At 39.3% G+C, this 137,145-nt stretch overlaps 1 protein-coding gene across 1 annotated transcript; it reads right to left on the bottom strand.

Moving 5' to 3' along the window:
* Window positions 1-27,915: 27,915 nt before the first annotated feature.
* Window positions 27,916-88,285, bottom strand: NOX3 (NADPH oxidase 3). The gene is made up of 14 exons (XM_034963127.4): window positions 88,199-88,285; window positions 87,480-87,575; window positions 87,257-87,367; window positions 85,847-85,931; window positions 75,828-75,973; window positions 72,521-72,702; window positions 68,922-69,051; window positions 63,379-63,471; window positions 61,330-61,583; window positions 55,246-55,408; window positions 43,752-43,898; window positions 39,666-39,790; window positions 29,357-29,510; window positions 27,916-28,122 (listed from the first exon to the last, which is right to left on the bottom strand). Exons 1-13 carry the CDS (start codon window positions 88,244-88,246, stop codon window positions 29,384-29,386), a joined length of 1,707 nt encoding a protein of 568 aa, XP_034819018.3. The 5' UTR covers window positions 88,247-88,285; the 3' UTR covers window positions 27,916-28,122; window positions 29,357-29,383.
* Window positions 88,286-137,145: the final 48,860 nt, after the last annotated feature.

Consider the following 137,145-nt stretch of genomic DNA (forward strand, 5'->3'; position numbering starts at 1 on the left):
TTTCCCAAGATGAGATGGGCTCAACATGGGGGAGAAGTAATAAATGTGGTCCTTTTTGTTCAAAACGTAAGGAACTCCTCATCAGAACACACTTCAGATCCAAATGCAGGGAGTGGTTGATGTGGGATCAGAACTCAGGACTTTTGACTCCTACTTGAGTGCTTCCCATTAGAAAACAGAATATTAATTCATTCTTTCTTTCAACGAATATTTATTGGTTGCCTATTATGGGTCAGATAGATGGAAAACAGGATGACGATACAAGAAACGCACAGCCAAGTAGGAAGATGGCAAAATCACTTGACAGAGAGTGCCATCACGGGTGCCACGCATCCTGCTAGAGTGGGCAGAGGGGTTATGGGAACCCATAAACTTTAGTTTCTGCTTTTATTGACTCCTTGTTTTACGTCTATCTGCTATACTTACAAAATGTGCCTATTTTATTTCTATTTATGGGTATCTTGTTTGCTTTTAACCTAAGGTATTAAATTTAGCTTGTGTTTCTCTATGATGATCAGCCCTTCTTCCACTTTTAGTCCTCTTAAACCACAGTTACACCTCCCCTAGCTTGGCAGGTACTCAGTAAATGTGTGTGTGAGTGTGTGTGTGTGTGTGTGTGTGTGAGTGTGCTTTGATGAGAATGACATACAGTTTTTCCATCCGGGTGCCGTGTGTTCTTATTATAAATCCCTATCGAGTTTTATTGTGTTTTAGGTCTGCCCACTTCTCCAACTTGTGATTCTTATTGATTTTAACCAAGAACTTAAAGTTGTGGACCCTATTTATTTAGCATGTTTCCAGTTCATGTATCTAAGTAGCTAATAAAAAATGTTGAATAGAACTCAGTCTAGGGCTAACAATGGCTCTCTGCTATGGTCCCTGCTCAGCAGATGAATTTGTAAGGAGGCTAAACTCACCCAAAGCCTCCCTAGAAAGTTTTTCTAAAGTCAAGGACAGCAAGTAAAGTTATTGTTAATTAAATGTTTAATATTCATTATAGATAATATATTAATTTTTAGTCAAACTTACGATAAGGTAGAGTTGTATTTTTATATGATCAATGCATTTAACAGTAGGTTAGCGCCCTTACATAATTACTGTGCATGTTCTGTTTTTGCTCATTTTTTAAGACCTGGGGCCTAATTTTACCGTTTTGAATTACTATAAAATTTTATAGTTGTTTCTTTTCCTTTGTGACATATTGTTGGTGATACATATGATTTATTGGATTCTGAGTCCTTGATCAAGAACACAACCCCTAACTATGAACTGGTTCTTATGGGAAAATACAATCTGCTTTACAATGATATATTTTATGATGGAGTTTCTCAAGAACTCATTGTTGCAACAATTGTGGACTACCTACACTTAAGACTACTTCAAATTCAAATTTCTATCAAAGGTCTCTGAGAAAGAAAAGCATAAAATTTACCATTACATTAAATAAACTAACCTAATTTTATTTTCGTTGTTATTTTTCTAAGATAGACTTGTAAATTATTTTAGTATATGTGTTTTTAGGAGTAGAAAATCCAAAATGTTATTTTTTTCACTTAAATGATATTATGACCTTTTAAAGGGAAAATGAAAAGGATGATATAAAAGGGTGAAAGAAGGAGGGAAGTAGAAAGGCAAGAAGAGAGCTTGTAATAAGTAGAAACACGGAAGGGTAAAAAGGCCCTGAGAAAGAAGGCCAGTGGCCCCCAGGGTCTGCTGGTCTCTGTGGAGGAGACCCCCTCATGGTGGCCCCTGCAAGCACGTTGCTACTTCCCATACACTCTGTCTTTCCAAACTCTGGGACAGCTCTTCTTAAATCACCTCCACATCTGCCAGAGTGCCCTCTGAGCTTGCTCACCTCCAAGTGAACTGAACTCAATTTCAATCATAAAAAATAGATAGTTAAATATATGGCATTGGTCTCAGAGAATTGCTAATAACTGGCATTTGAACAGCACTAAAATTTCACAAAACTCCTTTTAGCTACATTTTCTTATTAATCCCTACAACAGCTTTGTGAGGAATACATTATTATTACCATTCCCATTTTAATGATTAAAAAAAGCTCAGAGAGGTCAAATTACTTGTTTAATGCCACATAGCTAGGAAGTGGCATAGTGATAATCCAACCCTTTGGTTCTAATTCTGGCAGTTTTCCTATTATGCCTTCAGACCTCTCCACTTACCTTGCAAATACATATTTAGTGATATCTCAGGGAAGAGGTGGTGTAAATAATTTCTAGCAGTGCAGAATACAGGCATCTCATTCTTCCTCAGATTAGTGTTTCCCCTGTGGGACACCTCTACAACTGTTCTTTTCTCCTCTCAAACACATACTTTCTATCTTTTACTTTTACCTTGCCAGTGGCATTCCAACCATCCCCTTCTGTCCCTAGACTCATACATCTGATTTTGGCCTCCTTGTGTGCAGAGGGAAGAACTATTTTGCTGTGGCTGTTCTGTACTTCATTTGTGCCTGAGGGCTTCCTTGGTTCAATCTGAGACTGACTTAAGTTCAGTGTAGCCAGGAGCCATGGAGGGGAAGGGAAGAGAAAATCTTCTTCTCACAGAGCACCAGGGCTACCAGGGAGTAACATTCTCCATCAATAGTTCTCCAAGGAAGCCAGAATCAAAATTTACAGCTTTTGTTTCCCCTTTCCTTTATCTTTCATATCTCATTTCTTCCTGCACCTGGTCTTATTATTGCTGTATTTGTGCCATAAATGAATATCATTAGAAAAGCTGATTTGCCATAAACTACATTGCTAATATCATTTATAACTCTGTTATGGAAAAGATGTTTTAGGTTTGAGTGACATCCAGTCTTAAAATTGCTAAGACTTATGTGTTGCAACACACCCCACTAGAAAGTACTCAATCATAGGATGTTCTTATTTATAATATATTATGCTGTGTAATGTAATATATATGTATGTGTTATACTAAAAGATATCCAAATTCATATTTCATAGAAGCTAATTCTCTCCTTAAGTCACATTAACCTCTATTTTACCAACTAATGAATCTTTGTTTCTGAGATAGAAGGGTAAAGACAAAAACAAGAAGAAAAATGCTTTTCTTTTTAAATAAGTATTTTGGTAGTTTAGTATATCAGTCCATAATTAATTATGTGGCAAGTAGCAATTATGATACAGTGGGAAACCCTAGGTCTATTTACCTGCATCTGAGGGTTAACAAAGTTGGGTTCAATTCTAGGGAAAGGGATCAGGAGGATTCATGGAGTTGAACACAGGATCTGTGCCACTGTTCTTGGTGAAGAGTAGGAAAGAGACCTTAGCAAACTCATGACTAACTTGTTCAAGGTTTCTGGAGAAGGTTGGCAGTGAGCATGGCAAGGAAGATGACCTTTAGAAGTGGGAAACTTAGAAGGAACAGGGACAGGTTTGGGGAAATGTAAATAAAACTCAGCTGGATGAGACACACTGAGTCAAATGAATTTGTTCTGGAAATCCCAGGTTCTCTGTGATCAACATACATTCAGCAGAGGATATGCAACTAAATGGGTCCATCCAATGAAGAGAATGAATAGTAGAAAGAAGCAATGGAGTCCACAGGCTCAGCTGTACCCCCATCAAAAACTCTGCCTCTCACCTGTGTGCTGGTCCTCTCCAGCAGGCATTCTCTTTGAGAATGCTTGAATGGGATTAGAGACAACTGAGAAGAGCAGAAGTGAAGACCATGTAATTACAGAAACAAATGCTTGGTACTGAACAACCTGGTCTCGGGGGCTATTTTTGGCTGCCTGGTCCTGGTTAACTCAAGACCGAGCCCTCAGTTCCCTTCCTCCTTACCCTTCCTGTGTTTCTATGTGTCCACCTCTGCTCATTTACTGAAATACCAATGACTTCTGTGCTTTTATCTCCCACTTTATTTTCTTGCCTCAGGTTCAGCTCATACCAGACAAGCCCATGCCATATTTTCACTTGGATGTTTTCCCATCAGGATAAACTCCACCTGGCAAGGCTGAGCTCACTCTGCTCCGTCCTGGCTTAGCTTCTTCTCCTAGAAACATTTCCCTGTTTCTGTTTGCAGTGATAACATGCTCCCCACCACACAGACTCAAAGTCATCTCTGACTCATCTTGCTCATTCTCATTTCCAATCAACTTCCAAGTTCTGTCAAACATTTCCTTAAAAGGTTTTCCCCCTCCTTTTCTTTCTATTCCTACTGTTAATCCTCCGTACCTAATCGCTCTTTAACCTCTTAACTGGTTCCTCTACAACCTCAACCACCGCATTTTGCCTGACATACTAATGCTAGCATATTGTTTTTAAATATATTAAAAAATCACATTGAAAAAGTTTTAGAGACTTCATTTTGCCAATGGAATAAAGATTACACAAGACCACACGGTTAGAGAGACTTAAGGTTAGAACCAGGGATTTTTTGTGCTTCAATTCTAACACTTTTTCTACTAAAGCATACTGTGTCTTATAAATTCCAGCACAGGGATACATTATTTGTCCTATTTTATCTCTAAATGCTTAGTTCTTTATACTTTGTTTTAATCTATAAGTTGCTTCAGTTTCTTTTGGAGGTAGGGAAGAGATCATAAAACTTGGAAATCAAAACAAATGTTGGTTAAAATAAAAATGCTGGCTTTACATTTTGGGGGTTTGGATGGTTTCTGATTCAGAATTCTCTCAGCATTGACTGCTGCTTCCAGGGAGAGCATCTCTATTCTGGCTGGGCTGGTGGTAGCTGTGGTCTTGTCATGCTGTATTTCAAGAATGTCTGGATAGTTCAATATTTCAATGCTGTTAAGGAATGGAATACCATTCTATCTAGGGAATGTTAGCTAAAATACCCATTTTAACAAAGTCTAAATTAGGGTTGGAAGATTCTAACAAGGCTTGTTTATAATGTCTTCACTTGGAACTAAGAGGTATCCCACAAGGGCTCTCTAGCCGTCTTCAGGACCTAGAGGGTGGGGGAATTGGCCGACAAAAGCAGAGAACTTTGAGGAAGTGGAACTCCACCACTGTAAATACAGATGCCTGGGGAAACATGCTTCACCCCAAACCCTAGAGGAGGACTAGGCTGGGCTCAGCCTCCCGAGGACAACAGACCCTCTATATCCCATTTTGGGCACAATAATTGTCTCACCTGTTAGTGGGTTTGTTTCTTATGCCACCAAGTTATAATGGATGAGAAATTAGGTCAAGATGAAGCCCTTATTTGGCAATTTTCATCTTTAATGTACTTTCCAAATGTTAACTAATTAATCTGCTTGACAGTGTTCCATTTAACAGTTGTGCACGTTTTATGTTTATAAACTCTTATAAACTCTTTATTGCTTTGATATTTCATTTCTGATTTCTTCCCTGTAGGCCAAATTCACATAATTCTTTGCTGACATGATGCCACTCCTGCCTCCGCAATCTAGGTGTCTTCACTGTGGTAGATGCTTAAACAAAAAAATGAGATGAGGACATGGGAAGGAGGGCAGGAAGGAAATAGCCTCATCCTTGTATATATCAGAAATGCCACACAGAGGCAGACCTGGAGCTCATGCAGGAACTGCATCTGACACGCCACCAAGATTGAGTGTTTAAAAACAGAACCTTAGAACACAGTGCCCGGTGCATATCAGGCACTCAGTAAATACTTGTTAAATTGATAAATGAATGTGCTGAAGAACAGCCATGCTTCCCCTTCCACTCCAGTGTATCCATCCTTCCTCCTTTTCTCCCTCCCTCTCTCTGTCTTTCTTCTCTCTCTTTCTCTCTCTCTTTTGGAAGTGGGGGTATGGCTATCCTTCAGCACATAAATTAATTCATTCAACAAGTATTTATTGAGTGTCTATTATGTGCCAGGCCCTGTTCTAAGCACTAGGGATGGAGTGGTGAACAAAGCAGACCTCAGTCTCTGTCCTCATGGAGCCCCAACATCAGAAGCTTAGAGATCCACCTCAAACACCTCCCTCAAACATTACAAGACACTCTTGCCTTCTTAGTCTACAGCAGTCATCAGGGAAATGAGTTCCATATGTTTATTTTTCATGGGGTAAATTGGTACTAAAGCTTTCTCATTCAAGCCTCAAGATGTGCTGCCAGGAATTATTCACCGAAGCCACAGGCCTACCATCTAGACCACTAGTCCCTGAGATTTTTTATGAACCTCATTAAGAATCTGATGATCACTATACATCCACTGAACAGGAGAAATATCTATAGGTAATATAAATATATATTTATGTATACACACTCACATATAAATATGAAAAAAATGTGCATGCCCTTTAAATAAGTTTGTAAACCTAAAGTCCATGGGCCCTGGGTTAAGGGGCATCACCTACTCTAGAAATATCACTGTTTTACATCCTTTATTTCATTTATATTTCAGCTATCACATTTATATTTTATAGACTGGAGAATGCCAATTATTAACACTGATTCTCATAGGCAAGCGTTTTCACTTCTTTGATCTCTTTGATCATTTCTTTGAAACATCTTGGCCCTCGTTAAGGTAGAAGGACTTTAAATGCACAGAGTATTCTAGCTGTGGATATGCCATTATTTTTGAGAGTAGAATATTGGTTTCTGCATCAGTTTTGATCTTTTAGTGAAATCGGTATATTGCCTTTAGGGTATAGTTTGTAATGATGGCATGCTGCATAGTATTGTAGATGGGAATCTATCATTTTCCAGGATAATTGGCATTATACTCCCCTGAATGTATTCTCTTACTCTTGCCTATAAGGAATTTCATCTGCCAGTTTTCTGCGCCCATATGCAGTATTGTGAAGTTTTCAGTTTCCTCTGCATAAACGGCATAACATTTCACTATTAAAAATAACAGCGTCATGTGCAAATATGAGAATTTCATTGGAAATAATCTCTTGTTATGTCATATCATCCATTTGTGAATTGGAACAATTTAAAAAAATATTTTTTCTTGCCCTTCTCTCGTTTTTTGGAGCCATCGTCAGCTATCTTCCAAGATAAAACAGTTAATGAAATTCCACGTTTGCTCCCAAATAATGTATGGCAAAACATTAGCAGTGGACATCTCTGGTTAGCTGGATTATGAATGATTTTAATTTTATTCTCTTTGCATCTCTGTACTTTCCACATTTACAAAGAACATATATTACTTTTGTAATAAGACATATTATTAAATCTACTTGATTTTTCGTGGACTTTTATCAAAGTTTTACTAAGTATTTAAATAAAGACACCTACTGGATTCTTTTTTTTCATATGCTTCCTTAGAAATATTGGGGAGGTATAACCTCCCCTTCAGAAACTCTTTTGCCTTTCTAGCTGTAGATTATGTCACACTGAAGTGTACAGGGAGCCATATTCTTTGGTCTTTACTCATGAATGCCTGTCACATTACTAGTTTGCCAGTCCTCCATTAAATTGATTTGTCTACACAAGTTTCAATGGATCCAAAATTTCACCCTTGAGTTTCTTCTAAACTCTTGGGTGGAGCCCGTTTAGTTCCAGTGATTACTTAATTTCAGGAGAGAAAATTGTGACCAAATGCGTTATTGATTCAGCCAAGAACATCTAGTTTATTTATTGCTGTTTGATTTTTGTACCTGTGACTGATCTGCTTCAAAAGTTAATTTAGGAGCGAGAATGTCACTAATGCCTTCCTTTATACACTTATTCATTCTGCTATCTCCTTTTCAGACCTGAATGGACTTTTCGTATCGTGGTCATCAATCAATTGGTTTCATTGACTTCTGCTGCCCATGTTTCTCACAAAGATTTTATTACTGAGGTTGGTCCCTCAGAAATGTTGGCTAATTATTTTTTAGCTTTTAAAACTTTTTTTGTATATATTCTGCTATATTTGATATTCCTTACGTTTTTTTCCACTTGGGCACACTAATTTTTAATATGATGCATTTTTCAACAGTATCTTTTCTTCCTAAACTTCACTGATAAAGTCTATGGAGTTCTGTTATTGTTGTTTTTACTGTTGAAATTCTCATCTTTTGCTCTGTGGCTTACATTTTTCATGGCCTTCCAAAATAGATTTTAAAATAATTTTCAAATTTTCTTTGGATTGTTATCTCACCTTTTAAACTTTTCTTACTAACATCACTTTAAAAAAATAATTTCCTTCTCAAACTAGGGCCCCATGTCATTGATTTTTTTTTAGGCAGACTCAGTCAGTCTGGAATCATGCTTATATGGATGTTTCCAACAGGGACTTTCTATCCAGCTCATACCCATTACATGGAGCCTTGGATAGAGGGTCCTTTCCCTGTAAGTTTTAAAATGGCATGTCATAGGAAGTAGCTGTCTTAATCAAAATCTTAACTTTACATTTCCACAAATTAATGTGTAGATAACTGAAGTTCCTCATTTATGACTACTAGAGATAATTTTGCAACTTTACTACCCTCTAGTATTTCAGGCTCTGTTGTATTATTTAGATTGGGCCTGGCAAACTTTTCTATAAAAGGCCAGATCCATAGACACTATGTAAACAAATGAGCATGGCTGTGTTCCAATAAAACTTTATTTATGGACTGAAATTAGAATTTCCCACCATTTCGATGTGTCATGAAGTGTTATTCTTCTTTTGATTGTTTTAACCATTTAAAAATGAGAACTTGAAAATTATAGAGAAATAAGCAGTGGGGCCAGATTTGACCTGTAGGCTGTAGTTTGCCAACCCCTAATCTAGATATTTAAGTATAGCATTTCTATCCACGGTGATTCTATCATATTTTGTTTTCTTTTACAGTTTTGCAACTTGTTTTTGTTGAAGACAAGTTTGTCCAACTCACAGCCTGTGGTCTGCATGTGGCCCAGGATGGCTTTGAATGCAGCCCAATAAAAATTCATAAACTTTCTTAAAACATGATGAGATATTTTTGTGATTTTTTTTTTAGCTCATCAATCATTGGTGTTAGTGTATTTTATGTGTGGCCAAAGACAATTCTTCTTCTTTCAATGTGGCCCAGGGAAGCCAAAAGTTTGGACATCCCTGGTTTACAATGTCTTAAAATACAAAGTCACATCTTCTCCTGTGTGCCTACACCATATCCTTCCTATACGGAGTTTTTGTTTGGCAGCAAGAGACTAGCTGGTTCCATACCTGCTAATTATATCATAGTCTTCATTTGTTGCCAAGTGTTCCCATATGGCCATTTGGTCTGGTAAGTCTTTAATGTTTATTTGAAGCAGTTTTGCATACTGAATTGGTCTTTCACTACCTCTTTCATCCATTAGTTCTTAGATTAGGGCATCTTTATTTTATTATCCTTATTTTATTTTCCAGATATACCCTCAACCGTCTCCTTGATTGCTGTATTTGAATCTTAGATGAGTCAGATATTATGTTTCCATCCATTTTCCTCCCCATTCCTTACTTTTAAACTTTCTGAAACTTGCAAAATACCTTAACAGCCTTGTGCTATTTTACCTCAGATGGCAGCCTACTTTTTCTATATAGGTTCTACTTATCCCAAAAGATATGCTGGTTCTACAATTCTCTTCCTTATATCATTATCTCGTCTACATATTCAGACACTGGAAATCTGCTTATCTTTAAAATTCTTCATAGAATCTACTTTACTTGGAACTTGGACTGAAGTCACTTATAACTTAAATTTGGCCCAGGAGTGATTCAAACTGAGCCCCTACAATTGTTAACTATTTGTTTTCCCCAACATTAGCAGCCTGTTTTATGAAGGTTGCTGTAGGTGTTACAGCAGGCCATTATGCACATGGATCATGGCCAACACAGTCTATTTATGAGCCAGTTTATCTAACCTCATGGACCCAGCTTTTTTCTGTTCAGTAGTATCCCTTGTCTTGGAGATGTTTGGTTAGGATGACATGACTCAGAGAATCTCCTAGGAGGTGGATTCCAAACTAAGATTCATTACTTTATTCACTATTTAGGTATTTTTCTTTGGCGTAATGAAGATAGCATTGAAATCAGATTCAAGAGGTTTGAATTTTTATTCTGGTTACAAGACTTAACCAAATAAGTTAAGCCAGTCTAGACCTAAGTTTCTTCTACTGAAAAACGAAGAATTTTCTGTAGTTGGCTTCCCAGACTCTACCTCTAACAGTCTAAGACTATATAGTAGATTGTATGTTAGGAGCAATGATATGCCCAAGTGGTCTGATATTTGGCATATGGAGATGTCATTTCTAGGACCATGACACTTTCATGTGAATTAAAGTCTTGCTATAGTTTGAATGCTTGTCTCCTCCAAGACCCATTTTGAAATTTAATTGCCATTGTAACAGTATTAAGAGGTGGAAAGTTTAAGAGGTGATTAGGCCCAGGAGGACATCACCCGAATGTGTGGGATTGGTGCCATTACAGAAGGGCAAATTCATCCTGCTCTTGTTCTCTTTTCCTTTTGCTTTCTGCCTCTGACACAGCAAGACGGCCCTTGCCAGAGGCCAGCCCCTTGATCTCAGACTTCCCAGCCTCCAGAACTATGAGCCAATAAATGTCTCTTTATTATAAATTATCCAATCTGTGGTATTTTGTTATAGTAGCTCAAAATGGACTAAGGTAAGTCTGAAGTTTTAATTGCTTATTTCTTTAATACGTTTCAGTGATGATGAAAATACCTGTTTGTCAGGACCTCAAAGAACTTTGAAAATTACCATCTTGACTATGCATATGAAGAATTGAAGGCACACAGAAAGGTAGAATTTGCTCAAAATGAGAAAAAAAGTATCAGGTCTCAGAATTAGTTACCAAGTTTTATAAATACTGGTTGAGTGTCCCTAATCTGAAAATCTGAAATGCTCCAAAATCTGAAATTTTTGAGAACAGAAATGATGATCAAAGGAAAGATTCATTGGAGCATTCAGATTTTCAAATTTTTGGATTAGGGATGCTAAACCAATAAGTAAAATGCAAATATTAAAAAAAAATCTGAAATCCAAACACTTTTGGTCCCAAGCATTTTGGATAAGTGATACTCAACCTGTAGCAGTTTCAGTTAGAGCAAAACATTATCATTGGTTCTTCAAAACTATTTCTAATCATAGTTTCATGATATTTAGTGTATGCTCTTTCAGGTCGAACGTTCAAACTAATTTTGATTTTTTATTCTCAAAATGACTTGTAAGAGTAATGACTATCCAAGGCAAAAGATCTCTCTTTCCTCTGGGTCCTCAGAACAAGCCTTTTTTTTTTTTTTTTTTTAAATTTTTAAGTAAAGCAAGCTCTTTATGTAGAAGAAATTGAATTAAATGGTGAGACACCATTCAGATTTTGGATTTGGTATCTCTGCGGGTAGAAATGAGATGACTGAATTGAGACATAGAATTAAAGTAATTCATTTCAATATTAAATAATAAAAATGGATAACAGAGTATTTTCCTACTGTGTTTTTCCTATATTAGACACATTTTGCTGGTGGGGGTCAGCATATGTCACACGTGGTAAGTTGTACTCCGGTGGCACTATTGAACATTCACAGTGAGCGTTACTTCAGTTTTGACTACTTTGCCTGTGATGTTGCCTGTTGATATTCACCTTCTTTTGGTAGCCTTCCCTCTAGGCTTCTGGCTGCTTATTTTGGCTCTCTGAGTCTAGCTTTTGGCCTCTCTTCTTGGTGTCTGCTGCCTGTAGCCTAGGGTAATACCGCATGTAGGAGGCTTCCAGAAATTGGTGTAGAGGGGGCTCTTCGCACAAGGCAAATTTGGGAGTGTTCTGACTTTGTGAATTTAACTTCAAACAAAGAAAACAGTCTATGACTTGGTGGCTTTTGTTGACATGGTGACTTCTAGATACAAAAATCAAGTAGAAAGATGATCTTCTGAATGTCAACTAGCCTGGCTTATGTTTTGGTGCAATTCCTGGGTGGAATATCAGGCAAGGCATATGTAAGTGACATGCAGAGGATATACAGAAGCCACTTAAAATAATTGTCTTTAGTTACCAAAAGATAAATACTGTATGATTCCATTTGTATGAGGAACCTAGATTAGTCCGATTCATAAAGACAGAAAGGGTGGTACCCATAAGGGTCTAGGGGTGGGAGAATGAGGAGTTGTTATACAATGGGTATGAAATTTCATTTTGTAAGATGAAAAGAGTTCTGGATTTGGATAGTAGTGATCATCGTACAATAATGTGAATGTGCTTAATGGCACTCAATTGTACTTTTAAAATTATTAAGATGGTAAATTTTATGTTATGTGTATTTTACCACAATGTAAAAATATGTAAAAATAGTTGTCTTTAGTTTATTTGGTTCATGTGTAGGTGTTTTCTGCACTCATCAAAATCCAAGGTATTAGTTGATTTGCATTATTAATTTGGTGACATACCCTCGTAGGAAATATATCTGCTGATAGTTGAAATTATTAGGGAAGGAAGAGGTCAAGATGGTTACTGAGAGGGCTTCCATTTCAGCTCCAAGATGTACTTTAGCATTCCCCCAAGCCATAGCAAAAATTGATTACTAATTCCACACTTGCAGCATGTAGAGCTTTGTTCTTTTCCTCTTTTTAATTTGAAAAATTAGAATAGGTGGAGAGATGGTGGCAATTTCATACTTCACTCAGCTTCACTCAGAATGTTCAACTTCAACATTTCCTAACTATAAGATGGATATACAACCCATTTGCCCAGTTCTAAGAGTTTGATATGTAGATAGCTAGTTTATTAAACTTTTTAAAAACACAGAGAACAGGCCAGGTATGGTGGCTCATGCCCATAATCCCAGCACTTTAGGAGGCCAAGGTGGGAGAATTGCTTAAGCCCAGGACTTCAAGACCAAACTGGGCAACACGGCAAGACTCCATCTCTATGAAAACAACAACAACACACACACAGAACAGAAATCGCAAGTCAACTGGTTTTTCTAAAATGCAGGCATATTTGGGCATTTCTACAGGACTCACAAAGCAGAATGTGTATCTATTTATATGAAGGACCTGGAAAAGAATTTATCTCAGTAGAAAAATTAGAGGCTCACATGTTTGGTCCAGAATGTTGGGGTTTGAGAACGTTGACACATGATAGCCTCTTTCCCCCCATCTGAATGCTAACCCAAGTGATAAGGTGGAATAAAGCAGATAGAGGGAAAAAAATCCAGTTTTATTACAATGCTGGAAAGCATGGCTTAGGAGGGGCAATGGAGGCTTCCATCTTGAATCTCAGAATAGATAACCTCACCCCCAATCACAGGCAATGCCATAGGCTCCCGCTGCAGGGACAGAGTGTGCCATTGAGCTTTGGCATGTGGAGAATACACCAGAGCTTGAGTCCTGTATGGGCAGGAGCTGAGCTGCTCATGCCCAGTATTTGCTTCCAAATTTGTCAACGAGATAAAGCAACTCTCTTTCTTAGAGAAGAGTGAGGGAGCTGGAGAGTTTCCAAGAGTGTCCTCTCCCTGTTGTTTCTTCGCGTGAGAGAATGAAGCCCGGGCTCTGGAGCCTTCCCTCTTCCAACCCTCACCCCACTGCGGCACAGCTTGCTCGTCAATATCTTAGGAGATGTGTTCCTGAGTGGAGCCCAGTGCTATCATTCTGTCCAGTTTCTGTGGAACAGACTACATTAAGAGTGATGAAAAGCTAAAAGAGGAAGAAGAGAAATGCTGGGTTATCGAGAGCACAAGGCCTCACCAGCACTGGCTTTTGCAGCTTAGGCAGGAACTGGAGATGATGCTCCGAATCTACATCTATGCTCTCACCTTTGGGTGGCAGCAGCCTTCATGGTAACGTCAGCAGGCATCAGCAGCAGCACTGACAGCTTGGAAATAACAAAAACACCAATAATGATAAAAGCCAATATTAATAAGCATTTATTGTGTGCCAGGAATTCTGTTAAACAATTCACATGCATTAAATCATCCCTTTAAATGTTCTTATTATGAAAATTTGCATATTGAAAAGTAAAGTGTCTGAATAAGAATTACCCACGGATTCATCATCCACATCCAATAATTATATACGTTTTGCTGTATTTGAGTAGGTTTTTGGTGGAAGTATTTTAAACTAAGTTACAGATACGATGACAGTTCACTCCTAAATATTTCAATATACACCTCTGAAAAATAAGGACACTTACTACATAATCATACCATCATTATCACCCTTGTCAAAATTAACAACAGCTCTCCAATATCATCTAATATTCAGCTATATTCAAATCTTCCCAATTCCCCACCACGAATGTCTTTTATAGCTCATTTGCTTTAACCAGAATCAAATTAAATGTCGCATTTGATTATGATGTCTCTTAACTATCTTTTAATATAGAAAAGTCCTCCTTCCATTCTTTTTAAAATAGTACAATATAGCCTTTTTTTTTCAAAGAATGAATCATCACATTGGCTTTTGAAGAGACCAGAACTGTTGTCCTTTGTAATGTTCCTCCTTCTGTATTTGTCTCATTGTTTCCTTGTGGTGTCATTTAACCCATTCCTCTATCTCTTGTATTTAAAGTCTCAATTAGATTCAAGTAAAACATTTTAGCAAGAATCCTTCACATGCGTTGCTGTATGTGTTAAGTAGCATCACGCTGAGAGAAGTATCTACTTTCTGGTTGTCTCACCATTAATGACACTGACATTGATCATGATCTTAAGGTGGCGACAGCCTGACCTCCCAATGTGGCATTAGATCATCCAAGCCTCAGTGCTGTGGCTATCATGCACATTTGACTGGGATTAGGACTGCAGCATCTGACCCCAGATTCTTAGGCACTTCCTTCTCCTGACTCCTGTTAGCAGTGTCTTTAATCCATGTCAGAACCATGGCTGACCTTTGATGAGTGATACATTTCACCACCGTGAGCCGGTACAAGAAAAGAGGAGAATGACAGAGAACTGTTCTGGGTATTCTCAGAATCATTAGCTATAAATTTATGAGAACAGAGTCAGATTTTTTTTTTTTTTTTTGGTAAACTGGTATTATAAATAAAAATGTTCTCTGTTTACATTTTCACTCTTAGGCTATTTTGGCCTGCAAAAAAATACGGTTACACAAAACCAAGCGGGTTAGTAGCCACATTCCTACCCTAGTGAGGCAGATGTGGGAGTGAGTAGCCGCTGCTGGTGAAAGACTTGCAAAGTGTCAGGTGGGTCAGAAAAACCAGATGTCAACACACCCACTGTGCACATTCTTTTTTCTCTTAATCATATATATACTGCCTTGGACCGTTTGTTCTTGTTTTTTTTTTTTTTTGTATGCCTAGTGTTATTTCCCTGCATGATTGTAAACCCTCTGAAGGCAGGCTTGGTTTTTGTCTTTTAGAAACAATGTTTATGTGGGAAGATAAATATATACAACTACCCCTATTCAAGACTACTTAGGGAAAATTGATTATATTTATCACGTGACCATGAGCCAAGGAGTCAATCTTTGAGCTCTTTCCTCCTCAGTTAGTGTTCAGCACTGGTCTGCACTGTGTGGTGGAAAGTCCGTAACAACTTGAACTGACAGCAAAAATGCCTGCAGGCTCACATACATGGGCTATGAGTAGAACACAAAACAAATACTTTTGCTCTGTCTTGGTTCTTGGTTCTTAGGGTAGCTTTGACATAGAGAAAGTCTTAGAAACAAGGAAACAGGAACTTCTTTTTTTTTTGAGACAGAATCTCGCTCTGTCGCCCAGGCTGGAGTGCAGTGGCGCGATCTTGGCTCACTGCAAGCTCCGCCTCCCGGGTTCACGCCACTCTCCTGCCTCAGCCTCCCGAGTAGCTGGGACTACAGGTGCCCGCCACCATACCTGGCTAATTTTTGTATTTTTAGTAGAGACGGGGTTTCACCGTGTTAGCCAGGATGGTCTCGATTTCCTGACTTCGTCATCCGCCCGCCTTGGCCTCCCAAAATGCTGGGATTACAGGTGTGAGCCACCGCACCCCAGCCGGAAACAGGAACTTCTTAATTAAGCATGCTAGAAATGTAAAAACATGTATAAAAAATAAAAATGCTTATATCTAAGTGTGTGTGTATAGGCTGGGTGCTCACGCCTGTAATCCCAGTGCTTTGGGAGGCAGACACAGGAGGACTGCTTGAGCCCAGGAGTTGAGGCTGCAGTGGGCTGTGATCCTGCCACTGTACTCCAGCCTGAGTGACAGAGTGAGACCTATCTCTTAGAAACACACACACACACACACACACACACACATATTTGTATATATATAATGTATTTGCAAACACACAGACACACACATTCTAGAGAGAGTGACTAAATTTTCAGAGTATTCTCATTAGAATTTGATTAATTACATCAACTCATTTGAAATTTCCCCTTTGTATTTCTAATGATCTCTCTATGTGTATTTGTTTTGTCTGTCCAGTTTGGACTGTAAGCTCCTTGCAGACAGCCCTGTTGTTTTATACATTTTACTCAACACAATACTGTGGGCATAATTTGTGCTCAAGGAACACTTATGCCAGAATCACAATAATGGCCCCACAGTAACTATTCTGAGGATGCCAGAGTCTGGTCAGCATTTTACTGTTTCAGATGGTATCTGACTTCCACATGAGATTAAGCCCGCATAGTTCTTTTATTACTCTGTATTTTGGTCACCCGTTACTATTCTACACCTCCAAGCATTTTCTGCTAAAGAAGCTGACTGAGCAAACCCATGAAGATATTTTTCATTTCCTTTGATGGAGCATAATGCTTTCGTATATAAACACAATAACACAGTCATTACATATGCACTTACATTATTGTAGCGGCTGTGTGCTCAGCAACACTCGCAGCCAGGCAGGGAGCCCAATAGTTCTCTTTTCCATTCTGATCTAAATTATGGTCATAATAAAAGAGTTTTCAATCAAGGTAAATACAATTTCGTCCTAGCATAACATCTATATTCCTGCTCTCTCTCTCTTTTTTTCAAAACAATTCTTTCCTTTTATTCTAGGTCACTCACCCCGATACGCATGAGATTGTCCTCTGGTGCGGATAACAGCCTTGCTCCTCAATGAACTATAACAACGGCTGTAAATGCATCTCCTGTAACATACCTCTGTGATTTGCAAAAGTGGGAATAAATCAATGCAGGGAAGAGATGCCACGTTAACCCAGAAGCTAAATGTTACATCATGTAGTGCGAGGCTGGGGAAGAGAGAGCCTGCTTTTTCCTGGCAGTACAATATCTTTGCGCTCGTTGCCTCCGCCACAGCCCCATTAAAACAATCATTCTGAATCTGCGGGAAATTGTCACCTCTTTCTTTCCTGCCATGGCAGCTGGTATTGGAGGCTGCAGACATTGCTCATTCCCTTCAAGGTTCTTAGCACACACGCAAAACAGAAAATGAAGCTTAATTTATTAAAAAAAAAAAAAAAAGTGTCAGCGTACCCTCAGGCTCAGCGCAGGCACCAGGGAGAAAAGAAAAGATAAATGCCTCTAGGTGAACTGGCACCGACTCTAATTCTCCACTCACTCTGCTGCTCCACTGTATGTATCGCATTAATCATGCTGGATGGGTAGACGTTTCAAAAACTTAAGCAATTTTAAAACAAAGATGCACCATTTTACAAAAACAATAACATAACTTTATTTTGTGATTCTTTCTTTGTACCAGCAGTGAATCTGAAAAATGTGCTGCAGATGTTAGTACAAATAATTAATGCCCGGGTTGGGGACGGGAGGGAGAAGCATGAGGAAACAGACAAGTGTGGGCAGAAGAGGGGCCATGGCTGCCTTCTCCTTTCTCCTTTGTGATCTTCCCCAGATCCTGGGTCACCTTTGATGACCTGGGTGATGTCCCTGGGCTCCTGCTTCTGAGAACTGAGCCCTGCTTTCGTTCTGACTACCTTGTTTTCCTGTGAGTTTAGGAATCTGTAGTCCCGACACCCAGGCCTGTGACTGGCGCCCTGTCTCCTGTGTTTCATCTTCCTGATAATGACACTAGCCATCTTCAGTCCAACGTGCTGTCCGCATGGGGTATCGACTATCCTGCCCTTCCCTTTCCTGGGAAGGGCCTAGCTCCTCCAGGAAGTCTTAGTGTCCACTGTGGCTTGGCCCACGACTCTTCCTTGGGCACTACACTCTCGCTGCATGCCTGGCTGCTTTTGCACCCCAGACTGGGCCTGCCTCCCTGCCCCATACTGCTGTAGTTTGGGAGGTTTGTGGCAGACTGCTTCTCGTGTTTTCTGACTGTGTTTCTGTCATCCTCTGACCTTCACTTTCAAGTTGGAAGGAAATAAATGAGGAGAAGTGGAGTGGAGGTTCCAGGAACTCAAGACAGTGGGACTGTGGCAAAGACAACTGGCACTCGATGGACATTTTAGTGGATTGCAGTATCTTGGTGCAAAGTCCTAAAAATCTGAATCCTCAAACGATTGAGACAAGTGTGTGTGTGTGCTGTGGGAGAGGCTAAGAGAGCCCAGGTCTCTTTCACTACAGGTTTCTGGGAAGTTTCTAGACATCTGTTGTTGAGAGAATAGCCAGGCTTTCCTTGTCACAGATAAAATGATGAATTGGACATGCTCTCCTTGGTTCTTGAAAACCAAATGTCCAAACTTTCACCTTTAATTTGTAAAACGGGAGTACAGAGCCTCAGCAAGGATGAGCTTGGGAAACACCATCTACTGAAGAAAACCCATGTCCCAATAATTTGGGGAATCATCCCTTGCCTAACAGAGCAAAAATCTACCAAGAATATTTTAGTTATTATGAGATATATCAGGTGTATACAGAATTACAGCTTATGTAATACAAATTTAAAAAGCAATTTGAGAAATAAATATTACTGAGACTATTGAAGCCGTCTTTTATTCTATCTGTTCCCATTCTCTCTTCCCTCTCATCAGAAACAGTGTTCTGAATCTGGGGCTTATAATTTATTTTCTGTACAATTCTTTAAACCTATAATATGCATGTGGTTATATGTGTGTATGTTTGTGTATAAGGAATACTGTTTTGTAGGATTTGCAATCTTGTTTAGTGGTTCCACTCAACGTGTATTCTTCTACAATTTTTTTTTTCTCAATATGATTCTAAATTCTGGGATCAGTAGACTGGCACGTGGGCCAAATCCAGTTGATTGTTTGATTTTATACACCCCTCGAGCTAAGAATGGTTTACATTTTTAAAGAATTAAATGATAAAGAAAATCAAAGAAGTAGACATGACAGAGGCCATATGTGGCCAGAACAACCTAAAATATTTATGATCTGCCCATTTATGGAAAAAGCTTAATGGCTCCTTTTTGTTAGTTCTGTTGGGTTATTCTTACCTCTTGATTCTTCTATATAGACATTGAAAAAATTAGCCTGTCAAGTTTCATGGAAAGCCTCGTTTTGATTTTGTTGAAATCACTTTGAATTTATAGATCATTTTGAAGAGAACTGACATATATATGGCATTGGACCTTTTGATATGTATTAGTTATCTGTTGCTGCTATAACAAATTACCAAAAATGTGTCAGCTTGAAACAATACAAATTTATTATATTATATCTATTTATTTTAGGTCAGTCTCCAACATGAATCTTACTAGACTAAAATAAAAATGTTTGCAGGACCGCAGGCCTTTTGGGAGCCTCTAGGGCAGGATGCATTCCCTTGCCCTTCCCAGCTTCTAGAGGCTGCCCACGTTCCTTGGCTTACAGCATCTTTTACCTTCAAAGCCATTGAAACTATCACTCCAAACTTTGCTTCTGTTATCACATCTCCTCTGACTCTGTCGGACTCTTCTGCCTCTCTCTTTCATTTTTTAAGATCCTGGTGATAACATTGAGCCCAGACAGATAATCTAGGATAATCTTTCCATTTCAATGCAACCATCTCAAAGCAGCCATAATTTCATCTGAAACCTTAATTCTCCTTTGCCATATAATCTCACATGTCACAGGTTCTAGGGATTAGGATGTGGGCATTTTGGTTGGAGGAGAGGGATTAGTCTACCTACCAGAAGCCTATCTAGTGAGTTTTTTCTTTCAGTTAGTATATTTTTAAATTTCAAAACTTGCATTTGGTTCTTTTTATATCTTTTATTTCCTTGCTGAGACTATTTTTTCATTTGTTTCACGAGTGATTTTAATTGCCTGTTGGAATGTTTTTATGATAGCTGCTTTAAAATTCTTGTTAGATAATTCCAACATTTGTGTCATCTTGGTGTTGGCATCTGTTGATTTTTCTCATTTGGGTTGAGTTTTCCTAGTTCTTCGTATGACAAAAATTTTGGATTGTATCCTGTACATTTTGAGGATAATGTTATGACACTCTGGTTCTTATTTAGATCTTCTATTTTAGTTGGCAGTTAGCAGGTTTAGGTTCAGAAACACACATCCTGGCCCACTTTGGTGGTTTGTGGTTCAAATATCAACTTAGTTTTCAAAGGCGTTGCCATGCTATTTTGGTATGCCCCACTTATGTGTAATCCAGAAGCCAATCTAAAACCTGGGCAGTATTCCTCACCAGGGTTCAATTCTCAACTCACTGGCTGTGTTGATTCTGGTTGGTTTCACACACTGGCCTCTTGGGAAACCATCCAAGATTTCATGCACAGATTTAAGAACTCTTTCCTTCAGCTCCCTTCTCTCTGTGATTCCCCCATCCCCAACACACACTCTCTAGCCTCTGCTAGATACTTACTAAGTGCAGGGCAGGAATGATTGACAGGTCTCCCCCTTACAGTCTCGGATTGGGGTTGGAGGCAGGGTGTGGGAATTGGGGTGAAGGTGAAGGACTAATACTTCTGTCATATTTCATGTTAGCACAGGGCAGATATGGTTGATTAATAGAGTTTCTTTTTTTGGTAAAAGTTTCAAATATTTTGTTAGAATTATTTATTGGCACCTTGTACTGTTTGATGCTGTTCCTATACTTCCAAACATTTTTAAAAAGTAAGTTTGACTTTTGAGGTAAGTTGATTGGAGATTTGAAGAGTATGGCACAAGATTATGATATGAATATGTCATGATGATGTTCCTTTCCTTAGGGGATTACTTAATTGAATCACCAAATGGAGATTGGGTCATGATTGAGCTGTTGTCTTTAAGACCAATCAGGAATTTTTATTTTTAATTACTTATTTATTTATATTTTTAAGGAATTTTTATAATAATTTGAAGATGTTTGGAATTGATAAAGGATTCTTAAAACAGTTTTTCTTCTTTTCAGCTTCTGAGAGGATCCTGGGAGAAAGTAACTTATAGGGCTGCAGATATTCTTATAAAAATTAATAGGAAAAACAATTTAAAAATTGAAGAAAAAAAGAGAAGAGAAAAAAGTCCCAACATGACAATAGCTAGTAGATGTATAAGAAGACACTTTAAATCATTTGGTAATGAGGTCACCCATGTTGATAGAAACATGTTCCACTTCATTTACCAACCAGGGAATGACTGGTTGATGAAGCATGGTGAGCAGGGCTTTATTCTTGACAGTAGCATGCAGGACCTTTGCCTGTAAGTTTGTATAGTTTGCATAAAGTGGGATCAGGCTTAAGCAATAGTATTAACTTGGAAATTTGCATTGTACATATTGGAGGCCACAAAAGTACAATTTATACTTTTCTGAAAGGTTTATAGGAAAAGATGAAACAAATAAGATTATAAAACAGTGGTTTTGGGATAGGGTTTGGAGTGAGTGATGAAGGAAAGAGGAACCAAAGATGATTCAGAGGTTTTTAGTGATTTTAGCTTAGGCATTTTGGTAGATGATGGTGCCATTCACTAAAATAAGAAAAGCTGGAGGAAGAACAGCATTATGAAGAGAAAAAATAAAGAATTTGGCTTTGGATATGTTACATTTGAGATGCTTATTATATTTCTAATGATGGAGTAGGCAGTTGGATATATCAGACTGGAATCCAGGGGAGAAGTCTACACTAGAGTTTAAATTTTCGGCCTCATCAGCAAATGGATGGTGTTTGAAGCCACAGGATTGTATAATATTAGTCAAGGGAGGAGAATAGACAGAAAAAGAGCGGAGGGACTATGACCAATTCAAAGACATGCCAACATTGTGAAATTGGATAGAGGAGTCTGAGACAAAAACAAAGAGATTGTTTTGACAGAAGTCAAAAGAAGGAAGTGTTTCAAGACAGAAGAGTTGGTCATCCATTTCAGTTGCTGCCAAAAATAAAACGAAGTTGAATTTCACACCACGGAGGTTATGGTGAGCCTTGAAAATAGTTATAGTTGTAGAGATAATCCAGTTGAGTGTAGTAAGAGAGAATGTTGTGGACATTCAACTCTGGACAGTTATTGCTCTACACACGTGCACACATACACACACACACATCCACCAATAGATAAGATAAAGGAAAAATGTAATCTAATACATTCAAAAACTTGTGCTCAAGAGAAGGAACAGAGGATTCTGGAAGAGAATGGAGAGCAGCTACATGGTTTGGCTTCAACCTCATTTACTTCTCTGAAGCCCCACTGGTGGTCAAAAAGTCCCAAGAAATTTCATTAAAACTCTTGCTTGTGGAATGTAAAGAGAAGATATAATGTTGGGAAAGTATGAATTAAATGGATGAATAAAGAAAAAAAAATCAAGAGAGCCAACTTTCTCTGTTGAAAGAGAAGAATCCAAAATTCACACTCATTTGGGGAAAGGGTTCAAAGCCTGGGAATATCTCATTGTGGAAATACATTATATCCTCTCTCCTCTACTCCATTAGTTGGAATGAACTCAGATACATGACAGTCCATGTCATCTCAGAAGATAGAAAGGAACCGAAAAATTGAACGTATCTCCACACCACTCAGGCTGAGCTTCTGTGCTCTTCTGCACAACACTCCATGCCAGCTGCTGTTCTCTCAGACTACAAAAAAGCGGATAAAAACTGAAATTCCTGGCTTTAGAAGAGAAAACATGGTTCACAAAAACCTGTACATGAGTGTTTATAAAAGCATTATTCATAATGGCCCCAAAGTGGAAACAACTCAATGTTCATCAATTGATGAATGAATTAATACAGTGCAGCATAACCATACAATGAAATATATTAGTTTGGCAAAAATAATGAAGTACTAATACTTGCTATAACATGGATGATTATTGAAAACATTATGCTAGGTGGAAGAAGCCAAACACAAAAGACCACTTATTGTATGTTTTCATTTACATAAAATGTCCAGAATAGTTAAATCCATAGAGACAGAAAGAAGGTTAGTGGTTGCCTAGGGCGGGTAGCAGTTGAGGAGAAATGGAGACTGACTGCTAATGGATATGGACTTTCTTTTTGGAATGATAAAAATGTTCTTAACGGCTCATGCCTGTAATCCCAGCACTTTGGGAGGCTGAGGCAGGTGGACTGCCTGAGCTCAGGAATTTGAGACCAGCTTGGGCAACACGGGGAAACCCCGTCTCCACTAAAATACAAAAAATTAGCCAGGCATGGTGGCATTTGCCTATAGTCCCAGCTACTCGGGTGGCTGAGGCAGGAGAATCGCCTGAACCTGGGAGGCAGAGGTTGCAGTGAGCCGAGATCGCACCACTGCACTCCAGCCTGGGCGACAGAGCAACAGAGTGAGACTCCATCTCAAAAAAAAAAAAATGTTCTTCACAACAGTGAAAATATGAAATCAACCCAAGTGTTCATCAACAGATGATTGGATAAAGAAAATGTGGTACATATACACAATGGAATCTTACCATAAAAATGAATGAAATCCTGTCATTTGCAGCAACATCAGTGGAACCGGAGGTCATTATGGTAAGTGAAATAAGCCACATGTTCTCACTCATATGGGGGAGGTACAAAAGTGGGTCTAATGAAAGTAGAGAGTAGATTGGTGGCTACCAGAGGCTGGGGAAGGGTAGCGGGGAGGGGGAATGAAGAGAAGTTGATTAATGGGTACAAATATATGGTTTGATAGACTAAACAAGACCTAATGTTAGACAGATCAGTAGGGTAACTATAGTTTACAATAATGTATTGTACACTTTGAAATAGAGGAGTAGAATCTGAATGGTTCTATCAAAAGGAAAAGACAAGTATTTAAGATGATGGATATCCCAAACACACTTATTTGATCTTTGCAAATTATATGTAAATTATTAAATTACCACATGTACCCTGGAACTATGTACATCTATTATGCATAAATAAAAATGTTCTAAAATTTACTGTGGGAATGGTTACACAACTCTATAAATATACTAAAAAGGATGAAATGATGCATTTGAAGTGGGTTAATTTTATGGTATGTGTATTATATCTCAATAAAGCTATGGGGGAGGGGAGAAACATGGTCTTGGAGATGGTGGGGTGGAGGGAAACAACCACAAATTTATCACAATATAGAAGAACCAATAACATATCTAGGCAGAGTCAACTAACATGAGAAGGTGAAAAAAAATACGTGATGTATATAGCAAGTGTGGAGATACTACAGGCAAAAAGGGAAAATACCATGTAGTAGAAGAAAAAACAACTCAATCTGGTAGAAATCATAACTCAGGTAATTCTTCACTGTTTGTTTATGTATGGAGAACATAATGAGAATATTAATTTAATAAGAGAGATAAAAGACAAAACTATAAAAAAGAATGAGATCACAAGGGATATTGCAGGTCTAAGGTAACAAATCAAGGCTCAAAGCAACATCTTTGTGGAACAAATTAAATATTTTTTTAAACAGTAAGGAACAGAATAAATATCACTGAAAGCTGGTTTCAGGACTATCATCTCTCCCTAATCTGAAATTCAAAAAAATATAAAAAATTATGAAAAGTGAGAGTACTTTTTGTTTGTAACCCCACTTGGCAGCATAATGTCATAATGTGTCCTGAACAGATGTGAGGCTATTTATAATCTTTCTTTATGCAAGTTGAATATCTATATTTATAGTTTTGTTTGAAAAAATAAAACATTAATGCTTTTGAATACTGGGTGCTTCCCAGACTCTACTGAGAGTATCATACAATATATGGGATATGCATTTGTTATTTTCTAAAATATGAAATTATTTCGAATTCCAAAACATATCTGGCTTCAAAGGTTTCAGAAAGAGATGGTAGGCCAGTGATAAAATAGGGGAAATGATATGTAAATAAAAGAAACAAAGAGATTAAATTAATTAGAAATACTAAAAGAATGGAAAAAAGAAAAAAAAGATCCAGTAGAAGGATAATTGATGCTTTTGAAATGAGGCAAACAAAAGCAATAGAAGTATATTTAAAGACCTAATAAAAAAAATTTCTGAAGTGAAGAAAAAAGAGTTCAAAAAACACACTGGGCCGGGCACATAATCCCAGCACTTTGTGAGGCCAAGGTGGGTGGATCACGAGGTCAGGAGATTGAGACCATCCTGGCTAACATGGTGAAACCCCGTCTCTACTAAAAATACAAAAAATTAGCTGGACATGGTGGCGTGCACCTGTAGTCCCAGCTATTCGGGAGGCTGAGGCAGGAGAATTGCTTGCACCTGGAAGGCGGAGGTTACAGTGAGCCGAGATCACGCCACTGCACCCCAGCCTGGGTGACAGAGCATCTCAAAAAAACAAAAACAAAAACAAAAACAAAAACACCACTGCAATACAGGAAAAATTCATGTGAAATATCAATATCAAATTGCTACAAAGTTCAAAGATAAAATTATGTAGGCATCCAGGCAAAAAAAGTAACTTACTTACAAAGGGGAGAGGATGAATTTGGCCTCTTACTTCACCACAGCAATATTCAATGACAGAAAATGCTAGAGTCCTATCTTCAAACTAATAAAAGGAAGAAAATATGGTCTAAGAACACTAAATTCAGCCAAATATCAGTATGAATTAAATCAGGAAATATAACAGTTGTTAGCGCTTCTTAAAACATATTGCTTGACAGTCAAACAAACTAGTAGCTTAGGCTCAATAGAAACTCAAGAATAGAGAAGTTATGTTGAAAGGAATAGCGGTGGGCATTGAATCCATGTGAGGTTACCCCTCCTAGTTTACTTATAAAGCTTAATAAAGCCTACATTTAATCAACATTGCTTTCACCCTCCTGAACAATCCATGGATCTTGGAATGACTTAATTCCAGTGTCATCTCCCCATCTTTCATATTGTTGTCCGTATCCTTAGTTTTGTTTTTATTTTTATTTTTTTGTATGTATGTATGTATTTATTTATTTATTTATTTTTATTATACTTTAAGTTTTAGGGTACATGTGCACAACGTGCAGGTTTGGTACATATGTATACATGTGCCATGTTGGTGTGCTGCACCCATTAACTCATCGTTTACATTAGGTATATCTTCTAATGCTATCCCTCCCCCTTCCCTCCACCCCACAACAGGCCCCGGTGTGTGTTGTTCCCCTTCCTGTGTCCAAGTGTTCTCACTGTTCAGTTCCCACCTATGAGTGAGAACATGCGGTGTTTGGTTTTTTATCCTTGCGATAGTTTGCTGAGAATGATGGTTTCCAGCTTCGTCCATGTCCCTACAAAGCAGTTTTGTTTTTAAAAGAACATTCCCTCTGAAATACTCATTAATTTTCTTTTACAGTCAGTGCTTAGAGATTTTGCCAAAATGTTTTTCAATGTCTTTGCTCATCATTGCATATTGCATTCCACTAATTGTCTTTCCTCCTTCCTTAAATATATCCTTTTGTAATTATTTTGGTGAAGTAGTTAACATTTCTGTTTTCTTTTGTTTGGAGATATCTGTATTTTGCCTTCACCTTTGAATAATAATTTCACTACGGACAAAATTCTCAATGGATACTTATGGTTCCCCAGCACTTCGAAGATATTATTTCATTATCATCTGGTTTCTGTGGATGCTTTTGAGAAGGCAGCTGCCAGATATACTTCTGTTTATTTGCAGGTAATTGACCTTTTCCTCTCTGGTTGCTTTAAGTTCTTTTATTTAACAATGATGCTTCTGGATTTGAAATTTTCCTTCCTCCCCCTCCCCACTCCCCACCCGCCTTGCTTCCTTTCTTTTCCTTTCTGTTCTTTTTGTTTTCTCTTCTTTCTCTCCTCTCTTCTCTTCTTCTTTTCTTTTCCCCTTTTTTTTTGGCATCTCTCTTTCTCAGATATTATTCTAGATAAACTTTAGGATATTTACCCTTCCAAAAAATCTACAGAGAATTTAAAATTTGACTGGAATTTCACTTGACTGTTAATTAATTTGGGACAAATTTGTAACTTTAGTATGTTTAATATTTCTATTTAGAAACGTGCTATTTCTATCCATTTAATAATGTCTGCCTATGAATTGCATGTTTATTTATCAAATCGTGTTGCATAATTCTTGTTAAATGAACTTACAGGTTTGCCAGATTTTTGTTTCTGTTTTGAAGAACTATTTCATTTTTTAAATTCCACATTTTCTATTTGGTCATTGCTGCATTAAAGAAACCTATTGACTTCTGTATTTTTTTGTGTCTGGATAGGTTTGATTCTACATAGTATGCAGGGAAGTAGCATAAAGGTCAAAACACAAAAGGGGGTGCAAACAGCATCCCCGGAGCTTAAAAAAAGTGGCAAAATCTGTGTTTAAGGGCAAGTATATTCTAATTTACTAGACAAAATTAGATGATCAAAAAGTACTTTTATTTTCAAGTAGACAGAGAAAGAAAAGTAATAATTAAACATGACCAAGAGAAAAAATTTTAATACATTTAATATCCTGCTAAAGTAAAGATTAGATTTAACTATAGAAATTTCTGGTTGCAAAGCCTGAATTAAACTTAAATGGGGAAATGATTACACAGAAAGACTGGTTCTATTCAAATTAGTAGAGTTTGAATTATATGCATCAAGCAATACCTCAAGTTACTGAGAAATTCCAATGCAGAGATAGTAGAGATAATTTTTTTAGACATGAATGGAATATTCCTAACTTATAAAATCAATATCACCATAGAAATCATCAGGTCAACATAAGAATCTGAGGATAAAGAAAAAGAAGTGATCAATTTATAATTTAGAAATACTTAGAAGAGCTTAAGAGGCTGCCTTTGTCAAAACATATCATGTCAGATCAATTTAATTCTCTTTTATGGCAGAATGACAGTCCACAAAGATAAGAAGCCTTTGAGAAACATAATATATTTTAATTTCAGTAAATGTTTTTGTTCTGTTGTATATGACATGTTATTTATAAGCTAAGGAAGTATGGTATAGTGTACTGTTTACAATAGTTAATTATTATTCACCAGTTCCCAACTGGGAGCTCATATCAACAGGCCGTCACAGGAATTCCTGGTGGAGTTCTTTGGAATCAATAACTTGATTGAAAACCTAAACAAAAGATTTGAGATATTATCAATGAAATATGTAGATATTACAAGCTACATACCAGTAGTAGTGTCTGGGGCTAAACTTCAAAACAATCTTGAAATATTAGAAAAATTCTAAAAAATTAATCAATGTTAGTAGCAAGAATTATAAGATGTGAGGAATACTTTGTAAACATCTTGGGAGTAAAATAGCTGCATAGGATAGAAAGACTGGCGCAATGGGAATTAAAAAAAATCTCAATTATTTTGTGGGGCAGAAGTTGAGTAGGAGTATAAGTGTTAAGAAGACCACAGACCAAAATGTGGTAGAATAACAAGTATTTGTTAAAAGAGATTGAGAAAGAAATATGAAAGGAAGACGGAAAGGAAGGAAGGAAGAAAGAAGGAAGAAAAGAAAACATAAAATTTATTTGTAAATATATGGCATACAAGCTCTAAGAAAGTCCCTCTTTTGCTCAATACTAGTCACGCTTCTCAATGCATTTTAAAAGGATGTGAAGAGATGGAATTGAATTTGAAAAAGAGTAACAAGATGATGGAAGGGCTTGAATATATATCCTAGGCCAAAAGGTTAAAAATTTAGTATTGTTTGGACCAGAAAAGGGATAGGAAAGGGATGATTTGATTATCATTTTCAAGTATCTAAAGGATTTTTGTGAAAGATAACCTCCATTGGTGATTTCTCCGGTCTACAGAGGATGAACAAAAGCACAAAAGGAGCTTAAGTTTAAAGCAGAAAAGATCAGGTTTGGATATAAGGTGGGTGTCTCTGCCATCGGGGAAATGAAAATTTGAAATGATTTCTAAAGGAGACTTCAAGCCAAGAAGCAGCATGAGTCTCCGTGTTGGATGTAATGTAGGGCATGGAAACAAGTTTGGGAAAGACAGCCTATGCCAGGGGTCAGCAAGCTCCAGCCCACAGGCCAAATCCAGCTCGCCCCCTGAGTGTGTGGATGGTCGATGTGCGAAAAGTGACTTTTACAATGTTTAAAAATTTCATGTTATAAGAAAATTATATGAAATGTGACTTCAGCGTCCATCAGTAAAATATTATTGGAACACAACTATGCCCATTCATTGACGTTATTGTTTGTGGCAATGTTGGCACTTTACAATGGCAGAGTTCAGCAGTTGAGAGTCGGACCATACAGTGCATAGAGCCTAAAATGATTACTGTTTGGCCCCTTATGGGAAGAGTTTCCCAATCCCTGACCTGTATGATTGCAGCCACTTACACAATGCCTGGACTTGACCTCCAAAGTCTAGAAGCTCTCCTTGTTGTAATAGAAATGAACACCTCTGGGGTCAGCTGATGAATACAAGCGGCACATCTTTTGAAGTGTCCTCGAGAGAGCTTTAGGTCCACAGAAGAACACGCCAATACTGCTGCTGCAGTAGGGGTAAGAAAAGGAAATAAAATGTCACCAGGAGGCAAGGCCAGCCAGAAGCCAAGACAATGATAAGATTAATGAAGTGGTTGTGGCTTTACTTATTTATTTTTCTCCCTCCATGTCGTTTTTTCTTAGATTCTTTTTTTCTACCTACTTTCAGCACCATGCTCTCTCCTAGGTTCCCAGCATCCTCCCCTAAATTAATCAGGGAGGTGGAGCCAAGAAGACTGAGGCTGGAAAGGGGCCATGAAACTGTTGAGGGGTTTTGATACAACACCCTGCAATGTTGGCACTTTACAATGGCAGAGTTCAGTAGTTGAGAGTGGGACCATACAGTCCATAGAGCCTAAAATGATTACTATTTGGCCCCTTATGGGAAGAGTTTCCCAATCCCTGACCTATATGATTGCAGCCACTTACACAATGCCTGGACTTGACCTCCTTTTTGGCCAGGTGACCTTGATTCATGTCTTCTTGGATACGTGACCAGATGTTAACTTCCTGAGAACATAAACCTGGTCTGTTTTATTCCAGCACCTGGAACAGTGCCTGGCATACAGTGGACAATCAACACACATTTGCTGAATGAATGACTAAATGGCTTTGCTGAGTAGTATCTGCGTGGTCTTGGGCAAGTCACTAGACCTCAGTTTCTGCATGTGGAAAAGATGATAAGGACTACGTTGTATGTTTTATCAAAAGCAAGATGAGATAATACATTCAAAAGGGTTTTAAAAAGGTTAGTTATCACTAATATCCTGTTCAGCCCTGCCTTTTTATAGATAATAAAATTAATGCTAAAGTAATAGCAATTTAATTAATTTCTCCTGTGGGAATTACTTTAATTTTCAAAGAAGGCCAGAAGGGAGAGCTGGAAAAGAAAAAGACATTGCTGAAAATATAGTCACCCAAACGTTGTCGTCTCTAATCTTGACATTTCAGAAAACTATGTCAGAGAGATACTTTTTGCATATAGTGACTATCCCAGAGCTGCTCAAATGCCTTGCAACTTAGCCTACATATAAACACCACATCTGCACAGGGTTTCAAAGTTGTTTCTGGAAGTTGGGGTGCATCAGTCTCTATAGAGATTTTTAGAGACCATGTCTTTTTTCTCTTGTCTTGAATATTACTATTCTTTGTAGCATTTTTTCCAATCTCTAGTATAAGCTGAATTAGTTACTCTAGTGTGGATCAAAAGTTCTCAAGCTTTACTGTGCATAAAATCATCTAGGCAGATTGTTGAAATGTAGATTCCTAGGCTCGAATCCAAGGAATGCATGTTTAGTGAGGATCTTGGGTGGTGTTGAGGCAGATCGCCCTGTGAGCCACACTTTGAGAAACACTGTCATCAAGACATTCTTTGGGCTTCAGGACCAGCTCACTATACCATCTCTGTTTCTTCAGACATGGATCTTGCTGGGAAGTGCCTATATAGCCTAGTTCTTCTTAGCTCATATGTTAACATGGTTCTCTGCCATGTATCATAGCCACATTTTAATTGTGTGTTCCAGGACCATCACATCCACAGTAGAAATTGATGGTTCCCCTGCATTTCAAACTGCAGCTTCAAAGGAACTTATCAATGGCTTAATTTACAAATGACAATATGTTTAAAATGTAGCAGTACTACTTTCAAAGAAATCATTCCCATGGCTAAATTTGAGAAAGTAATTTTTCAGAAAATATTTCCCACAGAAAGGTATGAGTTTATGGCTTAATGGAGAGATTTTGAGGTGTTTATGGAAATAAAAGGCAATGGTTAAGAGTGCTCTTGGCTCCACCACTTCGTTGCTGGGTAACTTTGGGCATGTCAATTACCTTCACAAAGCCCCGAGTTTCTCATCTATAAAATGGGGAGAATTATAGAATCTAGCTCCGAGAATCTCTGTGAGGATCAAGCAAGACATTGCAGGTCTGGCTGCTGGTCCTGTGCTTGGCACATGGTGTGCTCTCAGGAACGGCTAGCTTCCTGATGTTATTTTCCCACGCGATGGCTATTGGTGTCTGCCTGCTCCGTGAAGCTGAATAGAAGAGGTGGTGCGGGGTGTTAACACAGAGGTGATTATGTAGACTTACTGAGATCAGCACTAGATTTTTGAGCTCTGGACTGAAACATTTTGAATGGTAGATGGGTCAGGCGAGACCCTTCCCAGTGAGGAGTCACAGCTTTGCTTTGTGTCTGATGCCCAGAGGTGTCCTTGCATCTATTTTCAAAGATGCTGTTATGGGTGGTGATATTTTTCCATTAGTGTAGATGTCACCAAAGAGATTGCCCACTGGCCCACTCCAATGGGCTAAGACTGCCCTTTCGTTTGCAGCAACAGTAACTGCAGACCTGATGGTGCCCTTTGATGCTCTGCCTTTAAGACTCCATTTCAAAGGATTCTGATTGCTGCTGCCTGGTGTTCTCCTGGTGTCCCCAGCAGTTCACAGCTCCCCTGAGTCTTTTGAAGTTGTGGCTATCACACTGCACAGCTAAGTCCACACTTTACTCAGGGGCCATAACTGCCGTGGTGATGCAATCACCAAAAAGTCTCACAAAGGCCATTTATTATCTACCTTCTGCTAAGGTGGAAAGGTCAGCCCTTCACTGGCTCTCTGTGCATCACTGTCCCCACATACAGCACAAGCAGTTTGCCTGGCTTACTCTTCTCGGCATTTGTGACTCCAAGTATGGAGAACTTCTTGTCACAAATGCATACTGTGAATCACAGGGCAGAGAATCCAAGCCAAGTGGTTAAGGGACAGATGTGGCAGCTTCCCTTTTTTTTTTTCTTTTATGAGGCAACGGACAAGTGCAACAGAACCCTAATGGGGTTGGTAAAGAAAAAATTCTTCTATAAAATTTAATTACCCACAATCGCTTGGAATTAAATAGAGATTCTCCGCAAAAGAAGTATAAAAACGCAAGGTGCTATTCTTCGGTTTACAGCCTGCAAGCCACAGAGCTTGCACACGCATGGGGGAGCTGGATTGGGGACAATGTTAACGGCATTGATCAGTCTGGGCTGCTGACTTTGATGAGAAAAGGACAAATTTTACACAAGCTGCAAAGATGGCTAACATTCACAGCATTATTTTTAGCTCTGATAAACAATAAAGAAAATTCTCCTTTCCCTCTCTATGTCTGCTAAATAACTATTGTGCTCTTCTCTGTGGGGTTGGTGCATTTTTCAAAAACAGTTCAGCGATGCCATGCATGAAAGGCATCCAAAATATCACCCACCAGGAGATTTCAGCCCAGCAGATATACGGGCGTGTGGGTGCGCCCGGGAGTGATCCCACCACCTCGCTGAATTCCCAGGTTCTGCTGCCGTGAGCCCTTCTCTCCTTAAATTGTATGTTTGTTTTTATGTGTTGGCTTTTATGCTTGGTAAGTTATAACCCTGTAGGGGCAGACCCTAAACCCCATTTTAAAAAAAATCAAATTACTTTATACCCTGAGTGCATTCTGCAAATAAAATCGATAAACAGAAGCTTCCCGTGGATTTATGGAGGCTTAGAAAGAAGATGAGAGCTACAAACTCTGTATCAGACAATGGACACAACTTCTGGTTAATCCTTTCTAGTGAGTGTTTTTCATTAGAAATGCCTCCAAATGATTCATCACATAATTATATTTTGTACAACACCTTCTTTTTTCAGAACCACAGATGATAATTGTGCTGGCCAGCTTTTTTTTTTTTAACCTATCTCCCAGTTAATTTGTAGCAGCCTACGACATTACTTTTCTCTGTGTCCTAATTACTCAGTTGCTCATGAGTTGCTGCAGATGTCCCTAACCAGGCTCACTGTTGTGATTCTGCTCCTGCCCACACTCCACAGGCTCTGTTTTCTTTGGCAGCCAGAACTGTGCTGTTCGGACACTTGTCCCAGCTCCCTCATTGGTCTCATGGTGCTGCCACTTGCACATACTGGCCATTTTGCTAGGCTCTGAGGTGCATAGATAAAGTTGCTTATAGCTATAAGCCCTTGAGAAGCTTATGGTCAAATGGGGAAGAAAAATGAAAGCAGCTGACTTGTAGCATCCGATCCCAGGGAATGGTAGAGCCATTTTTGCCAACCCTTCCCCACCCCAATAAAACAGTAACATATATATGCCTTCATGCATAAGTAACCAAATATTTTGCCAAACTAATAATTTGATAGATAGGTAATGCCATTGAAGAAATTTTGCAGTATAATGATAAATCCACCCTGTACTCACCCATCTCTCCAATCCCCCCTACCACGAATGGAGTAATTTCAACAATTTTTATTGAATCTTCACTTGGGTCTAACCAGAGAGGTTGATGCCCTCTCATGGGAAGGAACTATGGGAATATGCTGACAATTTCCTCATCATAAGCTTATGGTGTCTTTATTTTTCCCATGAAGCTGTAACTTATCATGTGTTGTATTTCCATTTAAGTCTATTTCTTTGAGTATTCTGAACATTTTAGTCATGTAATGAATGTTTAGGATATCCTGTTAGATAAAGGGCCCTGTATGCTATATTCAGAATGCTAATTTCTTAAAAATATCATTTTAAAACATTTTGCACATATGCACATACAAATGAGAATTGAAGGGTGCATACACAAGCAAATGTGGGTCCAGATGGACACATTTACTCAATTTAGTATAAAGGTATTTTCACGTTTCTGAAAACAATGGGTGGTCTAAAATACATTCATGCAATATGGATTAGAAGCCCCCAATCATATGGTAAGTTGACACCTTTCTTCATCGTTAGGTTGGGTTAAACTGTTCTAACAAATGGTAGTACTCTTCTATTTTTTTTTTCTTCAAAGTTAAAAGAAATACGTCTACTGAAATTACAAAAAAAAAAAATGACCAAACTTTAAAGTTTTTATGGTAATTAATTACATCAAATTTACACCTAAAAGGCGTGGTGAAGTTATTAATAGATAGGTCAAAAGTAGAAAACTACAAATATTATCTGAAGGGTAAGATCAAAGATTTAAGGCCTATGGAAAATTATTTTATTCAATTAATTAAAAGCAACTGATCCACAAATTCAGAAAGCTGAGTATCTGTACAATGTGTGTTTATCAAAAAAGTAACTAGATGTGACAACGGTATTTTTATTTTCATTCTGTCTACCTTCTTGGAAATATTTTCCTGATTTTCTGAACATTTACCTAAAGCTTGTGAACGTATTGACAATGTTTACAAAAAATGCAATACAGTTTCCATTTTTGAAAAAGATACCTTTCTCTAGATTAGTAAGACATAGATGGCAATGAATGTATTTAATTAGCCTACTATATTTTAATTGGGAGAATAATTTTTAATGTTTTTGTTTCATAGTACTTTTCTGTGCTTTATCTAACTGAAATACTATACAATTTTCACATGCATGTGAATTTGAATATATCAATAAAAGGCTTATAATGCATCCACTTAGTATTTGTTGATTGTCTTTCAAAACTATACTTGTGTTTTTGTAATATAGCTAATATAATTACCAAAATTAATTACAAACAAAAACAATAGAACACACTTTTCTATTTTCTGTCAGCCTTTGATCTATTTTTAATTTTTCTTCTCTCTTCCTTATTTGTATTCATTTTGATGCCCATCAATTTGTTTCTCTATTACTGTTATTTTTGCAATTTTCTGGTTCCTTTATAGCTTGTACTACTCTCTTTGATCTGCTTCCCTTCAAGCTTTATTTTTGGTCCTGTTTTTCATGTTCTATAAAAAATCTTTTTGCCCCTCTTCACTTTATTCTTTTGATTTAACTCCTTCTTAGAACAAGAACAAACTCCAGCTTTGAGTGAACAGGTAAATATTTTTGAAAGAGTAAGTCCGGAGAATCCTCGGCTTCGTGCTGATGAATAGAAATGGTTGAGAGCCTACTTCAAAGGCCCTCAAGAACAAAGAACCTTTTCTGAGGCCACTAACAAATCCACCAATTTCTTCTGACCCATCTTTGCCAAAAGATATGAGCTAACGACAGGACAGAACCGTCTTGTAAGAGTAGCCAGGCAGGCTTGGGAACAAACATATCCTTGACATAATAAGGGGAAAACATACTGTTTATCTCTTTAATAACCATCCTGAGGAAAATTAATGTTACTTTGTCCTTTGTGCAGAACAGTAATTGGATTGTGTGTTTCATTTACATCTGGACAAAGGCCAGGATATTGAAATACTTCTCAATATTAGATTTTCTTGTTTAAAAATTAGATTTTATTGGCATTCTCTTTCCGAGATTTCTTCATTAAAAGCTTCATTAAACATAAATCTCCTTTTACACAGCAGAAAACAAAATTATTTTAAGGAGGTCATTTTAAAAGTCTTTTGAAAGGGTGGTGCTAAGCTTTTGACCGAAGGCTTGTCTTTTCCCAGGGATCTGGCATTCCAGGGATAAAATCATTGACTTTGCCTTTATGTGTCTAATATTAATGACATGGATGCTTGAAGCTATATAACAAGTTACCATGTTATAGAGTCTAAGGCTATTACAAATATGATATTAAAAAATTTGGGACTGGGAAGTATGCTGTAGAGGTTTGATTCAGTGATTCCAAACCTTGGGGGCCTCGTCTACTCTGGAAGAGATGAAGTCATCCATCAAGGAGAGAGAGTTTGCATAGCTACCGTGCTGCAAAATACAATTGAGCATTAAGTACATTTCCGCACTTCACTTTGATTATGGCTTCTAGAAAGGTATGAGCAACAGGGAAAGTGATGGTAATACAGTTTTGCCACCTTAAAACTGATTACTCTTTACTCCCTGCGAAAAAATTGGAGAGGCCCACCTCTCAGCACTGAGTAACATAATTTTCTAGGCAGAGTTTGTGCAAACCCAGTTTTATCCTTGGTCTCTTGATGCTCCGTGTTCCTGGCTCATGCCTTTTTGAGGGAAGGGAGATAATTAAATAGTTTGGTTTTAAAGGCCTTCCGCACTGGGCTGCAAGCTTTGTGTGTAAAAATAAATAAATAAATAAAGAAATAAATAATAAACAAACAAACACCATATGAGATGTCAAAAAGGGACAATCCTAATAAAGACTGAGACTACCTAGAAGAACTGAAAACCAAGATATAGATGTCCATGTCAAAAGCCTGCGAAGTGAGAGCATTTATTCCATGATGACTGAAAACCGAATGTAAAACATTTATCAGTGAATATATATATTTTTTTTTCCCAAAAGGAGAAAATAGCAACAAAAACCCCTTGAGTTTTCTCATATAAGCTTTTAATATTTTGTTAGTTTCTACCTACAATCTTTTCAAGGAAATGGCAGATGAAATGATCTCGTCTCTCCTCTGGGTGGGTGTGAGGTGGGTGTGGTGACTTAGACTCAGAAGCACTGGGGGCCCTGGAGCCAGGGCTGGGTGTGGAGCAGGAGCTCAGAAGAACCGGATTCTGTGGCTGCAGAAGCCAGGATGGGTTGGAAGCACCTCATCTGGAGAGAAGGTAGAACCAGAACTGGATTCTAGGCCATATGTCAGCAGGAGTCGGGGCAAGAAGCAAAATGGAGCAAGGAGGTGTCAGGAAGTGACACTTGGAAAAGTCTCCAAGGCCACTGCCACAGCTTATGGGGCATCAGAATGAGCCCCGTGGGGCAAGAGCAAGATTGCGAGGTTGCGCAGCTGGTCCACGCCCTCCCTCCCCAACCCTATGCTCAAAGTGATGCTTTTCTTGGGGTCTCCTGCTGGAAAGCCTTTACTCCCTGGCTGAATGTGGGTCAGGAGTAATCCCCACAAGCATGCCTTCAAACCATCTTTTCCCAGGGTGTAAACACTCCTGTTTCTCTACAGGTTGCTGGGCGCAGGGTGCAGAGAGGGTTGGCAGGGGTCTCACAGAGCACAGGGCAGTTGAGGTCTGAGTAACTTCACAGGGAAGAAGGTGACTGGAATCAGATGGTTATGAATCTTGGACAGCTACCTGATCACTCCTTCCACATCTCCCTCCTCGTTAACCTCCTTCAAATAGCTGGTCCGGGGAGTCTAACGAATTCCATGACAACTGATAAAAAAGAAAATGGCACCTTTCTGGTACAGAAAGAGTGTGAAAAAAATGTTAAAAAGGAGCAGCCAAAATGACCATAAGATAAATAATATTCACCAGAGAAGTACTCTGTGAAGCAGAACAAATATGAAGGAAGTACAAAGAGTTTAATGAAGCATGCTGTGTCTGCAGGAAGCCCACGAGGCAGAAATGCAAGGACTGAGGCTTTGAAGGATGCTAGACAATGGGAACATCGCCGGGGATATGGAAGCAGTCAGAGGTACCTTAGTGGGCTTTAATGTACTCTTACTGGTGCAATACAGAGAAAGTGGATGGAAAGAAGGTCAGGGTATAGAAGACCCAAGGGGCATGATTATTAAGGCAGATATGAGTGTCACGTATTAAACTCTGTGACCTGTCAATACAGTGTCTGTTCCCTGACCATCCAACGGTGCAGTTCTTGGAACTCTTGTCCATCTATATCTGCCTGTCTGGTCATCTCATCCAGTTTCACGGCTCCAAACAGTCCATGTGCTCACACCTCTGGCTGAAATTCTCCCCTGAACGTTTGCTTCTTATATTCATCTGCCCATTCCAAAATTCCACGTGGATGTATGACAGGCATCATAAGCTAAACATGTCACAAACTGAACTCCTGACACCCCATGTCTGCCAACCAGCTGCTCCTCTTAAAGTCATCACCATATGGTAAGTGGGGATTCCACTCTATTGAATAGCTTGGGTCACACCTCACATCCCATCCATAGTCAATTCAGCTCAACCCGCAAAGACTCCAGAATCTAACCATTTCTCATCACCTCCTCTGCTGCTCCCTAATCCAAACTGCCACCACTGCTGAATTCTCTGGCCTCTCCACCTCTGTCCCAGGCCCCTCACGTTCCATTCTCTTGCAGAGTGATCCCACGTCACTCTACTGCTCAAACCTGTAAGTGCCTTCCCCTGTGTGAATAAAATCCAAAGTTTTACAATGACTCGCAGCTGTCTTTGTTACCTCTCCTACAGCCTGGCTCTTGCTGCTCTCCCTCTCACCTCCTCTGTTCTGGGATCATGCCAGGAATGATGTCTCCTGCCTCAGGGCCTTGGCACATGCTCCAGTTGCCCACGTGGCACACTCCTTCACTGCCTTCAGATCTTTCCTCAAATACGGGAACTGTTCTTTAATGAAGACAATATTAGGACATGCCGACTTTTAAGAGCCGTAGACAATGAAGGTTCAAAGCAAAGACTGACTTAGGAGACATCATAACAATGATAACTGTTTGCATTAGTGCTCCATACTACAAGTATATTTACATTATGAAAACAACACTGTGAATGGATATTATCATCCATATTTTTCAATGGGGTGCGAAAGCTCAAATAAGCTGCCTCTTCCAAGGTCACACAGCCAGTAACTTCTAGAACCAGGAAGTGCAGGCTTCACTTCAGTTTTGTGACCCCAGAACAAGTATTCTTGCTTTTCTATATTGAAATTTATTATATAATGATAATAATAATAGTAATAATGGAAACGATAATAAAAATAATAATAGCAGTGATAGCAGCTAGTGCTTCTTGCAAACTCCATACAAAGCACCGTTTTAAGCCTCTTACATGCATTCATTAATTTTATCCTTGCAGACTCTTAGGAGGAAAGCACTATTATTTTCTGCAGTTTGCAGAGGAGGAGACAGAGTCAGTACCAGGGTAGATAACCTGTCCAAGGTCAACCAATGGTAAAGGCAGAACCAGGATTTACAGCCAGATGCTGGGTTCTTAACCACCACCCGAAATCCCTGCTTTGTCTTCTAACATTTTCTCTCTGCTTTTGCTAGACATGCTAGATAGTGTACAGTTGGACAGGAGTGAATTCTCCAGTTGGGTAATTAGAGATCAACTGTACCCACCAAAGATGTCTTGAAAGCATATGTAGTTGAAGAAATACCATGTTTAAATGGAGGTTAAGTGTGAAAAATTGCAACATAATCAATAACTGTCAGAGGTTGTAAGCCAGTTCAGGAGAGGCTTGTGGCCCCTGAAATATACCATTGACCACCTTTTCTAAGGTAGATGTTTTGTCTCTAATGGAGATATACGGTACTGCAGATTAACTTTTCACTCCAGCAGCCCTTGCATTGCTCCAGAGAAGAGCCCGGCAGGGAGAGGAGCAAGAGCTTGCCTTACCTGGGGTGATTGTAGGCAATCTGCTTGAACTCATCGTTCCAGTTGGGCCTCCCATAGAAGGTCTTCTGCTTTAAGCCTGTAATCACGTCAGTATTTTCGTCCCAGTGTAAAGCTATGTGAAGAGCCTAAAGTAAATTTGTGGCATTAGATGACATTTAGAAAAAAAAAAAAAAAGGCTTCTATAAATAAAGAATAAAGTAATCATGTTCATTTGTAGATTTAATTAAAAATGTGTACAGGGCTGGCAATGCTTATCACTATTTGCAGATGTCTCCAATGCTGCACTTTAGGGCAAGCATCATATCTCATTTATGTCTGAATCAGGCCTCGCTGGAACCAAGTGCCTCTTTATACCTGTAGGTGTGCAATAACATTAACCTAGAAAGAATATTTTCCTTTAAAAGGATGAAAGTAATATAGTAAATGTGGTTAAGAGAAAGCAAGCACTAAACGACTTCCTTCTTTTCCTGCCAAACTTTTCAACAATTAATGTCTACCTGCTATCCCCTTTCACTTAACATTGGCTCCTGGGGAGTTGAGAAGGGCATTGCCAGATTAAAGTGGTATGAAATGTCTGGGAAGAAACTGCATCTTACAATGAGACCTGCCTAGTGGATTTAAACGGTGTGAAGTATACTGTCCAGTTTCAAGTGCTGAGAAGATGTGGAGCCTGGCAGGCGGAACATGGTGACCAGAGCCTGGCAGGCGGCTTGGCTGGAGATCTGTGCCTAATCATTTGCCTTGGAATTAAGCAACTCCATCCAGGCCTCATGTAGCTAGTGGTCAATAAATGAGAGCCCACAGCGTAATCCCTTGTGATCATTTTTGTTTGTTTGTTTTTGTTTGTTTGTATGTTTTTGTGTTTTTTGAGACAGAGTCTTGCTGTGTCACCCAGGCTGGAGTGCAGTGGCGTGATCTTGGTTCACTGCAATCTCTGCCTCCTGAGTTCAAGTGATTCTCCTGCCTCAGCCTCTCGAGTAGCTGGGACTACAGGTGTGTACCACCATGCTTGGCTAATTTTTTTTGTGTGTGTATTTTTATTGGAGACAGGGTTTCACTGTGTTAGCCAGGATGGTCTCGATCTCCTGACCTCATGATCCACCCGCCTTGGCCTCCCAAATTGTTGGGATTACAGGCATGAGCCACTGCGCCTGGCCATGATCATGTTTTAAGTTGCTGTCATTTATTTTAGCCCCTTCTGCATTCTGGTAGCTACCTTGCTTCTCACTTCTGGGGATCTGTGTTCCCAGTGCTCATCCCTTAGACCCCTATGTGGTGCTCTATTCATTCTCATCCTCTGACTCATCCTGACCCTGACCAGTTTGGCTAACAACCTTGCTGGGTGCAACTCATGCCCCAGGTTCCCACTGTAAGCCTGACTTTCCTGGCTGACCTTCTCTCCAGTCTAAAAAAGTAGTTGAACCTAGGGAGGTTCAGCTGAAAATAGTGGAAGTGTCCAAACAGGTCAGGAGACAATGGCAGGTTGGATCTCAGAAATCCAGGCCAATTATATAAAAAAGACTCATATGTTCATCACAGCAGTACTCACAATAGCAAAATCATGGAACTAACCTAAGTGTCCATCAACAGTTGACTGGACAAAGAAAACGTGTTATATACATACTGTGGAATACTATGCAGCCATAAAAAGAATGAAATCATATTCTTTGCAGCAACATGGGTGGAGCTGGAGGCCATTATCCTAAGTGAACTAACTCAGAAACAAAAAACAAAATACTCTATATTCTCACTTACAAGCAGCAGCTCAACAATGGGCACACATGGACATAAAGATGGGAATAACAGGCACTGGGGGCTCCAAAAGGGGGGGAGGGTGAGAAGGGAGTGAGGGTTGACAAAGAACCTACTGGGTATGATATCCACTATTTGGGTAATGGGTAACCCCACCAGTATGCGCTATACCCATGTAACAAATGGGCACACGCACCCTCTGAATCTAAAAAATAAAGAAAATATAAAAAGAAATCCAGGTCGTAGGAAGTTGTGAGCAGGCAAGTCTGACCCCAGGTGGCAGAGCTACTGCTGGAAAAGAGTTGGGGTATAGGACTCCGAGCAAAAAGAAGGTGGGGAACAGTGGCAGAGGGTGTTAAGTGACACGCCAGGTGTGGGGAGAGAATGAGCAAAGCCATGGACGTGTGACTGTGCACAGTGTGACAGGTGAACACGCATCCTTTGGTGGCTCTGGTGCCAGAGGAAACCGATGGGGGTGGGACACAGCTAGTGAGTGGGAGTCAGGCTGGGAAGGGTCTTAAGGTCCTTGCTGAGAAGTTCGGGCACCATTTCACACACAAAAAGGGCCTTCCCTACTTACACTTGTGGTACCGCCAATCACTGATGTTCAAACATTTGGAATGATATTTGTCCCATATTTCTCAGCCCAATGTTCAATTAGTCTCCAAACTCTGTTGATTTACCCTTCACAATACCTCTTCCATCTGTCCCTTCTGTTCTTGTCATTTTGCCACTTTGAGGTTGTTGAATTCAGTTTAACAATTGGGTATTTCTAAAACAGCCTCTTGATTCTTTCCCGACAGAATGCACCAATTATTTTTCCTTTAAATGTGGAAATTAGTGATTTTTCTGCCTGAAATTTAGGAGTCGAAATAATTTTCAACATGTCATGGCAAAAATGTAAGACATCTATTTTAATTTACTTGTGTTTAGAAAAAAAATGTATGTTTTATAGCATATTCTTGGAAGTAGTAGAGACGGGAGGGGGCAGGATTGTGTTGTCGCCAAATCAACTTCAGTTCTCGGTTATGAGAACCTCAGTCCCACAGCTCTCAGTTGGCAAGGAATACCTAGGTGCACACTGGGATCAATGCACCTTAGAGTAGAAGAGCAGGCACAGTACTTGAAAGCAGAAGACAGAAGCTGTCTCTACTTCACCAAACTGTTCATCAGTCAAAAATCCCACTTGAATAAGGAAAGTGTTTGTTTGGAAAACATAATTAACACTATATAATTCATTAAGATGTTTCAAGCCTAGTTCCCAAGAAAGCTACATTTCAAATTATCCCAAAGGATTAAATGTTTAAGAAGGACTGCAAATAAGACCATAAAAATTCATTAAGCTACTGAATTTCTAGCAGAGTCTTATTCATTTGCAGAAGCAGAGTCAAATTACAGTGATGTTCTATAAGGCCAGTGTGTGTGTGTGTGTGTGTGTGTGCACGCATGTGTGTGTATGTGTGATGTACATACACAGAGCATTCATTTGTAAATGTAGTGATTAATGTCAATCTCCCAGGCTCAAATACACTTTCCTTAAAAGTATATATCAATAATAGCTGCTGATTAGAATATATATTGTGTAACCTAGTAATCACTTCGTTGTTAATTCCCCTATTTGAGGAGTTAAAATGGATTACAATGTAGTAGTTATCATTCAATAGTATCAACATTGAAATACTACCGTGGTCAATATTTTGGTATACATTATTTTTGGTAAATTCAATCTTAATATTTCATTAATACAATATACTGCAGAACACCTGCCAAAACAAAAGATCATCTTCATCTTAGGTAAATAAACATACGTGCACACAATTTCTAAGAACACCTTAAGAGAACAAACTCTGGACAAATCATGTATTCATAATAATTATTTTCTATAGATGCTCACATACTTCACAATACAAAATGTTGAATGTAAACACCTAGGAATCTTTTTTGCGTAGCTCTGAACAGCTCAAGGCACAGAAATAGAACCAGTCAGGAACTCAACAAGATGATACAGCCGATCAGTAATATTCATTTGATGTCACTTTTAAAGGGACAAATGCAAATTTGTTTGGGATTTCCAGCTTCTGGATTGTCTTCCAATTGTCTGACCCTTTCTATTCCTCAGCAAGTTAACTGTAGCTTCTTTTTTTGGTTCTTTGATTGTTACAACTTGAATCACTCTTGCTAATCTGGTTTTATTTTATTCTCCTTTCCTTTTTAAGAACATAAAAATAATTCTGTCATGCTATCAGAGTGCTACATAGCTCATTATTGAAATTGTTCCTCATTGCTATTAGATGAGTTCAGCAATATTGCTTATTCTCAGAGTCTTATCAGTACCTGATTTTCATCCCAGCCGGTAAGAAATATATGATAACTCAGAAAGTGAGTTTTCCCCTGCTCACTCATCCGTGTTTCCAGTGAGAGTAAGAGATCAGCAAACCACTCAAAAGCTCTTGCATCCCGGCAAATCCAGTAGAAATACACCTGTCAAGAGAGAAGGCAAGCGAACGGATCTATTCTCTTTTCATATGTTTTGATAATCACAGACTACTTTATCTCCATTAAATTATTTGAGCCCAAATGGGCACTTCTGCAAAATAACATGCTTTTTTTGTGTGTGTGTCAGTGAACAAACAGTCACACTGTGATTTCTTTTGAAAAAATTCACAAAAATGTGTTTGAAAAAGCCCAGAGTGAATTCAGAGAGTCAGGAGCCTGTGGGCCGTGCCAGTTTCTCTGGATGAGGATCAACTCACCACATTTCTGGCTGTGCTGCTTCTGAACAAGATTAATAATCATAACTAGCTGTGCCTTTCACTGCTCCCAAAGGGGGATAAACCGTTAGACCAACCCCTTCGTCTTTACTTATGACCTAAGCTCTGGATTTGAACTTTCTTCTCCAGAGACCCCAAAGGCTTGGACACTAATCCACTTCACTAGCTACGGCCTCTGGAGAGTGGAGATTATGGTAATTTCAGAATCAAGTCACACAGCCCAGAAATTTCCTCTCAGTGAAACATATCAGTGTCCAAGAAAGCTGGTGGGTGGTGGCTGTGCCTGTGTGTCAACTGCTATAATGAAATTATGACTGGGAAGAATTATTTTTTTAACTCTCGGTATTAAGCAAATGGCATGTGACAAAAAGTAGCTTGGGTTTGCTAAAATAAAAGCTTAGTTTTTGTGCTTCGAGTTTCAAATAATTGCATCTAGAAGAAACCACAGGAGATAAATCTATTAATTCTCCCATTTTTTCTCACACTCCCACCCCTTGCTGCCCACACCTCTCTCTCTCGTGCCTTCTCCCCAAAGAGATATCTGTATGGCTTAAAAATATCCATGAGGGCTGGTCTTGATTCCAGCTGCTGCCTGGTAAATCCCCACCTGGAAATACCTCATCCAGTGATCAATGTTCTCTTCTCTCCCTCTCTGCCAGCCAGCTTGTAAGCTCACAATCATATAATCAGAGATATAAACGAGATTTAATGAATAGATCAAATTCATGAGACAAAAATAAAAAAGTTTATCTCAAAGCTAAACATCTTGTCTATTCTCTTCATGTTTAGGCAGGACTTTATAATATTAATTATTTGTAAGAGTAAAAGATGCTGAGAATAAGGCCTCTTCTTTCAAGAACTGGGCCCACATATTTGTTGGACAGCTCCTGTTCACAAGGGGACTTAAGATACTAATTTCAGGACAAATAATCCCTCAGTCTCTAAGCGCAATGACCTGCTTTTCTCAGGAAGAGAGAGGGTTGCCTTTCCTATCCTGACACTTATTTCTTCCTAGGGATGATCTCTGCACAGCCTCTCCAGGCAGAGCTAAGCGGGGGTTTCCTTTGTGACGCCCTCTGAATCCCCATGAGCAAGGGGCTCATGTTCATCCATCCGTTCACTGATTCAACAAATATGTATTGAGTGCTTCCTACCTGTCCAGACTCTTCTGTGCTCTGGAACTATACAAGTGAACAAGCCAGGGACAAAAGAAAATTGCTGTCCTCTTAAAATTTGCATCTTAGAGGGAGAAGGAAGATGATAGATAAGTAGAATATAGGTTATGTCAGATGGTGAGAAGTGCATGCAGAAACCCCAGGCGGGTTAGGAAGTGTTGCAATATTAAGTTGAATGGTCAAACGGGGGCTCAATGAGCCCTCTCTTGTTTTTGGCCTCTTGTGTTCACTTTTATAATTCCAGGGAGTAGAACAGTCTGGAGACATAGGAGGCATTCAACACATATTTGTTGAATCACTAATGGATGGACATGAACCATCAATTCGTGGAGATTCATGTCCCCTCTTCATGAGAAGGGGACATTGGAGCAAAGACCTGGAAAAGTTGAGGGAGTCAAATTCTTAGGTGGGAAGTGCAGATGCAGATGGTGGGAAGTGCAGAGGTCCTGAGTGAGACCTTTCCAGGAAGAGCCTGGAGGCCTGTGTGGCTGGAGCCCAGAGAGGGTGGGCAGAGCAAGGAGATGGGCAAGGGGAGGGCTGGGGGAGCCATGGCGTTGTAGGGCTTTGGGGCCGTCGTAGACTTTCCCTCCGAGAGACAGGAAAGCACAGGGAGTTGGCGAGCAGGGAGTTCCATGGCCCGCAGCAGGTGGCAGGATCTCTCTGGCTGTTGTATTGAGAATAGACCCAGGGTGTGGAGCGTGAGGGAGGAGGAAAGGAGGCCAGTTAGGGGTGGATTTTATATTCGAGGTTGGTGATGAATACCGCTATCTGCTTTCTTTTCGCTTTGTATAGTGCCTAATCCAAATTACTCTTTGAAAACCTTAGCTTTCATTTTGCCTTGCTTTGCTCTGGGTGGAAATGAAAAATCTACTGGCCGAATTAATGCAGTGCTCATCTATGCACGACCCCTCCTCCCTGGCCTTGGTAGCCTGTTTCATCTCAGAGTATGGCATTGGGCATGGAGCAAATATCATTGATTTATTTTCTCTCTTTCCCATTCTTTAAGGAACATGCTTAAAACACATTCATAGATGGATAATAAACCAGAACATTTGCTTTATAAAAAAATCCTCCAATTTCAAATCTAGTCCCAGTCATCCTTTCTTGAAAACTATCCCCATCTTAGCTTCCTCCGTACATGAAACTTTATCTTTTCAAATAGAAATCCTTCCTTACTTTCTCGTGGCCTAGCTGCATGTCAGCGTCCTTAGGGTTTGTCAAGCCTTTTATACTTTTTGCTTTCTCGTAATGGCTTTGTGTGTTTTTCCCTCCGTAATTGACTTGTAAGTGACACTGGGCAGCTTTGGTGTAAGAGGCTATGGAGGAAAAATGGATAGGCTCAGTAGAAGTGTTTCAGGCAGAAAAAGAAAGAAAGGGACTTTGAACAGAAGCAAAAGGTATTTACTTTGACTTTCTTTCATCTTTCTAATGGTGGGGGACACTCACTGGGAAGGGACATAAGAGTTTCATGTCTGCATTTCGCCCATGAGAAAGGACCTGGTCAATGAGAGACCAAGTATCCCAAACAATAGGCTACAACTCTGTGATCTGTGCTTTCCAATGCTCACCCCACCTTAGTCTCCAAAAATAAAACAACCCTGAAATCAGCTACATGTAGAAAGCATGCCTTTTCAGAATTCCATAGCTGATCTCAGAGACCAAAAATACCTGAGTTTACTTTAAAAGATTTTATTAAATAGAAAGTCATTCTCAGTAAAATAACAAAAGTTCTGAACTTTCATAGTAATAAAATTATTTTTTTTTTACAGGACTCATCCAACACTTTTTTTTCTTTTCTTTTCTTTCTTTTTTTTTTTTTTTTGAGAGGGAGTCTCTCTCTGTTGCCCAGACTGGAGTGCAATGGTGGGATCTTGGCTCACTGCAACCTCCACCTCCCGGGTTCAAGTGATTCTCCTGCCTCAGCTTCCCAAGTAGCTGGGATTACAGGCATGTGCCACCATGCACGACTAAGTTTTTATTTTTTAGTAGAGATGGGATTTCACCATGTTGGCCACGCTGTTCTCGAACTCCTGACCTCAAGTGATCCACCCACCTCGGCCTCCCAAAGTTCTGGGATTACCAGCATGAGCCATCGTGCCCAGCCACATTCTTGTAGATATAGTGGATGCCTAGATGTTTTGGGAGACCACTCTGGGACTGTCATGCGGTTGAGGGTTTCTGTGTGCATGTGGCCCGTCATAGACCTTAGTTTCACATCATTCCCAAGCACTAATGATCAGCCCAAACTCAGCCATGTCCATTTGCAAGGGGCTTGGGTCTGAGTGACAGTCACAAGGTTGGGCTCTCTGTGTGTCCCTTCTCATTTTCATGTTTTCCCAAGCCAAGGCTTCTCTTTAAGAATTCTTCAGCAGCACATAGGGACCAGGTCAAAGAGGTCTGGGGCCAGTAGGAAATGGAACTGTGCTAAATTTTGATAAACAATTTCAGAAGATGAATTGAGAAGCACTACCAATCTGTGTTATTACGAGAGCTCAGACTCTCTAATCAAAGTTGGATGCTTTCAGGCGATTACATCTCCAAAACTTGTGCCGTATCTTGAATAGATATCCATGAACACAGGCAGAGGGCACTTTCACAAATGCAATCTGTATGTCTTTATATCCAAAATAAATTTCCAGAGGATGAAACGGAAAAAAAATTATTTACCTATGTATTTATTTATGGCCCAGAACCCCTCTAAACAAGGAAAGTGTACACAAGAATACAGGTTTAGGATATAGTGTAGCATGGTACAACAACTCAGCGTTGTGAGCCTATGAAGCCCATCTGCTGTGGTAGACTGCTGCTGGCTTCACCATGCAGGTAGAAGCTGCAAATAACTTGTGCAACTGGGCAACAGTTATTTAACTCCAACCTAGATTACTGCGTATGTAAAATGGCAATAAACACAGAACAATAGCTCCTGAGGTTATTGTGAGGATGAAAGGATATGTTTTACTGAAGCATTTAACGCAACGTCTGGCAGACACAGTAAGTGCTCAGAAGATGTTAGCTGCTATTGTTACTATCCTTGTTTGTCATTTGGAGGAGCTTAGAGAATGAAGAATGAAGACAGTATATTATAGAGCAAAGAGGGACATGCGCCTTGCTTGGCATGTGTTCCCACTGGTCACTCCTGGTCACTGAGAAGGGAAGCCAAACTTGACCTCTAGCACCAGTGTCAGAAGCAGAATCTCAGCATTCATCATGAAGATGTGCTCCATGAAGGGGAAGCCCCTCACCAGGCTCGGTGTGTGCTAAACTCACCTAGAGGCGTTTTACAGGGAGCCAGGGGCCCACCTTGACCATCGCCTCCTCAAGGAGAAGGGCAGTGGCTTGCAGTGCCACCTGCCTCCTGCTGGGCAGCACGCCTCTGTACCCCACACTGTGCAAAAGAAAGAACAGAACAGACAGAAGCTTGAAACCAGCAGGATGACAGAAGCTCTGCATAGAGGGGAATCAGGATCATTTTCCAAAAGGAGAATTTCTCTCTGTGAAAAGATAAAGACTGGGGTTTAGAAAATATATTACCTCCTCAATAAATGATCACTCTTATTGTCCTGGTTTTTATTTTGTTTTTGTTAAGGGAATCCTGGATTAATACAATAGCAAATAAGAAGAAATAAAAGAAGAAATATTTCTTCTTAATGATAAGCCTACCTAATGTGTAAAAGTTCTAGTTTAAAGTGATACAGTTATAAAATTGTTTTTCTGGTGAACCATTATAAGGCCAAGACCAGGCTTTATCAATAATTTTTCATCCTTAAGACATTTTCTGAATGTGATTATCCTCAATGTTAACTATTTCATGACTATATTGCTACTTTGCCCTGTGGCTGAGGACTGATCTCTTTTGGGCCTCCGTTTGGTCTAATTACAGTTAATAATCCTTGTTGGACAACTGAAACATCTGAAACATTCTTTTTTTTTTTTTTTTTTTTTTTTTTTTTTTTTTTTTGAGACAGAGTCTCGCGCTATCCCCCAGGCTGGAGTGCAGTGGTGCAATCTCAGTTCACTGCAACCTCCGCCTCCCAGGTTCAAGCAATTCTTATGCCTCAGCCTCCTGAGTAGCTGGGATTACAGGCAACTGACACCACGCCTGGCTAATTTTTGTATTTTTAGTAGAGATGGGGTTTTGCCATGTTGGTCAGGCTGGTCTCCAACTCCTGGCCTCAGGTGTTCCGCCCACCTCAGCCTCCCAAAATGCTGGGATTGCAGGTGTGAGCCACCACACCTGGCCTGAAACATTATTTAATAGCAGAATGATTCCATAAATTGTGGCCTATTCACACTATGGGATACTCTAAAGACACCAAACAAAATGAAATAGATCATCAGGTATTGACACTGACGGTGCCCGAAGTTATGCTTTAATGAAAAACAAAACAAATTACACTTCCTCTGCCTTCTACCCACACACACCCCTATTTATGCATGAATGTGTATAGGTATATGCATATAAATGCATGGAAAAGGAATGGAATGAGACATATTCAACTGTTTAATGGTGAGTTTCTTAGGGAGCAAAGTTGGGGAGGTGTTTAGTTTGGGGAGGGAGGTGAAGGGAGATTTTAAAATGTTTGTGTATTTCATTGGACTCTTTTACAAGAAGACTGTAGTCACGCAATCTGTGGTTAATAAACCAAGATATTAAACATATTAATACTGGTCACTTCCGCACAGAGCAATGGTGAGGGCTGATGGGGTACTGAAGCCTTTTGAGGCCCTCCAAGGAAAGACAAGAAGCATACATTTCTTTAGGAGAAGCATGAATGGCCCCTCCTAAAGAGGCCAACTGATGGCAGGAATCTTGGTGATTAGTAGAGATGATCAGTTCCAGGAGTAGTCAGAGCTCCAGTGTGAGGGAAAGTGAAAGTAAATAATTTCTCAAAGTAAACAGATTAAATTAAATGCATTTTTCATTCACTAGAAAAGAAAGCAGGCCCTCCTTTGTTTTATTAATATATTTTAGTAGAGTATGGATTTTTTGTCTTTTTTGGCCTCTTTCCCTTGTTCCCACTGGCCCGTGCTGTCTTTTTATTTGAATTATCTGTTTATTATATTAGGTTAAGAACCCAAAGGCCATTTTGCATGGGCCACACTATAAATACCCATTATCATGGTTATATATTATGGAGCTGATGAAGGAAGACAATTTATGAAGAAATGAGATTATCTCAGTTCTTGTATAATCTGTTGTATTGTAGTCTGAAGACTACATATGCAGTTAAGAAAACGAACCGCATCTTGCAGTTGGCAGTTCTCGCAGTCCTGACTGCACAGCTGTGATATTAGGGAGAACTAAAATGTGTAAGCCAATCTATTTATGTCAGCAATCTTCCCCCTCCCTCCCCATTCATACACACCTATTTCATTCATCATTTTGACAGTTTGCACAAGCAAACCGTCTTAATTTTTTTTCAAGAGCTCTTTTCACAAATTGAGTGTGATGTAGAATTAATCATACCCGTTAGGCAGGAGGTGGAGGACTTTATCGCTAGAGGGCATTTTTCACCCCCAGCATTCAGCTTCCCCCATATTGCATCACAGAGAATTCTCAACCACCCTCAGCCTTCCCTCATCCCACAGGGGCACAGCGTTCTCAGCTGCCTTCAACTCAGTGAAGTCTGGCTCTTACTTCTGCGTTGAAAATATTTCTTTCGTGTATTACAACTTTTTTCCATTTTCATCACAGCAAGCCATCATTATACTTCTTGTTATTTGGCCTTCTTGGGAAATCCCCTCCTGCCCATTCTTCCCCCTCCCCTTCCACTCCCCGCCCCCTCCCAGATCTTTCAAAACAAAAGGTACTTAGAAACAAAGAGATTTTAAGACATCAGCTTCAAATGGAAAGTACTACTTATGACGCTTCCCACTAAGGAAGTGGCAGGCGCCTTATTGGTTATGCTCCTGCATTTTACTTAGAAGTTTTTTAGAATAATGCAACAGAGGAGAAGGGTAAAGAAGTTCTAGTTTGCAATGGTGACAACTGAGAAAACTTTGGTGCACATTTTTTCCTGTAGACTTGCAACTTGAGTTTTGTGTGTAAAAATGTATGCCTTATGCCAACCAGTGTTTTTACACATGGAGGAAAAAAAAAAATCCCACCTAATCGCAGTTAACCATTTAAGCTTAAAATTCTGGCTCTCAACGCCTATGCGAGTTGTCCTTTCCTTCCTTATTACAAAAGAGAACAATCTGAAAACTTAGTCCAGACTTAAAATTGTGAAGACACCGTTAGATAAATATGTACTGCTTTGCTCTGTGGCACTTCAAAAATTATATAGACGCTGACAGTTTAGTGGAAGGAGTAGTCTTTATATCTCAAAAGCATGTAGGTAGCCCTGACAAATATTAGTTACATGAGCCTAATGGTAGCTATACTCAAACCAACACAAAGTTGCTTTAAAAGAGAGAAACTTCCTAAACCTGTTCTCATGCCTGCAGACGCTTAAGGAATTGGATCTGAACTGTAATTTTCAGCCCAAACTTTCAATAGCATGAAAACCTCACTTCTTCCATGAAAGAACTTTGAAGCAGAAATCAGAAACACAGGCTCAGGTCCTGACTCAGTGGTGAACAAGCTGGGTGACTTTGGACAAATCATCTCTGCTCGAAGTACAGATACTGACTTTCATGGTCCTATGCAAAGCTAGGAGATTAGGACCTTTAAGTTATTTTATGATTCCACACTTTAGCTTCCTTTCTCCCATATGACATTATTTCTGCCCTTATTTTCCCCTGAGTTGTGTCCAAATAGTCCCTCACATTTTTATAAGCGATGAAAACATTGCTTTTATATTTTTTACTCTATGGTTTCTGTTTCTTGGAATAGAGATCAATGTCCCTATTTTATGGTTTTGTGGTGACTGCAGTGCTGAAAGCCTTGAGAAACGCCACAAGCAGAGCCCAGGAATGACAATGGAATGCTGAGAAAGGAGGCAAAATTAAGATTTTGTAGGCTCCTGTATGAATTTTAAAATTTTTGGGGGTTCTTATAAGATTTTTCCTCTATATTCCTAGTAAAATAATTGGAATTTAGTAAAAATCATTGAAGAATTTTTTTGGTTACATAAACAAAACCTTAATACCCTTAAATTTTAAAGAAAATTGTGTACAGAAGCCATTGTGTATTCTTTTTGGACATGTAGATATTTATTCACTCATTGATTTATTCAATATTTTTACTATATATATGGTTATCACATGTTATATGTGTATATATATATGTATGAAGATATCCAGAGAAGCTATGTTCAAGGAACTCACAGTCTGTTAGAGAAAATAAGATTATTTCACGAATCTTAATACAGGAAAGATATGTGACATAACAGGAGGGCAGCAAAGGAGTGGTGGAGGTTAAGAGAAGGGGGAGGTGATTGTGAGTCGGGTGTGATGAGAATGAGACTTTGCATGTCTCTGAGCAGGACTTGAAATGTTAGTTGGATTAGTGAGTGAATGAAAGTGAGACACGCTATCCACCACCATCTTCCTGTGAAGCATGAAGTGACTTTTAGTGTCGTGGAAACCATGAAGCAGTGAGCCACCTCTCTGAGTGGGATTTACTTGGTAGGCAGCAAGAGGGAAGGAAGAACTTAGGGTGGCTGAAAAATCATCACGAACCAAAACAAAGCATTGCTGTGAGGTCCAAATATCCCAGTCACTGTTTTGCTTGCTTTGTTAAATATATTATGGTGTAGAGGAAAGAAGATGAGCTTTGGTGCCAGAAGGATCTAGATTCAAACTCTAGTTCTAGTATTATTTAGCTCTCTGTGTGTCAGGGTCCTCATCAGTATTGAGAATATTACCTATCTGAATGAGCTATTATGAGCATTTAGTAAAATGACTGTCATTTCTATTAGCTTTGTGATCAGGCCTTAGTTTTCTCATCTGTAAAATGGGAATAAAAATGATAAGTACGACGAAAAGATGGCATGAGATAGTGCATGTAAAATGCCCAGTTCCCTTCCTGTTAGGTAGTCAGTGCTTGATAAATCTAGGCCATTAGTAACAGCAGTACTGGTAACCTATTTATACCTTTGGTAGATACAATCAGCATTTAGATAATCATCTATATTTCTGTACACACATTTCTATAGTAATATTTCCATATTATTTGTCTTATTTAGCATTAAAACTCCCTGTTGGATATGGATTCTTATTTCTCCCTTATGTGGATCAGGAAACTCAGCTCAGAGAGGTGAACTGCAGGCAGTATTTCAGTCAGGGTGGAATCAGGTATGTTCTTTGATGACAGCAAAATTCAGGTGCCGATTCTATGAGCAGGAATCCCACCGTCTTCCTACAGTATTGCTCCAGGGTTGCAGGAGGAGCTGGGGGTCACGTCTACCATGTGTTGGTTTTGTCATGGAAAGAGCCAGATGAACCTGAGTTTGAATCCTGATTCTGCCTTTGATTACCCATGTCTTTTCAGGAAAATCAATTTAATCTCTCCAAGCTTCAGGTTCCTTACCTGGAAAACAGGCCTTGTGTTACTTACTTTATAAGGTTGTTGGGGAGATTAAAAAAGTCAAATGAGAAAATGTATGTCAAGAACCTGTCACTTGGAAACTCATGAAATAGTTAACTGCTGTTTCTTAGTTGGCAGAGACCCGAGTTTAGAGATCTTCTAGCCCTCATTGCCTGGGATGCTTCACAGAATACGATTTCTTGATAGGTGTTAGGTGAGGAAAGGTTCTGTGGCTAAATAAGCTTGGGAAAGACAGATGAAACAAAACTGAATGAGGCTCTTTTCTGTGGAACTTTTTTTAGAGACAGAGTCTGGCTCTGTTGCCCAGGCTGGAGTGCAGTGGTGCGATCACGGCTCACTGCTTTGAACTCCCTAGTATTTAATTTTCTCGCAGAGACGATGTCTCTCTATGCGGCCCAGGCTGGTCTAGTGTCAAACTCCTGGCCTCAAGTGATCCTCCCACTTCAATCTCCCAAAGCGCTGGGATTACAGGCACGAGCTACTGCGCCCCACCCCGGCAGAACTTATTTAATGGCTAGTGGATGTTGTCTTGTGAGTGGGATGTTGCAGGAGCGTTGCTTAAGTTCCTTTGACTACGGAATTCTCTTTAGTGGATCATGTCAGGTGACAGATGTCCCATGGTTTACACATTGAGACCCGGTGGTTAAGTCAAGCATCTCCCTTTGATAGATGAGGACTCTGTAGACAAAGAGTTAAGCAGAGAAGATATGCAGGACGGCCCAGCACCAAGCTCGTCTGCCATCCTCACTCCTCCTGCATTCATACGGCTTTGGGTTACCAGGGCTCTTTGCCTACCATTGCTCTAGTGCCTGCTGCTGGTCCTAAGAGGGTCCAAGTATCGGATGGAGTGTCTAGATACGACAAAGGACGGAGAGAAATTCTAGAGGCATCTAGTTGTAAAACACACAGGAAATGACAAAAGGGAGATTCAGAGCGGGATGGCCACCCCACAGCAAGCCGGCCAATAAATCCCAATTGTGGCTTCTTGTTAGGACTGAGTCCACGAGAGGAGGACATCGAATTGTACACTTGCAACCACAGTCTGAAGCTAAAGAGACTAAGGACAGGTTGCCTCTTAATATTGCGAACTGCCACCCAGTCACATAGCCATTTGCAGCCTGTCCATATTTTATTGAGATGAGCAATTACATGTCCTGTAATGGCAATGAAGCAATAAAATTTATGTCTTGTCATCTTTAACAAGATTAGACATAACCCTACTCATAAATGTAATACTGAGTGGAGATTTTTAAGAACATAAGTATAGTTAAGGATCCTTGAGTTTATCCCTCATAGTTAATTAAAATCCTCCCCAAGAATCGGCAGGTGATAGATATAAAGACATTGAAACTTTTAATCCACGGAAGGGTGAACTAATGATTTTTCCATACCTTGCTCAGCTTCAGCGGGGTCTGTGCCTCACTGCATTTGTACCACATAGATTTCAGAAGAGCAGCGAAGGGAGTGACTCCGATCCCCGCGGCAACGCACACACACACTGGGTAGTGAAATACATCCGTCAGGGCAGTTCCAAAGGGCCCGTCCACTGCCAGCCTGGAATCACAGAGGACGCAGCCTATTTGACCTTCAGAACACCTTGCTCGTGAACCCAGAACCATCCGGAGCTGGTGCTTTTTATAGGACGTGTTTGCCAGTGCGTGCAGAGGTTGACTCTGTGCCTGAAAATGCCCTATTTGGAGAGCCTGGGGTTAGCATGAGGATTTCCAGCTCTGCCTTATTGGGAGACAACGAGGTTGTCCTGGCCCAGGCACTGTTCATGGAAGGACAAAGCCTGACATCTCTCGCTATAGCTCAGGCCTCTTCCATGTGGCATGCTCTCCTTACAGCTCTTAGAAGCTTGTTTTGGCTCCAAGTATCATTGAGGCTGCTGGAAGAGCTATTTCCCTTTCCACCCCAGCTGCCATCAGAGGGAAAAATCTGGAAGCATCAAGGAAGCTTAGCAGGCTTCTATTTCCTCTTCCTAATGTCATTCTTCCCTGTTTACATTTGGTCACACATCTTAGTAGGTTTATGTAATTTTAGTCTAATGGAAGCTATTCATTTGGAATAAATATAATTTTGAAGTCATTTGTCAGTTATGTGGAACTTCTAAAACCCATTATTTTAGATTATACTGACTCAAAATCTGTGGTAATTAGGCCTTGGGTAGCACTGGTATTTTTCTTTGCTTAGCAAATTTTTCTTAATAAGGATAAAGTATATTCATTGAATAAATAAGAGGGTCCTTAGCATGGTCCTATGCAGACTGGTCCCTGAGTTCTTTTCCATCACTCATCACTGGTTCTCACACTGGTGAGATATTAATATTCTTGAAATATTAAATACACAGTACTCCCTACTGCCACAGGGCCTTTGCATGTGATACCATTTTCCCTTGGAATAATCTCCTCCAGTTTCTGTTTTATTCTTTTTTTTTTTTTTTGTGATGGAGTCTTGCTCTGTCACCAGGCTGGAGTGCAGTGATGCGATCACCGCTCTCTGCAACCTTTGCCTCCTGGGTTCAAGCGACTCTTCTGCCTCAGCCTCCCAAGTAGCTGGGACTATAGGCACGTGCCACCACGCCCAGCTAATTTTTTTGTATTTTTAGTAGAGACGAGGTTTGATCATTTTGGCCAGGATGGTCTTGATCTCCTGACCTCATGATCCGCTCGCCTCGGCCTCCCAAAGTGCTGGGATTACAGGCATGAGCCACTGCACCTGGCATCTTCTCCAGTTTCTTCCCTCTCTCCTTAGTTGGTTAATAGTTATTTCTCTGGTAGGTCTTATCCCAATCATTCTTTTCCTGTGGAAGCCTTCTTGAACCCCTCAGATTAGGTTAAATCCCCTCTTATATAATTTATAGCTCCATGTTTCCCACCTCTATAGTCCTCATCACAGCTGTAATTTTACAATTTATTGGTGTGTATGCGTGATCTGATTGATTTCTGTCTAGAGCTGTGAGGTCTAGGAAAGTAGGAGTCAGGGCTGTCTTTGCTCACTGCTGTAATCCCAGCACTCCCTGACATGAAGTTGTTCAATTACAATTGGTTGAATAAATTGTAAAGGGAATGTTTAAAATATTTCAGTCAGCAGAATGTATTAAATAACCTCAACTATTCCAAAAGCACACATTTACATATGAACAAAGATATGCTAATTAAAAGGTTTCTGAGTTATTCATAACCATTCCCTAAGGGGTGTCTGTTGAAGACACCGGAGGTTGGCCCATTTGAGCTTTACTATGTGTTCATGAAAGTTCAATTGGGTTTATTTTAAATTATTCTATATGCCAGACTTCCTAATAATTCAAATGAACTCTCCTCAAGTTAATCTTAATTAATAAGGCTTTATTACATATTGATATATGGAAATGGAAGAATAAAAATAAAAGGTCATTAACCAGAAATGGTTAGTATCTTAGCCCACTGTAGATTATTCCATAAATAATTACATAAAGGAAATTGAGAGAAAGAGAGAAAGAAAACCTGTCCATAGATTCAAATGTCTTATTGTTCATTTTTAAAAAATAATCAGTCATATTGGGAATTTATTTGACACTGATTTAAAAAGATGTCAATTAAATCCAAAGAAGAATTTTGTAAATTAATCCACAGAAATATACAATAAACAAATTTCTACATCTTTAGAATTGAAACTCAAAGCTACAGGAGAAAATATTTGGTCTAAGTTCCCTGCTAATACAGTAATCCTCCTGCCACATTCCTGAGAGATGCTCATATTCCGATATTAAACTGCGGGGCACCTTGTTCCACTTAGGGGCAATTCTAAATATTAGACAATTTGTTCTCATGTCTTACTGAAATCTGTCTTCTGACAACTCTCATCTTTTGCCTTTCTGAGAAGCACATTCCAGATCTTTTTCCTTTTTGGCATCTCAGGCCTTTAAATAGTTGAACATAGCTATCACGACATCCCAGTTGTTCTTTTTTGGGCCCAAATTTCTCCATTTCTCCAGATTTTTAACAATCTGAATCAGCTTCATTTGCACAAATTCTTGTTTACCACATTTATGCAGCTATCCCTGCCTTGATTTAGACACAGCGTTTCTAATAATGAGGCTCAGAAAGTGATTTGTCTTGCCTGCATCCCTGTCCTGTGAGTCCTTGTTGGGTAGTTCAGCAGCACCCCACCCTACCCCATTAAGTTCCAGTCTCATCTCTCTGAACTGACTGCATTTGCTCCTCTAGCAAACACTTCCATTGCTATTTCTGTGGTAGGTGACCATTCTTATGTTGCTAATAATAATAGTAGCTAACTCTTTGAGCACTTACCGTGTGCTAAGTATTATGTTAAGTGTTTTTATGGACTGTTATGTTTGATCCTAAACAAAGCCATGAGTACTATTATTGTCATCTTCATTGTACAGATGAGGAAACTGAGGCAGTGTGTTACATACATTCTCCAAGATCACACACAAAGTTGGGCTTTGAACCCAGCTCCTCTCACAGTGTGGGCCCCAGCTCTGGGCAAAGGATAGCTGGAAACTCCATCAACTGAGAAATTCCTCTGTTTTCCTTCAGAAGGTCTAGCCTTTTGAAAGAGCTCAGATTCTCTCCCTTTTTCTTGGGTTTAGAGGAAGAGGTTTCCCTGTTCTTTTTTTGGGCTTGCTTCCCCTCCTGGGCATCTCACTCACAAATTCCAGGGGCTGGATTAAATTTGTCTGGGATCCAAAGCAGTAAAAAGATATAGTGCTCTCCCTAATATGATTTAATTCAAAATTAAAACAGTGGGGAACTGTAAAATCATCCAAGGAAGTCCAATAACATCCTGATTCTTTGTATGTTGAAGATTTAAACAAATTCTAGTTTTTTGGAAGGCTTTGCCACTAATACATATGCCTACACACATACAGAGGCAGAGGACGAAACAAATTAGTGAATGGAGGGAAGCGGCTCTGTTTATACAACTCATTTTTATCGAGCCCGTAATGACTTACTGAGTGACTGACAGTCAGGGCCTGTTCTAGGCCCTGGGGATGGTAAAGTGAAGCAAACAGAGCCCCTTTTCTCATAGAGCTTCCATTCTAGTGTGGAGAGATAGACAGTAAACAATCAAGCAAATATAAATATTTAACATGCCAGGTGGTGGTATGTACTATAAAGAAAAATAAAGTCAGCATGTGGCATCATGGCGATTGAGTGACTGCTGGGGGTTGTTTCATGTGCAGTGGGAAGCAAAGGCCTCACTAGAAGGGGACATTTGAACAGAGACCTGAAGGAAGAGAGGGAGCTGCCCAGCAGAGATGTGGGGAACAGCATTCCAGGTGGAGGGAACAGCAATGGCAAAGGCACTGAGGACTACATTCTCAGTGTGTGTGAACAACAAGAAAGCTGGAAGAGCTAAGCCCATGAGGGAGCAGGAGGTGGAACAGATGAGCCCAGGGAGGCCCTGGGGATCCTGTTGGAACTTGCAGCTGGCGATGCACTCCATAGGCAGAAAGCATGTCAGCTACTGAGTAACCAGTACCGAGTTCTTCTTGGGGGACTGGTTGAAATGCTATCTGGTTTGTGAAGGGGAAGGGTGGTTGATAGAACAGATAAGTGTATACACACAGGGCAGAAGCCAGTTAGCAAAAAGGATGAAAGCTTTTGCCTTGGCGATGCCAAGGGGAGAGCAGGGACCGAGAAAGCAGTTAGACACCATGGCCTGTGTGTGTGTGTGTGTGTGTGTGTGTATGTGTGTGTGCTGGGGGGGTTGGTGAGGGTGGGGGTGCTGTGCAGTGCATCTACTTTTATTTTTGATTTTAGTCATTTGCTCTGCACTCTGAACCTTAAAATTTTATTACATTGCTTCCTTTCCATTATAAAAAAGAAAATAGTCATGTGTTCTCATCTGATTTGGGGCTCTGGCTTGAGCAGATGATGTTTCTACTTGGCTTGGCATCATACCATTCTTCAGGACCCGTGTCTGAAAGGAAGCCTGTGACTCTTCCTACCCACTAAATACAACCAAGCCCAGGGTGCAGTTACAGCTCAGTAGCCTATGAAAACAGGGAGAGCAGGACAATAAGCTGACTACATTTTGTGTCTCAAATTTATTGTGGTACCTTGTTTGTCACCAATAAATATTTGTCAAACTAAATGAGATAAAGAATCCATATTGGCCCCAGGGCTTCATTAATTCTTTTGTCAAATCTTTCCTCTGTATGCACTGCATGTCAGACACTGTTGTAGGCACTGGAGATTCCGAGGAGGAAAGACAATGTCCGGCCCTCAGGAACTTCCATTTGAAGTGTCTCTACCGAGCTCCCTACCACAGTGCTCATGACAGTGGCTGCTTCTTGGTAGTTCCTGATACCCTCCAAGGATGGCAGAAGTAGGAATCTCTTGACGCTTCTTTTCAAATATGAAATTCTTCCAAAAATGTTTTTCTCATTTTTTTTTTGGTGTCCCTATTCTTCCAGAGCCCCAAATGTGTGCTTTGCATGCTTTTGGGTAACCCTGCATGAAGAGTGGGAATTGACCCGAAGCCATTGTTTACTGAACAGAGCTGAGGAGTGGTCATTTACTTTGGGACTTCTGTTATGTGCCCAGGCTTTTTCTTTTTCTTTCCTCCTCCTCCTCCTCCTTCTTTTTTTTTGAAACAAGGTCTCACTCTGTCACCCAGGCTGGAGTGCAGTGGCGCGATCTCGGCTCACTGCAACCTCTGCCTCCCAGGTTCAAGCAATTCTCCTGCCTCAGCCACCCAAATAGCTGGGATTACAGGCACGTGCCACCACACCCGGCTAATTTTTGTATTTTTAGTAGAGATGGGGTTTTGCCATGTTGGCCAGGCTGGCCTCAAACTCCTGACCTCAAGTGATCCGCCCGCCTTGGCTTCCCAAAGTGCTCGGATAACAGGCATGAGCCCAGACTTTTCTGAATAGAGTGATGCTGTGGGTTGAGTGTGTCCCCCATTGATATGTTAAAGTCCTAACCTCAGTACTTAGGACGTGACCTTATTTAGAAATAGGGTTGCAGACATAATGAATAAAGCTAAGATGAGGTCACGCTGGAGTGGTATGGGCCCTTATATCCAATATGACTTGGGTCTTTATAAGAAGAGGACACAGAAACATAGCATCCTTGTTATGAAGACCCGACTTTACAAATATAATAAAAAAAACTCAGACTGTGATAGAAAAAAATGCCCAGAGTTGTCTCACTCATTGCAGGCTGCATAGAAGTAACCAGGTGATGCTTTAGGACCTGGGAGAGAAACCTCCTTCCTGGATCACCCTCTCTTGGCTGAACATTAGTCTTTTTTTCTTTTTCTTTTTCTTTTTTTACAGGAACAGATGTGTGTCTCCTAGAAGTCTACAAAATTATACTTTTTACACACATTCTCAAATTTAAACACAGTCTCAAACTCACCATTTAATAAAGATATTGCTGAATCAGGTAGCATGTTGATACATTAAGATACTTTACTTTTTATAATACTGCAATTTATACATGAGAGAAATGGGCACGAACCTTGGCAGGCTCCAGGGCTCCTGGAGGGCCTGTCCCTCTGCCCCAAAGGCCTCCAGTAGCGCTGCCGTCCAGTCTCCTGCTGCCCGGATGTGCACGCTGAAAAAGTCTTCCTGGGGGGCAGAGGTAAGGGTGAAGGGGTGCCACTCCAGCGAAGATATGGCTGGGCACTGCACCAAGATGTACTGCCCTGGCGCCATTTTAAAGCCACGCTTTTTCATGTGAAGTTCCAGGACTCCAGAGGGGTGGCTTACCACCTATGTGAGAGCAAGAGAGTTGTTTGCCTTTGTCCTCAAAATAATAAATAAACACCTTTCATTCCATCAAAGGTGTTGAAAATTTTAGATCAGCTTGTTTCAGGTGTGATTTACATATCCCATCTGCTGTTAGCTCCCAAAGATATGTGCCATCGCTTTCACATCTGTGTTTGCAACTCCAGCAAGAATGATGCTCCTCTCCTTCAGAGGGTGGCATTTGAAATAGCTGCACCCAGGTGCAATTGGTGCCCAGCATGTGAGTTCATGTGTCCAACGGCCAGGCTTTCCACAGCACAGTCAACCAGACCCAAGACAGTAGAAGCTTGCATATTATTATGCTTAGGGTTATTAAAATAAGTCACCACATTATCTCTGTGTTTTTAACATCTAGGAACATTTTGTTACCTTTTTCAATGATCTGCATCTTTTCTCAATGTCTTGTGAATTAACCCTCTTATTTCTTCAGGCTAAGTGAAAAACAATCTTCAAACTCACTTCAAACTCGTTTCTTGTTTTGTTTTCTTTTTGGTTGAGTCTCATCCTGTGTCCTGACTCCGCTCTGAGTTTTAGATGTAGGGAAGCATTGGACATGGTTTCTAGTAGTGTTTATAAAAGCTTTATGACTTGCTGCTTATCAGAGGGAAAGAGCTAATTTCCCTTCTTAGATTTCAATCTTGTTTCCTGAAAAATCTCTCCAGGCCCTCCTGTCTTCTTTTGTGACAAGAGGTATAAGGGAACAAAATCTAGCATCTAGATACTGTGACAGTATTTTTCCGTTCAGAAGAGAATTTCACATCATTTTCATCATTGGTTCTAAGTTTTCCCTCTCCCTACTGGTATCTGTTCTGACATTGCTGTTAAATGGTCTCCCTAGTAACAGCTCGAGTAGGTTTCCAGAAGTTTTACAGTCTAGCTTTTGATACAGCCTGACATCCTTTGGTGCTTAACTTAAAAACAGCAACACAGAAACAGCTTAAAGCAGAAATAGGAAGCAATTTCTATACATCTGCTTTCATGAAGGCGGCTACAGAGATACAGGATTCTGTTAAAATTGTATTAGCAAAGTGGGATAGCCTTGGCTAATGGAGAGTTTCTTCTTGGACATTTCAAAAGCTGGGGGAGAGTATTTGGCACCTTTTCACTCTCCTAGGCATGCATTTTTTTGGTCTTGGTCTACCCCTTCCCATCTTCCTCCAGCAAGAGGTAAACATTGTGAGGATGTAGAGATGTGAGGATGGGGAGCAAGACTGAAAAATGCTATCAGGAGCATGCTGCTCATGAGGGTAGAACTCTATCTTCATCCTTCGTCTCCATTTTTCTTCCCCACAGTGGTCCCTCTTGCTCTGAACCTTATGGTGACTGTTTCCCTTTCCTCTGCTTGGTAGTCCCCAGTGAGAGTGTATAGATTTGAAAATGTTATTTGTTTGCAAAATTTGTGCCTTTACGTGGTGAAGAAGTGATTATCCTTCAAGTCACTATGACCCATGTAAAGCACACTCACTCCCCTTGCATTTCCCCCTAGAGAGAAAGCAAAATAAAGACAAAGCGGATCATTCCACTGCTGTACAATAAACCTTTATCAGAATTCTGTGTGCCGTCTGGAGCCCTGATCCCTGTCTTCGGCAAAATTAGTCACACTAAAAGATGCTCAGGATACAAGCAATTATTAGAACAGAAGATGAGCCTCTAAATTACAGACAGTTCTGCAATAAAAATGGCAAATTAAAAACTTGGGCTAATAAAAAATTTTCATCTACACTCAGGCTTTTATTCAGACATAAAGCTACATGCATACCTTGGTAATGACAACTTCTTGTTGAAATCGCCAGAACCTAATTATTCTTTCACATGCATACAAGACCACAGGGCCTAAAATCCATTTCCAAGCCTGAAGAGAGTAGCAGAGAGAGAGAGAAAAAGGAAATGAAAATAGAATCCAAATATTTTCAATTTGAACCAAATCAATATACAACATGATGGGGATTAGATATTTTTCCTTTAACTTTGGGCCAGTTATCAGCAACAAAGATGTCTCCTTGTATTATATACTATAACATTCAATTATTTATTGAAGTCTACAAGCTTATTTAAGAGATTAAACTCTTCTATATTGGTTTTTATGCTTACTTGATCAATGATGCCTTTATGTAATTAGAAATAATTGAATTTGCAAAGAAATAAAAAGCAGATTGATGTTTATATTACATATGATAGGGTCGTAAATGCTCCCAAACTCAAGCCAAAGTCAAAGCTACATTACTCACCCAACACAGGACATAAGAAATTACATTTTAAAATCTCAAATAGTAATTTTTTGGGCCAAGAATGCATCACAACTACAGGGTCTGCCTGAATAAACACAGAAACACACACACACACAGTTATTTGGAGTAAAATATAAAGTCAATTTCCTGGCACCTTAAATTTAAGTTTATCTAATCACAGCAAAAGGCTCAATAATTGTCTAGAGAATTGTGATGGTGAAAATGTCCATTTTAAATAAATCAGATGCTATGTTAACTTTCGATGAGTATAATGTGCATTACTGATTATCAATTTACCAGCAGGCTATTGTATCAGGAGCTCTGTACAACATAAGGTGTCTTCCTCAGTGAAAGGGAAGAAATGGGAAGTTACAATTTTTGAAGAGTTCTATTTGTACTGAACAATCCCATGAGGCATATGTATTATCTTGATTTTACAGAGGAAGGAGTTAAGACTCAGTCAGATCAACCAAATTGTCCAAGGTCATAAAGGGACGAAGGTGTTTGGTAGAGATGTGAACTCAGGTATGCCTGACTACCCAGCCTGAGTTCTTACCAGGACCCCGGCTACCTCCCATGTGCATTGCCATATTATCGTGGTCCTTTCTGTCCAGCGCTAAATTGATACTGAGGCTTGTTTTCCAAAACATTAGAAATTCATGAACTCATTGAATTTTAGGATATTGCATGCTCTTGGAAATCTACTCTAATTCTTTTTTTTCTTTTTAAAATTTTTATTGTTTTCAATAGACAAATAATAATTGTATATATTCACGAGGTACATAGTGATGTTTTGATACATACAATGTATCATGATAAGGTCAGGGTAAATTACTCTATCCATCATCTCAAACACTGATTATTTCTTTGTATTGGGAACATTCAATATCCTCTAATTCTTTTAGAATTAAAAGAAGGAAAATCCTGACATTCTGGGAATGGGTCTGAGTTGCCTGGAGAGTCCAAGGTGGACCAGAGATAGCCAGGGCTAGAACTCAAGCCTTTTCATATGTCCCTACACTTCCTCCTAGGTTTTCTAAATCCACCACCTTACTCCTTGAATAGTATCTGGGGGGCGCGCAGGAAGGATGTCTCGGTCTTCAGAACTCAGACATTCACCACCCCTCACCGATTGACTCATTACTCAGTGCTCCCTGACCAGTCACCTGGCTCCGTCTCTTCTGTTGATGGGTCACAAGTCTTTTAGCATTATTTTTACTTCCTTTGAGTCACCTTTCTCGTTTTGTCTATTGCTTTTTGTTGATTTCTGGGTCTCTTCGCGTGGTCCCTCTTCTCACCTACATCAACCCTCTCTGCTTTTTTTCCTGGGGGGGCTCTTGGCCTCATAAAAGCTAGATCTATGGGGGCAACACAAGGCAACACAATCTGACCCACTTATTTTTTCTGCCTCAGTAGGGCCCAGCAGTGTGTTCAGAACAGCAAAGAGAATAAACCTTTTGTCCCCCTATGCTGTGGATGAGGTGGTGAAGATGAACAGAGTAAGGGAAATCTAGGAAGCATCCCTGGGAAGGATGGGGTTGGACCGAGCAAAGGAATCCTTAGGTCTCTTATGCTTGAATGAACCAGAAAGCTTTTTGAGAATTGCTTTGGATGTTTACAGAAATGAGAGCAAGAATGCAGTTCTTTCTAAATGGGCTAAAAGAAATACTGGCAAAGACACTCAGTCTTCATATATTTTTACAAATAATCTTCCCCACCCATTTTAGAGAGTTTGGGGCATCACACACTTCATTTTGGTGATGTCAAATCAGACACGATCTCTGATATTTTCCACGTTGATAAAATGTAATGGATTATTTTTCTTTCCATGGTTCAGGTAGGAGAATATAAGCTATTAATCCCCGACTCCATCTCAATCTTAGTATATCCTTTGCTCCAGGAGGAAGTAGCCAGTGTCGTTACCTATGTTGTGCCTGGAGCCCCTGGAAGTCAGGGCCTGAGGGAGAGATGGCCAGGGATGAATATTAGGAAACTGTCCTTGCAGTGATACCCGGGACAGACAAGAGAGAATCAAGACAAGGAGGCCTTGATTCAGAGCAAGAGGGCCGTGTGTCAAGGCAGATGCTAGGCTGGGTGTCTGAAGACCTGGATTCTGGCCTTGGGGCCACCACCCCTCACTCTGTGCCACTAGGCACATCTTGAGATTTATTATGTTCATAACTTCCTGTTTTGTAAAATGGGAACTAGCTGGAGAAAATTGTTATTTAGTTCCCTCCAAGCTCTTAAACACTTTGGCTTTATTCACAGAGATAAGTAGAACGTTGGGGCTATGTACTTGTAGCTAGTGGCAGAGTGCTGACAAAATGGCGGTTATGGAAGCCAGAGACTTAGAGTGAATGCTGTGAATGGAGGAGAAAGTTCATGGCCACAGAGTTAGGGGCTCTGGTTCTTTAAGGTGGCTTTACTGGGAATGCTTTTTGTGACCATGGGTAAGACACTGAAACTGCTTGGACCTCAATTTCCTCAGCTATTAAATAATGGGGAAGAACTATTTAGTATCTAAGTTTCCTTAATGCTAAAATACTCCGTGGCTTCTTGGCTTTATTTTCTTCTGCTTCAAAAAATGCTCAAAAACTCACGCTACAGTGAGTATTTTATGATAGAAATAAAACGATGTTGATTCAAAAGCAGCAATAATGAAACTTGTTTCCTTCACTTTCACTCCTGGTTTTTCATTCCTACCAGAAAATAAGAACATGCTGGCTTTGATTTTATTTTATGTGTGTGTTTATGAATAGCCTCTTTTTCTAGACAATCAGATCTCCTGGGGCAGGTCCCACGTGTCTGAATCCTGTCTACTGCATTGCCAAGCAATGCACTTAGGCACTCAGTGAAAGTTCGCTGAATTGACTCTACCTCCATCAGGGCTTTCTCCTTTACCACTAACAGCTTTCCCTAGTAATTACAAAGTGTCAGCCTTATGGTTACGATGAGTTGATGCTGTAGTTAAATGACATAAAGTGCTTCTTTGGCCTAGGACGACCAGGCATCTTTTGAGACTGGATTGCATCAGCAGCAAACCAGGAATCTGGAGTCCTGTATTCGTCAGTGCATTTGGGCTGGAAAGGGAGACTGAGACAAGCTGCGAAGATGAACAGAGTAAGGGAAATGTAGGAAGCGTCCCTGGGGAGGATGGGGTTGGACCGAGCAAAGGAATCCTTAGGTCTCTTATGCTTGAATGAACCAGAAAGCTTTTTGAGAATTGCTTTGGGTGTTTACAGAAATGAGAGCAAGAATGCAGTTCTTTCTAAATGGGCTAAAAGAGATAGTGGCAAAGACACTCAGTCTTCATATATTTTTACAAATAATCTTCCTCACCCATTTTAGAGAGTTTGGGGCATCACACACTTCATTTTGGTGATGTCAAATCAGACCTGGTCTCTGATATTTTCCACGTAAGACAAGTAGGGGAGGAGGGACTGCCGGGTATAGTTGGTTTCTTTAATCAGTTCCATTTACACGAGGTGAGGTACAAAGCGTTATCTGTCCTAACACTGGGAACAGTGAAGCGCTGAAGGAGAAATGATACATATTCTATTGATCAGAGTACCGTGAAAACGCCCTGAGTTAAGAGAGGCAAGGGAGGAGAAATGGAGCTTTGTAGAGACCGAGTAGGTGTGGTGCAGTGAAGCGCAGGAACCCTTCCTTGTCCTTGGGATGCCTTTCGGATTCAGTGTCTATAAGACATCAGAGAGAATATCGTACAGTTCAGCCAAGCGGTAATTGCATAGCCCACACACGCTTTGAATCAGGATCCATTACAAATAATGGGAGAGAGTGACACCCTGAGTTTGGGTGTGCAAGGAAGTGGAGCAGGGGAGAGTTAGAGAGAGATGAGCAAGGCCCCCTCTTAATGATAATTAATGCCAGCAAACGCTGCTGGGAGCAGGCCCTGGTCTGTATTCATGAGGTGTGGGGGAGTATTGATTTTTTTATGGAGATGTTGTAGCTGAAAATTTTAGAGAGGTATTCATGTTCCTCATTAATATGCAGGTTGGATAGTGGCTACTGAGAGCTGAGTTTAAGACAGAGACAATCTATACCGGCCATTAAAAGAACCACAGTCTAACGGGCATATCTATTCCGGTTCTCTCGGTTTTAAACATTCCTCCTAGTACTTTCACCCTTAAAATCCAATGCTTAATTTAATATATTTGAGGGTTTTTTTTTAAACAACACAATCACTTATATTCTTCATATGTTGATGACTTAATTTCCTAAATCTTCATCATTTATATACTATTATACCCTGTTATTCCATGTTTTAAGTTATGTATTTTTGGACACTTATTTCCTCCTACTGTTTATCTGCCAGATGCATTTATTTTCTTTCAAGCATCACTTGGTTGTCCCAAAGATTTGCACTGTTCTAAGATACCAGAAGAGGCCAGATAGGAATATTACTTCTCTTTCCCTATGCTACCAACTGTTATGGTTACCACCTACCTGGGAAATCTGACTTTTCAGATCTGTGGACATTATCATCTACACACATTAATTAAGTATCTTCTTGGCTAACATCATCATTATTTCAGTTACAGGAGCTTAATTAGAACAAGAAGTAAATGCGTTTGACACACTAAGTTTTTGATCCCTAAAGTTGTCAAAAGAAAGAAGGCAAGCTTATAAAGAAGGCCTGAGCCTCATTTGGCTGTTCATTGACCTAGGTTTGAGCAGGGGTGCCAGTAATTCTCAGACTGGGATGGCAGTTATGCAGAGGACAGGTGGCTAAGGATGCAGGGAGCACAAAGAAGGATGGTGAGGCCCAAGGCTGACTCCTCCAGGGACATCATTGTGCTGTTATGAATTCCCACCATATCAGACACTAGTATTTAAAAGTAAGTAGAAGAATACATTTCAAAGCTGAACATAGTGCTTTTGGCAGTAAACCTCTTTAAAAATTATCTGTAACTTGATTTCTCCATTAGCACACTTAATAAAGAGTTGGCTTTGTCTAGTGGTGAAATGTGCTTTCTTTTTTCCAAGCCTGTAAAAGCTCTGTATTTTAACTGTGGTGACATTTATTTTTAAAAGCTCCTGGGTTCATTCTTACCGAGGGTTCCTTGCCAGAAAATTGAGGCACGGGGCATTGGGCCACTGTCTGCCATTCTGCATAGCGGTCTCTACAGAAGGTGATGTTGTGCAGAGAGAGACTGTCTTGGGTTTGGCCTCGAACAATCTGACTTGTTATTTAAGAAAAGCAAAACAAAACAAAAAGCAAAAAACATCAAACTGATTTTGAGCAGTCTTGTTCTCCCACAGGTATATATTCTACAGTGAGCTCTGAAATATCACTTCCAGTTCTTGAAACTCGGGCTGTCATTCATTTCCCCCAGCTTCTTTAAAAATAAGCATTTAAGAAGCTTCGAGTAACTTTGAAGATCCCAGAAAAGAAGGGCCCCTCTGTGGTATCCTGTGTTAAATTGAAAGTGTCTATATTAGAGAATTCATAATGAAGGGAAATTGTTTGAACACATCCTTTTGTAGACTGTTGAATTTAATTAGGTTTCATCTTGTTCTGATTGCTGATTTGGGCTAATTGGCTAACTTTGTACTATTTGGTTCTTTTGCAGATTTATTTAACTTCTACCCTCCTTGGGTTGTTTCTGAATGCTCAGAAGTCTTCAAGTGAAGAAGTCAAAAGAAGTGCCTGGAATAATGGTATTTTTTCCCCTAGTGACCACCAGCAAGCCAGTGTTTGACTCAGTCAAAATAGATCACAATGGAGTGTGTCTTCAAGACGGTATTGATACATTTAGGAATGGAAAGAGAAGGCAGTCTTAATGAGCGGAGCACTGGACGAAGAGTCCTATAATCCTGCTATATTATATTTGCGATGAGTGCACTCCTGACTGACCTTTGACAAGTAGCTTTGGTACAAGCTCCTAGGGCTCCTTCTTGGTGCACAGACAGCAAAGCCCAAGACATCAAGGTCAGGGAATCTGGGAATTGTTCAGTTCCTAGGTGTTTTTGAATAAAATGCATTGATCTGTTTTGAGAAACGTGCTACTCTAGACTGAGAAACCTTAGCATCACACAGACTTATGTCCTGGACAGCCTGTGGAGTGGTGTGGCCCCTGTTATATCACAGGGCATGGGAGGAGGGAGCAGTAATACGCCCTTGGAAACAGCCTGGTGTCAGCTAGAACTGACATCTTGGCTTTTGTCCCAGTCTGTTTTATGGAAGCCATCCAAACTTGATAACATCCCTCTGAGTTAGATAAGAAAAACTATCTGTAAATCTCCAATGTACAAATGATGCCCAGACATAGGCAGGGTGAATAGTAAGTGAGAGTCAGAGGAAAGATTCCAGATACTTTAACACTTTCATTCTCAGGCTGTAGGTAGCATTCCCCATAGTGTCTAAAAGAAGCCTCATATCATTCCACAAATGCTGTATCTTTTAAACATTTTAAATGTTTGAAATGTCTTCATCTATGCCATCCCATAATAGGAAGATTAGTGGGCCTTAACACATTCCAATAATCCTACTTTCACTTGGCACTTTGTGTAGAATTTGCAAATTGCTTTCGCTGTAAACAGTAGCTGTAGAATACTTCACACTGAGAAGATTAAATGAGGCCCTTATCCTAAAATAAGCTTTTCAACTAGGTTAAAATGACTAAAAATTTCATCTTATGAGATGTTATTTGGATATAAAAAATATCTCCAACGAAACACTGCCCATTGAAATTCTCTTGTGCTTCTACAATGCACCAGGGTGTGGATGTGGGGGACGTATGTTTAGGGGGGTAAGCACATCATGTCTGTGAATAGGGCTTCTAGACTCCCCTGAGTTATAGATAGCCTCATAAATGTGCTTCAGGGGTTAACAACCCCGGCGTTGGGGGCAGAATCAGCAGTAGAAAGGGAGGACTGACAGTCTCTGAGTTGGAACACACTGGGACTATACACACCATCCACCTTGCCCATCCCAAGTACAAAAAGGAATGTTGAGATTTCCACATTCAGAAGAGCCAATCCCAGAGACCTCTAGCTGAAAGAGAATGGAAAGCCTCTAGCCAGGCAGCAGAGTACGGGTGAATGTGGACTGACCCGGTTACTAAGGCTCAGCAGAGGCACAGGCAGTCTTTTAGGGTAAAATGCACCCTCAGGGGCACTTCTTCCTTGGAGAATGTGTTTCTGTCCACCAGCTGAGGGACCATGGGAGAAGTCTTAGGCACAGGCAGTGGCAGCGGCAGAACTGCCACCCACTTCCAGAAGTAGGGGGCTGAGAAGGCAGGAGCATTAAGGGTGAGGAGGGAGATTGGAGGGTTGTTGACTTGCGGAAGGGCAAATCCCAAAGCGTTGTCTGTGGGCCCTACATGGGACCCAGAGTCACCAAGGCAGGTGTGACTTCCTAGGCCATGCCACTCTGCAGCTATGCACTTGCTCTTCCAGGTCCGTGCAGAGTCGGAGGCCACCTCCGGGACAGGACCCTCCATGCTCAGCAGTGGCAATGGTGGGAGAATGAGGGGTGGAAGAGGGTATTCTGTGGTGCAGGAACAGAGGAGTTGCTGCTGGCAAGCCAAAAAGGGCGTTAACAACATTGCTGGCCACATTCTTGCTGGTGTTGAGGAAGGTTTAATTCCTAAAACGGAAGACTTGTTCTTCAGGGGCTTGCTAAATCAGAGTAAAGGTTTGATAGTCTCAAGACTGGTGTCCTGGATCTGACTCTGCTCTTTATTCATCATGGGACCTTGAGGGCATCACTTAACCCTCAGAACACCTTTTTCCTCTTTATGAAATGGGGACAGCAGCACCTTCTCTACATGACAGGACTGTTGTGGGGGTCAAGTTGATCATGTATATGAATGTGCTTTGAAAATTGTAAAATGGAAAAAAAGGCAATCAGTTTTTGAAATAATTAAAAGGGACAAGCTAGTTCACAGACAGCAATCGATTTATTAATTAATCGATTTATTAATGAATAAATCGATTTATTAACTAATTTATTTATTAATAATGGTCCAGGGCCATTTATTAATATTTAAAGGATTGAAAAGCATTATATTTGAGGGTGAATACATCATAGGCTATGCTAGCTTCCTGAAGAAGAAATGAACCGTATCAGGCAGGTATTGAATACCAGAACAGTGTTTTACGGGATGTCTGAGGAAAATGGGGTCCTAGAGGTCAAATGGGGAAACTGAGGCTCAGAGGACCTGAAGGGCTCACTCTGATAACTGGTGTCAGAGCTGGATCTGGACCCCACACCAGACTGCCCATGCCACACATTGTCCCTGCCTGAACAGTGGGTTTCCTAGTTGACGGTTTTGGTTAAGCAGAAGTGAAATCTTGGTGTCACAAATCTATATCCTGAGTAATCTCACATAAATTGGATGGCAGAACAGGTACTGAATGAAACATAGATCTACTGTCATCCTGCATTCATTAGAATTCCTGAATTTTATAAACATGCCAAGACTCACTAACAGAGTCAGCGAGGAAAAATAAATATAATACTTCACCATCTATGTAGCTTATTTTCAGTGTTACTGAAAAAGCGTTTGCCACAGTCAATGTGCTTTTCACACATTGTACGAGTCCTTTAGTCACCGCACGCCGGCTCCTTCATCTAAAGGACTTTCTAAGATTATTTTGGGACTCTCAGAGATAAAATCCTTGCAGAGGAGCGCAGTGTGGACTTACCCCGTCCCATGGATGGCCAGGCTGAGAAAGAAGACGATGAAAACATGGTGTGTGTACCAGAACAACTCATAGGAGGCCTGTCTGATGAACTCGGTTGACGAGGTCATGATCAAGACTAAAGCCAGAGAGATCACCAGACCGGTGACGCCCGCTATTGTCCTTAGCAATTCAGTGGTTGTGTTCTAAAAAAACAACAACAACAACAAAAAAAGAAACAAACAAAAAAAACACCTTGACATTAAATATCCTGGCATATATATATTTTTTTCATTTTTAGGACCAGTACTTGAGATTTCAAGCAGGGAGCCGTTCACAATGTTTCACTCAGAAGCGTGTTAGCCTCAGCGAGGATGCAGGCGCAACTCAAGAAGCGAGCTTCCTCTTCCACCCCCTTCCCATCAGCTTACGGTGGTTACTTGCTTTGCTAAAATTTCATAAAATACCATTTCATCAATCACATTTTTTTATTTGTATATATCATTTCACATCAAGGTTATTATACTGGAAAAAAACCCACATAAATAAATTAAAAAAAAAAAAAGCTGGGCATGGTGGTTTGAGCCCATAGTCTCAGCTACTCAGTAGGCTGAGATGGGAGGATCACTTGATCCCAGGAGTGTGAGGCTGCAACGAGCCGTGATGCTGCCTCTGCATTCCAGCCTGGGAGACAGAGTGAGACCCTGTGTCTAAAACAACAACAACAATAACAAAATGGGAAAAAAGAAAAAAAAATGTGATTATGTTGAATCGAAATTAGGGCAGCATGAAAAGAGCATTTTAAGATAAAATATTGCAAAATAAATCTGAGTTTTAAGTTTTTAATCTTCAAAATAACTATGTGGATCACCATGCTTAATTGCATTTTAACATTAATAAACACATTTTTTGAGAGGTCCCTTGGGGCGTTCCTAATAAAGCAGCTGCACACTCAGTTCCCCTGGTAGTTGTTCCTTGCTCTTGCTTTTTAATTGGAAAGACCATGACTTGCATTTCTTTCACGCCATCTCCGGGGGCCTGGAATAAGGCTTGGTAAATCCTAGGTGATCAATAAAGGTACAGCTATTCTTATCTGGTGGACACCGCTAAACGGCCAGAATTCTGACCTGTGAGTGCAAGGGACAGTAAAGTAGCCTTTTAGAATATGCATCACACAGCAGTTTATTTTCATTGTGAGTTTCCCATGTTCTTGCCAAGTCATTAGTATTCATACATTGTGTTACTTTCGTTGAGACGGCCACGAGCTCAATAAACTCACTATATCTTTTGTCAGTAAAATCTCATTAATTTGGGCGGCTTTGAGACCTGGAGGTAATTCGGACAGGGACTTCTTCATTGTTTATTTTTTCTTCATAGAGCAAAGAGTGGAAATAAAATTGAAAGGGGTATGTCTCAAACATTTAAAATATTTTCTTTTCAAGTACATTCAGGCATTTTAGAAATCCATTTACATCATATGATGTGCTAATTTCACATCATTCTTCCTTGCCTATTAAGGCAAATCGCCATGTCTCTGTTCTTGCAACACATTTATAGACTGGTTAGAGTTGCAATGTATCCTCCAAAACAATCCCACTGCATCTCTTAAAATGCTCTATAATGTACACTCTGTGTTATTGATACTCATCTCTCTCCAAATACCCTAAATTAGAGGGTTTCCTGAGCTTAATTAGTACTTACATAGTATATTGCTTCTAAAATTTTGAAATTACTGCATTGGTAGTAGCTTAATTATTTTGCTAGTAAAATATATAATCACATTGCTTGAAAAGTATTTTTAATAAATACTGTTTATTATATAGACTATGCAGGATGTCGAGATTTATTCTCGAGTGTGTGTAGCAATGGATTTTCCAGCGTCTTAGTGGGGAAAAACAGCAAACTCAGTAGGTGCCCAGACAAATGCTGTGATTCAATGGACGGACACAAAAGCATCCCCACTCGTTAGGGCAGCTGTAGTTCTGATTCGGAAGTGTGAAATTTTTGCTTCCAATAGCTGTCAGCTAAGAAAAGGTAGCTCAAGCCGAGCGCGGTGGCTCACGCCTGTAATCCCAGCACTTTGGGAGGCCGAGGTGGGTGGATCACGAGGTCAGGTGATCGAGACCATCCTGGCTAACACAGTGAAACCCCGTCTGTACTAAAAATAACAAAAATTAGCCGGGCGTGGTGGCGGGCGCCTGTAGTCCCAGCTACTCGGGAGGCTGAGGCAGGAGAATGGCGTGAACCCGGGAGGCGGAGCTTGCTGTGAGCTGAGATCGCGCCACTGCACTGTAGCCTGGGCGACAGAGCGAGACTCCGTCTCAAAAAAAAAAAAAAAGAATAAAAATAAAAAATAAAAGAAAAGGTAGCTCAACTAAACCTGATACATGGCCTGATATTGAAAATCATCTTAGGCTAATTAGGGGACATGACATGGAACAAGTGTCCCAAAACCAGATTTTCAGTTTTTGTTCTTTAAATAAGGCTGCATGGGGAAATGGTCACTTAAAGAGATGGCCTGGATAAGAATGGAGGGATTTTCATTGCTGAAGTGTATTGCCTTAGGGCTTTTCTTCGGCAATAAATACATTTTTAGTCTGGTCAACGTGCTGCACACATATACCAATATGGTGGTACATGGAAAAAAACTGAGATCAACCACAATGAAAGAGGTAGGGGTGAATTAAGGGAGACGACTGTCTTCATCTCGGAACATAGATTGCTGTGGCTATATTTTTGGTTTTCTTTTTGTTCCCCATAGCTGCTGACAGTCTGTGCACACAGGTAATTAGCATTAATGATGTCACTGGCCATGCAGGTCTCATTATGAAATTAGCTGCTTTGCCCAGTATCTGATTTGGCAAAGCAGCTATTCACATATGTGCCAATGTATGAGGCATTCGGAGAACAGATCCGGAAAACAATCTGCAGATTGAAAATGAAGACATCCAATTTATAATCTCTGTGCTTAGCTGGCACTTCACCTTCTTTATGAGTCTAACATCAGTGAAAAAATATCTAATCATGAACTGCTTTTAAAATGTTAAATTTTAAAATATTAGGAATTTAACAGGTTACTGCATTTTTAGTGTGTGTGTGTATATATATATAAATTAATTAGGTGACATATCTTTTTCTCCTTGCTCATAACTTCCCAGCAACATTAATGATAAAAAAAAACTTTAGAAAATGTGAAATTAAAAACAAATTCACATATAAATTCATTCTCCAGCTCTTTTATTAAAAGCTTTTCAATATAGCGTTCCTGATTAGAGGACTGGAAAAGGACGGATTTTTCAGGGGAGAAGCTTGTTAGCATGCAGGAACTCACTGTGGGGAAGGTCCGGACAGGGTTGAGGTAGCTCTCGTTAGGGGTGTTGCCCAGCTTGGAAAGTGCGACCAGAAGTCCCTGGGCCTCCTCGGACTGGCTCCAGTGGTAGCGTTCCAGGTTGAAGAAATGCGCCACGATGTGGATGGCTAGGACGAGGAGATGACACCAAACATGCACCCTGTGGCTTGCTTTCTCCCTAGTTACTAAAAAATACAGTGTCTCTGTGCTCAAGTTTCTCTGTTCTGGTTTTTGTAATCTCCAAGGAAAAGTGATGTATTTACACATCTTTCCCAGTGCTTTGAGTGGAGTGGATTGAATACTTCCAAAGATACTGTACAAAAATCTCCACATTTATTTAAGTTATATTAATAAATAAAGTAAATCTCAGTTCATCATAAAGTGTATAGTTATCATGGAAGTGGAATAAATGTTATGATATCTCAGCATAATTATATATGAAATAATTCTAAAAGAAATAATGATATATAACTTCTTAAGAAATCGGAAAGCATTATTCTAGAATACTGTACATTATACATGCTGATATGTATGTATATGATACTGTACAAAATCTCCACATTTATTTAAGTTATATTAATAAATAAAGTAAATCTCAGTTCATCGTAATTTAAAGTGTATAGTTATCATGGAAGTGGAATAAATGTTATGATAGCTCACGTAATTATATATGAAATAATTCTAAAAGAAACAAGTATATATAACTTCTTAAGAAATCAGAAAGCATTATTCTAGAATACTGTACATTATACATGCTGATATGTATGTATATGATGTAAATGATAGATACCAGGAGAGATATTGTTTTTCTTCTCTTTCAGCCACTCTATTTTCTGTTTATTCCTTTACACATTTTAGTATACAGTAGTCCCCCCAGTCTAAAGTTTCACTTTCTCCAGTTTCAGTTACCTGAGGTCAACCACAATCAGAAAATATTGAATGGAAAATTCCAGGAATAAGCAATTTGTGTTTTCCTCTGCATGCCATTCTGAGTAGCATGATGAAATCTCATGCCATCCCGCTCTGTCCCACCTGGGATGTGAATCATCCCCTTGTCCAGCATATCCAGTAGCCCTCTTGGTTATCAGATCAACTGTCACGGTGTCCCAGTGTTTGTGTGCGAGTCATCCTTATTTTACTTAAAAATGGCCTCAAAGCAGAAAAGTAGTGATGCTGGCAATTCGGCTACACCAAAGAGAAGCCATCAATGCTTCCTTTAAGTGAAAAGGTGAAAGTTCTCTACTTAATAAGGAAAGGAAAAAAACTGTATGTGGAAGTTGCTAAGATCTACGGTAAGAACAAATCTTCTATCTGAAATTGTGAAGAAGAAAAAAGACATTTGTGCTAGTTTCGCTGTCACACCTCAAACTGCAAAAGTTACAGCCACAATGCATGATAAGTGCTTATTTATGATGAAAAAAGCATTACATTTGTGGGTGGAAGACATGAAAAGGAACATGTTCTGATGGATGGCAGCCGGGGTCAGTACTATCCCGTTTCAGGCATCTGCTGTGGGTCTTGGAATGTATACCCCGCAGACAAGGAGGGACTACTCTATATGTATATATACCCCTGCACATACACATTCACACATAAATTTGCATGTGTTATTTCTGGTGGATTGAAATAAGCCATTATTTATGGAACTAAACATACCTTCTGTATATTCTTAAGAAGTAAATGGAGCTTTCTAATTCTGGGACTTGGTGGTGTCTAAATTCTAAATGAAGAGAACAAGCTTAAGAACACAGCATCGTCTGGCCTGAGGATTCTGTGTCTGATGCTGCTCTTTCCAAATCTGTTGGGAAGCCAGCAGTCACAGCTAGACAATGACATACCGATGCTTTTTCTGCAAGTGAAACTCACGCTGGGTGGCCAGTTGATAACTGCCATTGGGATCAGATTCGTGTGTGAAATGAGAATTCATTGCCCAGGGTATAGATAATTTCCCAGTTGATATCTTCTTTTCTTCTGCACCCACAGTGAGAAGTAGCAGGGCCTATGACTATCATACAGTCTATACAGGTTGTGAGTGAGTTACGGGATCCTCCGTGGTTGTACATTGTGGGTTGAGGTGTGGAAGAAGATGTGATGGGGAAAAAGAAACAGCAAGAACTTCTGAGAATATTCGTGTCATTTTGGTCCCTGTGGTCCTAGGAGCAGATTTATTTAGAAATGCTATCTTCTATGCAACCTCTTTTCTTTGTCACCTGAGTTCCTGCTATCACTCCCTTTTCTGATTTGCAAAATTTTCTACTCATGCCTTACAACTCACTTCAAAAGTTGACTTCTATCACACATTCTTCAATTTCACCAGCACAAATGATAGTATGACCATAGCATTTCTCAGATATTACTGTTGCAGTATCTATTTATCCCTGCACCCCTGATGAACTTTGACTTCTCAAGGATGGACTTTATTCATCCTTGAAACCTCAGCACCAGTTTGTATTTGACAATTATTTGCTTAGTGACAATGAGATTAAAGAAAGGTAGAAGGGGTAATGAAAGGGTTGGAAAATCAATCTATAAATACAACCTTGTTGGAGTAGTGTTTTTTCTGCTGACATATACATATATATATATATGCTATATATATATAATATATATATATTGCACATTTTTCTTTAGCCTTTAAGTTGAAAATCAAGTCAAATATACTTCAGGTTGAGGCTCACCCAAGAAGGCAAAGCACTCGATAGTGTTTCCGCATCGTGATGTTTACTGCCTCCTTATGGCTTCAGAGAGGTTAGCACCCACGAGGTACTATGTTTCCTCCCGAGGTGCTTTGTCAAAATATACAGCCGTGTCTATGAAGGGGCTGCCTTGTTTAGCCTCAGCATCCACAAAGCTGGAAAGGCTTATCTAGCAGGAGTCTTTTCCAATATGCTACATGCAAAATGGAAACTATTTGCTAAATTGAACACATTGTCCAGTATTCCTAATTGCTGTTTTCTGATAATTATCTCGACGTCTTTAAAAAGCAGGTAGTACATCTCATAGCAAACATATTGAATATTTACTATACAACAGACACTGTTGTAAATGCTGTAGGCATATTATCTGATTTAACCCTCCTCAGGTATCAGCCTTCTTCTCATTCGACAGACCAGTATTCAAAGAGTTAAGGAATTTGTTGTTGATTCGTGATGAAAGTGGTTTAGTGGTTTGCGTGACTCGGTGCCCCATCTTTTGACCATCAAGCTGTATTGCTTTGTTTGACTAATGAGCAATTATCATACCTGATTTTTAATTGAAAACTAGTTTTTTCTATGGGCTTAGATAAAACTCTGAATGGTTTACCTGGTGTCTTTAATCTAGAGTCCAACTGTTTCTAAGGCTTCTGGCTGATCACAACATTTGGAGTCCTCATTGTAGGTTGGTGTAAATGCTCCTTTTATATTCTGCCCCTTGACCCTTACTCCTCTCCTCCTAGCTTTCTTTAATTCTCTCTCCATACACTAGGGCACTCCAGACAGGGAGTGAAGCTGTTCCCAATTTACAGAAATAGAAACTGAGCTTCGGACCAAGTTAACTGATGTGTTTACCATTGCATAATCCATATATGATAGTCAGAAAGAGAAGGCAGGATACGTTTTTTATATTTTATAACTTTTTTTTGCAGGATAAGTTTTTATATTTTATAACTTTTTTTTTTTTTGAGACAGAGTCTCACTCTGTCACCCAGGCCAGAGTGCAATGGCGCGATCTCAGCTAACTGCAAACTCTGCCTCTCGGTTTCAAGCAATTCTTCTGCCTCAGCCTCTAAGTAGCTGGGATTACAGGCACGCGCCACCATGCCCAGCTAATTTTTAGTAGAGATGGGGTTTCATCATGCTGCCCAGGCTGGTCTCAAACTCCTGAGCTCAGGCAATCTGCCCTCCTTGGCCTCCCAAAGTGCTGGGATTACAGGCATGAGCCACCACGCCTGGCTTTATATTTTATAACGTTCTTCTTCCCTGTAATGAGTTGTTGATTGCAATTTGTTTTCTGTTAGATTGATTTCCACATGAGAATTTGACACTGTTAAACTAAATTTAAGTATGTTGATTGAATGAACAAAGATATTAAACTATTTACTTATTCTTGTTGCCAGGTCTCCCATAACAGAGCTGAAGAAACTAATGAAGGAGTACGAGAAAGCCCCAGATGGTTTTCAAGAGGCAGTTTCTGAGGGAATTTGTAAAAACTATTCTCTCCAGTATTTGTCACACACTTTAAAGTTCATGTCTTACATGTTCCCTTGCTCTCGCTACCTCCATTTTGTTTTCTTTCACAAGGTAGAACATACAAAGTGGAATATTTTATTTATCTCAGGCATTCTCAGAGAGAAAACTGCTTATGCCGATTTTGTTTGTCTAAACATTTTATTTTCCTCTTAGATCTGATCCTAATTTTACAGCAATCTTGGCTTGGAGCTAAAGATATACCAACCGCTAAATTCAGAATTGTTGTGACTTGATAGACACCAGGGGAGATACTATTTTTGTTCTTCTTTAGACATTATATTTTCTATTCCTTCCCTTCTACATTTTAGGCTTTTAAAAATATAAGTAGCCATGCTGTTTATGTTACAGGGACAAGGGCTACAGAGGTGGGATAAAACAGTGATATGGTTTGATTTCTCCCTCTCTTAGCCATCAATATCATTTCATGTTATTAGATTTGATATTAGTATGTAACAGAAAGAATACTGAAGAGGATACTTCTCAGTCACCTAACTTCTTTTAGGCCCTTTTTTCCCCATCTGTGAAATGGGTAGATTGTACTAAACAAGGTTATCTAAGCCCCCTTCCAGCTGTGTGGCTCCTGTGTCTTTCTCTGAAGTTAACTGGGAACATATTTATCATCTAAAAGGGATTTGTAGACCAATATGGAAGTAATGCAAACACAAAGCTCATGTTTTCATGTTTCCAAAGCCAACTCTGGCTTAATTGGGGCTCTTCAGTCTTGCAGTAAATCCAACGCCATTAGCTATGCGGGGCTGCTCTTCCTGGGCCTCTGTGGACTTTCTACAGTATGCACTTCTCTGCCCTTGGAGGACCGCAAGACACACATTTCCATAACCCACTCAATTGTGCCAGGCTAAAAGGTGCTATAGCTGGATCTTTCTACAATTTTGTGTTCTCCCCAAAGTACTTTTAAGAGAGCAGCAATTTTGGAAACACTACACATGCGCATTTAATTGGTATGTGGACTTCTGAGTTCAAATAAGGAGCTTTCCATTGAAGAGTGAACCAAAAAAAAAAAAAAAAAAATCATAAAGGCTACTATTAGAGCCAGTTGCCCTGAAAAAGTTCTTTTACCTTCCTTCTTTCATTTTATTTTTCAGGAGATCAAAGTGAGCATAATTGGGGGGAATCTTGGAAGTGTGGTCTGTCCTTGCTGTCTTTCTGCCTGCCTGTCAGTGATAACAGTCATTTTGGAGTTAGTCACCTCCTAATTAAGCAGCCTTCAGAAACAAGGACCCAGGGACAGATTCTGGCTCTGCTTCTGCAGCCAGAATTTGGCTGCAAACTTTTAAACCTGTGGTCTGATTTCTGTAGAAGGATCGTTGACTCTGGCACCCTATGTGTGCCACGCATTTGTAAATCACATTAAATCCTGTCAGGTAGGGCTGGGGATGCAGCTTCCCTGAAGCTCCCAGAGCCTCAGGGGGAACTGGTTAGGAGCAATCCTTGAGGGGTCAGGACTGAAGAGTTTGTGCCTTTAGGGCTATTCTCAAGCCTGGGTCTCCAAATCTTTATTTTCTGGGCACCCTTATTCTGTGCTCTCTCCTCTCACCCTGCCCTTGTTATGTTTATTGATGTTTGTAGACTAATTTTAGCAACTCATCAGGAGCTGCACTCGGCTAATTGTTCACTCCTGGAACCTGGCAGAAGCAAGCTGCCGACTCTGCCAGGGAGAGCTGCCTGGGTCACTATTTAGACACCCCTTGATGGAAGCTGGAGCGCAAAGTACTACTTTTCAATTGGAAGGGTCTTCAAGGTCTGCTGTGGACCAGGGACTCCAGAAAGATCTGCATTAATAAGAACGAAGAGGCTGTGAAACTATGATTTTTATACCCATGGGGTTATAGGTCCCTGAAAATGATTTATTAGTGGTTGAAGAATGCTCCGGCAGCTCTTATCATAGGCAGACAAGCAAGAAGGCAGGAAGCCAAAAGAAGAGTTCCTGTCACTGCATTTTCCGTGATGTCCTTGATTACAGATACCATTGTTTTCCTCTTCCCTCCTCCTCCCTCGCCTTCTTCCACCAGTCTCTAATTACATCCTTTAATGATTTGACCAATTAAAGCCTGCAGTTCAGCTTACAGGGGAATGCATGAGAAATTAGAGGTTGGCATGCAAACTTCGATGTGGTCGCACTTTTTCCAAGGTTACACACCTCTATTAAGCCAGCCGGCTATTTGAAATGCAGCATAATGGGCGATGCTAATAAAATAAGCGCAGGGACATTTTCAGCTGCTCCCAAGTGAATCTACCAGAAGAAGAAAATGTGAAAAGCAGAGGTGTTTGCATGAAACCAAGGCTTAGCATTTTTTTTCCTCCCAAAAGCGCAGTTGCCAGACGCATTTCTTCGTTCATGTGAAATGTAATAATTGCTTTGTCAGGGTTTGGGAGAAGCAGAGAGCTTTCTCCCCAGCCTCCTGCATTTGCAGGGAGTGGAAACACCGCAGCTCTGCTGGTTGCCATGGAGGAGTGGGATGAGGGGCACTTTGCTCTGGGTTGCAGTTCTGACCCTGCTGGGGAAGCCCCAGGAGATATCTGGGAGCCTGGCAAAGCAGTGGGGTTCAGGAGGAAGGGGGCCGGAGAGAATACTTGATTCTCTCCAGGGATATGTGAGGGAAAGAGGGAGAAAGAGCACCTGCTTTCTCTGGTTGCAGCAGAATGTGAATGTATTATCTTGGACAATTGACATTGTTTGAATCTTTTCCCTCCCCACACTCTGTTCAGTCCACCCCAGACTGCTCATGACTCCCTGAACAACTCATGCATATGTGTCCTGTACCATTCCCAGTGATTCCTTCAACCTCTCTTGCCTGCTGGCTCTCACTCATCCTCAGTTTTCACCAAATTTGTTGAGGACCTCTTGTGTGCCAGGGACCAGGGCAGCCAAGAGGCGTAAGGCACAGGCTCAGCCCTGGAGGTGATCAGCTTCTGGGGAATGAATTTCACTCTGTGGTAGAAAGTATGACCTTAGACCCCTCAGTGAAGTGGCTGCGTTGGGGGAGGTGGGCCAGGATATGAGTCCTGGGCATGGCCATGTCTCACCCATTTAGCACCATGAGGAGGACAGAGCATTTCAGGCAAAGGGGATCCCTGGACCAAAGGCACAGAATGCTTAGGAACTCCTAGGAGCTGGGTGTGCCCAAGGGGAAAAGCCAGGGGGATGTGGCAGGAGATAAGACTGTGGCAGGGGGCACAGGCAGGGGGCACACGCAAGGTCATTGGAGCCCTTGGTCAGGCTAAGGGCTTTGGATTTGATTTTATTTGCAATAGCAGCAAGTGAACAACCCTGTATTCTGCAAAATTCCAACTAACTCTCATCCTGACAATAATCTGCACATCTCATTGAAAATTTTTTTTTTTTTTGAGACAGAGTTTTGCTCTTATTGCCCAGGCTGGAGTACAATGGGGCATTCTCGGCTCACTGCAACCTCCACCTCCCGGGTTCAGGCGATTCTCCTTCCTCAGCCTCCCAAGTAGTTGGGATTACAGGCGTGAACCACCATACCTGGCTAATTTTTGCATTTTTAGTAGAGACAGGATTTCACCATGTTGGTCAGGCTGGTCTCCAACTCCTGACCTCAGGTGATCCACCCGCCCCGGCCTCCCAAAGTGCTGGGATTACAGGCGTGAGCCACCACGCCCGGCCTGTATTAGTATTCTATTAACTCCACAGAAGAAAGAGCATGAGGAACTTCTCAGATATCACACTACCAATCAGTAGCAGGGGTATAAAATAATTTGGTTACCTGATTTTAGTCAACAGCTGCTTATACTAAATTATACTCCATCCTAAAACAGCCCTGACCGCACTAGTTTCAGAAAGTTATAGCTGCTTTCAGGGTATCTTTAACACGGGGGATATTCATTATACGTTTCTAATGCATTGGTATTATTGATACACGATTACATATAAAGAAATGTACATGCCCAAAAGTTTAAGGAGAAAACTATTTCATAACACATTTTTCTTATTCTTTGCTTTCTTTTCTGTTGTGTTTTTTTTTCTTTTTGAGATGGGGTCTCACTGTGTTGCCCAGGCTGGAGTGCAGTGGCACAATTTTAGCTCCCTGCAACCTTCACCTCCTGGGCTCAAGCTATCCTCCCACCAAAGCCTCCCAAGTAGCTGGGACCATAGGCATGCACCACCACGCCCAGCTAATTTTTTTTGTATTTTTGGTAGAGACGGGCTTTCACTATGTTGCCCAGGCTGGTCTCGAACTTCTGAGCTCAAGCAATTCACCTGCCTCAGCCTCCCAAAGTGCTGGGATTATAGGCGTAAACCACCATGCCCGGCCTCTTTTCTGATGTCTTTTGATGCTGGCTGTTTTTTCCCCCCTTCTCTCTGTAATATCTTTAAAACTTTCTCTTAGAGTTCAAGTCGGTCTTAAAGCTATTGTATTGTGATAATATTCTTGCCATTTTACTGTGTTATGCAGAAATCAAGCTATTTAAGATTTTAAAGGAAGCCTGGAGATTCCTTGAATTGCTTCTGTGATGAGCCTATCAAGGAGCGATCTGGTCTCTGTTTGGACATCACCCATGATGGGGAATTCAGTATTCTTAGGGGAACTTCATTCTAATTTTAGATAATTTTCAAGGTCCGGAAAAGATTTCCATTCCTGAGCCAAAATTTCTTTCCCTGAGTCTTTATTCCTTCGTGCGTTCACTCATTCATGAACGGTTATTGGTGCCTATGCATACTCAGCACTATTGTGGGCCTTGGAATACAAAGATGAACCAGCCTTATTTCTTCCCCTTTATCCCTGAGCTGGTTTTCTCTAGGACACGATGTCTTTTTACCTTATTTCCTAACAAACCACAAAGACCTTTTACAAAGCAGTTCTCAGGTTGGTTTAATCCAGCGTTGAAGACAATCAGTGGGAGCATCTTCCCCTCATGTCTCACTGCACACCCAAAGTTGTGTTAATTGGCACTCGGGCACCGTCTGTCATGTCTTGTTGCTTAATTAAATTCACATTTGTTTTGAGTGTTCCTTTTACTCTGCTTTTTTTTTATGCATGAGAGGATAAAAACAAATGAGGAAAACATTTTATAGTTAAATTAGTTTGAGAGAAATAGTCCTGAATCATAACTCTTTATCGCTCAGATAGCCTTTTATTTCAATGTCTTTGTTTTCCAGCAAAACCACAAGCTGGTTGATGACTGCTCCTCCTCCTTTCTTCCTCATCAGAGTTTAACCTTGGCCTTGGGTGCTAATTTCTAGTGCCTTCCTCTTGAATTAGAAATATAATAATAGCAATAACACTTTATATGCCGATAAAGCTTCATGTCTTTTCAACACCCTTTTATGTCCATTACCTCACTATGATTCAGAACTTTGCTCATATGATCTTTCTTTTCTTTTTTCTTTTTTATTGCCCACAATACTATTTGACAGTCATTTGCCTACGACTGTGAATGAGATTTTGAACAGAGGTCAATTTTATTTCCAAAGTGAATTATATTGAATAACAAAGTGTCCCTTTTTCAAGTAAGTATTTATTATTGTATTATTAACAAGCTTAACTATTCACAAATGAAGTTTCACCAACTTTTCTTTGACCAGTTGAGGTCTTGGTAGGGGAAAACTTATAGGTAAGTATAAATTGAAAATGTAAAAACCCATTTGTATAAGGTTTACAGGGTCAGATAAAGGGCAAAGTTTTCTTTTACCTGAGGGTGAGACTTGGGGAAGGCAGAGTTAAAACAAAACTATGAAGTTAGGCATCAGATATTGTAAAATCCATTGAGCAATTAATAAGTACTTACTTGCATTAACAGCTATCCCATAGGCGACCAGTTTGTGAAATCTGAGGTTTTTGTCTAATTGCCTCCTCCACGGTCCTCCACAGCACTAGAGTAACAAAAAAATATGCCTGATTTATGGAAAAATTGCAATGAAAACAATCTCATGAAAGTTAAGAGAGTAGGACTCAGGCTCTGCCTCTAAACTGCTTAAAGTGGGGCTATGTGTCACAAAAGTTAATGGCCATTAGTCAAACAGGCAAATCAAAAGGTTATTAGTTGCTTTGCTGAACTCTCAACTCAAAAATGATTGACTTATTAGTTCTCTGTTTATAATTCAAAACTCTTGAATAAGCCTGCCAAAATACATGCCTCACTCAGCTTCTTTGTTTAAAAATTTAAGGTAATAGCCATCATCCTCATTCATGTGTTTTAGGTAGTCTGCAAATTATTCCTACATATACAAAGGCAAATATGCATCTATATATAAATATTCATAAAATCATGATGATGATTATACAGGCATACCTCGGAGATATTGTGGGTTTGATTTCAGACCACTGCAATAAAGCAAATATTGCAATAAAGCAAGTCACACAAAAGTTTTGATTTCCCAGTGCATATAAAAGTTATATTTATACCATCCTGTAGTCTATTAAGTGTGCAATAGCATTATGTCTAAAAAAAGTACATGCTTTAATTAAAAAATACTTCATTGCTAAAAAATGCTGACACAGAGACACAAAGTGAGCACATGGTATTGGAAAAAATGGCGCTAGTATACTCGCTCCACACAGGGTTGCCAGAAGTCTTCAATTTGTAAAAACCATAGTATCTGAGAAGAACAATAAGGGGAAGTGCAATAAAATGAGGGATGCCTGCATAATACAGTATTTTACCTGGTAAAAGTTTTTGAAGGTCTCATTCTCTGCATGCTATTTTGTTTGACAGGAAGCACAGGTAAGTTCCCAACACAGTGAAATCAATGTAATTGAGAAATATCCCATTATGTTTGGTAGAGGTTAAAATCTACATAATAAAATCTATGTACTGTGATTATGCTTTTGTGGGTGAGAACCCAGAGAGATGTTTCCTGGTGGCGTTTGTCTCAAAAGCTTATTTGTCTTCTTTCAATCAGAAACAATGATGGTTCCAGCTATTATAATGCTTCCATCTTCATGGGGCAAATATATCCGGAAACTGTTGAGCAATGAGTTGAGTGTCATGTAGGAAATCAATGGCAACAGCCAAAGCCAAATCAGATAGATGTACTGATTACCGTTTTTCTGTCTTAGCCTTTCTGTTATCTCTAACAAAGAAACCCAAGTTTAAATAGAATGACTGAGGATTTCATACTAAAGTACATTTTTTTCAATGGCACTTATGTGAGGAAGTCGTAACAGTTGAGATTATTTCAGATATTTTAGTACTTACAATACTTGTTCCTCTTATGAATGAAATAAGGTTTCGACTGACAGGTATTAGAATTAGCATGCAGTTAAAATTCAGGCACAGTGCGGACGCTCGTGCCCAAGCCAGTGTTGACTGTCCACATGTAAAGACATAAAAAAGAGATTCAGGGAAAACAAGGATCCAGGGAAAATAAAATGCATTTTGTTTTCTGAAAAAATAATGTTTAATCATAAACTGTACTTACACCCAAAATAACTCGTGTGTAATGGAAAGACTCCTCCTCTTCATACCAGTAGAACGTGTCAATAAACAGATAAAAATTTATTCCCAGCCATGAGAGCTAGAGTAGAAAGGAAAGAGAATCAATGATTACTACCTTCAAGCTTTTTCTCTATTCAAAATCACTTGGGGTTCTTCTTTTAAAGTGGAATGAAGAGCTTCTCAATATTAATCAGAATTACTCCACATATTTATTTCTCATAGATTAGTTTTTAATAGGATTATAATGGTAATACATTATTACCTTTATTAAAAAGATTTTAAACACATATGAGTCAACTTTAAGTGATTTAATGAAACTACAAAACCTTCTTAATCAACGTTGCTTGACAATGATGTCAAGAAGGAAGAAATCTTTAAAAACAACTCTGAGAGTTCTCTAGAAAAGTTCCAATTTCATAGTCTAATTCAAAGACTTCATTTGATTTAGAGAAACACTCATACATTATGCAAAAACAAACTACTTGACTTTAAAAATAATTAAAAATGAGCTCAATCGGAAAACAACTTTGCATGATTCTATAAGGGGAAATTAAATACATCTACTGAATGTTTTCTAACAAGTTTTAGTCTTTTAACTAGAGTAATACTTCAAGCTATTTAGCGTTCCTATACAAGTTTTCCTAAAAATCAAAGACTATTCAATCTATATATTTAAAGTTGAATAACAAAAATGATACTTACTACTAATATGGTGGAGAGACCCTCATTCAAAAGCCAGCACCCCATCATGATACTTGTTGCTCTTCGGCTGTCAGCAAATTTCTTCTCCCTCACCTGTGTCTGGATGTTGGGTCGTTAGTAAGGGCTTCCCTAGTAAATTATTTTGTCTTTGTGTCATAGGAAGCACCTACAGGGAGCAGCTCTCGAGGAATTTCTAATTAAGGACTTCTTGCCGAAGGCACATCACCACACTGACATGCCTCATGACCTGGGTAAATACAAGGCAAGTCTCTGTCTAATGATTCCTTTCGTCAGAGATTTTATAAGAAAAGAAAGCTGGTTTTACTAAATTGTCCTCATGTACTTTATACCTGTTCATTTTCTACATGATTGCAGTCAAGATGACAATAAGTCTTTATGTAAATCTGAGAAATAACCTAAGTGCTGAAGGCTGCATATAGCAAAGCTCTTTCTCTATTTGTTATTTTTTCCACTTTTTTTTTTTTTTTTGAGACAGAATCTTGCTGTTTTACCCAGGCTGGAGTGAAGTGGTACGATCTGGGCTCACTGCAACCTCTGCCCCCTGGGTTTAACGGATTCTTCTGCCTCAGCCTCCTGGGTAGTTGGGATTACAGGTGTGCACCATCATGCCCGGCTAATTTTTGCATTTTTAGTAGTGACGGGGTTTTGCCATGTTGGCCAGGCTGGTCTGGAACTCCTGACCTCAGGTGATCCACCTGCCTTGAATTCCCAAAGTGCTGGGATTACAGGCGTGAGCCACCGCAACCAGCCATATTTTTTCCACTTCTTTAATTCCTTTTCCCCTCTTTCAAAAAAGCTCTCTATAGAAGACAAAGAGTGTGGGCTAAATGAACATGAATTAAACCGTCTTTCAGAAGATGGTGGAAAGAGATTCTAAAAAACATAAGATAGAAAACTCTCATATACATCTAAAAGTGTGACTATAAAAAATGAACTTTTTTGTGGGACTGATGTAATACGTGCCATTAATCACACTTGGTGCACCCATGAGGCAAGTGCAAATATCCTTTCATACTCCAGTCACCCCAGGAGTGGCTGCACGGGAAGCCTCGTCTATCTCTGATTTTGTGTAAGTCATAGTTGTTCAATATAGTGACCATAATTCTACTCTGCTAGGCAAAATTGTCCTAATTGAAGCAATTTTCTGGCTGGTTTTGGCCCAAATATTTCCTTTAAATTTTTTAGACAAGATGAAAATAGGAGGAGAATCAATTTTGGAAAATCAAATCTCTCCTGTTAAAAACCTGGTAAGAGTAAGAATTGTGAATATTCATTTATCTTTATTTACCCAGGTACTATTAGGTTAAGGACTTTTCAAGTATTGTCAGTTAAATCATACATGGATTCTATCAGGTCGATATTATGAGCCCCGTTACAGAAATGTGGAAATAAGCTTAAATGAAATAACTTGCAGTAGATAGGTGGTTGGGATTTGAATTCAGTTCTCTTTGACTGTAACATCTTCATTTCTAACCATTACCTTATACTGTCTCTTTTATGAAATATTAACATATGGACCTGTGCACCAAAGCATACTGAATATATAGATATAAATTGCAGTGCTGTAAATAGGACATTTAACTTATAGGAATTTAATTACAAATACATGTTGCTATGTGTGATTCAGTACACTATTTCTACCTAATGCCAATGAATTACAGAAAAATGGATGTTATTCTATTGTATTAATAATGTTTTTTATTTTCTGCATTTTGGGGTGCATTGACATCTGAGGATCTTGCAGTCTTGGGGAGAAACTGCTCAAGTTAGGGTTAGCTCATTCCTAGTGATAGCAAACAACTGGTTTGGGAGCATGTCTTTGATATGCAAACCAAACATAGTCCAAACCCCTAACCCTCTCTTTCATTAAACTCTCATACATAGAGTCAACCTTTCTCCTGCCCTTGATCACCTCAGAGCCAGGTACTGGACGAGAGACCAACCACACCTGTAGCTGAGGGCCTGCAGAATCTATTCAAACCATCCAGTCTTAAACCTCCTCCCCTGATTATACAAACTTGCCCCTTTCTTCCCGTGAAAGCCACAAAGAAGGCTCTGCCCCGTGTTCTCCCCTTGATCCTTCTGCCTCCTCATTCATCCTGGTTAAGTATTTTGACAAACAGGTGAGTTTTCTACTTGTCACCCAGCTCTGATGTGTTACCTCTTTTGATTCTCATTTTCCACATTAGTTTAATGGGACTAATAACACCTACCTTGTAGGGTCATTCCCATTCCCCCTTCACTCCTCATCTACCTAATACATACACACACTCATAAACACACTCACACATAAACAAGATGATGCTTCTTTTGGAGAAGTCTTGGATTGGCCCATAAAAAATATAGTAAATTGACTTCTTGGAAAGACATCGTTTTTTAGGGATTTTTTCACTGTAGAAATATATGAAAGCATAGGCATTTTTGGCAGCATTGACCTGAAATTAGAGTGCAGTTAGTAAGATATCTTTAGTAGCTTCTTTAACCGTGAGCAATATAAAGATGTAAAGTCTTTATATTCATTTCTTTAAGCCAATAATCTTCCATGATAAAATGATTTGTTATTTCTGAAGTGTTTAGGATTTACATATCTTAGAGGTCTTATTCAGTTGGGTTATAAAAATTAATTCAGAGAGAATACATCTAGAATTTTATACTATCTCTTCTATTTTAGATTCAATGAGTGTGAGGAAGAGTTGAAATGTTCTTGCCTTCTGTGTTCTTTACACAGTGTTACAAAGGAGAGACTTATATTGCTGAATAATAATGTATGGTTGGCCGGGCGCTGTGGCTCACACCTGTAATCCCAGCATTTTGGGAGGTCGAGGCGGGCAGATCACAAGGTCAGGAGATTGAGACCATCCTGGCTAACACGGTGAAACCCCGTCTCTACTAAAAATACACACACAAAAAATTAGCCGGGCTTGGTGGCACATGCCTGTAATCCCAGCTACTCGGGAGGCTGAGGCAGGAGAATCACTTGAACCTGGGAGGTGGAGGTTGCAGTGAGCCGAGGTCATGCTACCGCAATCCAGCCTGGGCGACAGAGTGAGACTCCGTCTCAAAAAAAAAAAAAGTATGGTCACACTTTTTTGTTCATTGCTTAGAATATTTCTAGTATTACAGTAAAAATAAAACTTAAAGTTTAGTTTTAAATATTAATCTTTACATGCTCCATCCTTATTTCTAAATGTGATTTCTTTATTCCTCATTTTGAATATGTAAAGAACGTTATGTTATGTTAAAGTGTAGCTATTATTCATTTACAGTATACAAAGATGGTTAACAATTGTATTATGGAAGTATAGCTCATGATTTAACTTGGGCATTTTTCTTCATAGATTTTATTTTTATAAAATTTGCAATGATGTTCATTCATATTGAAGAATCATATGTGGACTTCAAATTATATTCAAATTCATTCAGAGCTCAACAGTTTTGTATAATTTATGAATATACTTTTTTTCAACTTTTCTATTTTTATTAATACTTTTAAGAGTAACCTGATGACACCAATGATTGTTTTGCAATATTGGGATCAGACTTCCTAAGACTCATGATACCATGTCTTCTATCACACACAAAAGTCCAACTCAGTTCCACCTGCGGGCTCCTTTACACGAGCACTCAGTTTTTATAAACAAGGTATTAGGTTGCTCTCATTATTTGCTAATTTACCTGGTGAAAATTCTGGGAGGCATATCATGCCCAGAGGTCAATCTCAGTTTTTACTTCATGGAAGGAATCTGTACCGATCACAGTTGAAATCAAGACTCTCAATCACTTTCTAAGAAATGATTCCCAAGTTAATGGGGTTGTGTTTAAAGAGAAAGGGAATTGTACAAAAATCTACAGAAACAATACAAATGTTCAGATTTGATCTATTTTCACCTATTTGTTTTCATCACTAATAGGTAGTGCTCACTTCATTTCTCAGAACAAATGAAGTGAAATTTGCCTTGTTTCTGAGGTGGCTACCGGCTTTCTAATTAAATGGGTATATTCGTTGACTCTTCCAGCTCACCACAAAAGATGATGTGGGCTTTTTCCCTTGTAAATCTCACCAGTAACAAACCTACTATAATGGAAAAAGTAGGAGGGAAACAGAACAAATACATTTACAAAAAGCAGGTTAATTGCTTGTGTATGTGAAAGCAAACTCTACACTAACGATGCTACTTTCCTTGACTGGTTTTGCTCTATTATATTTTAGTTATTTTTAGTTCCTTAGTTGATCAGTTGACCTAACAAAGAAATACTTTGATCTTCAAGAGCAAGATTGATCACCTAGTATATTTTGTTGCTGCCTCCTGTGATCTAGTTTCCCTGTGGATGTAGCAGAATTCATAACGTATAAAAATAGCATTGCAAAATTATTCTCTCCTAAGCATGAAATATGTTTTTGCCTTTTCCTAAAGCATTTATAAACATTTAAGTACTAAGGTGAACATTAATGGCAACAAAAGAAAAAATGCAAACACATATAATCCCAGATCCTTACATGGTTATTTTGAGGAGTGTTTATTGTGATAATTATGTAATTATATTAGATAAATTATATGTTGGATAAATTTCATTTTTAAAGGAAAAGAAGAACAAAAGAAAAAAATCCATATATTAACATATATCTGATATTTAAATAAAATTTAATTAATTTAAATTAGTATTTTACCTTTGCTGAATTAAGTATATTAGGCTTTTATTTCAGAAAACACTGTATTCTCTTAATATCATTTAAAAGTGGCTTGCGTCACAAACTTGGTTTACATTAACCACTGAAGCTTTCCCCCATATCTGTGGCATGATTCTTTCCTTTATCCAACTCTCACAGTCTCAAACAAATACTCTCTGAGTCCACTGCCTGCATCACACAATCCTAGGCACAGCGGGTATTAGGGGTCTGGCTTCTCTATTTGGAAGCTTACAACACAGCTGGGGAGGCCACAGGTACATGTGCAATGGCTGAAGAATCATTTAAAGGTGAGGCTATCCTCAAGTGGTAGAAATTGCACAGCTGGGGGCTCCTGACACATGAAGAGACCTAGGTAAGAGCCTCCAGGGAGAATCCTTCAGATAAGGTGGATTGAGGTGGCTTTTATAAAAGAAAATAGTGTGAAGAAGAGAAGGAGGAAAGTAAGTTTGAATCTCTAAGTTCTCTCGGAGTCTTGTTCATGCTCCTAAAACATCAAGCAGCAGGGGAAAAACATCCCTGCCTCCATTCCTCTTCTTGCAGTCGCTTTTGGTCTGGTCTAAGCCCAGAATGTCTGTTTGGTTCCCTTCCCATTCTCCCACCCTCAACTTCATCATCGCTCACATACGTTTGCAATGCATGTCTTCTCTCCATTTATCAAGTCACCTAAAACCTTTCTCAAAGTTGATGGGATAGCTGCTTCTGGTAGGGCATTGATGCTAGGTTACCTGAGGATCCCAGTTCATAAGAGAACAGAGTTGACTAATTCATCATTTTTTAACCCAAATTAAGTGGCACAATTCAGTCTCCAGTTCTGAAAGTTTTAAATGTTCAATTTTGAAATTTGGTGAAAGCCAGGATTATCATGCTCTTTAAGTGTTTTATATTGCGTCTAGCACATATTAGAACTTAATAAACATTTAATAATCCATATAGAACCACATTTACTTCTCTGCTTTTTGACACACAAGACACAGATACAGTCCCAGGCATTTTCAAGGAGTCAGTGGTTTTCATGAAAGCGTAAAAGTGAAAGCAAAGTTTTCCTTTCTAGGCAGTGAATCATTTAACTTCTGAGTTCAGGAAAATTTAAAGTTTAAGAAGGCTAGTCTAGAAATCCCTTCTTTGCATATCCAAGCTGTTCATCTCTCAAAAGTCAAAGTGGATGCCAGAATTCCATAGATTTCATTTTTCAAGATGAACAGTCATATTTGAACATATTTCAAGCCAGATGGTTTACAGTTCATGTATTTGTTGGCGTTTTCCTGCCACAACAACTAAATATTGAAGACACATATTTGTGATGAGGAGCGCACTTCCAACCATCTTTTCCTGTTGCTCTTTCAGGCTGCTTGCTCACCCCCTCCCCCAGCGCCACATCACTGCATGCCGCAGGGGAAGGCTCCCAGCACTCACACGATGAAGTACATCCATTTGATTTAATAGACAGGGGATAGGAGAAATCACATAAAACAAGCCTCCTCCAAATACATATTTCTTGTAACAGCCATGAATTTTCCGGTAACAAGAAAGCAAATGAACAGCTATTGAAATAGTCCCGTTTTCACCATCCCTTTAGACAAGCTGGAAAGTTTACTTTTTATCCTCCTAGTACCTTATAAGCCAGTTTGCCAAACTTTGGGACTATTTGATCAGAGTTCAGAAAAGAACAGGAACATCCAACAAAGGTTTAGTATTTTTTTTTTAATGCCATCAGATATGAAAATAGCAGCTGGAGAAAGCACTGCACATTTGTTCTGAAGGATGCCAACGTCACTCAGCAGGTTCAGTGATATCTCCCTTCCAGGATGATATGACTTGCAGTTCATTTGTCATCTTATGCACAATTTTTTATTATTCTACTCAGTTGTCAATGTTTGCGTTATTACAGTCTTAAAGATTCATTTTAATGTGAAAGGGCCATTGGGAAGTTGGACCAAAGCAATATGGAAATTTAAAACATGGAAAATAGAAGAAAGAACGTAAGCACATAAAAGAATTATGTTTGCTTAGTACCATAACAAGATTTCTATGAATTTTCCATAAGCACTTCACAAGAAACTGGCAACACGGAATAAAGCAAACCCGTCCACTGCCATCATTATAACCGTCACCCAATGACCCAGAACACATACACACAAAAAGACCCAGTAATTTTTTTTTAGATATGGTTTGTAGAGTCCCATATTTTGAATGAAAATTTCCCCTAGAATCATGACCCTCAAAAATGGAGGGGGATCACAGGGATCCTGTAGAGCAATGTTCTCATGTTACAAAGGAGAAAATAGAGACCAAGAAGATAAGAGACTAGGCTTAGGTCCCATTGCTGGTTAGTGGAGAAATGAGACTAGAGCTGGTGTTCAGATCCACTGGCTATTTCATTTTATCACTCGCTCCACTTCTATTTTCATGACTTTGCAGTCTACAGTGGACAGGGATGAAAGAATTAACAAAAAGCATATCCTGAGCGCTCGCTCTGGGAGCCCGAGTCCTAGGCAATGCTGCCTGGGAAGTGCTAATTGGAAAAATGTAACCAATCTCCAAAAGCCTGGAGTATGGCTATTTCTAGAGGGCCACCCAGGTGCCAGGCATTTTATATTATTATGTATGATTCTTGCAGAACTATTAGGATGATATGATAAAACCTGTTTTATAGATGAGAAGGATGTGGAGATGCAAACAGGCTAAGTACTCTCCAAACATCACCTAGTTAGTGAAGGCCAGGCTGAATTGCGAGCCCATAGTGTGTGATGCCCCAGTCCTGCAGTCTTCCTGCTTGACCATGTTACTTTTAAGACAGATGCACAGATATATGATGACAACTACGGATGGCAACTTCCTTTACCTGCATGAATTCTTCTGTTTTGATTGGCATCCAGAGCTAGAGGCATTTTATTGTGGCCTGGCTGATTAACTTGAACCAATAAAGAAAAAGTGTTGTTCAGAATGGCTGGGGCCATGAAGCTGTCTTGCAGTTCCAAGAAAAGAGAGCATCAGTCATCTGGTGCTACTCTGCCCACCTTCACTGAGGATGTAACTCTTGAACGAGAGTACGTTTTATGTCAAATGTTTAAAAGTTTATTCTTAAAGTGTGAATTTTCCCAATGGAAGAATAAAATTTAATAGCACAGTCGTCCTCAAGAAATGCCTTATTACTGGTAGATAATTTAAAACTGAAATTAATTTTTCCCATTGCCCTATTTTTAGCAATTCTTTTGGCCGATAGGAGGAAACAAATTAATTGCTCAGAACCCACATTAGAGTGCTTTTTATTTTTATTTTTTAAATTTATATTTATTTTTAATGAATGGCTCATCATTAATTGTTTTTATTCATAACATGGAAGAGTTTAACAAAATAAAGAGTTTGTTAGCACACATTGAGAAGGTGGTAATGGAAGAAGTTTCTTTCTGCCACACATGCCCATAGATAAATCAAATCCTAAAAGTAAATAGAAACTTGCTTTCAGTATGACTTAATATTGACTGTTTTTTTTCAGTGAATGGAAGAATTTTAACACAAAAAGGAATTTTTAAGCCTATATTTAGAAAAATTTATTGGAAGAAGATTCTTTTTTCCTCCAACTTTTATTTTAGTTTTGGGGGTACCTGTGCAGGTTTGTTATGTGGGTAAATTGCATGTCATAGGGGTTTATTGTATGAATTATTTGGTCACTCAGATAATAAGCTTAGTACTTGATAGTTAGTTTCTTGATCCTCATCCTCTTCCACCTTCCACCCTCAAGTATGCCTCGGTTGTCTATTGGTCCCTTCTTTGTGTCCATGTGTACTCAGTGTTCAGCTCCCACTGAAGTGAGAACGTGTGGTATTTGGTTTTCTGTTCCTGCATTAATTTGCTTAGAATAATGCCCTCCAGTGCCATCCATGTTGCTGCAAAGTGCATGATTTCATTCTTTTTTATGGATTTGTAGTAATCCATGCTGGATATGTACCATTATCCAGTCCACTGTTGACGGGCATTTAGGTTGATTCCATGTCTTTATTATTGTGAGTAGCACAGCAGTGAACATATGAGTGCATGTGTCTTTTTGGTAGAACGATTTATTTTCTTTTGGGTACATACCCAGTAATAGGATTGCTGGGTTGAATAGTAGCTTTGTTTTAAGTTCTTTGAGAAATCTTCAAACTGCTTTCCACAGTGGCTGAACTAATTTATGTCTCCACCAACAGCATATAAACATTCCCTTTTCTCTGCAACATTGCCAGCATCTGTTATTTTTTGCCTTTTTAATAATACCCATTTGGACTGGTGTGAGATGGTATCTCATTGTGGTGTAATTTAGTGGTCCCCAACCTTTTTGGCATCAGGAACTGGTATAGTGGAAGACAGTTTTTCCACAGACTGAAGGTAGGGGATAGTTTTGGGATGAAGCTGTTCCACTTCAGATCATCAGGTATTAGATTCTCATAGGGAGCACGCAACCTAGACCCCTCACACACACAGTTCACAATAGGGTTCATGCTCTCATGAGGATCTACTGCTGCCACTCAGCTGATAGGAGGTGGAGTTCAGGTGGTAATGCTCGCTTACCTCCTGCTGCGTGGCCTGCTTCCTTACAGGCTATGGATGGGTACTGGCCTGTGGCCTGGACGGGGGGACCTCTGGTTTAATTTGTATTTCTCTAATGATTAGTGATGTTCAGCATTTTTTCATATGCTTGTTGGCCGTGTGTATGTCTTCCTTTGAGAAGTGTCTGTTCATGTACTTTGCCCATTTTTAATGGGATTGTTTGTTTTTTGCTTGTAAATTTAAGTTCCTTGTACATGCCAAATATGAGAACTTTGTCAGATGCATAGTTTGCAAATATATTCTCCCATTCTATTTAGTCTGTTTATAGAGTGCTTTTTAGAAGATGGATCTTCCCAAGAGCAATGAACGTATGTTGAAAATCATATAGTTGCTTTTGATGTCTAGTTCTACATTCCTCTTTATGTGGTCTCAACCCTTCCAGCCAATTTGTGTCATTTGAAGCTCCAGGTGCTGCAGTCCCTAACTGTACCTCTTTCATTTTTCAGTTCAAACTCTCTTTGAGGAGGTAAGGCCACTGGACCCAATAGGTGAGGCATCATGGCTACCCATCATTTGATTAATTGGTACTGGTTGTGAATAAACCAATCTGTACTTGGCACTTCAGCGTTTTATACTTAACTTCAATTTTACCTCTTACCTCATACTGTATTTGTGGTATGACATTCTGTCAGACACCTTCCTGCATGTTTCCCTAGATGGAGCTAGCTTGGCCATAAGCTACTATACTACTCTGCCTATAATTAGTACTTACTTAATTTGCAAGGGCTTTTTGTCTTGGTATGATATTATTGCCAAAAGGGAGAAGATTTCTTGACAAGGTGATTGAGGTGGTGCAATATACAATCTGGCTTTTGGCAAAACCATTTGGTCAAACTATGGCTTCGTTCTTGCAATCATGTGATTGCAAAATACTCAACATTACTCTTGCTGTCTTTCTATTTTTCTGCCTCTCCATGCTGTATAGGTAGGTCTTTTCTCCTAAGTTTGAAAACTTAATATTTCATTTTTCTGACTAACCTTGATTTCTTTCCCCCCTCATTAAACTCGATCTCCTTGCTGAGACAACCTGTCCTTGCATTCATGGATCATATCTCATACATTCCTGGCTCAAAATGATACAAAGGAGAAGTGAGGAAAGAAAAAAGGATGAGATTGGATGCACTACAAAATTGGAAATCAGGCCAAGGGAGAATAAGTTTTCTGGACAGCTAAACTCACCTGGTTCCAGATTCTTTCTAGACTATCCAAATTTATGGATGGGCAAGGAGATGTAGAACTTTAAAAAGCTATAGAAAGGAAAAAAATGGCCATTCTGATGTAGAAGCATGAAGATTATCTTTTATCCTTTCTCTTTCTCCTCCTGTGTAGTCTTCCATTTATTCCTTAATTTAACAAACATCATTGAGTGCCATGTTCCAGGCACACTAGGCCCTTGGGTGCCAGATGCATGAGGCATAGGCTCAGCATCCACAGTGCAGCAAGCCAGCCACCATATCATGTTGCTTGATTCTGTCCTGTATCTCAACAGATCCCCTCCCATCCATTCCAGGTGCCCCGCTATATGCCCTTACTACATTTGACTTGCATTTTTTTCAATTACCCCTAATTGACATATCTGCCTGCAGTTATTTTACTTTGACCCCAACTCTGCCACTGGAGTAGTTACTCCAAAGCACAGAATGAATCATGCTGTAACTCCGCTTATATGTCTGAAATGACTCCCATGAGAGACTGGTTCTGAGCTCCCGCTCCAGCTTTGTTTTTCTGTGTCCCAGCACATCCTACAAGCCAGCTATTCCAGAGCCAACCAGGAGGTCTGTATTTTGTATTTTGTTCCTTCTTTCTGAAATGCTCTTCTTTCTTTTTTCCGCCATGTATTAGAGTTCTCCAGTGAAACAGAACTAATAGGACACACACACACACACACAAACACACACACACAAACACACACACACATTTGTTTGCTTATCATAAATAATTGCCACACATGACTGTGTGAAATCTGGCAAGTTTGAAATTTGCAGGGTAGGCCAGCAGGCTGGAAAGTCAGGTGGGTTGATATCATCATCTTGAATCTGAATTCTGCTGGGCAGCAGGATGCAAGCATGGACAGGGTTTTTGCATTGCAGTTTTGAGGAGAATCCATATTCTTGGAGAGACCTCAGTCTTTGTTCTTAAGGCCTTCACCTGATTGTGAGAATCACTCACATTATGGAGGTTGTATAAGTCTGTTTTCATGCTGCTGATAAAGTCATACCTGAGACAGGGAAGAAAAAGAGAATTTAATTGGACTTACAATTCTACATGGCTGAGGAGGCCTCAGAATCATGGTGGGAGGTGAAAGGCACTTCTTACATGGTGGCAGCAAAAGAAAATGAGAGAGAAGCCAAAGTGGAAGTCCCTGATAAACCCATCAGACCTTGTGAGACTTATTCATTATCATGAGAATAACACTGGAAAGACTGGCCTCTATGATTCAATTGCCTCCCCTTGGGTCCCTCCCACAACACTTGGAAATTCTGGGAGATACAATTCAAGTTGAGATTTGGGTGGGGACACAGCCAAACCATATCATTCCACCACTGGTCCCTCCAAATTTCATGTCCTCACATTTGAAAACCAATCATACCTTCTCAACAGTCCCCTAAACTCTTAACTCATTTCAGCATTAACCCCAAAGTCCACAGTCCAAAGTCTCATCTGAGACAAGGCAAGTCCCTTCTGCCTATAAGCCTATAAATCAAAAGCAAGCTAGTTACTTCCTAGATACAATGAGGGTACAGGTATAGAGTAAAGATAGCTATTCCAAATGGGAGAAATAATTGGCCAAAACAAAGGGGTTACAAGGCCCATGCAATCTGAAATCCAGAGGGGCAGTCAAATTTTACAGCTCCAAAATGATCTCTTTTGCCTCCAGGTCTCACATCCACGTCACCCTGATACAAGATGTGGGTTCCCGTGGTCTTGGGCAGCTCTGCCTCTGTGGCTTTGCAGGGTACAGCCTCCCTGCTGGCTACTTTCACAGGCTGGCATTGAGTGTCTGTGGCTTTTTCAGGTGTACGGTGCAAGCTGTAGGTGGATCTACCATTGTGGGGTCTGGAGGAGAGTGGCCCTTTTCTCACAGCTCCACTAGGCACTGCCCCAGTAGGGACTCTGTGTGGGGGCTCCAGCCCCACATTCCTTCCAAGCTGCCCTAGCAGAGGTTGTCCATGAGGGCCCCGCCCCTGCAGCAAATTTTGCCTGGGCATCCTGGCATTTCCACACATGTTCTGAAATTTAGGCAGAGGCTCTCAAACCTCAGTTCTTGACTTTTGTGCACTTGCAGGCTCAACACCATGTGGAAGCTGCCAAACCTTAGAGCTTCCACCCTCTGAAGCCACAGCCCAAGCTGTAGGTTGGCCCCTTTCAGCCAAGGCTGGGATGGCTGGGACATGGAGCTCCAAGTCTCTAGGCTGCAGACAGCACAGGGACCCTGGGCCTGGCTCATGAAACAACATTTTCCTTCTGGGCCTCCAGGCATGTGATGGGAGGGACTGACGTGAAGGTCTCTGACATGGCCTGGAGACATTTTCTCCATGGTCTTGACGATTAACAGTGGGCCCCTCGCTACTTATGCAAATTTATGCAGCCGGCTTGAATTTCTCCCCAGAAAATGGGTTTTTCTTTTCTATCACATAGTCAGGTTGCAGATTTTCCAAACTTTTATGCTCTGCTTGCCTTATAAAACTGAAAGCCTTTAACAGCACCCAAGTCACCTCTTGAATGTTTTGCTGCTTAGACATTTCTTCTGCCAGTTACCCTAAATCATTTTTCTCAACTTCAAAATTCCACAAATCTCTAGGGCAGGGGAAAAATGCTGCCAAATCTCTTTGCTAAAACAACAAGAGTCACCTTTACTCCACTTTCCAACAAGTTCCTTATCTCCAACTGAGACCACCTCAGCTTGGATTTTATTGTCCGTATCATTATCAGCATTTTGGGCAAAGCCATTCAACAAGTCTCTAGGGAGTTTCAAACTTTTCCACATTTTCCTATCTTCTTCTGAGCCCTCCAAAGTGTTCCAGCCTCCGCCTGTTACCCAGTTCCAAAGTTGCTTCCACATTTTTGGGTATTTTTTCAGCAACGCCCCACTCTATTGGTACCAATGTACTGTATTAGTCTGTTTTCATGCTGCTGATGAAGACATACCTGAGATGGGGAAGAAAAAGAGATTTAATTGGACTTACAGTTCCACATGTCTGGGGAGGCTTCAGAATCATGGCAGAAGGCAAAAGGCACTTCTTACATGGCAGTGGCAAGAGAAAATGAGAGAGAAGCAAAAGCAGAAACCCCTGATAAACCCATCAGATCTTGTGACACCTATTCACTATCATGAGAATAGCATGGAAAAGACTGGCCCCCATGATTCAATTACCTCCCTCTGGGTACCTTCCACAACATGCAGAAATTCTGGGAGACACAATTCAAGTTGAGATTTGGGTGGGGACACAGTCAAACCATATCAAAGGGTAATGTACTTTACTCAAAATTGGCTGACTTAAATTTCAGTCACATCTAAAAATACCTTCATGGCGGCATCCAGACTGTGGGTTGACCAAAGAACTGGGCAGTGTAGCTTAGCCAAGTTGACACATAAAATTAACAATCCTATGTCTCATAAACGTAACCCCCTTCAAGAACTGGGTCAAATATGACCTCCTTTGCAAGGTTTCTTCCTCAGCCTCGTGTGGAAAGTGCTAAAAAGCTGTGTGGTAGCTCAAGGAACAGCAATGCCCCTAGGGCAGCAGTGTGCTCAGCCTGGGGATAAGGAGGATAGGAGTCTTAACAATTTGGAATTTCACCAGGAAGAAAGAGATGTGAAAAGTCTTCCAGGCAGGGGGAGAAGCAGTTACAAAAACAGAGTCACAAAACCAGGTGGGTGTGAGGGAACTGCCAGCATGGAAACAGAGGTCAATGGTGAAGACAGAGCAGGCAAGAGGAGACGGGAATGGTAGCCCGGGACAGGTCACCCAGGGTCCTATTTGTTTCCTCATGCTGCCATCACAAAGTTCCCAAAGTTGGAGCTGCAAACAACAGATTTTATTCTCTCACAGTTCTGGAGGTCAGAAGTCCAAAATCGAGGTATGTGCAGGGCTGGTTCCCTTCGGAGACTCTGAGTGCGAATTCCCTCTGTTCCTGTCTGGTAACCCCTGATGGCTGCTGGCAATCCCTGGCGTTCATTGGCTTGGGGCTGCCTCCTTATTCCAGTCTCTGCCTCCATGCTCTGTCTTCACATGCATTGCTTTTCTCTGTGTGTCTCTGAATTTCCTTTTCTGTGTCTGATAAGGACACTTGCCATCATATTGGAGTCCTGCCCTAATGCAGGAAGCTCTTTCTTCAAGATACTTCCTTTAATTATAGCTACAAAAACTCTTATTCCAAATAAAGTCACATTCTGAGGTTCCTCATAGGCATATCTTTTGGGGGGTCATGATTCAACCCACCACAGCCTTCTAGGAAAAATAATAAATTTGGATCTGAGCCTGTATTCAGGGACCACAGATCCAGAGTCCAGGCAGCCTCTGTTAATGAGTCAAGAGGGCCAGAGGTGCCTGAAGCCCCACAACTGACCAGAGTGGTGACTTCATCTAAAGGGGGCAGCCTCTGCTTGGCTCTGGAAGGAATGTGGGCCAACCTTATTACATCTTTTCAATTTTTAAAGGAAAGTCACATTTCTAGAATTTTACATGAAACTCTCTTTAATTTGGAAACAAACTCAAATTAAAACAAAAATAAGACTAAAATCTCAATATGAACCCAAGAAACACATCTAGTGGCTGGAATTGGCTCATGGAGCCCTCTCCTGCACCCCCCCCTGCTTTGGGGCTTCCACTGTAGGGGATGATAAACCCTGAAAGAGCATGAAACACAGGGGTACTGGCCCCAGACTGCTGTATCAGAGGGTGACCTGGGTGTCAGGGTGGAGGATAGACTGAAGGGAGTGAACCTGGGAGCTGGAAGGCAAAGTAGGAAGCCCTCGCAGTAGATCGGGGAGGGCATGTGGATTAGTCCATTTTCATACTGCTATGAAGAAATACCTGAAACTGGGTAATTTATAAACAATAAGAGATTTAATGGACTCACAGTTCCACATGGATGGGGAGGCCTCACAATCACGGTGGAAGGTGAAGGAGGAGCAAAGGCACGTCTTACATGGCAGCAGGCAAGAGAGTGCATGCAGGGGAACTGCCCTTTATAAAACCATCAGATCTCATGAAACTTATTCACTATCATGAGAACAACATGAGAAAACCTGCCCCATGATTAAATTACCTCCTACTGGGTCTCTCCCATGACAGATGGGGATTGTGGGGGCTACAATTCAAGATGAGATTTGGGTGGAGATACAGCCAAACCATATCAGTGTGTGAAAGTTAATGCAGGAAGTGGTAGCCCCTAACACATTGTTGAGCCCAATATGAAGGCTCACAGAATGAAAGCATGAATTAAGGGAGGCTTAAAAAATCTGCTATATGAAATAATACAATCTATGGAGGCAGAAGTTTTTTTCCTATAGAATTATTTCAAATATCAAAGAGCTCCTTTTTCTCTTTCAGGAACTACATTTATCAACTATCACTCTGCTTTCATTTTCAAATAAAAAATATAACCATATACACAAGTAATTAAATTAATATAGCTTATTATGACAAAAATAATTTCTTTTAACTTTGTGGACAGCACCACATTTTATATTAAGCTGCTAGTACTCATAACCGTATGATTTCAAAATCATCCAAGCTTGAAAAATTATTGTCTCTGACATTCCCAATGATCAAAGCAACACCAATTATAATATTATATTAACCAAGCTAAAAAACAGTATTACAATTTGTAACCTTTCTGAACTGTTATTAGTCACCTAACTATGTATCCAAATTTATTTGATATGTTTGCATAGTTAATTAATTATGATTATTTAAAAGTATTTCATTTGTAAAACTTTGCTCTCCTTAGCCTACAAATCAAATTGCCAAGTGATAAATTTAATTTTAAAATATCTTCTTTAAATCATGTTAAGTTATAACATATGTCTTTAAACAAGACATATAAGACAATGTTGAAACAAACACAATTCTTTCTCTTTTAAAAAATTGAACTTTAAAAATGGGATGGGGGTTAAATTTGAGGAATCTGGTAACTTAAATGAAAAGGCACTTGAAGAGACTCAAAGTCTCCTTCAGAACAATTTACTAAATAATGATCCGGCCAGACAGTGCCCCTAAGAAGTGCTTGATGCACACCTAGAGAAAAAGTTTTCAGGCCTGTAGCTTCTAGTAGGTTTTAAAGGGTATATTATGCATTAGGTGGAGTCACATTACCTAGAATGCAATAAAGCATTCTCATTGAGTCTCTGAGAATTTAACTATCATGTGAAAGGTAAAAATATTACAGAACATACATTAAGTGTTTAAAAATCATTTGAAATAATGACCGAAAATTAAACCGGATATACATCTACATGAACTCCAGTTTCTAGGTGAAAAACTGAGGCAAATATTCAGATGTCTGCAAATACCAAAATATCTGGATGAAGAAAGCTTCCAGATGTTACCTGGATTTCCTGAACTGTGTGAACCTATCTGTGGAAATTTACTTTTTGAGACTTCTGGTCATGGCTGTGACCTTCATGGGTGCACGGAGCTCTACTACTACTTAAAATACATAGAAATGCCAGCTATAATATTTTTAAATATTAAGAAATACATAACCAGGTTTATGACAAGAATGGAAAACTCTAGGTTCCCAAATGCAGAGTGTATACAAAGCAGTAGGGATGCTTTGGGGTTCCAGGATGGAAATCCACCTTAAGAACCATGGGTTAGAGAACATGCCCCAGGCATACACACAACATGGTACCAGGTTTCCAGCCTATTGGAAGAAGCTGTGAAATCACTGCCCTTTCTATTAATAGGATCAAAAATGTCTTTGCTTAACTGTAAGCCTGGGAGAGAATGGTTCATTCTTTATTGTGGGAGGAAACAAAATTATCTTGAGAATTGTAACCCTAAACTTATCTAAAAGGTGATGAAACATAGAGCCACAAATTTATGTAAAAGTGGTTCCTAAGTAGTGAAACCTCCAGGGGCTTGGCAGAAGCACTGGTAAATAAATCATGCAACGTAGAGCTCTACTGTTGAGTTTCCCTTAAGACAGAAATGACCTTACATATAGAAATGTTAATACATACAAGGTTCAGTACAAAGCAAGATAGTCCATAGGCAATACATAGGGTATTGTCTAAATGATCAGGAATAATAGAGCAATAACTACACAGAGAGGAATTATTGCAAGTTATTTTTTAAAAAGTAATTTGCCTACATTTTGAGGCATATGCTATAAGAATAAAAGAAGTAAAATATAATTTTAGTGGAAATATTTTTTTCAAAATGGTTGTGTGTATTGAAGGATAAAGAAAAATGAATGTTTACATTGGTGTCCTTGAGAACTAAGGTTTTCTGTGTGGGGGAAAAAAGATGCAGAAGTGAGATCAATGAGGCCAAGTAGAAATTCTGTAATTATGGGTTTAAATGAGAAGTATCAGTAAAAAAAAAAAAGATATATTTTATTTAAAATATTATTTTATTTTTTAAAATTTAATTTAACTTAATTTTAAGTTCCGGGATACATGTGCAGGATGTGCAGGTTTGTTACATAGGTAAATGTGTGCCATGGTGGTTTGCTGCACCTATCAACCCATCACCCAGGCATTAAGCCCCACACGCATTAGCTATTATCCTGATGCTCTCCCTCACCACAAAGATTATTTTCTATCTATGTTCACTGAAAACGTCCAGAAAAAATAAGAACAACTAAGTGCCGAAGAGCAACGAGTATCCCTTGGCTCACGTTGTGGTTTCTAAATGCCATTTATCGGTAAAAGAAACCACAAATCCATGGAGAAATGGCTGAGTCTAAGATTGCAGCAGGAAGTTTTATAAGAGCCTAGAATATTTAGTCACATAAGAAAGCAAAGAAGCTGGCAAAGACCCCAAGTAACATGTCAAAGAGCCTGAAGATCAAATTGAAAAAGTTACCACTGGCCAGATATAGGATAATTTGAGGACCAATAAAAATAATAACATATCAAATAAGTTAAAATGCATGAGTTCATAAAGATACTAAAAAAATAAGCACTTCATTTGTCACTTTTGGAAGCTGTTGGGGCACCAACTTATTTTGGAAACTGATAAATAAAGGGAAAAAAATCAAACATTTTAACATTTTTGTGTTATCTTTCTGTTTGAACTATACCTGGGGTAAGCAGATAATTGGCAAAGAGAATTCTCTTTTTAGGTGTACTGTAGTCAAGCTTATGAACTCAAAGGAAATAATTAAGAATGATCACTTTGCAACCCCTAACCCGAACCCTAACACTAATCCCAACTTCAGTGGATCTAGGAAATTTATCATCATTGGCTGCTAACACCACAAACAGATATTCAATCAGACATTATGAATTTTTCATCGTGCATAATATTTTGAAGTATTTTGCTAAGTAAAATATTAAACCTTCATTTGATTGGGCTTCTATATCTAACCATAAATTTGCAGAAAATATTGGGTATAAAGGATATTTAAAATAATATCCAGATGCACTTAGAAAAGTCTAGTCTGTGAAATGCTTTATAAGACAGCCTACTTAGTTTCTTCAAACAACAAATCACAATTCAAAAGTTCGAGGAAATCTCTAGATTAGAAGAAAGAAGAGATATTAATAGTTTCATTGTATGGATTTAATAAAAATATAACTGGAAAATAAAATCATAAAAAATTATGAAAGAGCAAAGAAAATTGGACACTGAGTCAATCTGCTAACGTTAAATAATTTAAAAAATACCTTCAGGGATGGCAATGTTACTGAGGTTATATTTTAGAAAGAGTCCTTATCTTGTAGAGATATGTATGGAAATATGCATAGATGCAATGACACCATGTCTGAGATTTACTTCAAAACAATCAAGGGGTAAGAGGAAGTAGGTAGGGGTAACAAAGGAATACAGATTGGAGCAGAATTTATTACTTTTGAATCTGGGACAGGTGCATAGGGATTCATAATATTATCCTCTCTAATATTTTCCACAATAAAAAATTCTAGAAAAAGAAATAACAGAGAGATGTGAAAGAGACTTGAAGGTAAACATGTTTAAAATAGAGTTATAAGAGGAAGATGGTCATTAAATAAGAGCATGAAATAATGAAAGATAAGTAAGACAAAATAATAAAGATAAAAGCAACTAACCCAAAAATATAGATATTTTTAAAGCATCAGAGTATGCTATAAACAACTCTATAAAATTTAGAGCACTAGATAAAATATGTTATTTTCCAGAAAACTAGGGATTAGTGCAGTGTATTCAAGGAGAAATAGAAGATGCCAGTAGAACAGTAATTAATAAAGACATGCATTGATAATCAAAAGTCTATCCTGTTCTTTCCTAATTCAGGGATCAGACAACAGGTCCAGGTAGTTTTACAAGAGGTTTATGGAAACTTTAGAAGAGGTCTCCCTCACAAAAGTAATTCCATGCTAGTATAATCTTGATAATCAAACTAGATAAAGAAAATACAAGAAAAGGAAATCATAGACAATTTCATTTTGAAACGATGTAAAATTCCTAATTAAGATATTAACAAACTGAATATAAGGGTACGTAGCAAAATCTATTAGGACCAACTAGTGTATATTTGAGGAATGCAAGGATTTTTGCAGCCATAAAAAGGAACAAGGTCATGTCCTTTGTAGGGACATGGATGGAGCTGGAAGCCGTTATCCTCAGCAAACTAACACAGGAACAGAAAACCAAATACCGCATGTTCTCACTTATAAGTGGGAGCTGAACAATGAGAAGACATAGACACAGGGAGGGCAACAACACACACTGGGGCCTGTCGGGGGATGGCAGGGGGGATGGTGGGGAGACCATTCGGAAAAATAGCTAATGCATGCCGGGCTTAATACCTAGGTGATGGATTGATAGGTGTAGCAAACCACCATGGCACACGTTTACCTATGTAACAAACCTGCACATCCTGCGCACATACCATGGAAGTTAAAGTTTTTTTAAAAAGTGAACAAACAAGAAAGAAAACTCTCTAATATTATGCACTACACTAGTAGATTCAGATCAAAATCCATATGTTCGTCTCAATAGATGGAGAAAAATCATTGTATAAAAACCAATACTTATTTATGATAAAAAATTCTTAATAAAGTAGGAACAGAGTCAAGCCCTTAAACTAAAGAAAATCGTCTAACAAAAGTTATATTAAACCTTATACTTGATGATAAAATTTAAAAACATTCCCATTAAAGTACTGCATAAGGCATGGATGTTCACTGTAATCATTCAACCTTGTTCTCATGAACCTAACCAACAAGATGAGACAAGAAATAAAACCTCAATGTATAGAATTGTAAAGAAAAAGATAGACTGCAGATGATTATGGAAATATACAATCCAAGAGAATCAACTGACAAAATATTATAACTACTACAAAATTTTAGGAAAGTTACTACATAAAAGAATAATGTAGACAAATTAATAGGTTTTCTATTTCTAAAATATCCCATTTACAATGGCAATAAAATTTCCGAGGTACCCAGAAACAAAATTAAAAGATGAGGCCAGGCATGGTGACTCACCCCCATAATACCAATACCTTTGAAAGGCTGAGGCAGAAGGACTGCTTGAGGCCAAGAGTTGGACACAGGCCTAGGCAACATAGTGAGACCCTGTCTCTAAAAAATCAAAACAAAACAAAAAAACGATAGACTCTTATGGAAAATTTTGTTGAAGAACATCGAGGTAGAATTAAAGTAATCAAGAGATAAACCATTTTTATGAATGGGAAGACTAACAACCATAAAACCAATTTTCCCCAAATCAGTCTTTAGATTCAATACAATTGCAATCAAAATCCCACCACTATGTTTTTGAAATTTCAGAAACAGATTAAAAATTTAGTACGAAAAAGTAAAAGTCCAAAAATATCTGCAACAATTCCAAAAACAAAATTAAACAGGAGAAACAGACAAAAGCAAAGATGGGATAATTGTTGGATCAGGTACCAAGAATTGATATAAAGCTTTGTATAAAAAAATACACATATATAATATAAAACTATGTGGTTTTGGGACACAAATAAATTGCGGAATAGTACAGAATATAACGTCTAGAAGCAGATTCATTGCATGTGAGAACTTATATTATATGACAGATTGCAGCACAGAGGGCAGAACAGGGACTGTTCAATCTACATTAAAAAATAAACGGCTTTCATTATGGGAAAAATATTGTTAGGTCCCTTCCTCACACCATGTACAAATCAGTTCCATGGGATTAAATGTCTTAAGTTAAAAACCAAAATTTTGAAATTATTGGATTAAAATACAGAAGATAGATTCATCTGGAACTAGAAAAGGATGTCTTAAGCAAGATACAAAAAGCACAACTCTAAAGAAGATTTATAATATAGATAAGATACATAAATTTGACCATATGGAAATTAAAGTTCTAATATATAAACTAATAAATACCATATGTAGTTAAAATAATGTGAAAATTGAAAGAAAAAAATTTAACATATTTAACTGGCATAGGATTAGTATCTTTAATATAAAGAAGATACAAAGAAATTCTAGAAATCTATAAGAAAGATACAAAGAACCTTCTAGAAAACTAGGCAAATAAAATTGGACAACTTTGAGAAGAGAAAATCAAATTGGTCAACACATGTAAAAGGAAATTTAACTTTATTAATAATCAGAGAAATAAAGCTGAAGAACAGAGTACCACCTTTTCTTACTAATTTGGTGAAAATTAAAATGCCAGATTATACTGAGTTGTCAGGCAGAAAGGAAAAAAAAAAACTCTTATTATCTGCTGGTGGGAGTGTTGCTATAACCACTTTGGAGAGCCATTTAGTAGTATGCAATTGATTGGGATATTTGTGAACTCTACCACCTAGCAGTTCTGCTAGGTACCTGCTTTAATGAAACTCAAACATGTATCCAAGGAGATATACACAAAAAGTATATTGCAGCTTTTAAAAACAGTAATAAATTTTAAAGCACTTCATGTCCATGAATAGGAGTATGTATAAAAGGCACTTAATTCTGAGCTATGTTTTCTATTAGAATTCTTAATATTATCTTCATGATTCTTAATCAAATTCATCTCCTTTTTCTTCTTCTTGAGACAGGGGCTCACTCTGTCACCCAGGTTGAAGTGCAGTGGTGTGATCTCAGCTCACTGCAACCTCTGCCTCTGAGGTTCAAGTGATTCTCGTGTCTCAGGCTTCTGAGTAGCTTGGATTACGGGCATGCAGTATCATGCCAGGCTAATTTTCAAATTAATCTCTTAACCTGGGTTTTGCTGTTGATTTTGTGTATAGAATAATGTTCTCCCCATTTCCCCGGTGGCTTTCTGTGATTGTATTTCTATATGTTCTTATGGATCCTGAAAAAGGAAAAATTAATCAGAAATTAGAAATAACAAAGCCTTGATTTTGGGGGACAGCCCTAAATAGGAGTCCAACACTCAGCTGAAAGAAGAAATGTATGGAGTAGATGGAAGAGGATGTGAATGGAGAAGTATTGAGCTGGAGAGTAATGCGAAGCTGTTGGGAGCTGGGGAGGTGGAGGGGTGTGTGAATTGATTTGAAGACCAGAGGCAGTAGCCCTTTAGTAGGAAGTTCTAGGCCAGGTTTTATTTTTTATTTGAAATGTAAGAATGATTGAGCAAACACTTTATAAACGGACATGTCGTCTCCATTAAATATATTTTAAAAGCATATATAGCCTTTTAAATAGGGCCCTGTTGTTGACTTTTGGGTGCAAATGCTAGGAGGCTATTTTCTTCTTTGATGATGACATGTTAATTAAATATTCTGATTACATTACATTGTGATTACATATTCCCTTGCTTCAGTCTTTCCAAAGGCAGTGTTTTAGACGATCTTGAAGTAGTCTTTCATAAATTATCACTTAATAAAAGAAAAGAAGCGTAGCCAATTATAATTAAGTGTTCAAGAGCTAACAATTTTTTTCTCTTTTCAAAAATAAGTGCTAGGAAATTTGTGCAGTCTTGTATTCTGAAAGGCTAAAAAAAAACCCTATAGCAACTGAAAAACAATATTGTTAAATAAATGAGGTGCAAAATTTGATTTACCTTAATATTGTTACAGTCTGTTGGGGAAAATCCACAATATTCTTCATCCTGTCACTTACAAATTAAAAAAGTATCCATTGTTTATTCCTTCCTATAATGCCGTGGCTATCAGTGCAACCACAGGTGTGGTGATTGATCTAAGCTCTTCAATGTTAAGGAGCATGTGAGCATTTGTTGCACACATGCACTGATACGAATTGGCTCTGTGTCCCCACCCAAATCGCATCTCGAATTGTAATCTGTACTTGTGGAGGGAGGGAGGCGATTGGATCACGGGGGTGGGTTTCCCTCATGCTGTTCTGGTGGTAGTGAGTGAGTTCTCATGAGATCTGATGGTTTTATAAGAGTCTGGAATTTCCCCTGCTTGCACTTAAGGTCCTTGCTTCCTCTTCACCTTCCACCATGATTGTAAGTTTCCTGAGGCCTCCCCAGCCATGTGGAACTGTGAGTCAAATAAACCTTTTTTTCTCTATAAATTGCCCAGTCTTGAGTATATCTTTATAGCAATGTGAAAATGAACTAAAACATGCACATATATGCTAACATATTTATGTCTACTCCTTGAGGACAGGCACTATTTGTATGTATGCATGCTCCCAAGTGCATGCCCAAGGACATGAATTTTGGTTACAATAAATTACAATTCAGGGCGGCTGGTGATACTCTTCTGCTCACCTGTCTTCAATAATTTACAAACTTTCATTTATGTTTGAATTTAGGGTGCTTCATTATGCAGCTAATTTATGAGAAAATGTTAAACTGTTGGTAATTGCTCTAGTAAATCATTATTTAGGTTTATGTCATTGTGTCCATTCAGTTTGGGGTCACTTAAGAAGGTAGGATAGAAGTGCCATTCAGGTTCAGGGTTAGTTTAAGCAAAATTAATTTTCTCTCTAGTGGTTTATCTGGATTATGCTGGATTGCTAATTAAATTTCAGGAGTATATAGCCAAGAATAATTTTGGAAATTTACGACAGGATACTCCTGAATATTCTAGTAAAAATGACAATGTAGTTAGTGTTGTGTTGTTATTTAGTCTTAAATCTTTATGTGTGGCATTTTCTTTTGTTTGAATAACCACAGGGCTTGATTATTTGGTTATTCTGTATTGCCAGCCATAATGCTTTTGTGGTGGGATTGATAATTTAAAGGTGGGAGACAGCATAGTTAGGCACACAGTCAGCTGGAGTCCACAGCTTGGCTTCTTGTGAATCCTGGCTCTAAGTTTAGCTGGCTAAATTCAGCTAAAGTATGAATCTTCCCAGACCTCATTTTCCATAGCTGGGATAGAGGGGATAATTACAATACATATCTTACAGGTTGACTATGAGGATACACTGAAATGGTATAGAACAATCCCTGGGCATAGTGCAGCAGAGGTACATAAAGCACATTAATTATTGTGACTGAAAATTCCTCTCATGTGAAGGAAACCAGAATAATCACTCCAAAACATGCCACTTGGACATAAGGATTATTCTGAGCTGAAGGCAATCCAGAAAAAGCAGATATAAGAGCTTCTTTCTCTCCCCTTATTTGCCTAAAAGCAGGACACAAATTTTCAAAGTTGTCTTTTCTCTCCTCTCTACCAGGAAGGACAAGAGTTAATCACCAGTGACAACTTATCTGCCTGAAGTTGACACCAGAGGAATCTATGTAATAAACTCTACTAACTAGTCCTTATCTACCATTAGTTTCTCATACATTTACCAGCCCACATGTGCTGCCATTGGAAGCCTAAAACCACTTTCCTTTGTCTTATCATTTCCCTACAAACTTACTGTTCTTTGTTGAAGATGCTGCATAAGCCACCGTTCCAAGCCACATCTTTGCTCATTCCCACAGTTTCTCCCACACATATATGCTAACATATACATGTTAATAAGCAACTCTTTGTTTTTCTCTTGTGAATCTCTCTTTGTTACAGGGGCCCCAGGTGAGAACTTAGAAGGGTTGAAGGAAAGATCTTTTTCCTCCTCTATACATACAACTGAAACCCCCATGTTTCCTTGGTGAGATGGCCAGGAGGCTTGGTGGTGGAGTCCTTCCCTGCAGCCTATGGCAAGAATCCTCAAACCCGGCTGCAAATTTGAATCACTTTTGAAGTTTTTGAAAAATGTAAAGATGCCGGGTAGACTTAAAAATTCATTAGATCAGAATTTCTGGCATTTGGCTAGGATGTCTCTTTCTTAAAGCATCTTGAAGTGATTCTAATGAGCAGCCAGTGTCGAAAGCTACTAGCAAATAAAGACATTCCTTTAAAGAAAACTAAATTTTTGGCTGTGACTTTTGGAGATGCAGGGGTGGGGGTGGGATATGTATGTCTTTCAATTCACTGAGAAGCACCTAGAAAAATAACCTATAATCCCTGCTTTCATTTCCTCACTTACCATTCTCTTTCAAGTGACTGCAGTTGTTTCCACCCCTGCCATGGCACACTTCATAGATGGCTTTCTAGTTACAGAATCTATTGACCTGTGGGGTTGATCACTCTCTTTTTTGCTTCCTCCTCCCTTGACTTTAATGGCAGCTTCATCTGGTTCCCATTCAGTTTCTCTAAATTGTTCCTTATCAGTTTCCTTCATGGACTCTCCTGCCTTTGTCTGTCCCTTAAATGTTGGGGTTCCAAAGGTTTTATTCTAGACCCTTTTTTTGTCTTATGCTACGTGTTCTCCATCGGTAATCTCAGCCATGCCCACGGATCACTCACATGCTGATACTCCTGAATATTCTAGTAGAAATGACAATATAATAGTGATTTCCGAACTGGAAATTGAGTTCACATGATGATGAGTCCAAATCTCAATTTCTAGTCCAGAACTTCACCTTGAGCACTAGCTTTTGAATTACCAAGTTTATCGTTGTCATTATTGTTGTTGTGTATCTGGGATAGTTCCTAAAGGGGCTTACTTATTTGTTTTGAATTAAATGAATCTACCAATAGACAAATGGTCACAAAGCTAATATCAGACCAAACAGTTTGGGTTTGATCTTAGAGGCAACTAAAAATCATTGATAAATTTTAAAGCAGCAGACTGAAATGATTATAGATGTATTTTTGGAACGATAACTCGAACCAGAGTTTAAGAGATGGATAATAGGGGAGACAGATCATAAAGAGACAAGATAAAACTATGGCAAAGCTAATATTTATTGAGTTTGAAGGGGACTAAAATATTCTACCCCCAAAATATGTCACTTTGGCATAAGGATCATTTCGAGCACTTATTTTGCAGCAACTGAAGGAATAGCAGACACAGGAAAGGCTCTAAGAACATAAATATGTATGGAACTAAATATTTTTTCCCCTCTTGTTAATATCTCTTTCATCAGTTTAATTTGCCAGCCACCAGTAACTGAACCTAAGAGGGTAGAGGAAAAAAAGTTCTTCTTCTTCTATCATATCATACTATTTTCCAGGCACTGAGGTATGGACTTTACATGCATTGTCTCACTTAATGCACACACTAGCCTGTGAGAAAGGTTTTATTATCATGCCCCATTCGCTAGGAGGAAGACTGAGGATTAGAGAGATTTAGTAACTTGCATGGAGTCACAGAGCAGGTTAATACTGGAGCACTAATGCCAGGAAGCAATTGTGAAGCCTTGAACTAAAGGTTTGGATGGTAGAGGAGGGAAAGGAAAAACGGATTCAAAGGTTAAAGGAACAGAACTTGGCATCATAAAGGATGGGGTGACAGTGAGGCTAGGGGATTGATATGGTGGTGGTTCAGGAGCTCGAGGTTGCCAAGGCTCGGAGGTTGATATGGTGGTTCAGGAGCTCGAGGTTGCCAAGGCTCGGGGGTTGATATGGTGGTTCAGGAGCTCGAGGTTGCCATCCTGAGCACGTCCATTCATCTTGGTAGGTTTAACAACTGAAAGCTTTGGCCCCACTCAATTATCTGCTTCTAGATAGAACTCATCATTTTACGTAAGTTTCCATTGACATTTAGGGACTTACTGTTCCCTGCCTCCACCTTGAAATTATCACTGTTTTCTTCCATCTGTTCACATTATGTAAATTGTGTCAATGCTTCAAGACCTGTATTTCAAGTATTATCTCTTCCATGAAACCTTTCTTCTAATTTTAGTCAATACAGACTCTCTCTCTATTCCTTAGGATGTATTATATACATCCAAAAATTTAGGCAGGTGATCTGAAGTTGTAGCTCATAGTGTTTAAGTACATAAACTTCAGAACCGGAAAGACTATTGGCTCAAGTTGTTACCTGTTGACTTGGGCAATGCTATGTTTGGAATGTTTATGTCTCCCCCCAGATTTATATGTTAAAATTCACCACAAAGTGATGGTATTAGGAGGTGGAGACTTTAGAAGGTAATTAGATCACAGAGGTAGAGCCTAAACCCTCATGCATGGGATTAATGCCCTTACAAAGGAGACCCTAGAGAGGCCCCTTCCTCCTTCTGCCAGGTGAAGTTGGAGTAAGAAGAAGACTGTTTGTAAGGAAGTGGACCCTCACCAGATTCTGAATCTGTTGGCATGTGACCTTGGACTTCCCTGCCTCCAGACCTGTGAGAAATACATTTCTGTTGTCCATAAGCTACTCCACTTATGGTATTTTGTTATAGTCCTGAGTGTACTAACACAGGCAAGGTAACTAACTGCTCTGAGCTGAGCTTTTCTTAGCTGTGCAATGGACTATCAATGACAATGAGTATGAAGTATAGTGAACTTTAAATAAAGTGGATAAAATGCTTAGCACCTTGCCTGACACAGCACTTTCTAAATGTTGGCTCTACCACCTTTCTTATGAAATGCTGATGTGTATCTCAGTGTTCTCATAGTGTTCTGTTTTGTACTTGCATGCTTTGGCTTCCCAGGAACAATGTAATTATCTCAAGGGCAGGGAAAGTGCTCAGCACATCTGGCAAATGACTGAACACTCAATAAGTGCTGAATGAATGGATGATTGCACAACTTCTTTTGCGTTTCATTCAGGGGCTAGCATAATATTGGACTCATACTAGACACTTAATAAACACTACTTGAGTGTTTTAAAATTATTATTAAAAAAACAATGATGAGCATGTTCTTATGCCTGATTAACCTAATTGAATGGAACTCCAAATATATTGTAACCAAAGGAATTTTCTCTAAGTTTCATAGCAGCAGAACATTCTGCTGATGCTGATGCCTTTTCTTGGTATCATTACCATCCGTGTGAATATCTTCATCTAGAAATTGATATTTCTTTCATATGTTTGCCTTTGTTAGAACTTGAAGGATGGAGTTCCTTGGTTTGTCAAGAGGATGTAACAGAATTCCTCCCTTCCTCTCTCCCTCTGATTCCTGCTTCTCTCTCTCCCTTTTGTCCTTTCTTCTCCATTTCACAAATGTATAGCACAGGTCTACCATGTGCAAAGCACTGTACCAGCACTGAGGACCCAAAGAAGAACATGAAGACTAAAAGGAGCAAGATACAATCACCAGCTCAAGAAGCTTATAATTTGGGGTAGGGCACAGACCAGTAAATAGACAATTACAGAGCAATATAATAGAAGAAAACACAGTGTTATGAGGCAAACATAAGGACCACTAACTGAAGATTCATTACATCATTTTCTGTCATCCTAGATGTATTCAAGATGTAATTCTCTTAGAGTATTAAGTTAATGTAAAAAACGCATCATTGTGACCTTCAATCTAGAAGATGTAGGGCAAAATTAGGCTGGAGCATCTTTTTCTCCTGTGACATTATACATCTGATTTCACTGAAATATGGTACACAATTACTGGAAATGAGTGCCTATAAAAGTCCATAAAATCAAGTGACTTTTCAAGATATAACAAAGGTAAAAGGTTACCGGCATCACTGTCTATGAATCATCTCATTATCAATATTCTAGACTTTGAAGTGAAATAATAAAAAGTTTACTTAAAGCAACAGCATCAAATAATTAAGCAATTCTTTTGTATTTAATACTAATATTTCAGAAACAGGACTCCAGAGTATTTCCAGATGTGCATATGCTGATTGATTTTTAGGTTTATTGTCCTTCATTTTATAACAGAAATGATTTCTTATACATTGATAGAACATAGTGTGATTGTAGTGACATTTTTCACCTTGACATTAACTGAAAACATGGTGTAAATGGAAAATTATAGAGGTAGCAAGGCAAAGGTTACAACATGTGTGAAAATATTTTTGTTTATTTGTATGCTGTATTTCATTATCTGCTGTGTTTACTTCTTTTTTAATGTGTTAATTCATATCATTAGGTAAATGTCTCCACATATTCATAAATGTATCCCATATTCCTAATGCTAGAGAATATCACCAATGTATCTGACTTATTAAAAGTCAACAGCTACGTATGTATTTGTGCTGCCACCCCTGTGACAAACTATAAACTTGGTATTATTACAGTAGCCATTTATGGAAAATGGAATAATTATGCCGCTGCTTTAAATTATAGGCAGAGTTCTCACTGGAACCATAAACTGCTAATAAGGGTTACATCCATTAAGCGTTTATCAGGCTTTTCTTTCTGCAGTGAGTTGGCATTTCCGTATCTATAAATTTATTTACATAAGAAATTGAAAGCAATCGATGAAGCCTATTGGAACAAGGACCTTCAAATCTCATGAAGTTGTTATCTGCATCATTGAAGATGGCATGGTCCTAAATCTGCTCCCAGTGAGGCTCTTAATGAGTTGTCCTTGGACCCTGACCTGGCCTCACGATCAGTGAAACCAACTTGGTTTTCTGTTACTTTATGCTATTTTCTGAGTCAGATTTGCTAGGTTCCTATTTTGATCTGGCTTGGAGAGCCAATTAAGGGCAGCAGAATCTAGCTGAGACAGTATGCCTTAGCCCTTTAGATCACAGAGGTCAATGGTAAGGGCTCTGGAGTCAGATTGCCAGGGATCAGAACCTAATCTATCACTTGCTAGTAATATCATCTTGAACAAGTTATCTCTGAACTTCTCTTTCTTCAACACTAGAGCAATAATTGAATCCACCTTTTAGTTTTGTGCAGAGGATAAAGTTGAGAAAGTGTGTGTATATACATGACACTTGACAAGGGCCTAGAACACAGTAAGTGCTCAACAAATGTCAGCTATTGCAAGACTCACAATTCAAATGTTAAGATTGATATAAACATGTCAATTAGATTTGTCCTCTCAGATCCTTATTCTGGTGATCTTAGTCACTTTCTTAGACTTAGTGTGAAAATGTATACCTCTAATAGAGTAATTGGTGGCAGACATGTAATAGCTCTGAATAGCATTAGCAAAATGACACAGATATTCCTTTTCAAATTTTAACAAAGTATTCACAATAATTGCCCTGTAGGTGAAAACAAGAGACAAAGGTTAGAAAACATCGCTTTCAAAACAGCAGTTTCAAGGTTAGAGATGCAGTAAAAACAAGTCCTATGAACCGCCAATAAAAATGAAACAATGAACATAGGAAATATAAAGTAGCTAGTATTCTTTGTAATGGACAAAAAAAATTGAGTTTTACCTAGTTTCATTTTGTAAAATATCAACATTAGATTCCTCTGTGTTGATCATGGGGTCCTTCCCATTTTCATTCAAGGTTGGCAAATAATTTCATGTATACATAACTGCTTTGGTTTTCTAAGGTCATAGACATGGATACGGTCTGGTGGAGAGAACATTAGAGTAGAAGAGAGCAGCCCTGCATTCTTACCTAATCTTTTCCTCTAAATAGCTATGTGGTAATCTACTGACCCACTCAGGTTGCCCAATGTACAATAAAGGTGCTAGAGTAAATTCTCTTTGAAGGTCCCGTCTATCTCTGATGTTCTGTAAGCAAGGAAATTACTAGGATGTCAATACAGATTTGCAGTTGCAAAAAACCCGTATCTATTTAAGGTCCAAGCCTCTCTTTGGTGGTGTAATGGCGTGTGTTTATACTGACTTGTTCTTGTTCTCACATTTGCAGCATGGCTTATTGCAGAGGAGTTGGGGAAAACCGTCACACTAGAAATATTCAAAATTACAGTCTATTTAAAATAATTAAACAATAGCTCTGTATTGCGCTATTGTGTTTGCATTTAGAATAGAATAGCTATTTAATCCGTATAACAATTTGAAACTAATGATGGTTAAATCACCTAATACTGCTTGATACCAATACAAATTAATATGAAGTTTAACTCCATTTGTAGGAACCTTAGAGTCTCAAGGCACTTGTATTAGATCTCCTCTAGAAAATGATTTAAAAACATTCTGACATCAAATCCTTCTTGACTTTGGGGACTGAATTTCAAAGTACAAGTATTTTCATTATATTGGATCATAAATCTCCTCCATACGAAGTGTTGTTTCCTTAGATTCTAGCTTTTGGCTTATGCTTCTAAAAACAATTATACTAATAAAAATGTCTAAGCAGAGAAGAGGCCAGAGGAGCAAGTATATTAGAAGCCAAAACAGGACTTTTTGTTTTTTTTTGTGGCAGACAGAGAGGAATAGACAGACACCTCTTTGGCATTCAGCATTATAAAACACAAGATTAATGCAGTTCTCAATAAGAAGGCTAAGTGCATAAAATAAAAGAGATGACCATTATCCATCTCAGTGGATATGCCTCCAACTTACGAATCCCAACAATACATAAAAAATACATGATGTTATTAGGTGGTGGAAGCTGGCAATATATTGTCCATAACTTATTTATATAAGGCTGTCCGGAGTAGCAGTGTTTAACTCTGCTGGGTACGCAGATAGGAGGTGGGGCTTGAGTCGTTGTTTGCTAAGTCAGAGGGTAATCCATAAATACTCCTTGAAAAGAGATGAAACTGGGGACTTCTTAACCTGTCTGTCATTATATCCTGGACCAATTCTCAGTTTTCTTACAAGCTTATACTGAGCTGACAAAACAAGAATTGTCTAATTGTTTTGTCTAAATTTTATACTCAGTTGTTTACCTCACTGATGGGCTTATTATTAATTAATTATATTTTGAGAAGGGTATCACTCCCATTGCTCAGGCTGGAGTGCAGTGGTGTGATCTCGGCTCACTGCAGCCTCTACCTCCCAGGCTCAGGTGATCCTCCCAACTCAGCCACCTGAGCAGCTAGGACCACAGGTGCGCACCGCTACACCAGGCTAATTTTTTGTATTTTTTGTAGAGGCAGGGTTTCAGCATGTTGGCCAGGCTGGTCTCTAACTGCTGAGCTCAAGCAATCCACCCTCATTGGCCTCCTAAAGTGCTGGGATTACAGGCATGAGCCACCATGCCAGGCCTCATAGATAGATTTATTAATTGAACAAATGTCACCAAAATTAGGAACTGGTGGTTGAAGTCGATCATAGAGCTATCTGAAAGGACTGCAGCTGTCTCTGTAGCTAAGATAGTGGAGCCGATTTGGGACTTCCCCAGGAGTAGGTATGGTTGGGATATCAGTAGTCTCAATAGAGGGAGGTTGTATGCCATTTGGGAGGGTCCATTGGCATTGATAAGAAAGGTAAAGGAAACAAAGTTCAGCCACAGGAAATCCTGAATCTAGATGTTTAGGGATCTTAGGCCCCTGACAGAGACAGCACACAGTCAGACTAAGGTCACTCATGGGAGGTGTATTCTTTGGACAGTTAGGAGAATTCATGGTGATGTCTACTATTTTCTGTCTCTCCATTCTGAACATTGTATTTCCATGACTACCTCTGAAGTTTTGTCTACATGTAAACTACTTTCACTCCAAAAACAAAAAACAATTTCTGGTTTTAAAGATTTTAACAAAAAAAGATTTTAATTTTTATTTAAGTAGTCATAATAATGAGTGGATAAGGCCCCCAAAATGCCCATAAAAATTGCTAAATGTTTCTGCAAAAAGTACTCCATCCAGAGCTGCTTCTCACCGTTCATCCCTTCACTGTCTCTTTTTGTAGGGACTAAAAGTTTCCCATTAGTACATAACAGACAGTCATTAAACTTTAAATGTGAACACGCTCTGCCAATCTATTTGGTAGGAATAGCACATGTCTTTTCAGGTCATCAATTTACAGGGAAGTTAGATCATCTTTTTTCTGGGATACTGTGCAATTGATTTCTCAAAGGTCACCAATGAACTCCTCCAAGTGAATTGAATTTAAAATTTAGCTTAGCCTTAAAGGGCATTGCAGTTCAATGGTCTAAATCAGGGATTAACAATTAAATGCCTGTTTTTCTGGCATACTGGTGACATGAGAGATTTCATGGATGTCCAGGGTCAGCAAGGGGTACCAACTTTTGCTTCTGGTTATGTGTATATTTTTTGCACATGATGTGAGATATATCTGTAGCTTTAAAAATAAATATATCTGGAGAATTTTAAGAGTATTGGACTTTATAATTTAATATGATTTATTCTACTTAGTTAACTAGAACCCCATTTCCCTGCTGAGTTGAGTTGCACCAGGGTGGCAATCTTAACCAGTAGTACTTGTTAGGATCTATTTATGAATCCGCAGGTGTAACCTCCATGCTGGGACATTCTGATTTTTTAGAGCTCTGGATAGTATATTTTGACAAAGTTCTCTGGTGATTACAATAAACAATAGTGGCATACACCTATGTGTATATATGTATGTACATATATTTCTACACATAGATAAATACATATTTTTCACTTTACAATGTACTGCAGAAATCTTACAACATCAGTGCACATGGTAAGCTCATTCTTTTTAATGGCTGCACTGACTCATTAACTTGATGAACACTTTAAGAGCATGTTTCTTTACCTCTCTGTGCCTAATAAATTTTTCATCTGTAAAGTGGGGGTAATAGCAATACGTACCTTATAAGGTTGTTGTAAGGATTCAATGTATTCATGTACGTAAAAGACTCAGAAATAGATCTAGAAGCTAATAGGCATTATACAAATTTTTGATAAGATTATTGTCATCTTCATTATTTTTACCCACAATCTAACATTACTCCTAAGAGATATTAAAATGCACAGACAGAGTTTGTTGTGTCTTCAGGTAGTGGCAATTACATGAGAATTTGGATAATTTTTTTCAAACTTTTCTATCAGCTGCAATCCAATTGCAAGTGGATTCGAGAATGAAGTAGGTAGAGTGTGAAGTTCCCTAGGAAGCAGGAGAACTTAGTTCTTACTTTAATCTGCCACTGGAAGTATGCAACTTTGGACAAGTCCTATATAAATTCTGAGACTAAAACTCTCCATGTCTGAAACGAGGGTGTTGGAAGAAATGGTCTCTAAAGTATCAATAGCTTTAACTCCCAGTTAGTGTTGTGGAAACAAAGAGAAGACAAATATAAAGTTTTCCCCAGAGTGTAGGCTTTAAGATGGAGGACACCTTGGTGTCTTCTTCAGAACTGAAGTAGCAATGTCTAGAGTTGTCTTTTTCTCATAGTAGGCACTCATGAAAATTCTGTCAAAGGAATGTTAAAAAAAGAGATACTCAAAATGCAAAGTGAATATCAGGTACACAATGGGTCTTCATACCTTTTTATTTTTAACTGATTATATGAGTTTCCAGAAACCTTTCTAAGAATTAGACCTAAATGCCTATCTTATCTTTGAAAATAAAAAAAAACATTTAAATAGATTTGATTTTATTGTTAGCACATCAACACATATCTATTTCTATTGCTATATTAAAAGACTGTAACTGAATCACTTCGACAGTTGCAAAATACTCTGTCTGGGTTACTTTATTAAACTAAAAGAATGGAAGATGCATAAAAAATTCCATTTATACTTGGTGTGTACTAAGTGAGCATCATGGAAAAGTCTAGTTCCCCTTAGGGAAACCACTTAAATGTAGTAGTCAGTCGGAAGCAACTATTGGACTATTATTTAGAGCAATCCTTTCACATTGATCAATGAAGATGAATTTTTGTAGAGTAGCACAATCAGATGTAGCTACACTATGCTTTCATAACATTAGCATTTGTTATATGATTGGAGAAGAGCCCAGAGATCTTGGAAGGTGAAAGGATGGGCCCCTTGAATCTGTTAGTGCTACCTTCCACTTGACCATTCAAAGTGACTGCTTCCAGAGATCCTATGGCATGTTATGCATCCTTGTGCTTTGAGGCCACTGAAATAGAATTAATTTTTTCATGCTGGAGTATGGATTTTTAAAATGCCAAATTTCATTTAATTATATGGTGAAACCAAATCACACTTCTTCTTAATCAGAAATATTGTGAGGGCAAAGTAGGGAAAGCCAATGAATTATAATAAATAATAGTGAGTTTTCATATAAAACTTACTGAAAGATGCAACAGGTCAACCAATCTATGAACCTCTGGAGGGTAACAAGACAGTAAACTTGACATTGCACAGTATTTGACATACTGTGGTATTTGACATACAGTGAATCATTATTTACATTTTATCCAAAAACATTTACCTGAGAAAAGGTCACGACATTAAATTTGGAGACATTTACAGCAATTGCCAAATGTTTACTATCTACATGAATGTCATGCTTCTCAGTCAAAAGCAGGTTGATGTGCTAAATGTCAATTATTTCAACTTGTTTGATGGTAGCACAGATTGCCAAGCAACATAAAAAGAGGTTTAATAAATATTATATACACTGCTAACCATTAATCTTGCATAGCAGAGGCTCGAGTTTTACATATAGAGGATTTATGACAAGCAACAGCTCAGGACATTAACGCTCAATTATTACAGTCCTGGATGGTGGCACTACCATTAGCTCCTGGAAGATCACCTTGTTTCTTCTGCTTCTGCTGCCACTTTGGAGGAGGCATCAGAGAGAATGGAATTATTTCAGGAAATAGCACTTTGATTTTTTTGTGTGTGTTTTCCAGTCCTTTTTAGAATTAGCAGCAAAGGAGGATTACCCAGAGTTATGCTGGTGGGAAATTGAATTGTTCCATTTTTCTAACTGATTATAAGGCATTGTGATACTCTGCAAGAACTCCAAAGACTTCAAGAGAACAGCATACAAATGTTAAGTGGGATACAATAGCACCAATGGAATAAAAAGTGGTGAGGGAGCCAGCAGCAAGGGAAATGTGAATAGTTTCTAGCATGGTTTATCAGCACTAAAACTTGATGAAGGCAAGTATGAACTTTTTTCCTTTTCTTCTAATCGCCACATATGTACATAACAATGGACTCAGTGATATAACCACAAAACTCCCTTGAATTAAGTGATCAAGGTCAATATTCTGAAAAGAGCTAAAATGAACATGCACATATGCCATTTAGTCTTTCTTGATTTCTTTTCATTGGCATCTGAGTCTGGGAATAAACTCAGGTTACTGGCCAATGTTTGATGCTATCTGATAAGCACTTATTGAGCACTACTGGATGCAAGACATGGTACTAGGCTCTGCTATAGGAGAGCATGTAGTCAGGGAGGAAGATGGTAAAACAGTGCAAGTTAGACCACGTACCTATCACAAGAAAGGAAAAAACACAATTCCCCAAGGGTTTAGGAGGAGAAATCATGAGCAGTAGCAAATAAATCTTCATGGAAGCATTCGTGCTAAAGGCAGGTAGAGCACGCTCACGTGGAAGCAAGTGTCGAAGAACTCTCAGGCTGGCAGGACACCAGGAGCTGGTGTGAAAAGGGTTGCATCACTGCGGGTGGGCACAATGGTTAGCTTTGCCAAAGTCAGAGGATTTCTGAAGAGAGTGTGGGATGTCAGCCTAAAAATGTAGGATTAAGGTGGCTGGTGAAGAATCTGGAGCACCAGGTAAGTTTGGTTTTTATTCTGGAAGCAAATAGAGTCACTGGAACTCTGAGCGGACCAGAGCTTGCTTGGTGATATGGTTTGGCTGTGTCCCCACCCAGAGCTCCTATTTAATTGTATTAAATAGCTCCCATAATCCCCAGGTGTCGTAGAAGGGACTGGTGGGAGGTAATTGAATCAGGGGGGCAGGTTTTTCCCATGCTGTACTCATGATAGTGAATAAATCTCATAAGATCTGATGGTTTTATAAAGCGCAGTTCCCCTGCACATGCTCTCTTGCCTGCTACCATGTAAGATGTGACTTTGCTCCTCCTTCGCCTTCCACCATGATTGTGAGGCCTCCTCTCTGTGAGTCCATTAAACCTCTTTTCTTTACAAATTACCCAGTCTTGGGTATTTCTTCATAGTAGTATGAAAATGGACTAACACACTTGGCAAAGATTAATCTGAGGTAGGGGGTGGATGGGGGGAGGAGGGTCAGGAGAGTGAAAATGGCATTCTGAAAAGAAGAGAAAAAGGGAGACTCAGAGGGGTTGGAATCAGGGCAAGAGGGGCAAGGAGACACACAGTCTTATTTTTAATGGTACGTTGGCAAAGACAATCACAAGAAGCAGTGGCATTTCCTTCCTGGGAGATCCTTAACCTCTCACCAGTCAAGGGAGGTTTAAGTGTCCTTCTTTGATAGAAAGACAACTGAGCGAGTGGGTCTCTCCATTCTTATAATAAAGGGATTTCTAAAAATGAGTGCAAAAATTTAGTCAGGAGTTTTCTTCCCTTGACTATGTGAGTAATCACAGAAGAATGCTTATGGTAAGCCTCTTACTTCCTAGATGCAAATTCAATTCGCCTGAGCTGTTTTGCGGCTTATGCCAGACGTCTTGAGTCATCTCCCCAAGCAAATAATGTAAGCAGTTCTTTCAACATTGAAATGTGGATTTATTCTAGGACCGGAGACATATTACTAGTATTTTCCAGCATTGGCTCTAGGCTAGACAAATAAAGTTTACTTTTAAAAAGGTCAAAAGCACTTTCCAGACTCAAAGTCTCACTCCTTTCAAACTTCTAGGTCACCTGATGCTTGCAACATCATGTACTTATGTTAAATATTGAAGGTCTCTGGTAAAATATAATAATATCAGAAAAGGCTAAGTCACTCTGTTATATTCACTTATTAGCCCAAATTAGTCCATATTCACTTATTAGTCCAAATTCACATTATATTTCTTACCAACCACCTAGTAGGGATTTTAAAAAATATTATAGGTAAATGATAGAGAAAGTAAGGGCTCTCCTAGAACAAGTAAGGCAGTGACCAAAAGAAGGCATTGGGAAGCATGGAGTACTTTCAGGAAATAACACTTTGATGTTTTCTTTGTGCTTTCCAGTCAAGTTGATGAGTAGATAAGTAAACAAATGGCTTAATTCATAGTTAAAACTAACGCACATACTTACTACCTAATTTTAGCTAGCGTCTTGGGATATTCAATGAATTTGAATGTTGTTTTTAATATTTGATTGGCTATAACTGTAAACCATAGACTTCTGTTTCAACTTCAGAGCACGGAACAATGGTTGGAAGTAACAGACGTTTTTTTCCCCACCAGAAGAAAGAAGTATAAGAAAATATACTTCTGCTGCTCAAATAAATAAAGGGTCAGTTCACAAAGTATTGAGTTACCTGAAGGCTGAGTAACTATGGAGTTTGTTTCACTGGTCTGCTGGGTAGATGGGATTTAGATATCAATTGGGTGGCTGGACTAAAGCGATCTTTAAAATTCCTCACGATTTTGAGATCGTTTGCCAGAAGAGTGCTGAGGACGATAAAGTGATCATATTAAGAACTTAAGCCTGAAGAAAGTGGCTAAAATAACTCAATATGCTTTACATGTCTTAGCTAAGTGATGAATTGGATAGATGCAATACCTCTTGACTGCCAGCTGAAGGGTAAAAAGAAGGATAGGATTATATATAGTGCCAAGAGGAGGTATAATGAGAAATAATACTATGAAATTTACTAAAGGAAACTGAGATCTGAATTAGAAACATTTTTTCAAATTAGAGCTTCAAAATCTAATGTGTTTTGGCACCGTCTCCCAAGGGCAGCCAGAGAAGGCCTTTGAAGAGCTCTGTGCAGCCTTGGTTGGAGCGATTTAAGCAACATGCCCTTTAGAAAATAAAAAGCCTTTCTGGAGGACAGGGGGAAGGGTTGTGCAATTTCTTTCAACACAGAATATTTTGATGTGATGATTTCTCCTTAGGTTTATCTTCCTCAGACCATTTCTTCTGTAAACAGGCTGCAGGCAGACCCAGGCTTGACACACACAGGCTGCAAATTAAGAAGAATCCTGGGGGAATGCCTGAAACAGCGCTCCAAGCCTGCTCCCTTGTGGTCATGGGGTTAGCAAGACAGCAGCCATGTCTTTGGATAGTTTCTGCCCTCTTTCCTTTTGGAAACTTGGTTTGGAGGAAGCCTAGGCACCTCTGCGTGCCGTTCTTCTCTCCCTTCCCCTTAAGCTAGTACTTCCAATTTTTGTCTGGTGACCCTCAGGCCAGCAGAGGTGGGGAGAGGAGAAGCCTGCCTTTTCCCCTCACGGTTGGAGCTCGGTGTTTCTTGATTATTGAAGCCCACTCGCTTTGCCTTTCCCTCCCTTTTCCCGGGGCCAGATCTGTTCTTCACTTCTCTGGCAAGTACACTCGCCGGCTCACTTGCCTTTTCTGAATCAAAAATGCCTCCTCTTCACTTTTGTTTAAAATAGGGAGGCAGCAGCTCAATATATCTGATCAATATTAGGAGCCAAGAACCCCTGGGTCTGAGTCAGAGCCCTGGATCTTTCTCACTGTATAACCTAACTTACAACCATGGACAAATCATGGAAACACTCTAAAGCTCAGATTCTTTATTTATAAACTGCGGATGTCCTATTTTTCTCACAAACTACCATGGGGATCAAAAGTGATGATATATGTATATGTAGTTTTGGTGGTAAAGTTCTATGTTACTGTTAGTTACTATTGTTCCCAGTAAACTGGGTACATCTTTCTTTGGCCTGTTGTATATACAATAACCTCCCAGTGGGACTTTGTCCCTCCTAATAAGATCTAAGTTCTGAAAGAGGGAAAGGATGTTTACTGCCCTATTCTTTAAACCTATAGAAGTGTTCAGAAGGCCATGAGCATCTTTGAGGGCTAAAGAAATCTGAGGGAAGCTAGGAGGTTTATCTATTCTTTGGTAGACAAGGGGCGGAAGAAATCCATGTCCTGTGGCCATGGGAATGGAAGAGGGCAGTACAAGATCAGGACAGGTGGGTGAAAAGAAAAAGGGGACTTAGTTTTAGATTTAGGTGCTTCTGGACTTTCTCTGATAGCAGGTATTATAGGCTAAATTGGTGTCCTATCTCCCAAATTGATGTTGAAAGCCTAACCCCCAGTATCTCAAACTGTGGCTGCATTTGGAAACAGGGCCTTTAAAAAGGTAATTAAGTTAAAATGAGATCATTAGGGTGGGCCCTAATCCAGTATAACTGGTGTCCTTCTAAGAACAAGAAATTTGGACACAAACATGTACAGAGGGAAGACCACGTGAAGACACAGAGAAGCATACAAAGGAATGAAGTATTGATGCCTGCTGCAATCCACAAGCCACCCAGAACTGTGAGAAAATGGATTTCTCTTGTTTCAGTCATTCAGTCTGTGGTTCATTGCTATGGTAGCCCAAGCTACTAATACAGAGGGCTTGGGCTGGTGTAGCTCCATGCTGTCTGGCTGAATAAACCCCACCCTGCCTTCCCAGGGCCTTCTTTCCTCAGGAGTCAGGCATCACCAAAGGTATAGACTTGGCTGTCTTCCTCTTGGCCAGGTGAATACCTGGCAGTGATGTCTTTCTGATACTGCACATTGTAGTCATGGAAAATATTTGTCTTTGAAGCATCACCCTCTGCCCACGGTATGTAGTTCTACAGGTCTGTAAGAGCACCATTGTGTTCTAGGTACATCATGGTAGACCAGAGGCTGTCCAATGGCCGACATTTAGGTTGTTTCCTCCTGCGTGGCTGGGACTACAGGTGTGCATTACTGTGCTTGACTATTTCATTTTTTGATTTTTAGTACAGATGAGATCTCTTTACGTTGCACAGGTAGGAGAATTGCTTGAGTCCAGGAGTTCGAGACCACCTTGGGCAACATAGCCAGACTGTATCTCTAAGACAAGTAATAATAGTAATAAAATATTAGCTGGATTTGTTGGCATTCACCTGTAGTCCTAGCTACCTAGGAGGCTGAGGTGATCACTTGAGCCAGGGAGATAGAGGCTGTGATCACACCACTGCAATCCAGACTGGGTGACAGACAGAGTGAGACCCTGTCTCAAAAAAAAAAAAAAAAAAAAGAAGGCAGAATCTTCTGCTTCTGAAATATCTGCATTTGGGAGGATATAATTGGTGATTTATATCACTTGCTACCGTCCTGTGATATTAACAGGTCTTAACTCTTCACTCATGTTAATAATCCTGAGATGAGGTTCCTCCTCTGGAGTATTGACTCAGAGCTAGCAAATAAGTAATTGTGATCATTCCAAATCACTCACTGTACCTTAGAGAGACATTTCCTCTCTTTGCAGTTCTTTAGTATCATTCTTAAAGTTTGTTACTAATCTGCTATGCATTAACTAATAATCAGTTATATTATCATCTCCCCAAAGCACAGATGATAATACTTCAATCCTGCTATTTAGACATTTCAAAACATTTTATTCTCAAAGAAAAGTTAGCTAGGAAGCTAGCTGGGAAGGATAGTTCAAAAGTAACAAGAAAGCCCCTTTTAGAAGGATGAGGTTATTTCCTGGGCAAGATGCAAATACTAACCTGTGTGCTCCACTAACCCACAGTGGACCTCGTGTTCAATGCCTAAAAGAATAATTCAAAGGAAGTTTTCCAATATTCACTGTCAGTTGTGATAGCTTTGACATTGTAGTCATGGTATAAGAGTTAAATACGTTCAAGAGAGAAATATTTATCTAAACTCTCTGGCAATGGTACTGTTATTCTCTTTTGTTAGTGAATAATTGAAAAGGTATCAAATAGCAAAGTTTCAATTATTCATCAAGTTACTTCATTTACTAGACAAATGTCTATAGGCAAATAACTGATACTTGAATTAAAAACTGGCAACATCTCTACAGGTTTGCTTATTGGGTCATCATTGCTTGAATCCTCAAATATAAAAGCTTCATACAAATTGTCTATCAGTGGTTACAGAGGGAGTTTGGTATTTACATTAGTTTTCTATTTCTGCTATAACAAATTACCATGAATTTAGCACTTAAACAATATGCATGTATGATCTCATAGCTCTGAAGGTCTGAGGTCTGGGTAGAGTTTAGCTCAGCTAGATCCTCTGCTTAGAGTCCAGAAGGCTGATTCTTTCTGGACGCTGAGAGATGAATCCACTTCTAGGCTCATACAGTTTATTGGCTGAACTCAGTTCTATGTGGTTATAGGACTGAGGTCTCTATTTTGTTGCTGACTGTCACTTGGGAGCCAGTCTTTGCTCCTAGTCTGCCCATATTGCTTCTTATGCATTCATGCGAGGCCCCTCCAGGAGCAATAGGTTGAGTCACTTTTGTGCTTCAAATCCCTCAGGCTTCTTTTCTGGTACACCTCTGCTGCCTCCAGCTGGAAAAATGTTCTCTGCTCAATTTTTTAAAAATTTCTTTTTTAATTTATATATATTTTTTGAGATAGAGTCTCGCTCTGTCACCCATGCTGGAGTGCAGTGGCACACCCTTGACTCACCGCAACCTCTGCCTCCTGGGTTCAAGAAATTCTCCTCCCTCAGCCTCCCGAGGAGCTGGGATTACAGGCTCCCACCACCACTCCTGGCTAATTTTTGTATTTTTAGTAGAGACAGGGTTTCACTATGTTGGCCTGACTGGTCTTGAACTCCTGACCTCAGGTGATCTGCCCGCTTTGGCCTCCCAAAGTGCTGGAATTACAGGTGTAAGCCACTGTGCCCAGCCTCTCTGCTCAATTTTAGGGGTTTATGTGATTAGATTAGGTCCACTCAGATAATCCAAAATAATCAACCCATTTTACAGTTTGTCACCTAATTACATCATGGGGTCCCTTTCGCTGTGTTTTGCAACATATTTCAGGTTCTAGGGCTTACACATGAGCATTTTATGGAGCTATTATACTGCCTATTGAATAACAAGGCAGTTTTTATAATCCAAAGCCTCGAGATTTTTGTTTTCTGTGTAAGAAGACTAAAACAAATAAAAAGAACAAAACAATGTACAAATATCCTCTATTAGGTGATAAACATGAGTGTAGACAGTATAATCTTATTTCTGTAATTCCAGAGCATTTATTTTTCTGGAATGTTGTGATTTGCAACTTGTTCCTACAACACACCTTTTCAATCCTTCCCTCCATCTAGAATTTCAAGCATGTAGTGTATATGATGATCATGCCAGGAGGCCCAAAAGAAAGAGGTGCTACAGAACTATTTTAGCTTTCTGAATATTATTTTATTTGCAGACTTATAGAATATACGTGCCCTGATTCTCCCAGATTCTGGCTTCCTGTCACCCTCTTCTGTTTGTACAAATTATGTAGACAATATAGCTAGATCATGAAATCAAACCGCTGTGTTCTGAAATTCTGCCTCTATCGTATTCTTTCTGACTTTTACATTAGACCTTACATTGGCAGCCCCTGGGAACCAATATTATGTATTTGGTTCTTTCAACAAGACTAAACCTCTTTATAACTTCCCCATCTTGTGTCATTTAATCCTCCACTGACATCTTCAAGCCTTTCCTGTTATTACATGAAAAGATATTCATCTGGAAATGTCACCTCAATGTAAATGTTACAGCTGTCAAAACTATGAAGTGTCTGAGATTTTATCCTATTTGCAAGCTAATAAGTTTACCTGTCACAGTTTCATGGATGCTTGTAGAAGATACGAGACTCCTGGGCTAGAGACAAAGGATATTATTACTCATGGCACTCACAAAGCAGGAACGTCATAATGTTCACAATGTTTCCCTTGCGCCCTGATACCCAGGGGCATGATGTGGAGCAGCCTAGGTGGATACTCCACATGCAGTGGGTTTGCCTCATGCTGAGAAACTCTGAGCTCTTAAAGGGATCTCAGAAACCACTGTTTTAAAGGGGGCTGCCAGAAAATCTGCCCAACCTTGGCTTGAAAAGAGACATTTTATTATCCTGATTGCAGACAAATCAGCCTTGTGCCCTAGAGAAAGGTACTATATCTTCCAAGGCTGTTGCTATACAAATATCCTCCAAAAGACTGTGCTGTAAAAAGCTGCCAATTCCTCTAGTCAAAAGACATGCAGAAATGCAAGAGATCCATGAGGAATTGTCTTCCAACTGCTTCTTGTTCAAAAAGTGTCCCTTTGCCGATAAGCGAGCATGCCTGTCTGATACAAACCAGACTAGCTTTGCCTAGATTTAAATGATGTTAGAACCATTTAAAATTAGCTAAATTATATACACATACTTTATAATTAATTATTTCTTGAAAAAATTGCATATACATACACATATACAAATAAACACTTTCCAAGAGACTATTACTAAACAAGCAACAAAATATTTATTTCTAACATTTACTAAGCAGAACAAATGAAACAACATAGCAATTAAAAGATTAAGACATGGTTTAAAGAACTGTGCTTACATATTTAAGAAAGGGCTTCTCTGGGAAAAGGAACACTGCTCTAAGCTAGCTTTCCCAAAGTTTGATATTCAAGTACAATTTCCTATAGCTAATCCTTGAGAAAAGAATTCATATTCTAGTAATTTGAGGACATGCTTTATAACAGCCTTTTCTCCACTAAGAATCACAATGCGATTTAGCATATTAAAGATTCTGAGAAGTCTTGACATGAGGAAATTGGTTTTATTTTGTTTAATTCACTATTGTCTTAATTAATTTGATAATGAACTCTGTGTGTGTGTGTGTGTGTGTGTGTGTGTGTGTGTGTATCTAGTACTAAAGGAGGTACTACATTAATGTGACCAAGATTTAGATTTACTAGATTATTCTTTTCTTATTTAGCATGGGCTATTTAAAGTCTTGGAATATACTTTGGATTTGATTTATTCTGCACATTTCACATTCAAATTCTACATTTTTATAGGGCTTGATTATCTGGAAATGTCATTAACTTATTCTCACTGTCCTTCTGCTTCCTCTGATCTATTTATAAGGTCAGTTCCTGAAGCTTAATTTTTCACATTGATGAGGAAATGTGCAGGTATGTCAAACTTTTTAATAATTCACAATAAGGATAAGCATCCATGTGTAATCTTTGCACTTATAAAATATACCTTAAAAGTGATCAATTAGTTACCAAAAACTACTCTCATTTTAATGTAAATTAATTTTATACCATTTGTAGGTCTTTCCACATAGTTAACCTCAGCCTTAAATAGTTTGATTTTTTTTCCCTGCCTGATAAGATATAAAATGCACAACAGGACACGTAGTAATAAGAAACAAGGGCAATTTCTTTTAATACAGATGTTCTTTCTTTTTTTTAGTCTCATTTAGAGGAACAAATGTTCTAATAAATGATGACAGTTTCTTTTTTATTATATTTTCTTCCAATCTTTAAAAAAATCAGTTTCATCGAGTATAATTAATTATATAATAAATCAATTTAAATTGAATTGTATAATTCAATTAGCTTTGACAAAGGTATAAAGTTGTGTAAGTGTCACCACAATCAAAATATAAAACATTTTTATCATCTCTAAAAGCATCCCTGTGCTTTTTTGCATTCAGTTCTTCTCTTTGCCCCCCAGCCTCTGGCAACTACTGATCTTTTTGTTACTGTAGTGTTATTTTTATCACAGTGCATGTAATTCTCTGTGTCTGACTTCTTTCACTTGAGTAATTCATTTGAGAATCATCTATGCTGTTGGCTCTATCAGCACTGTATTTCTTTTTATGACTAAGTAGTATCCCGTTTTATAGATATACCATTTGTTTATTCATTTACCACTCTAGGCACATTTGGCTTGTTTCCATTTTGAGCTATTCTGAATACTATGCAGCCATAAACAATGAAGAGTTCATGTCCTTTGTAGGGACATGGATGAAATTGGAAATCATCATTCTCAGTAAACTATCGCAAGAACAAAAAACCAAACACCGCATATTCTCACTCATAGGTGGGAATTGAGCAATGAGAACACATGGACACAGGAAGGGGAACATCACCCTCTGGGGACTGTTGTGGGGTTGGGGGAGGGGGGAGGGATAGCTTTAGGAGATATACCTAATGCTAAACGACGAGTTAATGGGTGCAGCACACCAGCATGGCACGTGTATACATATGTAACTAACCTGCACATTGTGCACATGTACCCTAAAACTTAAAGTATAATAATAATTTTAAAAAATGACTATGAACTTTCAGTCTTTACATGACATATATTCTCATTTTTTCTTGTGTAAATATGGAGGAGTGGAATTTCTGGGTACTGTGATAGGTGTCCTTTTAGCCTAAGAAGCAGCTGGCAAGCTGTTTCCCAAAGTGCCTGCATCAATTTTAATTTTACTTGTACATTGCAACAACATATGAAACTTTAGTTAATCCCTGTCCTCACCAACACTTGGTAGAGTTAGTCTTTTTACTTTTAGCCAATTTGGTGGACATGTAGTAGTATTTGTATTTCCTTAATGACTAATGATACTGAGCACCTATTATGTGCCTATATGCCATTTGTATATTTTCTTTTAAGTAGTGTTCACATATTTTTGCCCAGTTTTTATTGAGTTGTCTTATTATCAAATTATGAGCTCTTCAGATATTCTTGTCACAAATCCTGTAACAGTTATATGTTTTGAAAATATTTCTCCCAAGTCTGTGGCTGCTTATCTTTTTATTCTCTTAACAGTATTTTCTGAAGAGCAATTTAAAAAATATTATGAAGTCTAATTTATCATTTTTTCCCTTTGTTGGTGCTTTTGGTGTCCTAGGAAATATTTGCCTAGCCCACGGTCACAAAAATTTTCTTGTGTTCTTTCTTTGCAATTCCCACTAATATTCCTTATTCTGCAGTCTATTTATTTCTGGTGTTAATACAGCCACTCCAGCTTTCTTTTGATTATTTTTTATGTTATATGTAGTCCATATTTTTTCCATTCTTTTATATTTAACTTGTTTTTATTTTTATTATTATTATTTTTGAGACAGGGCCTTGCTCTGTCACCAGGCTGGAGTGCAGTGGCACAATCTCTGCTCACTGCAACCTCTGCCTCCTGGGTTCAAGTGATTCTCCTGCCTCAGCCTCTCAAGTAGCTGGGATTACAGGTGCCTACCACCATGCCTGGCTAATTTTTGTATTTTTAGCAGAGATGGGGTTTCACCACGTTGATCAGTCTGGTCTCGAACTCCTGACCTCAAGTGATCGGCTCACCTCGGCTTCCCAAAGTGCTGGTTTTACATGTACGAGCCACTGTGCCTGGCCTATATTTAACTTATCTTAAAAGTATTTATTTTTAATGTTGGTTTTCTGGAGACAGTATATCGCTGGTTTTTGATTTTTTATTAAATCTGACTATTTCAGATTCAATAAAATCAAAACTTTTAGACTATTTATGTAAGTGTGATTACTGATATACTTTGATTTAAATCTACCATCTTTCTACTTATTATCTATTTGTTTTATCTGTGTCCCTCCTCCTGCCCCAATTTTCTTGCCTTCTCTTAGTTTGTTTTTTATCTGACTGCTTTCCAGGCTTTTCCCCAGCATTTTAGAGTTTTACTTTATGCACGTGCAGATCAGTATTTAAACAATGATTTGAGTGGCAACTTCTGCAGATCTCTGAAGCTCCCTCTTCACTGTTCTGTCCCACAAATTTTAGACACTCTGGTTTCTTCAAACTCTAAACCTTACCTCTTCAACTCATTGACTCTCTAGCCCCTCTTAGTCTTCTGCCTCACTGCTTTTGATCCTAAAAACTGTGGCTGGGTGTGGTGGCTCATGCCTGTAATCCCAGCATTTTGGGAGGCAGAGGGGGGCAGATCACGAGATCAAGAGATTGAGACCATCCTGGCCAACATGGTGAAACCCCGTTTCTACTAAAAATACAAAAATTAGTTGGGTGTGGTGGCGCACACCTGTAAGTCCCAGCTACTTGGGAGGCTGAGGCAGGAAAATCGTTTGAACCCGGGAGGCGGAGGTTGCAGTGAGCTGAGACCGCACCACTGCACTCCAGCCTAGCGACAGAGTGAGACTCTGTCTTAACAACAACAAAAAAATGAAATTGCTTCCAGGCAGTAAGCTGGGGCAATTGAAGACTTTAACTCATCTTCTCCCCCCTCTAGCAGGTATAACTGACATACATCACCTATGTCCACTGTCTGCAATCATTTGTTTCATATGTTTTTTCTAGGTTTCTAGTTATGTATAGCAGGTGGCAATTCCTATAGCATTAATCTTTCATGGGTGGAGTATTTGATAATGCTTTCTTTATTCTACCCTTGTGGAAATTGTCTGAATAAATTTTCAGCACCATGTTGTATGTGAGTGAATGATGTTCAACCTTAGGAATTAGTCCCCACTGTGGAAAAGTACCTCCTCTTCCTTTTCTAAACTTTCCTCTCCAACCCTCCATTATTTTTAATGAAGAACTGTCATAGGCTAAATGACTTGAATTTCATAGGGTATAGACTTGAATTTATGTTTTTCTTAGCTGCAGCTGTTTAAAAAATAGGAAAAGATTTTCTGAATTTTCATTAATGTATTCCTTGAGTTGATT

The sequence above is a fragment of the Pan paniscus genome, chromosome 5 (assembly GCF_029289425.2).
Source record: "Pan paniscus chromosome 5, NHGRI_mPanPan1-v2.0_pri, whole genome shotgun sequence".
Classification (NCBI taxonomy): domain Eukaryota; kingdom Metazoa; phylum Chordata; class Mammalia; order Primates; family Hominidae; genus Pan; species Pan paniscus.

Excerpts from the sequence above, each read along its gene's own strand:
- NOX3 (XM_034963127.4), bottom strand. The coding sequence starts at position 88,246 with ATGATGGGGTGCTGGCTTTTGAATGAGGGTCTCTCCACCATATTAGTA. Across the intron at positions 85,932-87,256 it reads TCATAAGAGGAACAAGTATT|TGCTGTGGAGGACCGTGGAG; the intron begins GTAAGTACTAAA and ends TTGTTACTCTAG. Across the intron at positions 39,791-43,751 it reads CCGGCTGGGATGAAAATCAG|GCTCTTCACATAGCTTTACA; the intron begins GTACTGATAAGA and ends AATTTACTTTAG.